At 42.6% G+C, this 121,896-nt stretch overlaps 1 long non-coding RNA gene across 1 annotated transcript; it reads left to right on the top strand.

The window, feature by feature from the left end:
* The first annotated feature begins 367 nt into the window (after positions 1–367).
* On the top strand, positions 368–73,299 carry LOC117654788 (uncharacterized). Its single transcript, XR_004588394.3, has 3 exons — positions 368–482; positions 44,809–44,941; positions 73,200–73,299. It is a non-coding gene; the product is annotated as an uncharacterized LOC117654788 (long non-coding RNA).
* Positions 73,300–121,896: the final 48,597 nt, after the last annotated feature.

The raw sequence follows: 121,896 nt of genomic DNA, 5'->3' as shown, positions 1-121,896 counted from the left end.
CTGGTTCTTCAGACAATTCTGTTTGTCTTTCCAAGATCTTTAAAGTCCTAGTTTTATACATTTAAAAAATAGAATTCAGGGAAGGGGAGGAGAGAGGGGTGCACCAAGGCCTCTTTTCATAAGAGTCAAAAACTTAAGTTTCATAACAAGAAAATCACAAGTCTAAATCAGAGGGCCTAAAGATTGTATATCATAACTCGAACTGCCAACCAGGCTGAGAAAAACCAGTCTGACAAGTTTTTTGCTTTCTAGCCAGTTGCCCAAAAGGCTGTTTCGTTTTGTTTTGTTTTTTTGCCTGCCTTCAGCCTTCCCCCACCCTGCACCAATGCAAAGAATTGCCTGTATTTCACACAGTTGTGCATCAGGCTTCACTTCCAGACCGTAGTTTTGTCACTTAGTCTGGGTCTCCTCTTAGATCTTAGGACTTGGATCCTCAGAATTTCAACCCTACACCATCTCCCTAAGTCTGCTGCAGGACACAGGTAGTCACTTTGATCTTGTGAATGCATTATGAATTTTGAGAACATGTTGTGGGTGCTCTCGCAAAATGACTGCTGAGGTGGGCATGACTGGTTATAAAATACCTTTGCCAGAAGGTGTTTCTGCCACTAAAGGTCCAGCAGGATTTTAAAAGACAGTTTGGTTTTAACTTTTTCCTGAACAAGAGAATCCACTAAAGCAGGGGTGGGCAACTGTGGCCCTTTTACAACCTGTGGACTTCAACTCCCAGAATTCCTGAGACAGCTGCACTAAAGGCAAAATATGAGGGCCACAAATGTGAGGATTGTTTCATTGCACCATGTGTGGCTTTATTGCTTCCCAACCTAAAATACATTCTGTCTCTCAGACTCTTAAATCAGTGTTTTGTCAAAGTTGTTAACATATGTAGACTTCAACTCCCAGAATTCCCCAGTCAGGATGGGAAATTCTGGGAGTTGAAATCCACACATCTTAAAGTTGCCAAGTTTGAGAAACATTGCTGTAAAAGGATAGTGGAAAACAGAATATTGGATACTGGAGCTTAAACAGTGTGTGGTATTGTGGGAACAAAAAAACTAAAACAAAAATATTCCAAACAATTAGATAGAGACTATAGTGACACCCACATTAGCATCATTTTGATGCCAGTCAAATGCATTTTATTTTCCCAGACTTCATATGTTCATTGTATTTTGTTGCATTGTTTTAGATGTTGTTTAGAACACCTTGCTCTTGCCTAGTTTTTGTTTTTATTTTTATTTTTTCTAACAGTATAATATCTATTTTAACAGTGTTTTATTGTTATCCCACAGAAATCTTGACAGTTGGACAGTTTAATCTTTTTATTTATTAAAGAATGAATTAAAGTTAACATAGACTAAAAGTGGAGAGCAAATTTCCCTAACCCAGACTAAGAACTATTTTCAAAACTATTATCCCCAATAACACACAGGTAGGTAGGCATTCATACATATATACTCAGAACTTGATGATGATTGCCTTGGGATGCTGCTTTTCTAACACAGCAGATAAGGTGACTAACTTGTACATCAGCATGCATTCCTTAAAGCTATTTCATTGTCTGGAAGCATTCTGCCTAATTGTTTCCTAAAACAATCATTCACAGTAAATAGCAAATTATGCAGTAATGCACTCACATATGTGTGTGCACAGACAGGCACACACGAAGAAACAATAGTTTTGCATTTAACTGCTCTGACTGAATTGAATGGATTGGATTTATCTTCATCCAGGCGGGTTTTGAACTCTTGAGAGGGTGAGGGGAGAGTTGCATTTGTCCAGCCCTTAACAGCATCTGTACATCCTTTTATTTTATCAATCCCTGCTTCTGAGAAGTTTCAAGCCCTTGTATTTCACCAAAAGGTTTCTTTTCTGAATGAAACCTGTAAATCCTCTACTAGAATTGAGGAACTGGACGTAATTTCAGGATGTTCTTGTTTGAATTTCGTACGGGGCACAATGGAGAGAGGTGATCTTGAAAAGAAAATACTGTTTTAGATAAGAAGGGTCAATGACTTGTGTGCTGAAGCAGTTTTGGAAATCAGTTTCTGCTCGAATAAGAAAGCCTTTTCAACATTTCCTGAAAATAAACACTGACTTTCTTAAAGTCTTTGCAAGAAGTACTTATCCCAATAATTAGATTATCTGACTTGTTTGGTGCCTCATGATCAGAATTTTTTAACTGATAGGCTGGCCTCCTATCTGCTCTCTCCCAGTGTTTTTTTTTTTTTAAATTTGATTTATATGCCGCCCTTCTCCAGAGACTCAGGGCGGCTTACAATGCGCTAAGCAATAGCCTTCATCCTTTTGTATATTTATACAAAGTCAGCTTATTGCCCCCACAATCTGGGTCCTCATTTCACCTACCTTAGAAAGGATGGAAGGCTGAGTCAACCTTGAGCCTGGGGAGATTTGAACTTGCAGTAATTGCAGGCAGCTAGATTTAATAACAGTGCTTTAGTCTGCTGTGCAACCAGGGGTTTACTCTACCCCTCAGCTGATACCTGTGCAGGTGGGAAAGAAGTAAAAAGTGTGTCTGCCAGGCATTGGTCCCACTGCATAGCATAATAACAGTGTTTACAAACATAGAGAGAATGAACATTTCTGGGTTGCACCAATATCTCTGCATAACAGAGTTAGAAGGGATCTTGGAGTCTATGGAGAATCTCAGTCATCCAGGTCCTGGTTGTCCCAAAGGTGCTTTTTAAAGATGCAACTGGACTTTCTGGTTTTTCTTTGAAGACGTTTCGCTTCTCATCCAAGAAGCTCAGAACTGAAGAAGCTTCTTGGATGAGAAGCGAAATGTCTTCAAAGAAAAACCAGAAAGTCCAGTTGCATCTTTAAAAAGCACCTTTGGGACAACCTTGGAGGTCTTCTAGCCCAGCCCCCTTCTCAAGCAGGAGACCCTATACCAGTGATGGCTAACTTTTTTGCCGTCGTGTGCCAAAAGCAGGGGGAGTGCGGGGGTGTCACACCCATGCGTGTCCACACCCATAATTCAGTGCGCCCCACCACCCCCTGCATGCGTGCGCGAAACCCCTGCACTCCCCCCACTTTTGGCATGCAATGGCACGGTGGGCCCAGTAGGCCCGATTTTTGCCCTCCCCAGGCTCCAGAGGCTTTCTTGGAGCCTGGGAAGGGTGAAAACAGCCTTCCCTATCCCCCTGGAGGCCCTACGGAGGCCAGAAATGGCCCGTTTGCTGACTTCTGGTGGGCCCGGAAGGCCCAAAAATCAGCTGGCTGGCACGCACATGTGTGCTGGAGCTGAGCTAGGGCAACGCTTATGTGCCCACCGATATGGTTCTGCGTGCCACCTGTGGCACGCGTGCCATAGGTTCGCCATCATGGCCCTATATCATTACAGACCAATAGCTGTCCAATCTCTTCTTAAAAATCTCCAGTGTTGGAGCACCCACAATTTCTGGACACAAGCTGTTCCCCTATTGTTCTCACTGTTACCAAATTTCTCCTTAGTTCTAGGTTGCTTCTCTCCTTGATTAGTTTCCACCCATAATCTTCCTTTATTCCTTTATTTCTTCCCTCTGCAAAACCTGAGTTTTGCAGGTTATGTGGGTGGGGTTTGAGTTTTTTTTGGAGGAAGAATGCCCACTGCCTAACCCAATGTTTTTCAACTTCAGCAACTTTTAAGACTTCTGAACTTCAACTCCCAGATTTCCCCAGCTAGCATGTGGGTAAACTGGTTTACCCACATGGGCACCCAACCATCATTTGTGTGGGGTCCATGATGACTTCTGCGCTTGGTGGTTTTCTTGCAGACTTTTTATTACCCAAATGAAACTAGTTTAGGTCTAGTACTGATGAGGTTACCTGGTTTGCGCAATGAAACATCTGGAAAAAAAAAACCCACCAAGGTCAATGACCATCAAGGACTTCTCATTTCAACCCTGTGCTATAAGTATTCTTCTTTATTGGCATCGTTTTTTGTCTTTGTTAAGAAGGGACACTCTTTGATGCCGATGTGAGAAAAGGCCTTCTAAAAAAGATGCTAGCTTGGTACTTTGCTTTCCAGCACACCTTTGGAGAAGCCTGAAGAAGTGGTAACACAGACACATACACTAGTCGGCAGCACTGAATTCATAGCCAACAGCCTTGGAATTTCTATAATCCCGAGATCAGCAACAGGCTGATGCTGCCACCTGCATCATGCGGAGACATGTTTTTATTCATGGTTTACATGATACCACAAGAATAAACAAAGAAGGCTTTGGCGGTGTCCCTTCCAAGCTGTTTCCCCTAATTCAGAAAAACCTAAATATCCTTAAACTCTGATTTCTACAAAGAGTGGCTATGATCCTTTCAGTACTTCGGTTGACTTTACAGATCCGAATAAACAAGAATACCTGTTTGATTGTGGTTTTGCAGGACTTGCAAAATCACAAACTGGGGGTTTAATGGTTTAGCAAGCTCAAAGCAATGATGGTTTATTCAATAAATCATGGGTTATGCAAGGGATGGCAGAACAGGGGATTTGAAATCCAAGCTGTCCAAGCAAGAGTTCAACATGGTACAGAATTAACAGCCTGAAAACTGGCTGAAAAGGTTTGAAAAAGCAAAGGGAAGTTAAGTATACTTTTGATTGCTCGGTTTTTAATACAAGTAGTCCTCAACTGTTAACAATTCATTTAGTAACTGTTCAAAATTTCAACAGCACATTTACAATGGGTGGGTTCTACTTACCTTTACTACCAGTTCGCAATGGGGCCATGCGCAGAAGCGTTTTGATGATGTCAGGGTCAGTGGGTGGAGCCTCCTGTCAGTTTTACTACCAGTTCTATAGAATCGGTGTGAACCGGGAGCAACCCACCACTGATTTACAATTGTGGCAGCATCCCCTTGGTCATGTAATCATAATTTGGACGCTTGGCACGTGGCTCATATTTATGACGGTTGCAGTGTCCTGGGGTCACGTGATCAGTTTTTGCGACCTTCTGACAAGCAAAGTCAATGGGGAAGAGATTCATTTAACGACCGTGTTACTAACTTAACAAATGCAATGATTCACTTAACAACCGTGCCAAGAAAACTTATAAAATGGGGCAAACTCACTTTATAAATGTTTCACTTAATAACATAAATTTTAGGCTTAATTGTGGTCATAACTTGAGAAATACCTCTACTGTTCTTGCTTTTTTTTTGTCCTATTATTCAAAATAGTCCTACAATATTTAATTATGTTTGCTCCAATTTGGATTTATATTTTTTTTCCTTCCTTCCTTCCTTCCTTCCTTCCTTCCTTCCTTCCTTCCTTCCTTCCTTCCTTCCTTCCTTCCTTCCTTCTTTCCTTCCTTCCTTCTTTCTTTCTTTCTCTCTCCCTTTCTCTCTCTGTTTCTATTTTTTGCTGGATAGAAAGTAAAGAGCTCACCAATCACGGTTCTTAAGGTTTGATAGCCTTGTACTTGTAATGGCTTATAAGATTTGCTCTCCAACTTTGAAGAGCACAGGAAAGTAAAATAATAATATCTCACCATATTTTTTATGGGAGAGATACTTTTTGTCTGACTCCTCTGATGACACCTATCCAGTGTGGTTAAACCTCTGGCATAGCTCTCATCTCCCTTGAGAGCACACAAACACCACAACCACATCAAGGGGACAATAACAATAACACCATCAAACAAGAACATCTGCCTGTCCCAGGTCCTTGGAAAAAAACTCAATAGGTGGATAAAAATGCCAAATTCAGTCTGAACATCTGGCTGGCTGTGTGATGAACCATAATAATAATAATAACACTCAAGACTCGGCAATTGACAAACATTATCGGCATTGACAAAATCCCCATCAGTCAATTGCAAAAGGCAGCTTTACTTGGAACAGCTCATATCCTGTGATGATACCTTTAGCACCATCAAACATCCACATTTGCCTATCTTAGAGGCTTGGAAAGGACTCAATGGGTAGACAAAAATATCAAATCTGGTCTGAACATCTGGCTGATTGTGCAAGGAACCATTATTTGATCATCACCAGGAAAAGGTTCCTAGCTTCCCTCCAAAAGTAAGCCAAAAGAATCAGAATTAAATGCAAATTATATGTTTGAATGAATGTTAATATACAAGCATATACACATACGCAGATGCACAGAAGTACATACACATATATATGCTTTATGAATAAGATCTCAAATTAGTTTCCCAAATATGAGTCATTTTACATCATTGCCATATGTCACTTCAACTCAATAAAGTCTTTTTGCTTGGCTAGCAATCATCTCCAAGCATTGCTATTAATGAATACATATTTTGCAACAATAATTAGGCAACAACTAATTTACACAGATTACAAACAGGGGAGAGTCGCTTTGGGAGAAAATAAAATGGAAAGCTAAACACACCATAAATATATCAGAATGCTTTGACACTGCTTGGCAGTACAAAATTGCATGAGGATAGAGAATAGGAATGCAGTTTTCAATTCTGGTCTTTGCTTGCATTATCAGCTTTTGACATGTTCTAGATGTCATGAGACACTTAGAATTTTTAGCCAATTTTTAGCCACTGGAAAAAAAACAGAGTGCTATGGCTGTCGTGCTGGTTGGAAGCTCTGTGAATTATTGTTCCATACAAGACTAATCCAGATTGAAACAGTTGGTTATATTAGATCAGTTTCAAGTGTCATCTTACCCTGGCTCAATATTTTAGGAAGCCCACTTCTTGTGTTCATCTCTGTTTGATATTAGTTCCCAACTGTGTAATCAATGATGGTTCTCAATTTCAATTTCAATTCTCAATATCTATGGAGATTCTTAATCATCCAGGTCATGATTGTCCCAGAAATGCTTTTTCCAAAAAGCAACTGGACTTTCTTGCTTCCCCCCTCCCCCTTTTGAAAAAACTTTGCTTCTTCTAGGACTCAAGAAGCTTCTTGGAAGGAAAACATTTTCAAAGGAGAAAAAAAACCCAAGAAAAAGCTTTTTTATTTTTTTAAAGCATCTTTGGGATAACATCATCTCATAGAATAAACCATAAACAAACAAGGAATTTTACAGGCCAATAAAATGGTGGTTAGGCCTAGTTGCTTGATACAGCTCAGTATTTTGGGGCAGAAAAATAATATTGGAAAACAATTTCAGTGGTGGCCCTTGAAGTTGGTAGGAGTTATTGATAGCCTCAGCATGAGACAAAAGCAAAAAAACAAAAAAAATCTATAACAGAGTCGAAAAGCTCAAAAGCCTGAGCAGAAAATAAGATCGTGCATTGGTCAAGACTTTCACGATGGGAGGAAAACATTAGCAGGAGTGTGGAAAGAAAGTTATATATATATCCTTATACCAACAATAATGGCACTTCAGATGTGAAGAGCAATAAGAAGAATTACACATCCTGAGAAGGGGCAAAAGCCACTTCCAATCTGATTTCTAATGCATTTCTCCATCAATGGCTTTGTTCCTTTCCAAAAGAGAAGCCGAGAAGAAGGCTTCAAGCAACCTCCTCTAGGTTTTTTTTCCCCCCATAGTTATACCTGTTCAAGGATTCTTCCCCCAGTTTTTTTTTTTACTTATAGATAATTATTTGTACTAATCAGGTTTGCAGGACTTGCTTGGCTTCCATCATATTTGATTCATCACTGGGTCAACTTATACTTTATATCAGGATTCCATTTGGTAGGATTTACAGGAAAAACAACACCAAGCAAAATAGAAGTCATAATTGGTCAAATAGAAGGACTGATGCAAACAAACAGAAGGACCGAAACAAAAGAAACGGAGAAATTACAGCAGTTTAATAGATATGCAATTAAAAGGCATTTGGTGGAAGCTTCATTGGAGTGAGTAGATGTCATATTAATTTACAAGGTCAGTCAATAGCAGTTGCCTTCCCCTTTTGACTTTAATTGTCGGAAACCGGCTGCAGGAAGGTCGCAAATGGTGATCATGTGATCCCAGGTCACTGCAACCTTTGTAAAAAAACATGCCAGTTGCTAAGTACCCAAATTTTGATCAAATAACCATGGGGATGCTATGATGGTTATAAGTGTGAGGACCAGTTGTCTCTTTTTCTAATGCTGCTGTAATTTTCAATAATTACTGAATGAATGGTTATAAGTTGAGGATTACCTTTATTTCATTGGGTTTCGTTAGATATCTTTCTACCCCTGTGGTTTCAATGGTTATTCTCATTCCTCCATCTGAAAATTTAAAAAAAAACAACAGAATTTTCTGTGTCTTTACTTGGGAGGCTTAAAATCCATAGAAGGATAGCATTAACAAAAGCAGTTAGACTTATATACTGCTTCATAGTGCTTTTACAGCCCACTCTAAGCGGTTTACAGAGTCAGCATATTGGCCCCAACAATCTGGGTTCTCATTTTACCCATCTCGGAAGGATGGAAGGCTGAGTCAACTTCGAGCCGCTCAGAATTGAACTCCAGGCTGTGGGCGGAGTTTGCTTGCAATACTGCATTCTAACCACTGCACCACCACAGCTCAAATGACAGAAAAATCAGATATTTATATGGGCCATTTGTCATTAAACAAACAAACAACAAACTGTACTGCTCCTTGTGAATTCTGATGACATTTGTTTTCATCTTCTTTGGAATAAAAATTAAAAGTAAATTCCTTTCCTCATTTTGAATTTTAAAAAAGCTAGATAGGAAGAAAATTGACTCGTTTGAACTATGGTGCTGGAGAAGGCTCCTGCGTATTCCTCGGACAGCAAAGGTGAATTACAAGCAAGTCCTGGAGGGTATAACACCAGATATTTCACTGGAAGACAAAATCACAAAACTGTGTCTCACTTACATTGGCCTCGCCATGCGGGGAAATTCACTGGATAAAATAATTATGTTTGAGGAGTTAGTGGTAAAATGAAACAGGTTGTCAAAAAGCATGGTGGCTGGATACTATCAAAGCTGACACCATCCAGAGCATAGAAAAGCTCAAAGAAGTCATGCAAGATCAGAAGATGTAGAGAGACATGGCCCATAGGGTTGCCAAGAGTCAGTCTTGACTGAATTGATACCATCATCATCATTATCATCATATGAGCCGCGGTGGTGCAGTGGTTAGAGTGCAGTACTGCACCTACTTCTGCTGCCTGCTGGCTCACTGCAATTTGGCAGTTCAAATCTCACTGATCTGTTCCCGTCCACACACACACACAAACACAGCCAGCCGAGGGTTAAGGAAGCAGTTGGCACACACCCAGGTCTTTATCTCCAACTTGGCAGCGATATACACACCGTCTGCCAAGTGCTTTTATTTCCACAGAAAAAGAAAGATAATATACTCAGCGTACAAGAGTCCAACAGAAATAAATATTCCTCTCAGCAGTTTCGGACGATGCTTTAGTGACTATCCAAGGTTTATTTTTGTTCGTCACAGGGATCACTGGCCACCACCCTCTATTATATAGTCTCTGGGGTGTGGTCCAGTGACTCAGTTCTAATCCCTAGCACACCTCCTGAGCAGCTGCAATCGTTTATCACGCCTTCGGAGGCGTGCATCCAGGAATGACGTCTCTCCCTCACTCTCATCCGAGACACCTGTCTCCCAGCTAATCTCCTCTCCCTCGGCCGGCACCTAAGACAGTGCCAGAGGGGAGGGGCCTGGAGAGGGAAGCCTGGCTGACTCCTCTTCCTCATGCTCGGAGTTTTCTTCCTCTGATGGGATAGGCTCAGAGGGCGGGGCCACAACACTCACCAGGCTCCAGATTGACTCAGCCTTTCATCCTTCTGAGGTTGGTAAAATGAGGACACAGATTGTTGAGCGCAATAGGCGACTCTGTAAATCACTTAGAGAGGCTATTGCTATTGTTATCATCATCATCATCACCTTGAATGGAATCTGGTAGAAAAAAAATCCAAGAGGATGTTTCTTCAGGGCACCTATTAATCTTCCATGAAGGTTGATATTATAAATGTCCCTCATCAGAAAAACACGGCTTTTTTATTCCTTGCAGGGGCATTCCAAAGTATGGTCCTCCATGACACAGCTTCATTCTCACCACAAAATAGCACTCACCACTTTTTCAAATTTTGTCTGCACTGAATTAATTGATTATGTGCCATCAACTCATTAGCAACCTCATAAGTCCGTGATGGCAAACCTATGACCCGCGTGCCACAGGTGGCATGCGGAGCCAAATCAGTGGGCACACAAGCATTGCCCTAGCTCAGCTCTGGTGTACATGTGCACACCAGCCAGCTGATTTTCAGGCCTACCAAGCCCACCAGAAGTCGGGAAACAGGTTGTTTCCGGCCTCTGGAGGGCCTCCGGGAGGGTGGGGAAGGCCGTTTTCACCCTCCCCAGGCTCCAAGAAAGTCTCTGGACCAGTGGTGGGTTCTACTTACCTTTACTACCAGTTCGCAATGGGGCTGTACACGCTCTTCTGCACATGCGTAGAAGCATTTTGATGACATCAGGGTCAGTGGGCGGAGCCTCCCGCCAGTTTTACTACCGGTTCTATAGAACCAGTGCGAACCAGGGGCAACCCACCACTGTTCTGGACCCACCATGCCATTGCATGCCAAAAGTGGGGGGAGCACTGGGGGTCACACATGCATGCACGGGAGGGCGGGGCGCATTGAATTATGGGTGTGGGCACGTGTGCATGCAACACCCCCCATGCTCCCCTTGCTTTTGGCACACGACGGCAAAAAGGTTAGCCATCACTGTCATAGGTAGACCTTCTCCAGGAGGATCTGCCCCTTCAGCTCTTTTAATGACGTCCACGCCGCCACTGGAACCGAATCCATCCACCTTGCTGCTGGTCTTGCCTTTTCTTCTCCTTCCTTTCCACAAAATTATGCTGGCTAGTGCATTTTTGTTGTATTCGGCACGTTTCCCTGATGATAATAGGGGCTCTCTCCTATTGGCTGGAAACATTGTGACGTCCCACGCGTGGGAGTTTTGGGTTTTGCTATTGGTTAGAGCAGCCCAGCAACCACTATATAAGAGCTGTCAGTCGCTCTGTTTTGTTTTGCCGGTTATTAGAGTTGTGTTCACTTTTAACTCAATAAAGAGCTGTTGTTAATCTGACAGTCACCTCAGTCGCTGCTTCTTATACCCCTTCTTATTACTGGCGATGAGGATGGGATGTTTTGTGTCGTGACCAGTGACCCGAGTCAAATATCACCGGCTATACTGAAATAGTCCTGCCACAGGCGATGGAACGTCGCAATCCACTCTCCAATACACACTATACCGGCATTTGTAATGGCTCCGCCGATATTTGCCCCATTCAATGCCACTACCGAGACTTGGGACGCATATGAGGAGAAGTTCTAATGTTATTTAGAGGCAAATGACTTCACCGACCTCTCGAGTAGCCGGAAAAGAGCTCATTTTTTAAACGCATGTGGTCCTGAGGTGTTCGTGATGGCCAGGACGTTAGTCACACCACAGCCCATCCATACCACATCCTGGGAGGTGTTGAGAGAGAAACTGAGGAGCCACTATTCACCAACACCTTCCTGTATAGCTCGAAGGTTTAACTTGAGGCAAATACTGCAGGAAGAAGGGGATTCAGTCAACCAATACGTAGCCCACCTGCGAACGGCCGCCCTGGACTGTGAATTTAGGGATCTAGACGATGCCCTGGTAGAACAGTTGGTTTGCGGGGTGCGAGACATTCACTTACAGAGGCGTCTGCTGGCAAAGAAGATCCTGGACCTTCAAACAGCCATTGAAGAAGCCCAGGCGGCAGAAATGTCAGACAAATCCACTGCGGATATAGGAAGTTTCATACTCCTGAGGGCCAAGCTGCAGCTGTCCACTTTGAGGACACTAACTCTGAGGAGGGGGAAGAGGAGTCCAATGTCAGCTGCCTTAAAGCGTTCACGGGGAGGAAACGGCTGACTGAAAAAAGAACCCCTCCTGCTTCCTGCCTCAGTTGTGGTGATAGGCATCCTAGGGCTACTTGCCAGTTCCGGTCAGCCACCTGTCGCCGTTGTGGTAAATTGGGCCATATTGCATGAGCATGCCGCTCGGGTCATCAGGCCCCAACATCAGCTAAAACCAAGGGTGCCGCGGTCAACAGTAGCGACGACTGTTTTGCAATCTTCCGTGGTTGCCGGGTCATGGAAGTGACCACATGCCAGGGCTGCCCGGATGGCTCTACAAAGCTTTTCCTGACGGTCATGTTTGAAGGAGTCTGTTGTCTGATGGAAGTCGACACCGGGTCATCTAAATCAATCGTTTCCTGGGCCACTTTAAAGAAAATACTGCCAAGCCTACAGAAAAGTCAGCTGTGCCCCTGCCCCGTCAAACTTCGCGATTATCAGGGGAACCGTATTCCTATTATTGGGCATGGCCATTTCCTAGTTGAAAAGGATAGTTTTACTGGCCGCCTTCCCTTAATCGTTGTAGACGGCTCTCTTCCCAGTCTCTTAGGGCTAGACTGGTTCAGCTCCCTAGGACTTGCCATTTCAGGCATCCACTCCACGTCCTCCTCGACCGATTCTGAAGCCTTGACCAGAGAATTCAGTGATGTCTTCAGCGACACTCTGGATAAATATGTGGGGTCCCCTATTTCGCTAAATTTAGATCCATAAATTGCCCCCATTAGACTCAAGCCTAGGAGGGTTCCTTTTGCTCTCTGGCCTAAAGTTGATGCAGAGTTGGACAAACTTATTGCCCAAGATGTTTTAGAACCCACTGACCATTCAAGGTGGGAAACACCTATAAAGCCTGATGGCTCGATTCGCATCTGTGTGGATTTTAAATGCACATTGAATAAGGCATTGCAGGCCAACCCCTATCCCCGTGGTCCAGCATTTGCTCCACTCCCTAGGATTGGGATCCCTGTTTGCAAAGCTGGACCTAGCCCAGGTTTACCAGCAGCTCCCAGTGGATGATGCCTTGGCCAAGGCACAAACTATCATGACCCACCATGGAGCATTTAAATGCTGGTGCCTCCAATTTGGAATTAGCATCGCCCTGGGGTTATTTCAGAATTTAATGGAATGGCTCCTGCACGATCTTCCGGGAATTGTCCCTTGCTTCGACGATGTGCTCATCTCTGCTTCTTGTCGGAGTGAGCTGATCGGCCATGTCAGGGCCGTCCTTCGTTTCTGAAAGGCTGGCCTCAAATTGAAGAAAACTAAATGTCAAATGTCAAGTGCCACAGGTGGAATTTTTAGGGTACCTAATTGACGCCACAGGAATTCACCCCACCCTTTCCAAGGTATCTGCTATTAAACAAGCGCCTATTCCCACCTGTAAGGTGGACCCGCAAGCCTTCTTGGGACTCTTAAATTTTTATAGCATGTTTTTGCCCCACGAGGCAACTGTGGCCAAACCACTCCACTGACTGCTGGGCAAAGACATGCCTTGGTCCTGGGGTGAGGCAGTGTCCCGCTCTTTCCGAGCTGTACAAGAGTTACTTACCTCTTCAGCTGTCCTTGTTCAGTACAGCTCCCACCTCCCCCTCATTTTGACAGCCGATGCTTCTCCTTTTGGCATAGGAGTGGTTCTAAGCCATAGATTTTCCAATGGCTTGGAGGCTCCTATTGCCTACTATTCAAGAACTCTGTCCACCACTGAACATAAATATAGTCAGTTGGAGAGGGAGGCTCTAGCCTCTGCGGCCTCTGTCAAGTGGTTTCACGACTATGTCTATGGCCGGCCCTTCGAGCTGGTGACCGATCATAAGCCCCTGTTAGGGCTCCTGACAGGGGACCACCAAACCCCTTTGATTCTTTCTCCAGGATGTCCCGCTGGACTGTGTTCTTGGCAGCCTATAATTATATCCTGGTCTACCATCCTGGCAACCAGATTACACACGCCGATGTGCTCAGCCGCTGTCCTTTGCCCATGTCCATCCTGGATCCTGCCCCGGCCTCCTCGGTCCTCCTCGTGGAGGAGATGGGTTCCCAATTGACCGCCACTGACGTCGCAGCCCACTCAGTGGAAGACCCCACCCTAGCTCAAGTGCTAGACTGGGTAGGAAGGGGGTGGCTGTTAGGACAAGTGGCCGAACGGTTTGTGCCATTCCGACTCAGACAGCACGAACTGTCTGTCCAATGGGGATGCCTCCTATGGGGACATAGGCTAGTCATTCTCCCAGACCTGCGAACCTCCGTTTTGGAGTGTTTACATGAGGCCCACCCTGGCATTGTCAGGATGAAGGGTCTGAGCCAGAGTTATGTTTGGTGGCCCGGAATAGACCATGATATTACTGACTGGGTTGCCAGATGCCAAACATGTCAACTGTCACGGCCAGAGACACTGTCCGCCCCACCCAGGGAGTGGGAATACTCAAAGGCCCCATGATCGTGAGTCCATCTGCATTTTGCAGGCCCCTATATGGGCCGCACCTTCCTTATATTAGTAGATGCCTATTCCAGGTGGATTGAACTAGAAATAATGCCTTCCACCTCCTCTGAGGCCATCATTCAGGTATTGCACAAACTGTTTGCCACCCACGGGCTCCCTGTGTCCTAGTGTCCGATAATGGGCTGCAATTGACATCCGCTACATTCCAAATATTCTTGGCAAATCTAGGAATCCGCCATGCCCAGGTTGCCCCGTATCATCCGGCCAGTAATGGCCTGGCTGAAAGGGCCGTGCGGTCAGCTAAAGAGGCAATGACCAGGCTAGGGCCCCGGGGTGGCAAGAAAGGATGTCTAGCTACCTACTCTCCCAGCACATGATACCTTGCTCATTTACTAACAGGAGTCCTGCCGAGATCTGATGGGACGGCACTTACAAACTACGTTAGATCGTCTGCACCCCACATACTTGCCAGGAAAGCCCCTGACTGGCTGTCGGCCCACCAGGGCATTTAAAGAAGGGGACCTGGTTTTCACACACAACTATGGGAGTGACCCCCGTTGATTGCCAGGACAGGTCGCACAAGTAACCGGCCCCTGCTCTTACAGGGTCCTGCTCGAGGACCGAAGGACCTGGTGGTGCCACGTGGACCAGCTACGGAGACGCGTGCTAGACCAAAACCAGGCAGCGTACAGGGTAACTGTGCCACGCAGTCCTCCGCCCCAACACCCATTCCTGACACCAACTGATGACATCGCGCACGGCCCTGGAGGCAACCAGCAGTTGCCCGACTTACTTGAAGGAGATGCCTCGGTCCCTGTTCCAGCCAACCCACCAGCTGATCCTCCAGCTGCGCAGGGAACTACCCCACAAGTTGCCGAACCTGAACTGAGACAGTCCGGACGAGTGCACAGGCGCCCTGCGTATCTTGATGATTATGCATGTGCAGTCCAGGGGGGAAGGGGTGTTGCATTCGGCACATTTCCCTGATGATAGTCGGGACTCTCTCGTATTGGCCGGAAATGTTGTGACGTTGCATGCATAGGAGTTTTGGGTTTTGCTATTGGGTAGAGCAGCCTGGCAGCCACTATATAAGAGCTGTCAGTTGCTCTGTTTTGTTTTGCCAGTTATTGGAGTTGTGTTCGCTTTTAACTCAATAAAGAGCTGTTGTTAATCTGACCGTTGCCTCAGTCGCTGCTTCTCATACCCCTTCTTATTAGTTTTCATTTCACTTTTTCTCTTCCTCACTGAGATCTGCTGGAGGATTGTTTACAACTATGCACAAAATCCTCTCTCCACAGAAACATCTCCATCTTTAAGGCTCTGTGAGATATAATGCACCTCATTATGATGAGCCAAAGGAAATTCTCCTCCCATTTCTGTGACAGATAGTGCTGTCTTTACAGGCCAATCATCCTCAATGTCCCCCAGGCTCATGAAGAAATTTTTTACCTCAGACAAATGTTAGTAATGTCATTTCAGGGCCCTTCTGGGCCCATAACCTGTCAGAGAATTGCACAACTGGTGTCCAAAAGGAGTCAGAGGTGCTGCAATGAACTTGTCATTTTATATAAATAAATATATTTTGCATCAATATTTACAGCAAACAAGATAATTAGGCAAAGAGGAACATCATGAGGTAAAACACAAGGCACGCAGAAGAAATAGGCGGGAAAAAAGAGAAATTCCCTTTCCACACCTACAGCAACCAATCACACTGCAGATTGCCTCATGCAAGAGCCAGCCCTCTCCCATCAATCAACTGTAACCGTGTGTTCTGGCGTATTGTACAACCCCATTGATCCAGCTACTAAATTTAAATCTCTTAACATAGATCTTCTCCAGGAGATCCTTCAGCTCTTCCGATAATGTCCATGTCGCCACTGGAACTGAGTCCATCCACCTTGCTGCTGGTGGTCATCTTCTCCTCTTTCCTTCCATCTTTCCCAGCATTACAGCCCTTTACAGAGAGCTAGGTCTTTGTACCATGTGTCCAAATTAGGATAATTTGAGCTCGATCATTTCCACGCTATGAGAAATGGAAATAGTAGGCCCACCTTTTGTTAACGCCATTAGTTTAAATTGTATGAATTGCAAGACTACAGTGGCTAAATTTCTCCCTGATATAGCTTTCATAATTCCAGGGATAACACAACACCTACTCTTCAGCCACTTGTGAAAAGACTCTTTATTTGAAGAGTCATAGCTGTAAAATCACTGGGTGACAACTTAATGAAAAATTGCTGCATTTAATTTTCCTTTTTAAGATCTGGATGGGAAAGATCAAGGAGGCACTAATGTTTGCAAATGATCTATGCAATCAGAGAAAGAGGCATGCACTTTGTATTTAAGTGAATGCATGCAACTAAATACCAATGCTTAAACCTGGATAATGGATATAAAGCATCTACATCATATAATATGATGCTAATCCATAATCCATTGGAATCTATTATAGCTTTTGCAATGCAATCTATTATCAATGTAATCCCACTGGAGGATTTAAAAAAAAAGACAACTGCCCCACACCAATCCTTTAGCTGGATATTGTGCAAGGCATACTTTGATTGGATAGTGTTGTTCTTAAGTAAAATAAAATAAGATCTCAGTTGAGCCTAATGATTTCATACGTTCCATGGAACAAACTACAAAATGGATCTAGGGATCTAGGACAATTGATCCCGGCTGCCTGGCCGCACCCACTTCACCAGGGGCCCCAGCCACAGCTGACCCATTGCGGGCATTTGTCTGTGACTGGCCCTCTGCAGTTCTTTCTAAGAGGAAGTGCTGCCAGTTTTTTTGCACATTCCCCAACTCCCAACTTCCCCTTCCTGGGCTTTTAGGAGGTGGCCACTGCCACCGCCCATTCTATACTGCCTAGCTCCACTCTGCACCCAGCTCCTCCACAGGAGCTGGGTGCAGGACACAATGAGCAGTGATGGTGCCAGAAACTGCAGGGTGGAGCCCAACACCCTCTGTCAGCACTTCAACCTGCATTTACTCTAGTGCTGACATAAGAAGGAGAAGAGGGGCAGCTGGCAAGAGGACGCTTGCTTTCCCTGAAGATAATATCCCCTAGGAGATGAGATGGGAGGGGGGACATTCCTGGGAGCTGAAGTAGTAGATATGGGGAGAGTGATTTGGAAGAGGGCCAATGAGACGCAGAGAATTGGGGAACGGAAACGGAAGGTTTGGGGTCAGGAAGTCAGTGTTGGCTACACCACAATGGGGGACAGGTTGTTGTGCTTAATAAAATGAAAGATTTCTTCAAAGACTATTTGTTTGGAAATGCAATTTATTTTATTTGAGATGACATCGAAACCTGACACCCTCCTTTTGGGGGTGGAAGGGCACTGTGCCACTCCCAGGAAGGCATGCCTGGTGGAGAGGATGGGAAATTTGGTTGCCCTGCATCGGTGGTGAGTTGCCCCTGGTTTTGACCGGTTCGCTCTGCCCACTGACCTGGATGTCACCAGGAAGCTTCTGTGCATATGCAGAAACACGCGAGCGAAGCGAGTGCATGCGCGCGGCTCCGTTGCGAAGCGGTAGTAAAGGTAAGTAGAACCCACCCTTGCCCCACAAGGGAGTTCTAGTGCCAAACATGAAAGTCAGCTGGATGACTTTTAGCCAATCACTAGGATATGGTGAATTCTAGTCCTACCTTAGACATGAAAGCCTGCTGAACGACTATAGTCCAATCATCAGGTGACTGTGAGTTCAAGTTTCATTTAGGTATAAAAACTGGCTGAGTGACTTTAGAGCAATCATTCATTCTTAGCCTAGCCTACCTCACAGTTTTGCTATTGTGGGGGAAATAGGAGGGGGAAGGAGTATTAAGCATGTTCACTGCCTTGAGTTATTTCTAAAATTAATAGGCAAAATAAAAATATTATAATAATAATAATAATAATAATAATAATAATAATAATAATAATAATAATAATAATAATAATAATAGGATTTCCCCCTTTCCAAACACTAAAGTTAGTGATGCTAGGACTTCTTAAATTGGAGCCTGGTGTAGAGGAAACCCTATCACTTTTAAAGACATTAGCACATTATTCCTGGGGTTGAGCTGTTGCACTCATACATTAATATCCAAATATCTGTGGTATCTGAAGCTGAACATCCAGATTCAGTCACAGTTTTGTGCCATATAGCAGCAAACTCTCAACTTTTCTTTTTCCGCTAAGTATTCAAAATGGACAGTGATTAATATATATATGTATCAGTGGTGGGTTTCTATTTTTTTTACTATCGGTAAAAAATGGCTTGGTGGGTGTGGCTTGGTGGGCGTGGCAGGGGAAGGATACTGTAAAATCTCCACTCCATCCTCACTCCAGGGGAAAGATACTGCAAAATCCCCATTTCCTCCCGATTAGCTGGGACTTGGGAGGCAGAGAATAGATGGGGGTGGGGCCAGTCAGAATTGTTACTACCAGTTCTCTGAACTACTCAAAATTTCCGCTACCAGTTCTCCAGAACAAGTCAGAATATATGTATACTTTCTTTTGAGAACAGGCAACAGAATTTCATTTTTAAGGTGGGCCAGGGTGCTCACAGTAAAAAAAATGACAATAAAAGATACCTTAATAGGATTCATGGATAGTATCCAGGAATTCCACTTTCATCCGTAGCCTTTCCATGATTTTTTGCATGGAAGAATGGCAAGTATGGAAAGAAGGACTAAATATAATTAAACTACCTGATAATTTCTGGGAGAAAGAGTAATTGAAGGAATGAGCAAACACAGTGTAAATTTACCTTATCAGTATAATAATAGGAAGCTAAACTGGATAGTTTGGACTGAAAAACAAGAAAACGAATGACTACTCACTATGCATTACATCCCCATAGTGATATTGATAGATTATACCTGCCCTGCAGATCTGGAGGCAGAGGTTTACTTCAGGTCAAACAACCTGTCAAAGAAGAAATGCATGCATTGACTAACGATGTAAAGACAGTCAAGAATGAACATTGATGCAAGTTAAAAACTGGATCTTATTAAATGTACAGAAAACAAAAAGCGAGTATCAAAATAATACAATAAAGGCAGGAGCAGAATGCTGGCAAAAAAAAAAAAAGAGAGAGCATCACATGGTCAATTTCTACAAAAGATTGAGGGGAAATTGGATAAAGATAAAACGTGGCAATGGGTTACCAGAGCCCTAATGAAAGAGGCTGAAAGTTTGATTTTGGCTATCTAAAGGCAAACTATTCTAACTAATTTAATCAAGGCCAGAATTGAAAAAAAAATCATCAAATGATTCAAAAGGCAGATTGTGCAAAGAAGGAGAAGAAACAGTAGATCATGATTCCCCAATCTCTGGGCTGTCCACAGCACATCAGAAACCAGTCAACAGAGATGAACAAATTCTGCACATCTGCACACATGTGGGATGCAGGCAGCACATGAAACCATAGGAAAACTTCTTTCCATGGAACCAGTCCCTGGTGGACAAAATGTTGGGGGCCACTGCAGTAGATCACATTCTCAGCTCTTGCAAGACGATTACACAAACTGACTATAAATAGTGATATAACACAGTCCCAAAAATGATTCACTGGAATATCTGTAAAAATTATCATGAAAATGGCAGGTTAAAATATTGAAATATTGAAATAATGAACAAGAAGCAATGGGTGGAAACTAATCAAGGAGAGAAGCAACTTAGAACTAAGGAGAAATTTTCTGACAGTTAGAACAATTAATAAGTGGAACAACTTGCTTGCAGAAGTTGTGAGTGCTCCAACACTGGAAATTTTTAAGAAGAGGTTGGATAACTATTTGTCTGAAGTGGTATAGGGTTTCCTGCCTGGGCAGGAGGTTGGACTAGAAGACCTCCAAGATCCCTTCCAACTCCGTTATTCTATTCTATTGTGGGGTTTCTGAATATAGACTGATAAAATTTTGGCTCATAACATGAGGGAGGGTAATTTTGTTATATTGTACTATATTAATTTATTTGAGCCTTTTTGTTCATTTTTTATTGTTTTAAATGTGGTCTTTTATTCTGTAAGCCACCTTGAGTTGCCATGGGCGAATAGGTGGCCATATAAATTCAATAAATAAATAATAAATAAATAAACAATGCCAGATATAACTGTGCTTGAAAAAGAAGAAAACGTAGATAATTGATTTGGCAATACCAGAGGACAGTAGAATAGAAGTAAAAAAGAAATGGTGATCACCAAACATCAAGATCTGAAAATGGAAATTGGAAGATTATGGTGTAAATCAGCCACTGAGGTCCTAGTGGTTATTGGCACGCTAAAAATACCAAAAAGTCTTGGATGGCAGTTAGAAAATCTGTGCATTGACAACATTTCCATCTGTCAGTTGTGAAAGGCCACTCTGCTTGAATCTTCACATACACTACACTGATACATTATGATGTCCTAGGTTCTTGGGAAGACTTCGGTGTCTATGAAGGCCAACACCAGCAAAAGAACTGGAAGCTGTGACTTCACATTGTTGTGGGCTGACGATAATAATTGACAGACTCTATTTACCAAAGAGTTAGGCAAGGAATTTTGCTAGTACATCTCACAGTTGCAGGGTGGGATTGGAAGAATTCCATATTGGAAGAATAGCTGAAAGACAGCGAAGGAATGCACTGAAGTTACTACATCATGAAGCAGCGGTGGGTTCTACTTACCTTTACTACCGGTTCGCAATGGTATCATATGCGCAGCTTTTGCGCATGTGCAGATCGCCGATGATGACATCCGGGGTGATGGGTGGCCCCCCCCCGGCGGTTTTACTATCGGTTCTTGCGAACCAGTCCAAACCAGGGGCAACCCACTACTCCCATGAAGGTTTATTAAATACCAAAGAGACCTAATGGGTTATAAGAAAAACCAAATATAGAAAAAGAGAAATGACAAGGCGAAGTGTTACATGGCCAGTATAGTTAACCCTTGACTTACAACAATTCATTTAGTGACCACTCAAAGTTACAATGGCACTGAAAAAAGTGGCTTATGACCACTTTTCACACTTACGACTGTTGTAGCATCCCTACAGTCATGTGAACGAAATTCAGGAACATGGCAAGTGGCTCGTATGTATGACAATTGCAGTGTGCGTGGGAATCATCTTTTGTGACCTTCTGACATGCAAAGTCAATGGGGAAGCTAGGTTCGCTTAACAGACATGTCACTAAATTAATGATTCACTTAATCGCTCTGATTAGAATGGTCGTAAAACAGGGCAAAATTCACTTAACAAATGTCTCAACCTCAATTGTGGTTGTAAATGAGGAAGATCTTCACTGCAGTGGGAATGTTTACTAAATATTGATGCCTTGGTAGTACAGTGGTCTAAAGCACCCTGTTATTAAGACCAGCTGCCTGCAATTACTGCAGGTTCGAATCTTGCCAAGGCTCAAGGTTGACTCAGCCTTCCATCCTTTCTAAGGTAGGTAAATTGAGTACCCAGTTTGTGGGGGCAATAAGCTGACTTTGTATAAATATACAAAAGGATGAAGGCTATTGCTTAACGCATTGTAAGCCACCCTGAGTCTCCGGAGAAGGGCGGCATATAAATCAAATTAAAAAAAAATATATCAAAAAAGATGAAACAGGCCTATGAGGAAGACCAAATGAAAAAGAGAAAAATGGCAAGGCAAAAAACTTCATGGCCAGTATAGGAAGTCCTCAACTTACAATCATTTGTTTAGTGACCATTCGAACTTACACTGAAATGGCACTGAAAAAACAACTTATGACTGTTTTTCATACTTACAACCATTGCAGCGTCCCTATGGCTATGGGATCACTATTTGGACGCTTGGCAACTGGCATGTATTTATGATGGTTACAGAGTCCCAGGCCATGCAATCCCTTTTGTCATCTTCTGACATCAACAGGGAAGCCAGACTCACTTAACAACCAACTTAACTTCAGTGATTTGCTTAACAACTGTGGCAAGAAAGATCGTAAAATGGGGCAAAACTCACTTAAAAAGTATCTCGCTTAGCAACATAAATTTTGGACTCAATTGTGGTCGTAAATCAAGGACTACTTGTACATTTAAAAAAAATAGCAGTTATAACAGAGGAGCTAATTTTGGCTGAACAAGATCAAGCCTTATGACAGACCTGAGCATTGTATGCACTGTGGGCCACATTTGGCCCTTTGGCTGCCTTTGTCCAGCCCATGTGAGGTCAATCGGAAATTAGAAATGAAATGTAAATAAGCATTTTGCAGGGGGCAGGTGGAGAAATTGAGTTAGCTGGCAGCTGTGGGAGGGTAAGGATACAAAACTCTTTTCTGCACCTGAGCAGCACCTGATCTTCCCCTGGAGCAGTCCGAGGAATTCAGGTGATGGAGTTTGAGGACATCAAATCAGGTTACATTGGCTCCTCATGTAGCCCCTTGGGAAAATTAATTGCTCATCCATGCCTTAAGAACAAATACATACCAAGTCAGAATTGAGAAGCCAGCCATAGATAGCAAGTGCCGCCTCTGCAAAGAAGCTGAACAAACGGTGGATCATTTGCATAAGCTGCTGCAAGATTGCACAGGCTGACTACAAGCAACCGCATGGCAAAGTAGCAACAATGCATTGGAATATCCACAGGAAATACCACTTCTCTGCAAGCAAGAATTGGTGGGATTACAGAGTAGACAAAATGAAGAAGCTGAAGTGCCCTGGTCTCTCAAATTCAAACAGGCAAGCATCTGCAACATAATGCCTCAGATTTAAGAATTATTTATAAGAAAGACAAAAAGAGGCCTTTCAGTGGACGTTATAATACTTGGAGACGGCAGAAGAGAAAGCATTGGAGAACATCACAAAATAGATGTCCAAATAAAAGTAGAATGATTGTGGCAAAAGAATGCAAAGATCAATACAAATAGGTGCCTTGGCTGCAATCCCAAAACATCTGGAACACTGCTTGGACACCATCGGCATTGACAACATCACCATCAGCCAATTGCAAAAGGCAGCTTCACTTGGAACAACTTACATCCTGTGGCAATACTTTTAATAACATCAAAGAACAACATCCATCTGTCCTAGATCCTTGGGAAGGACTCAATAGGTGGACAAAAATGCCAAATCCAGACTAAACATCTGGCTGAATTGTGTGACTAACCATAATTTATTAAACTTGTATGAAGCTCAACTCTTAATGACCCTGGGTGGCTCACAACAATCAAAGAAATTACAATAACATCACTGCATTTATTATACACACTGGATTGCAACAGTATACATAATGGAAATTTTATTTTTGTTGTAATAGCAAACTAATTCACATTTTGTGAAGATTTCCTTCATTGTTGAAATGGAAGCTGGATAGTCATGGTCAGTAATACTTTAATTTAGATTTCTGCCCTAAGCAAGGGGTTAGGTTGGATGGTCTCCACGGCCAACTTCCAACTTGAAAGGCCATGTTTCACATGCAGCACAAAGTACCGTATTTTTCGCACTATAAGACATACTCCCCCCCCAAAAAAGTGGGTGGAAATGTCTGTGCATTTTATAGAGTGAATTTTGCAGTGGGGGAGGGAGGTTGGTGTGGTGGCAGCATTCACCGCCGCCTGTCACCACCACCTGTCACCACTGCCACCTGTCACCACTGCCACCTGTCACCGCTGCTGCTGCTCGCCACCCCTGGGGAACGCTGGAGCCTTTGCTGCCAAGCAGCTGATCAGTGGTTGGATTGGCCTCCCGGAATATCGCCAATCAGATGTTCTAGGTGGTGGATATTGCCACCGCCGATTGCCACTGATCGCTGCCACCATTCGCCACCACTGCTGCAATAGGCGGTGGCAGCAATTGGTGGAGGTGGCGAATGGCGGTGGCGAACAGTGATCGGCAGCGGCAACGGCGATTGGCACCAATAGGCGGCGGTGGAGATCCCCACCACCTAGAACAGCTGATCAGTGGTATCCCGGGAGGCTGATCCAACCGCCAATCAGCTGCTTGGCAGCGAAGGCTCCAGTGTTCCCCGGTGGCGGAAGCAGCTCAGCTCAGTTGACCAGTGATAGGCGCAATGGAGTGGAGCCCTGCTGAGCCATGTGCTGGGGCTGCAATAATGTGCTGAAGCTGACCAGGCTGTTTTCTATTTGCTGCAAGGACGCTAGCCAGATGGATGCTGGGAGGCAGAGGCAGATTTTTTTTCTTGTTTTCCTCCTCTAAAGTTAATGTGCGTCTTATGATCCGGTATGCCTTATAGTGTGAAAAATATGGTATATAATCAGTTTGCAGTTGGTTGTGTGCTGTCCCACTGTGCTTAGCAAGCTATAGTTTATCCTGTAGTACAGGGGTGTCAAACTCATGGCAACATTGTTGTCACGTGGCGTACTGTGACTTCCCCCCCTTCGCTATATCAGGGGTGGGCGTGGCCAGCACGTGACACATCTGGCCTGTGGGCCGCGAGTTTGACACCCCTGCTTTAGTAAAATGTTTCTCAGCTTTGGCAACTTGAAGATATGTGGACTTAAAACTCTCAAATACTGTCTAGGGATTTTTGGGAATTGGAGTCCACATATCTGCAAGTTGCCAAGATTAAGAAACTCTGCATTAGTATGTTTTGTGAACTCAGGCAATTGTGGCTTACTGGACACATTATGGTTGAAGAAACTGAGACATGAAGGACTGGTAAACTCAGCTACCATTATCTTAACTTACCTTTTTAGAAAAATGCATGAAGTCTGCACGGTGGTGGGATTCAAATAATTTAACAACTGGTTCTCTGCCTAATGACCAACTGGGTGGGCGTGGCCATGGTGGGCATGGCCAGAGGGTGTGACAGGTAGCACTCGGCCTCCTGCACCCCCTGGGAGCAAAACCGGGCCATGGGCACGCCGCGCCTCCCCTCATGCCCCATTTTGGGCCCAGTAGGCCTCCCTGAAGCCTCCTGGGAGTGAAAACAGGCCAAATTGGGGGGTGCCCTGCTGCAGCACCCATGCCCCGTTTTGGGCCTAGTAGGCCTCCCTGCACTTACCTCAGAGTAAAAATGGGGCGCGTGAGAACTCCTGGAAGGGGAGGGATGGGAGGGGCCACCCAGTAATTTAACTACCAGTTCACCAGAACCATCCCGAACCGGCTGAATCCCACCACGGAGTCTGCATCTAAGCAGTGTGAATAGAGATTGTGTTTGCAAGCTCAAACATAAAAGGATCCAATTTTTAATTCGCAGGATGCATGTTAAGCTCGCAAAGCCCCCAACTGGTCTCTGACATCTCCACTTAGAACAGGAAGCATTTAACCTGAAGAGCGAGTTCAAATCATATGGCAAGACAATTCCTGAGTGGCGTAAGGCAGCAATTCAGGGTTAGCAATTGCTCTGATCAGCTGCAGGCCAGAGAATTTTCTCTGCTGTGTGGATAGGATGTTTCTTTTATACTCCCCAATTCTATACATGCTTCACAACAATGCTTTGTTGTGTTGATTCACAGGATTGTAGGCAGCAACAAAGGGACAGGGCTGGCAAACAAGGCAACATCACATAGACAATTGAGTTGAAACAGAATATGACATTTATCTTTTTTTTTTTTTAAATTGCCAATAAGCAGTGTAAATAATAAATCTGGATATAAGCATAATATCCGCATTGTTGTTTTTAATGTAAAGTCCAAACAGTAGTCACTATGAAAATAACTGATAACTCTTTTTCACTTGTTCTTGCATTTTAAAAAATTTTCTTCCTACTTTAATGGAATTTAGAGGTAGTTGTCGCTTACTGCTTGCTTCATTCAACAATTGTTTTAAGTTAGTACAGTGTTGCAATAGCACTTAGACTTATGTACTGCTTCACAGTACTTTACAGTTCTCTCTAAGCAGTTTACAGAGTCAGCTATTGCCCCCAATATTGATTTTTTGTTGTTGTTTTTCTTTTTTCTTTTCCCCCTTGCAGAATGGAGAAATTGGAAAAGAAGGGATTACAAGAGAGTAAGCTGGCACCAATGGGGAATATATTATTGAAATGCACTTGAGCCATCAGCTGTGAGCATATTTACACAAACAGCCCAGACAATTTTCCATTATGCGCTCTGCTTACTCTCTTATAATCCCTTCCTCTCCAAATGAACATCCTTTCTCTTCCACCTCCTCTTTTATCATTTAGGATGTCAAGGGAGATACAAAATTCTGATTCTTAACATAAATGCAAATATTAATTTTCCTCTTGCCAATTATCCCATTGCCAGGTGGGCATTCCATGGGTGGGGGGGGGGTGGAAATGGGGAAAAAGGAAGGCCAGTTGCATTCAACTGATTTCCTTCTTAGGGACTGCTTTGCTTAACAAAGGAGTTGCTGGTCCCAATAATTAAACCTAGTTATTAAACAAGGACTAGCTGCACAGCCATAGCACTTCTATTGCTTTCATAAAAATTACCCAAAGGTAGTAAAATCAGGTGCAACTCACTTAACAACCACCTTGCTTAGGAATGGAAATCCTGATTCCAATTGTGGTCATAAGTTACCTGTAATGCTAATTAAGGACACTTGTATATCTCCATGGTTTTTATTCCCCGTCTTGAGAAACCATATAATTGTCTTGTCATATGCTGAAGAGAGAGGGAAGGAGGGAGGGAGGGAAGGAGAGAGAGAGAGGGGGGGGGGAGAGAGAGAGAGAGAGAGAGGAAGGGAGCAAAGAAATGTAAAAATGCTAGTCTTCTATTTTAAAGGCAAGGGGAAACTGATGGGATCTTGTCCATTTCATGTCTCTAAAGTTTGTAGGTCAGCATTCTTCTTGGAGCAATGTTTCTCAATTTTAAGAAGTGTGTAATCAGCTCCCAGAATTCCCCAGCCAGTCTGCTAACTAGGGAATTCTGGGAGTTGATGTCTGCACCTCTTAAAGTTGCCACAGTTGAGAAACAGTGCCTTACATGATTACTAAGGTAGCTGGCTGGGGAATTCTGAGTATTCTGGGAATTGATGTCCACAAGTCAATGTCAAGTTTGGAGAGCCTGGCTTAAACCGAGGGATTGGACAAAGGCCTGATGCAAAGGTTCCTTCTAATGTAGAAGCAGTCTGCTTCTTCCAAGCTTTGCAAAACTGTGGTTCTTTTTGCAATGCAGCTGACTCAGAAATAAATCAGTTTAGTTGCCCCAAAGAGACATCCGCATGAGATCACAGGGGCATGGAGCTAATAGGGGAGGTGCACAAAACCTTTGGATGAAAGTGCCCAAAGGCAGATGAAATATTGCACCATTCAGATCCTTTTCATGACTTATGTGCTAGAAAGGACAGCGTTGATGCTCGGCTGCTCTCTTCTGTCAGTTCCAATCAATTGAACTGTGCTTAGTCCTTCTGCAAAACCCATCAGGTTTATAGTTCGTAAAGTTGTAGAGCCAGCCTGGGCTTTTTATGGCCCATGGGCCACATCCGGCCCTTTGACTGTCCCTGTCCAGCCCACATGTGGTCAATTGGAAATTAGAAATTAAATGTAAATAAGTGTAGACCACAGGGTGGATAAAAATCAATGATTTTTTTAAAAAAATCAAAAAAATCGGATTTTTAAAATTTAAATCGGATTTTTTTTATTTAAATTGGATTTTTTTATTTAAATCAGATTTTTTTGATTTTTATTGAATTTATTTTAATAAAAAACTTTTGGGGTAAAAATCTATTGTAAGATAGTTTTCTATTTAAGATACATAAATAATTTAGTTTATTCAGCATGAAATGGAGCTTAGTTATGTAGCACAAGGCTGTATATTCTGCAACACTGGGACTATCGGTGAGTCAACAGCGGGTCAAAGGAGTAGCAGAGATGACAGTTGCTCTTTAAAAATTATGATTTAAATCGAGTTGATTTAAATCAAGTCTTTTTACTAGTGATTTAAATCATGATTTAAATCATGATTTAAATCAACTCAATTTAAATCAAATCCACCCTGGTAGACCATGCACGCAATGCAACCTCCAGCCAGCATAAACCACTCTTATTTTGAGGGCCACTACTCTTTTTTCAATTTGTGTATGTGTGTGTGCGCGCTTGCCTACGCACCTTCACAGCCTATTATGACAGACAGACAGACAGACAGACAGACAGACAGACAGACAGACAGACATGAAAGCCAGGTAGGACAATTCTGACGTCTCTTGAGACAAGATAATCTCTCCAAAAATTTAGCACAGAAATTAATTCTAGGAGTTGAAGGCCACATATCTTCAGGTTGCTGAGGTTGCAAAAAATTAATACAGGTAGTGAAATCCAAATTTTTTTACTACCGGTTCTGTGGGCGTGGCTTGGTGGGTGTGGTGTGGCTTGGTGGGCGTGGCAGGGGAAGGATACTGCAAAATCTCCATTCCCGCCTCAGTCCAGGGGAAGGATACTGCAAAATCCCCCTTCCCTCCCCACTCCTGAGAGAAGGATATTGCAAAATCTCCATTCCCACCCCACTCCTGAGAGAAGGATATTGCAAAATCTCCATTCCCACCTTACTCTCGGGCCAGCCAGAGATGGTATTTGCCGGTTCTCTGAACTACTCAAAATTTCCACTGCCGATTCTCTGAACTGCTCAAAATTTCCGCTACCGGTTCTCCAGAACCTGTCAGAACCTGCTGGATTTCACCCCGAGGTAGTCCTTGACTTATGACCGCAATTCAGCCCAAAATTTTATGTTGTAAGTGAGAAATTTTTACGATTTTTCCTGCCACATTTGTTAAGAGAATCACTGCAGCTGTTAAATTAGGAACACGGTTGTTAACCGAAATTGGCTTTCCCATTGACTTTGCTTGCCAGAAGGTCACAAAAGTTGATCAGTTGAGACACTGCAACCGTCATAAATATGAACCAGTTGTCAAGAGTTCTAATCTAAGTCACTTAACCATGGTGATCCTGCAACGGTCATAAGTGTAAAAAAATGGTCATAAGTCACCCTCCAAACGAGCAGTTGTAAGTTGAAGACTACCTGCATAGCTTATTTTTCTTGGTAAGTCTGTCATTGCTGATATGTCACTGTGCATATTTTAAGGCACATGAAGCTGTTCATATGTTTGATAGGACACACAAAAGAACATGGACCAAAAGGAAGGTTCAGTAGGTATGAAAAAGGCTGTTCCTATTTGTGAGATGAGATAATTGGGCTCTTGTGAATAATAGTATTGGAATCTCTGCATTTGCTCTAATTAATGTTATTATCCTGGCCTTCTTAGCTGCAGTAAACTTATCCTTTGAAAGATTACTAGCATGCTCTATGCCATGACATTCTTGCTAAAAAGTGCAGCCAGTTTATTGGGCTAGAGTGAAAAAACCAATCAATGAATTTCGTTATAACTATGGATGTTTGAACGGTTCTGTAATTAAGATTTGATTAATCTCCAAAACTCAGTTTAACTTAGATTAAACCTGCATCGATTGTATTTCTTCACAATTACAGAATAGGTGCAGCCAACTTCCCAGGTCATTACAGAGCTGGTAATCAGTTGAGAATGAGGAGGAGGAAATAGATTAAAAGGGAATGCAACTTCGCTTTTTAGAATATGCAACTGCAAATGCAGACCAACTCAGAACAAAGGGAAAAAGCATAAAAACAGATTGCAGCGCTATTTCCGTGAACCTGCTTTTGCAATTGAACAAGTAGTACATACGTGGAGTCCTCGATTTACAACCTCTTGGTTTAATGACCTTTGGAAGCCATAATGGACCCTCAAAAAAGGACATGAACCAGTTTCAAAGTTCTGAGTCTTCCCACCCAACCCCTTATTGCCACATGACCATATTTTGGGTGCTTGGCAACTGACACACATTTACACTGTTTGCGGTGCCCTGTGGTAGATGAATGCAATTTATGATATTTTGCAGGAAACTGGCATTTACTTCCGGTTTCTGGCAAAAACCGCCTCATATTGGACAATGGGTTCACTTAATAACCGCCATAAAAAGATTGTAATATCAGGTCTGGTCACATGATGTCTAGATTTACAACTGTCATGACCTACAACTGTAATTGTGGAGCTTAATTATTCAAGGACTACCTGCAATTGGCAAACTTTGCCATTCAGTTGGCCTCTAGATGGCAGATAAGAGATTCAGAAACACCAGCTCTTCGCTACCATCTTGAGGTCATCTGCAGATTTGCAGCCTAGATATAATTTGCCTAGATCAGGGGTGTCAAACTGGTGGCCTACAGGCCAGATACATCATACACAGGCCATGCTCCAGCCCAGCTCCACGAATGAGAAAAACATTGCGAAATGTCATGTGACAACAACATGACACCACAAGTTTGACACTCATGGCCTAAATAAATGGGAAAATGTACTGTACTTCTAAACCTATAAAGTCTGGCAGGCAGAGGTAGATAAATGACCAGCACTTTTATGGTTAATAATACTTAGAAGCCATGAGCTGAACATATGAGAATAGAACCACATGATCCTAAGAACTGGTTAGTACTTAGGAATAACAATGCCTAAGGCTTTACAGTTTCCTAAGAATTCTGAGAGTTGTGGTTTCTGGTGCGCATGAACATGTGATGATCAGCTGGCCTTTGTGCATTCAGCAGTGTTGGAAACTGGAAGAGCCGGTCTTCCATTTTCCAGTGTGAACAAGCGCGCTGGCCAGCTGATCATCGTGCACGCATGCACGCCAGAAACCAAAGGACTAGCTGGCTGGGGTGCATGTGGAAGTTCATTTTCCAGTGCGTGCATGCCCACTGGGCAGTTCGTCTTCCGGGTTGTGTCCCAGATGAGCATGTGCAGAGAGCACTTGTGCATGCACGCTTCCCTTTCAGCACTCGATGCCGAAAAGTTTCGCCATCACTGATATAGGGTTTCCTGCTTAAGAGGAGCTTGGACTAGAAGGTCCCTTCGAGGTCCTTTGAACTGTGTTATTCTGTTCTGTTCTGCTAGCTTAGGGTACAAGCCAGTGGTGGGTTGCCCCCAGTTCGGACCGATTCTATAGAACCGGTAGTAAAACCAGCGGGAGGCTCCGCCCACCGACCCCGACGTCATCAGAACCCATCCCTGGTACAAGCCAATGATTGGAATTCAGCTGGACAAAGGGCCCTTGGTATACAAGTCACAGGATATAACAGATCCCTTGTTATTAAGTTTGGGACTAGCCATGTCTCTCTCTGTGTGTGTGTGTGTGTGTGTGTGTGTGTGTGTGTGTGTCTGTGTGGGTGGACAAAAACTATATTTGAATGTGGATTATAGAGTGGCCAAAACTGAAGAAGCTTCTTGGATGGGAAGCGAAACATCTTCAAGGAAAAAACAGGAAAGTCCAGTTGCTTCTTGAAAAAGCACCTTTTTCAAGAACCATGATCTGGATGACTGAGAATCTCCATAGATAGAAAGGCCAAAAATTTGCTGAACTTTAAGCTTGTTCTTCGACACTCACCTGCCATAATCGAACTGAAACTACCCGTAATTTTTTTAGTTATTTCTAAAGCTGTGCACCAATGGAGAATCTCAGTCTACTCTATCTGCAGACCAAGAAATGAATGGTTTCTCTGAATTTCCCAAACATTTCTCAAGAGTGGAATACTCCTGTATGAGGACAGTAACTCTCCTGCTGATCTTCCTCCCAATTAATTTATTTAAAGATGCATCTACTAAAAGATTTATAGGCCACTTAACTTGCCAAGATATGACTCCGGGCTGCATATAACCATAAAAACAAATCATAATATCTCAATAATAACAACAAAAATCATCTGAAAGAACAAAACACTCAATTGAAGTTGAAGTTCACCTGGTATCCTGGATCCAGCCAGCTACATTGAGTTTTTTTGGAATTAAATTGGAAGAGGGAGAAGGCAAAGAAGCAAAAAAGAAAATGAGGTATGGAAGGAAGGACCTTTACCCATTCCTTGGTCTTCTTATAACTAAGAGCCTGCATTTGCTCAACATAGGAAGGCTAATTACTGTTTGTGTGTCTCTGTGTTATAATTGTTTTGTGTAAATCCAGCCTGTGCAGTTAATTTAGAGTTCAGAGTATGTGTGAACCAAGTAAATAGTTTAATTTAGAACCCGGGTTAATTGTAGTGGATGAATGCAGGACAAGAATGAATGACTCCTTCTGAAATAACCCTTTGAAGACATTATGAAAGAAAGTTTTTTCTTTTTATCAGATCAAATGGGACCTGGTAAGGGGAGAAAATGCAGGATAAATTTCCTCCCCAGCATTAATAACTTTCTTCCAATTGAGACAGAGAGAGGAGAAATTCTTAACTAATCTGCACCTAATCCTACATCATAGCAATTTACACGTACCAATTATACTGGCACTAAAACTGCCCTGCCTGCAATTAATATTTTCTGTCTCCCAGGATTTAGGTCAAATTATGTAAAAGGTTTGACCTTTTTAAAGACCTTTTCATTATCTTAAAAGAGCCTCCTAAACATTACATGTCTTTATCCCTCTTTTGTTTAAGGAATCTTGGTTTTTTTCAAAGAGCACCACAAATATTCCAAAGATGATTTTTCAGGAATTAGCCTATCAGTGCAAGCCAGCTCCTCTATATTTTCATGCTTCCCACTTACCCCCAATTCAGTCCTGAAGAAGAATTGAGCTACTATACACATAGCAATGATGCTTCCATTCTATCTTTGCTGCTCTGAACAATTCTACCTATGTCTTTACCAGAATTCCTCACCTATTCAGACATCATAAAACAATCCAGGGTGCAAATTAGCAAGAGGTCCTTTCAGAAAAGAAGGAGGTGGTACTGCCTGGGCTAGACAGGGGGGCATTGATCCAGTGTCAGACACTTGGTAGATGTGTGTGTCAGTCTAGACAATCAACTGTGAAGCTCAGGAGCCCCAAAGCTTTGATTTATTACATTTTTGCACACACACATACCCAGGTCTGAGCCAAATGGTCAGCAAAGCGCAGTTGCTATTCCCGAGAACTAACTGCTAAGAATTTGCAAGAGCCCCTGTTCCCTCAACTCTTGAAATGGCCATCCTTTTGAGGATCATATTGCAAACAGCAGTGCTTTGCACCATTTATAATCCATGGCTGAGGAAGAGTAAAGGCTTCCAAAAGGACAAAAATACAATGATTATTTTTTCTCCAAAACACCTGAGGGCAGGATAAAAAGCAATGTGTGGAAGCTCATAGGAGGAAGATCCGAGCTGGAACTAAGGAGAAATCTTCTGACAGTGAGGATAATTACTTAATGGAACTAACTGTCTTTTATTTTATTTTATTTTATTTTATTTTATTTTATTTTATTTTATTTTATTTTATTTTATTTTATTTTATTTTATTATTTATTTTATTTTATTTTATTTTATTTTATTTATTTTATTTTATTTATTATTTTATTTTATTTTATTTTATTTTATTTTATTTTATTATTTCTCTTATTTTATTATTTTATTTAAATTATTTTATTTTATTACTTTATTGTTTTTATTTTTTATTTATATCATTCCTATATTATGTTTACAAATAACTCAAGGTGGCAGACATATTCAACGCATCTTCCTCCTCCTATTTTCCTCATACAACAACCCTGTGATGTGGGTTGGGCTGAGAGAAAGAGTGACTAGCCAAGGTCACCCTGGCAGCTTTCATGCGTAAGGCAGGATTAGAACTCACAGTTCTAACCTGCTGCTTTAACCACTAGACCAGAGGTGAAATGCTTCCGGTTCGGACCGGATCGCCCGATCTGGTAGCGATGGAGGCGGGTGATTCGGAGAACCGGTAGCAAAAATCACTGCCCCCCCCCCCATTGCCCAGCTGAGCCACACAATCATCAGAGGCTTTTCTTTTACTTTTAAAAGCATGTTTTCTACAACCTCTTCGGCCAAAAAATGCTTTTAAAAGTAAAAAGAAAAAAGCCTCTGATGATCGCGTGGCTCAGCTGGGATCTTCAAAGGCTTTTAAAAGAAAAAAAACTTTTTTTTCTTTTAAATGCCTCTGACGATCCAAGCTGAGTTGCCTGATCGGCAGAGGCTTTTAAAAAGCCTCTGCCGATCAGGCAACTCAGCTTGGATCGTCAGAGCCTTTTGAAAGCATTTTTTTACAACCTCTTTGCCAAAGAGGTTGTAGAAAAAATGGTTTTAAAAGTTTTTTTAAAAATGGCCACGCCCACCCAGTCACATCACCCCCCCCCCACTTAGCTACGCCCACAGAACCGGTAGTAACAAATTTTACATTTCACCACTGCACTAAACCAAAGGGTATTCAGCTATCTCAGTGAAAGATGTTTGCAGACCAAGCTGGTGGACAAGGAGATGGCTTTAATTTACTAGACCTATTTATCGATTAGCTACATTTCTTTAAAATGCATTAATCTTCATCCTATTATCTCCTGGATCAATTACTTTCATCAATTAAAGTTTAATAACTGTATCTGTTTCCAAAAGGTCTCTTGGAGAGCTTTGTTTATTTTTTTAAAAAAGCTGCTCCATACTTGTCTAATGCTATTCACAGGACTCATCAAACTACTGTAGCATTAAAAAAAAATCCCACCACTGGTTGATCCTAATAAAGGCATTGCTCAGAAATTAAGTCAGCATAGTTGTATTTGCTTCTTATTTGCTTATTAAGTTATACACTTCAGTAAAGAACACGGGGACTTATTTAGTATAATTTTGATATCGTTGTTCATATTGGTTTATGTAGAATTACTCAGAATTTTAAAATTATTTAAATAAAATTATTTAAATAAAATGAAATTTTATATTTCCTAAATCAAATACATATGTAAGGCATATTTTGAAACTAACGTATATCTAGATTTCTGGTCCTGCATTCTGGAGTGTAAGCTCGGGACTAGAATGTATTTCTGCTCACATTATTTTTAAATGAATTTTATTTATGATTCATTAAATTTGCTTGCCACCCATCTTGCATAGGGCATCTCATATTTTTAAAGTCATAAAAATCTGCCTGAAATTGTACAGGGTTGTTCTGCCCCAGCTCCGGATTTCTGAGGATTTTGACACACACCAATGGTCCTTATCAAATTTATTAAGTAGCAAGAATCAACCAAAGTCCGGCAAAGGTTGGCAACCAGCCCAGAAAACAAAATACGATAAGACTTTTCCAAAAATGCTCTGATGATAATTACAAGTTGTTTCCAGCAAGATAATTACAAGTTGTTTCCGGCGTGTGACTTAAATAGGCTAAGGGAGTGGCCAATTATCTTCAATCCTCCTCCTCCTGAGTAGCCATTCCTGCCTTTTGGCAGCCCTGCGTGCTCGAGCATTGAGGAGAGGCTCCTCCACTTCACTCTCTCCACTTGAAGGAGCCTCTGGAGGTTCTGAAGGCCCTGGCTGAGTCTTTGCCTGTGGCACCACATCCTCTTCAGCCCAGGGGTGGGTTCTAAATTATTTTACTACCGGTTCTGTGGGAGTGGCTTATTTTGTGGGTGTGGCTTAGAGGTCATGTGACTAGGTGGGCATGGCTAGCTGGTCAGTCATTTCTGGAAGGTCCTTGCACTTACGACCAGTCCTCGCACTTACGACCCAACTAATTTGTTTGCTTTTAACACTGATCAGCTGTAGGACGGCCCTTTGAAGCCCCGCAGCAAGAGTTTAAACAGTTTTTTTCCCTCTAGTCATCAGCTGGGACTCAGGAGGCTGCAATAGATTGGGGGTGGGACCAAATAAAAGGTAAGAATAACGTGGGTGGGGGGAGGGGGGAACCGGTTCGGTGACGTCATATCGTCACCGCTACTGGCTCAGCCGAACCGGACCAAACCGGGAGGAACCCACCACTGCTTCAGCCTCCTCGCTGTCCCACGCGAGCACTGGCTGCGCAGGCTGCTGGCGTGACACCACACCAGCCTCCTCGTTGTCGGGATCAGCCACAATACACGCAGGCCGCTTGCGGGGGCCACAAGAAGGGTTTCCTCCTTGAGCAGAGGGGTTGGACCAGAAGACTTCTAAAGTCCTTTCCAGCTTTGTTATTCTGTTATATTTTTTATTTTTAAAAAATAATAATCTGCTTCTGCAACTTGGAGTTTGGGTTTAGAGATAGATGTATTTCTATGAAACACACACACACAGAGACACACAGTTTTAAAATGAATTTTATACTTTTAATTTTTTTTAAAAAAAGTATATCTAGTTAATTCTTGGCTGGAGAAGGCAGAATTTCCTTCATTGGTACAAGAAGAGGTTGTACAGGTAGTCCTTGACTTATGACCACAAGGGAGGCCAAAATTTCTGTTGCTAAGTGAAGCATTTGTTAACTGAGCTTTGCTCCAGTTACAACCCTTTTTGCTACAGTTGTTAAGTGAATCATTACAGTCGTTAAGCTAATAACCCGGCTTCCCCATTGACTTTGCTTATCAGAAGGTCCCAAAAGGGGATCACATGACCCCAGGACACTTTAATCGTCATAAATATGAACCAGTTTTCAAGCCTCTGAATTTTAATCACGTAACTCATAGGGATGCTGCAGTGGTCATAAGTGTGAAAAATGATCACTTTTTTCAGTGGTGTAACTTTGAAAGGTCACTAAATGAACTGTTGTACATCGAGGACTGCTTGTGTCCTCCTTACACACCTTATGTAGCACCACAATATCACAAAAGGCCAGGAAAATATCATCCCATCCCTTGATCACTCCAGTGAAAGTTGGCGTGACTCTACTGTTGGCTGTAGATACAACCTCTGGGCTGCTTGTGGCTCTGTGGACAGAGATTAGAGCTTTTATCCACCCCAAAATTAATCCTCGGTGAGCAATTGGACATCTCCACCCACCAATAGACCATTTGTCATCTCTGCTTCGCTGTGATTCACAAGGGAATAGAATAGAATAGAATTCTTTATTAGCCAAGTGTGATTGGACACACAAGGAATTTGCCTTTGGTGCATAGGCTCTCAGTGTGCATAAAAGAAAAGATACATTCATCAAGAATCATAAGGTACAATACTTAATGATAGTCATAGGTTACAAATAAGCAATCAGGAAACAATATCAATATAAATCATAAGGATACCAGCAACAAAATTACAGTCATACAGTCATAAGTGAGTGGTGGTGGGAATGATGAGAAGATTAATAGTAGATAGGATTTGATGCTATCAACAACACTGGCTTTCCTGAACATGATGTTTTCCAGATGTTTGAAGGGTATCATTCCCAGAAGTCCCCCAGTTGGATGTGCAGTCCCCAACACCTTGGAGGCCATGTAGTCCTTGACTCACAATCATTCATTTAATGGCCGTTAGACGTTACAATCTCACTGAAAAAAGTGACTTATGATCATTTTTCACCCTTGCAGCATCTCTGTGGTCAGGTGATCAAAATTTGGACGCTTGGCCACTGGCTCATATTTATGACAGTTGCAGAGTCCTGGGGTCATGTGATCCCTTTTTGCGAACTTTTGACAAGTAAAGTCAAAGGGGAAGCCAGATTCACTTAACAACTTGTTCTGTCCCCATCCCACACACACACCCCCACAGACGGCCCTGAGTTAATAAGCCACACGACAAAGTCTTTGAAGATAAAGCTGGCAGCAACCCAGTGGCTAGCTGCCAATTCAGACTTTACTCACTCACAAAACAAAGATTAGACTGCAAGCATTCCGATAAAGCAGGTAAAGTTTCAGCAATACAAGGATTAGTCCAAATGCAGTCCGACAAGGCAGGCAGAAGTCCAGTAACGCAGAGATCAGGGATTATTTCTAGTTTTTGCTCGTCACAAACTGAACCGGCCACCACACCCACATTATACCCTGTGGGGTGTGGTCCAGTGACTCAGCTAATCTCTGGCATGCCTTCCCCTCTGCTGCGCACGCTTCTCCCGGCGCCGCTGCCGAGGATCCAGCCAGCACTTATCTCCTTCGTCGCTGTCCACCTGTGGCTGCGGGGACATGCTTGGCTCTGGTCCTATCTCTTGGCCTTTGGTGTCCTCCGGAGGCATTGCCAGAGAGGAGGGTCCTGGAGAGGGAGGCCTTGCCAACTCCTCTCCCTCACTCTCAGAGTCTGCATCTGTCGATAGTGCAGGCTCAGGCAACGGAGCCACAACACAACTGTTCTAAGAAATGTCATAAAACAGGGGAAACTCACTTAATAACTGTCTTGTGGCTCAATGGCTACGACACTGAGCTTGTCAATCAGAAAGGGCTCAATTGTGGTCGTAAGTCTAGGACTTCCTGGGTATGCTTCATTCTCCCTGGTATTTTTGGTATAAATTTGCTTTTGCTCAGGATAGATAAGTCGTAGACTACAGTTCCCAGCAACCCAACCAAGAATGGTCTTTAGTGAAGAATGCTGGGAACTGTAGTTCACCAACATTCCACATTTTACTTCCCTAGGCTTTGTCTATGGAGATTCCCAGTCATCTAGGTTGTACCCAAAGGTGCTTTTTCAAAAGCCAACTTGATTTTGTTTTTCCTTGAAGACATTTCACTTCTCATTCAAGAAGCTTCTTCAGTTCTGACTTCAGTCAGAATAAACCTCTTCAAGGGAAAACAAAGTCCAGTTGCCATTGGATGTCCAATGGTCTCGCACATTGTGGGAAATAAAAATGGCGTGTTTTCTCTTGCTTGCTGACTTAGGCCTTGATGCAGTGATGAAATCCTAATTTTTTTACTACCGGTTCTGTGGGCGTGGCTTGGTGAGTGTGGTGTGGCTTGGTGGGCGTGGCAGGGGAAGGATACTGCAAAATCCCCATTCCCTCCTCACTCCTGGGGAAAGGATATTGCAAAATCTCCATTTCCATCCCACTCTGGGACCAGCCAGAGGTGGTGTTTGCTAGTTCTCTGAACTACTCAAAATTTCCACTACCGGTTCTCCAGAACCTGTCAGAACCTGCTGGATTTTACCCCTGCCTTGATGCCTCTGTTAGCAACCTTCCCCTCCCGAATTTGTAAACTGTCCTGGATGAAGACATTTCTGATTGGAGTAACTGGACTTTTCCATCGTGAAATAAATATGTATTTTATTGCTTGCATTAATAAAGAGCCAGTTTTCACGTGCATAGCTACAGGTTGGAAGGTGGAAAATGACACCTCTACCCTCTCTTTGCAGTCGTTTTTCCGCTTTTTAACCAAATCCCTTCATATTTAGTACTATGCTTGCATGACATCTGATTTTTATGGTAGCACATGCCGGGTTCCTCAGCTGATTAAATTTGTTTTAATAAAAGCCACTTAGTAGTATTGGAAATCATAAAAACAGATCAACCTATTTACTAACGTTGTTTAAAAAAAAGAAGAAATGTTTTATGCCCCAGTATTTTTCATATATATATATATATATCCGAAGAAATTTGAAAATCAGCTCAGATGCCTGGGTTTATTTTATATTCCTCTCTAGTGGCAGATTTATCACAGTCCATAAAACAAGCTGCTGCATCTGGTAGTGAAAAGAACTTAAAAGTCAGGGAAAAGGAGGAGGCCACGAGGAATTCCATAATTAACTCTCAGCTAACTATTTTCTGCTCGTTCCTCTTCTTGTACGCTGCAATTTCAATATAATTAAAGCAAAAGTTGTACATTGAGCCCAGCAGCACTGAGGAAATGCATATACATTCAAAGTTGTTGGGAGTTTTATGGGAAGGACCTTGTGGTTTTCTTCTCTCTCTATCATCTTCTCACATCCTCTTCTATTTGTGTACAGGAAGTGCTCAATTTACAACAGTTCGTTTAGTGACCGTTTGAAGTTACAATGGCACTGAAAAAAAGTGACATGTGACTATTTTCACACTTACTATCATCCCCCTGGTCACATGATCAAAATTAAGGTGCTTGGCAGCTGACTCATATTTATGACGGTTGCAGAGTTCCAGGCAGTGGTGGGCTGAAACCAGTTTAACCAGCGATTCTGTGAGCGCGCGCCTACCGGAGTTGCGCGCAGTGTTCAAAATACATCAATTTGAAGCTCAGCTGCTTACTTCTAAGGCAGCCCCGTTAAGTAGAACAGTGGAGGCGCGGAAATCAGCTATGCTGCGCGAATCAGCTGAGCCAGAAAGAAGGAAATATAGGACAGGACGGGGGGGCGGGGGGACAGCTGATTGTCGGAACTACTGATACCCATTTATTTTTGCAGGCACCGGTCTACTCATTTGTTTTTGGAGGCACCGGTCTACCACACACTGCCTTTTAACACTGATCAGCTGTAAGGAGGCCCTTGGAAGCCCTGCGGCAAGGGTTTAAACAGTTTTTTTCCTTCTAGCCGATCAGCTGGGACTCAGGAGGCAGCAATAGATTGGGAGTGGGGCCAAATAAAAGGTAAGTATAACGCAGGGGGACGGGGGGCCAGAACCGGTTCGGTGACATCATATCGTCACCGCTACTGGCTCTGCGGAACTGGGCCGAACCGGGAGGAACCGACCACTGTTCCAGGGTCATGTGATCCCCTTTTGTGATCTTTTGACAAACAAAATCAAGAGGAAAGCCAGATTCACTTAATAATCATGTTATTAACTTAAATAACATGAACTCCAGTGATTCACTTAACAATTGTGGCAAGAAAGGTCGTAAAATGGGGCAAAATTCATTTTAACAACTGTCTCACTTAGCAACAGAAATTTTGGGCTAATTGTGGTCGTAAATCGAGGACTACCTGTACTTGTGACCTTTCATTTAACAACAGTTCAAAGGTATTATAGGTTTGGAAAAAGTGCCTTAGGGCCTGTATTTACAACCATTGTAACGCCCAAATATTCATCAATATTCTGTAGCATTTCTGTCTGGGTAGGAAGTTTTCATCCCACGTGAAAATTTCAAAGGATACAAGCATAAGTTTGGAGTGTGTCTTTTCTGCTCTCACTCCACTAGATTTGTTTTTGTTGGCAGGGATTTGTAAGACGGAAAAAGACTTTACCTCATTAGATATTGCTTATCACATTAGGGCCAAGTAAGAAGTCAAATAAATGTATATCTGGAAATGCAGTCCAAATGCATGCATCAGGAAAACAACTTTATTATCCATTTATGACGTTTGGCACCCATCCAAATATGCATGTACAGATAGAAAATCAAAGGCCTCCTGGATCATCCAACTGCTATATTTAAATTAGCCTGAGGACTTTAAAATGCATGGGCGTAACAGCATCTGTGCTTTTTAAGAAAAATGATATCCATCAGCAAATAATAGCTATACATTGGATAGAGTCAGGCCTAAACTCCAAAATGACATAGTAAAATCCAATCAAATCCAGTTCCTTATTAGCCTTGTAGACTGAATCTTGCCATATTAAAGTTATAATCTTTTAACCTAATAGAGCCGTGATGGCGAACCTATGGCACGCGTGCCACAGGTGGCACGTGGAGCCATGTCGCCTGGCACGCCAGCTTAGCTCCGGGAGCCTTTGGAGGCTGGGGACAGCAAAAAACATCACTTTCTGTCCAATTGGAAGTTGGGAAATGGGCCGTTTTGGGCCTCTGAGAGGGTGGGGAAGGCTGTTTTCGCCCTCCCCAGATGCATAGAGAAGATCTGGAGCCAGGTGAGAAAGAAAAACGGGCCATCACATGCCAAGAGCAGGGTGTGGGGCGCATAGAATTATGGGTGTGGGCACGTGTGCGTGCGAACCTCCCTTGCCCCCCCTTCCTGGCACGTGATGGCAAAAAGGTTAGCCACCACTGTAATAGAGTAATCCCAGAACATTCTAGGTGTGGATACCTGAAAATTTTCTTTTCTCCTGGATCCAATTCAGGACTGTGCAGTCTCTTGTTTAAGGCTCTTCTGGAATGTGCTGCTTCCTTTATTTATTTATTTATTAGATTTTTATCTCTTATAACATACAGGTAGTCCTCGACTTATAACTGTTTAATTAGTGACCATTCAAAGTTACAACAGCACTGAAAAAAGTGACTTATGACCAATTTTCACACTTACAACCTTTGTATCAGCCCCACGATCATGTGATCAAAATTCAGGTGCTTGGCAATTGGTTCATATTTATGACGGTTGCTATGTCCCAAGGTCATGTGATTACCTTTTGCAACTTTTTGACAAGCAAAATCAATGGAGAAGCCAGATTCACTTAACAACCGTATTACTAACTTATCGATTCACTTAACAACTGTGGCAAGAAAGGTAGCAAAATGGGGCAAAACTCACTTAACAAATATCTCACTTAACAACAGAAATTTTGGACTCAGTTGTGGTCGTAAGTCGAGGACTATCTATTACTTTATTATAAAGTAACTCAAGATGGCAAACGTATCTAATATTACTTCCTCCTATTTCCCCACAATAACAACCCTAGGAGATGCATTGGGCTGAAAGACAGTGATTGATCTAAATAATATTCATGCTTAAGGCAGGACTAGAAATCACTATTTCCTGGTGTTTGTTTCAAAATCACCCAAATGATTTTCATGCCTAAGGTGGGATCAGAACCAGTGGTGAGATTCAGCCGGTTTGGGCTGGTTTGGGCAAACCGGTTGTTAAATTGCTGGCTGGCCTAGCCCCTCCCCTCCCTGCCCCTTCCAGGAGTCCCCACGTGCCCCGTTTTGGCTCCCAGGTAAGTTCAGGGAGGCCTACTAGACCCAAAACCGGGCAAGAGGGGTGCGGTGCCCCCCCCCAGCCTGTTTTTGCTCCCAAGAGTCTGCAGGGAGGCCTAATAGGCCCAAATGGGGCACGGGGGGGGTGCAGCATGGCCCCCCACGGCCCGTTTTTGCTCCCAGGAGGTTGCAGGGAAGCTTACTAGGCCCAAAATGGGGCACGTGTGTGTGTGTACAGCGTGGCCCCCCACGGCCCTCCCAGGAGGTCGCAGGGAAGCTTACTAGGCCCAAAATGGGGCACGGGGTGTGTGTGCAGCGTGGCCTCCCACGACCCATTTTTGCGCCCAGGGGGTGCAGGAGGCCGAATGCTGGCTGTCACACACCTCTGGCCATGCCCACCATGGCCACGGCCACCCAGCCAGTCATTAGGGCAGAGAACTGGTTGTTAAATTTTATTTTTTGAATCCCACCACTGATCAGAACTCACTAATTTCTGGTGCCTGGCCCAAGGTCACACAGCTAACTTTTATGCCTAAAGTGTAACTAGAACTCACAGTCTCTGATTCCTAGACCAGCATTTAAACTTGCAATCTCATATGTCGGACTCTAAGAGGAGAGAAGAAAACAAATTTGGTGCTCTTTAGTTATTTTGGACGATTCCATCTATCCTCTCTTCTTTCTTGGCTGAACTTTTTGGATCAGATGCAAAAGCACCAGAAAGCCTCATGTTGCTTAATCTTGCTTGTCAGTACAATTTTCAGCAAAACAGATCTGTGCTCTAGGGACGTCTTTTTTGTCTCAAGACAAAACGTCATGAGGAAAATCATGGCTTGAAGAAAGAAGCAGGGGGGGGGAAAGAACTAAATAGATTAGGCAGTAACTCTAACCCTAAACCCTTTTCCAATGATGAGCAAAGGGAAGTATTTTGCACACTTGTGCAAATGAACAATGCCAGCTTGTCAGTTTGTCGTCACTCTTGTGTTCTCATCATTGTCAGGATTCTTACTTGCTTGACCCAATACTCAGAATAGAGTCTGCTAAGCATTTTATCTGTTATCCCAGCCAGGTGCTAAATGCGTAGCCTCATGGCCTCAAACCTTTCCACCGGCTTTTACAATGAGTCACTTGTGTTGTGTGGGAAAGTTCCTTTGGAAATTCCTGGATAGGGTTGAGGTTTCAAAAGGAGAAAATTAGTTGGACCACGAAGGAAACAAGCCGCAAGATGGAGAATTACAAATAGAGGATTATCTTGATTATGGGATATCTACCAGAGGTGGGTTTCAGCAGGTTCTGACCAGTTCTGGAGAACCGGTAGCGGAAATTTTGAGTAGTTTGGAGAACCGGTAGTATAAATTCTGACTGGCCCCGCCCTCATCGATTCTCTGCCTCCCAAGTCCCAGCTGATTGGGATGAAATGGGGATTTTACAGTAACCTTCCCTTGGAGTGGGGTGGGAATGGAGATTTTGCAGAATCCTTCCCTTGCCACGCCCACCAAGCCATGCCCACCAAGCTATGCCACGCCCACCAAGCGACACCCACAGAACCGGTAGTAAAAATTTTTGAAACCCACCACTGATATCTACTATGGAAGAATGTCTGCAGAACATCTACCTTAATATCTTTTCAGCACTAGGTAAAGCTGTTTTCTCCATTCCTTAGTATTTCTGTTGTTCTGTACTGGATTGAAAGGTGTGCTTTTCAGTGTAAGAATGGATTGCATATTTTTCTTAGCCAGTTTGGTGTAGTGGTGAAGGAACTGGCCTAAAAACCAGGAGACAATGAGTTCTAGTCCTACCTTAAACATGAAAGCCAGCTGGGTAACTTTGGGCCAATCAGAAAGCTGGCCAGGTGACCTTGGGCCAATCATTTGCTCTACGCCCAACCCACCTCACAGGGTTGTCGTGGGGAAAAGGAGAAGCAGTACTCTGAATGTTTGTTACCTTTATAAAATAATAAAGGTGGGATAAAAATCAACCAACCAATCAAACAAACAAATAAGTGTCATATCTTTATTATGCAGTTAATTAACTTCAAATGATTCAGAAAAAACTAAGAGACAGAACATGTTAGTTCTTGATTGAGACAGTTCTATAAAATCCCATTTCTACAAGGTTGGTTAAGACTGGTTTTTTTTTTTTTTCCATTTGATGTCCAGAAGAAAGATTGTTCTGTGCATCTCAGGGTCTGGTTCTCAGTTTTCGAATTCTTTCTTCCATCCCCCATCCCCATTCTCACACAGCCATTGGAAGCATTTAAGAAGTGTTTGAAAACTCTTTATTCCATCAAGACTACTGACTGGAGGAAGTGACTAAGAGCAGTTGTTGAGAATAGGGTCGGCCTGCTTTGCTGTAAATCATATTATTACAGTATAGGTAAGTTTAGGCTTTTATTGTGGTATTATTTTCATTGTGGTTGTAAATATCATACCATACACATTGATTTTACACTTGCCGTTTATTTCTTTTTTGCTGATTTTTATTGTGGGTTGGACTCTGACCTGGTAGGGAGCACATTATAAATAAAACATTGGTTTCTTTACAGCGCCAACTATTTAGCCGAGAAGCCATGAGCTTATATCCTTGAAGGCATCAGATATAAGGAGTCTCTCTCGCCCTATTTATTAATTGTTCAAATTTGTTTGTTTGTTTATATGAAAATACATGTGCCATTGATTTAACCACCATGGCAGTTAGCTGTGTAAGAATAGAAATAAAATCTTTCTCTTCCTTTCCCTCATTTAAGTTTATAGGCTCCAGGGATTTCCAATTCATTTCCCATAATTCATTTTAAGAAAAAAGATACAAGAATAACAGAGTTGGACGGGACCTTGGAGGTCTTCTAGTCCAACCCCCTGTTCAAGCAGGAGATCCTATACCGTTTGTCCAATCTCTTCTTTAAAATCTCCATGTTGGAGCACTATAACTTCTGGAGGCAAGTTGTTCCACTGATTAATTGTTCTAACTATCATGAAAGTTCTCCTTAGTTCTAGATCAGTTCTCCCCTTGATTAGTTTCCATCCATTGTTTCTTGTTTTGCCTTCAGGTGCTTTGGAGAATATCTTGACTCCTTCTTCCTTGTAGCAGCCACTTAGATTTTGGAACACTGCTATGATGTCACCCCTGGTCCTTCTTTTCATAAGACTAGACATACCCAATTCCAGCAACGGTTCTTCATATGATTTAGCCTCCAGCTCCCTAAAGCAATAGCAATAGCACTTAGACTTATATACCACTTCAAAGTGCTTTACAGCCCTCTCTAAGCATTTTACAGAGTCAGTCTATTGCCCCCAACAATTTGGGTCCTCATTTTACCCACCTCGGAAGGATGGAAGGCTGAGTCAACCTTGAGCCTGGTGAGATTTGAACTGCCAAATTGCAGGCAGCCGGCAGTCAGCAAAAGTAGCCTGCAGTACTTCACTCTAACCACTGCGCCACCAAGGCTCATCTTTGTTGCTCTACTCTGCACTTTTTCTAGAGTCTCAATGTTGTTTTTGTGTTATGGCAACTAAAACTGGATGTTTTGGTCCAAGTTTTCCAAGTGTGGTTTTACCAAGGCCTTATAAAGTGGTACTAACACTTCATGTGATCTTAATTCTATCCCTAAAAAAATGGGTAGAATCGGAAGGATACACGTTTCAATGGCAAATGTAGGGTAAAAGTCATGAAAGATGCTATAATGCTCCTTAAAAATGTAGAAACTCACTTCTTCAGAATTATAATAATAATTGCCAAGGTGGTACAGATAGTCTTCAACTTACAACCATTCGCTTAACAACCATTCAAATGGCCCTGGAAAAAAAATCACATATGACACATGGTCCCTGTGTTTGCAACAGTTGTAGCATCCCTACGGCTACACATGATGAAAATTCGGGTGCTTGGGAAAGCAGCAATTTATTTATGAGGATGGCAGCATTCTGCTACCATGTGATTGTCACTTTCAACCTTCCCAGACAATGGAGGAAGCAGATTCGCTTAACAACCACATGATTGTAGTGATTCACTTAACAATCATGGGGAAAAAAAGATCATAAAAGCGGGCATGACCCCTTAATAGCTATCTTGTTTAGCCACAGAAATTGGTGGGCGTGGCAGGGGAAGGATACTGTAAAATCCCCATTTCCTCCCCACTCCTGGGGAAAGGATATTGCAAAATCCCCTATTCCCTCCCCACTCCTGGGGGAAAGATACTGCAAAATCCCCATTCCCTCCCCACCCCACTAATCTACTTTCCAGCTCCGTTCTCCTGTGCAGGGCAACGAAAGAAGACCCAGCCAATCAGCTGGAAAGCTGGGGGGCAGGAATAGACTCTGGGACGCAGCAAATAGATCAATTGGGTCAGTGATGGGTTGCTCCCAGTTTAGCCTGTTTTGGCCGAACTGGTAGCGGTGACAATATGACGTCACCGAACCGGTTCTCTGTGATTGGGAGCTGGGCCCTCCCACCCACCCCTGCTTTATTTCTACCTTTATTTCTTGATTTTTAGCCCAGCTGATAGGCATGGCAGAGTGGATTGCCACACCTCAGCTGGCCAGAAACCTAACATGCTTGTGCAAAGAGAACCGGTAGTAACACCGATCGCACGCAAAGCACGTGCGTGAAGAGAACCGGTAGTAACACCGGTTGGAACCCACCATTGAATTGGGTGCCCAAGCCTTACAGACTAGGCCTCCCTGCAGCCCCCGGGAGCCAAAACAGGCTGTGGGGGGACTCCTGGAAGGGGCAGGGTGGGTGGGGTGGGGCCAGCCAGAAGTGGTATTTGCCAGTTCTCTGAACTACTCAAAATTTCCGCTACCAGTTCGTCAGAATCAGTCCGAACCGGCTGAATACCACCTCTGGGTAGACTTCAACTCCCAGAGATCCCCAGCCAGCATGCTTTATGTTGTGTGTACTTCAATTCCCAAAATTCTCCAGCCAGCATGCTGTATAAACAAACCTTTGTACAACACTAGTATTATCTCTTTCCTCCCAAAGTTATGTACAACTTCGAGTTTAGGTCTTGCTCTTAATACTATGAATCTCTGATGGTCATTTGCTGTCAGAACAAGGTGGGGCCTTCTTTGCAGTAGCCTCTGGCATTTTCTTTTTATATCCTGCTTCAGGATGTTGGCATCGGGAAGTAGTGCAATTATATTTGCAGTCCAAAGATTGTAAAACATCTTGAAAACATCTTAACCAGTCAAGATTCTACCTAGAATAGCATGTTCCTTTTTCAGTGGGAAAGATAGATATTTAAACAAGAAAATACACATATTAAAAAGCTGCATATAATGGAGTTAAGTGCCCTTTTTAATCCAATTTGTTGCTGCTCTCTATACTAATCAATTCAGAATTCAGCGTCCAAACAAAACAGCTGGTCTCCAAATTTCATTCTATTCCAGGATTTCTCAACCGAACAACTGTCAGATTGATGAACCTCAACTTCTACAGTGCCACAGCTAGCATGATCACTACAGGTCAAATCCCTGAGAATTCTGGGATTTGAAGTCCATCCATTTGGAAGTTACCACATTTCTGATAGGTAGACGGTGTTTAGATATAGCTTACATCCTTGTTTGAAAGGTTGCGTCATGTTGGGTCAGAATACTGCTCCATAAATCTAAACCAGGACATAGCGCAGGATGATGGTTTCAAACCATATATAAGAACGCATTTATCCCATCTGTTAAGATTTTCAGACTGTTCTGTCAGATCTCTTGGAAATGTCTAGTAAGGCACTGATAAAGCAATATAATCTGTTTAATTTATTCAGGTATCTAATTTATTAAATGAGAACCCTTAGGCACAGAATCCAGCTGAATCACTTTGGACCAGTTCTCTCTTTCAATTTTAGGAAGAAGACAATAGGAAACAAGAAAACTGTATTTGCCAGGAGTCAAAATTAATTTGAAGGCAACAGATTTCTCTCTCTCTCTCTCTCTCTCTCTCTCTCTCTCTCTCTCTCTCTCTCTCTCTCTCTCTCTCTCTCTCTCTCTCTCTCTCTCTCTCTCTCTCTCTCTATATATATATATATATATATATATATATATATATATATATATATATATATATATATATATCCATCCACCCATCTATCCACCTACCCACCCACCCATCCATCCATCTACCCACCTACCTATCATCTATCTATCCATCCAGCATCTATCTATCTATCTATCTATCTATCTATCTATCTATCTATCTATCTATCTATCTATCTATCTATCTATCATCTATCTATCTATCTATCTGTTTGTCTATCTATCTCTATCATCTATCCATCCATCCATCCAGCTACCCATCATCTATCTATCTATCATCTATCTATTCATCCAGCATGTATCTACAGTATCATCTATTTGTTTTCTTTTCTTTTCGTAGTGCCTTTATGTGTATTTCTCTTTAGGCTATGTAAACCAAGATTTTTATGCAGCCCTAGTTCAGTGAAATCACAATCCACTAGTTTCTAGGATTTTTTCAGGCAGCCAGCAAGCACCCTGCTGCCCATTGGGAGACTAAGGAGACTAAGATAGATCTATTTCGGATTTATTAGTCCTCATCAGTTAGCCACACCCTCATCCCATGTATCATCTATCTATCTATCTATCTATCTATCTATCTATCTATCTATCTGTCTATCTATCTACCTATCGATCTATCCATCCATCCATCCATCCATCCTCTCTCTCTCTCTCTCTCTCTCTCTCTCTCTCTCTCTCTCTGTGTGTGTGTGTGTGTGTGTGTTTGTGTGTGTGTGTGTGTGTGTGTGTCTCACTCCCTCTCCCCTATCATCATCATCATTATCTGAGGGGAGATCAATATTTTCATTGGGTCACCATAAACCCAATAAGTTTTGAAAGGTTGTAAAAAAAAACCTTCTTAAAACGAGGGATATTGATACTAACTTGTATAAGTACTGTAGCATCCAAATATGCATTTAGACATGCAGTCATACAGGTAATCTTCAACTTGCAACTATTCGTTCAGAGACTATTCAAAGTTACAATGGCACCGAAGATGTGACTTATGACTATTGCAGCATCCTTATAGACATGTGATCAAAATCCAGGTGCTTAGCATCTATTGGTGGGGTATCCTGGGGTCAGATGATTTCCATTATGTGACCTTTTCCCAGCTGGCTTCCACCAAGCAAAATCAACGGGAAACCAGTTTCACCCAATGACCACATGATTTACTTAACAACTATAGTGATTGTTTAACAACCATGACAAAAAAAGTTGTAAAATCAGACAAGACTCACTTAACAACCATTACTTACATGGAAATTTTGGTCACAATTATGGTTGTAAGTCGAGGACTACCGGTATATACATACACCAGCCTTTCACTATCCAAAACAGTCTGGAGATTGATTCCAAACAACTGAACAACCAGCTGGACAGAAAAATAACAAACTTATTTACATCTCCTCCTCAATGCTCTTCTTCCTTCTGATTTCCATTTGTTTCCATCAGGAAGGTGGAGAATTGAATTTAAACCTAAATGAAGACCACCAATCAAGAGAGGTGGATGGGAGGGAAATGAGGTATGCATAAACATGAAACCCAAACTTGGGAACTGCAAAGGGAGTGATTAGAGCAGCATGAGGAAGAGACACTGCTGTAATCAGCAGAAGAGGCCCGTCTAGTGAATAACAGAGATGAGAGATGTTCTTTAAGAGCCTTTTCAACTGTCTCTTTGCACATGTGTGCAACACACACACACACACACACACACACACACACACAGGTCTCTTCCGTGCTGAGTTTTAAGCTGAGTTATGCCCTGAAAATCGGAATAGAATAACCGTTAAATTCCACTCAACTTCAAACTGCCAAGCTGAGAAAAAAATGGCTTCCAGTGGGCTTTTTTGTGGACTTCAACTCCCAGAATTCCCCAGCCAGCATTCTGGGAGTTGAAATCCACACATGCTGGCTAGAGAATTCTGGGCCTTGAAGTCCACCCATCTTCAAGTTGCCAAGGTCCATCTAGTCATGGCTTCCAGGAGATCTAACAAGAGGGATATGTAGGATGCTCTCAATACCTCTATGTTCTCTGACATTTCTCTTAGTGCCAATCAGTTTCCTGACTCACCTATTTTTTAAAAAAAACATGTCTTAAAATAAAACAAGGGGAAGTTGGCTTGCTGCAAAACAAAATCTAAACCAAGGGTGTCAAACTCAAGGCCTACTGGCCAGATCTGGCCATGGGATGCTTAGATCTGGCCTGCAGGGCCATCTTGGATACAGCGAAGAACTGGACCGTGAAAATGGAGCTCGGGGGGACATGTGCGGCCCCTCTGAGCTCCATTTTTGCCCGCGACGGCCTCCTGCAACCCTCTGCCAGTAACAACGGAGCGTGCCCCCACCCCCGAGCTCCATTTTCACTGCAGGAGACCATTGTGACAGAACTGATGTTGAGCTGGTCACACCCACCCTGGCCACGGCCCCCCAGCCCACCAAGGTCAAACACAATCCTGATGTGGCCCTCAATGAAATCGAGTTTGACACCCCTTGCCTAAACTCTAGGATCATCTTTATTTGTGCCTCTCCATTTGAGTTCCAGACAGGAATACCTGCAAGGGGCGAGGTAAAAAACAAACAAAACCAAGATGGCAGCAGCAAGTATGCAATAAAACCCCCACTCTCTTTTAGGGTAATGTTGATCGAAAAGGGACATGGTTTCAATCAGTGATGGGTTTCAAAATTTTTTACTACCGGTTCTGTGGGTGTGGCTTGGTGGGCGTGGCATGGCTTGGGAGGTGTGGCTTGGTGGGCGTGGCAGGGGAAGGATACTGTAAAATCTCCATTCCCTCCCCACTCCAGGGGAAGGTTACTGCAAAATCCCCATTTCCTCCCGATCAGCTGGGACTTGGGAGGCAGAGAATAGATGGGGGCGGGGCCAGTCAGAATTTTTACTACCGGTTCTCCGAACTACTCAAAATTTCCGCTACCGGTTCTCCAGAACTGGTCAGAACCTGCTGGAACCCACCTCTGGTTTCAATGCCTCGTTGGATACCAGTGTGATAATAATGATGTGAATATGCTACAAGAGAAGGGGAAAAAAAGTTATATCTTGAGAAGCAGAATAAGAAATGGTTAGATTTATAGAAAATGGTTACAGATATAGAAAATATCGCAGGAAAAAAAAAACTCAATGAAATTTGGCAAAGAGTCAACACTTGCCGTAGAGAGATCATTCACTTTTCATAATTTTCACTAAATTTTGCTAAGTCCTTTTTGTCTGGTGTTGGTTTGCTGTTCTCAAAAGAGAAGGTGTGAGGAAAATTGCAATTTTAATAATGTGAGCAAAGCTAAACATGCATCATAGTCCTGAACACACGCTTCCTTTGTGCGATGGAAGAAAGGAAGAACCAGATAATAAATGAAAAGGAGTAACTGAAGTAGGTAAACCTTTTATTTTATTTCTGGATTCCTGCCAATCTGTGTCACCATTTGTCACCTTAAATGAGAGCTTCAAATATTAATTATAAAACTCTTCTATTTCTGTTACTGCTAACAAAAAGAACAACGGCTCAAGGTTATTGACATATAAGCCTGACTTTTCACATTTCGGTTACATGTTTTCAACAAGTTACGAAACTAATCTGACAATTTCTTTTAGCTGCTAAAATCCTGATGGGATCTGACAGGTTAGTTTGGTGGAAGCCACACTGATTATAGCAACTGTAACAGCACTTAAGAATTAAACAGTGGTACCATGGTATTCAACGGCTTCGAAACGCATCAATTTTTTTTTGCTCCTGACAGTTTTTGCTCCTGACAGTTCATGGATGCTCAAGAACCTGTTGTCACTACCGAAGTACTTTTTTCTGCTACAGAGCTTGGATTCTTCAGCCAATGGAGTATAGAAAGTTGCACCAAATAGACCAGACAAAGAAATCAACAATCCACAACAATTTATCTGCTGTTTCAACCCAAGCAGTCTCTGGCCAGCGGACTGATATTAAAATTAAAACAATTGCAAATAATAACAGTAATAATGAGATAATAACAAGACCTGGCAACTGCTAACAGCTAGAAAGTTGAAGACAGAGAGAGGGGCAGATTCTGGCTGTACAATATCAAGTCTGAAGAACAAATGCATACCAAGACAGAATTGAGAAAGCAGCAACAGATAGCAAGTGCCACAATCTGCAAAGAAGCTAAAGAAACGGTAGATCGTTTGGTTAGCTGCTGCAAGAACATCGCACAAACTGACCACACACAATGGCATGGTAGAGTAGCAACAATGGTGCATTAGAAGATCTACAAGAATACCACTTGTCTTCGAGCAAGAACTGGTGGAACCACAAAACAACAACAAAATATAGAAAATGAAGAAGCTAAAGTGCTCCAGGACTTTAGAATCCAAACAGACAAGCATTTGCCACAGAACAACCCAGACTTAACAATTGTCAATAAGAGGGGGGAAAAAATATGGATAATGGACATTGTAGTACCTGCAGAATTAAAGCGAGAGAATAGGGGTGGATCACAAAAGATCTGTAAATAGAATGATTGTGGCCAAAGAAAGCAACAATAGTATTAATAGTGATAGGAGGTTTGGGGACAATCCTAAAACATCTGGAGCACAACTTGAACACCCTGGGCATTGACAAAATCATCCTCAGTCAATTGCAAAAGGCAGCTTTACTGGGAATGGGCTACATCCCCTGCGATGAGACCTTTAATGTTATTAAACAAGTCTCTGGGAAGGGTTTTGTAGGTGGACAAAAATGTCAAATCCAATTGTACGATCAATCATAAAAATACTGTAAATAAAAAAAATCCTAGATCAATTTTAGCACTAATAGTGTATTTCCATCTCTGGCAGTGGTGGGTTGCTCCCGGTTCAGCTGAGCTGGTAATGGTGACAATGTGACGTCACCAAACCGATTCTCTGTGACTGGGAGCTGGGCCCTCCTGCCCGCCCCTGCTTTATTCCTACCTTTATTTCTTGGTTTTTAGCTCAGCTGATAGGCGTGGCAGAGTGGATTGCCACACCTCAGCTGGCCAGAAACCTAATGCGCTTGCACAGAGCGCAAGTTTGGCACGTGGGCGAGCAAAGCGAGTGTGCGAAGAGAACCGGTAGTAATACCGGTTGGAACCCACCAGGGTTTTCTGGATTTTTGGAAAGTCTACGGAAAGTAAAGTATGGAGTTATCCTTAATGAAATGAAGATCCAGAACTTCCACATCCTGATCCTATCCAAAGCAGAATGAGGCAACTTCCTGCACTGTGGCCAATTCGCCACGGGACGACTTGCTGAGGGGCAATTCAACGATTCTATTTAATTATTTAAAATCATTTTAAAATTATTTTAATTTTTGTCATTCACATTCCATTTTCTCATCCCTTTGGTATTCTTTCTTTAATGATTCTGTTCCATCATTTCTTGATATTAATGTAACACTTGTCCCACAGCGAGTTGGCCTGTGGCAAGATGGCTGCAATGAGTTGTCCTAGATCAGGTGTTAGCAACCTGCGGCTCCAGAGCTGCATGCAGCTCTTTGGGCCCTCTGCCGTAGCTCCCTGTTGGGTGATCCCACCACTGGCTGGCTCTGCCCTTCATCCTCCCCTCCCAGTCACTCTTCGCCTGGCCTGAGAAGGTAAGGACAACGGCAGGGGATGGAGAAGCAGCCGGGGCTGAGACAGAGAGATACAGAGAGAGAGGGAGAGAGAGAGACATAGAGAGATACAGAGAGGTGGGGGGAGAGAGAGAGAGAGGAGAGAGAGAGAGGGAGGAGGGAGGGAGGGAGGGAGGGAGAAAGAGAGATGTCAGAAGGGTTTTGTGGTTCCCGGTGTTTTTTAACAACCAGTTCTCTGCCCTAATGACCTGCTGGATAGGCGTGGCTGGGGGGAGGTCATGTGATTGGTGGAAGTGAGTGAGTTGGCCACGCCCACCCAGATTTTGTGGCTCCTGGTGTTTTCTTTTCTGTGGGAAACAGGTCTAAATGGCTCTTTGAGTGTTTAAGGTTGCAGACCCCTGTCCTAGATCTTATCCAAACAGATCCTTTCTGCAAACGTCCAATCATCAGCCCAATCCCAGCTGAAATAGAGTTGGTGAGATGGAAAATAGAGAAGAAATTCACAAAAGGTATGCAGGTAATCCTCGACTTAGAACAGTTCATTTAGTGACCATTCAAAGATACAACATCAATGACAAAATTGAATTATGACCATTTTTCATACTTACGACTGTTGCAGCATCCCCATGGTCACGTGATCAAAATTAAGAATGCTTGGCAACTGACTCATATTTATGACGGCTGCAGTGTCCCTGGGTCATGTGATCCCCTTTTGTGACCTTTTGACAAGCAAAGTCAATGGGGAATTCAGATTCACTTAATAACCGTGCTACTAGCTTAACTGCAGTTATTCACTTAAGAAAGGTCATAAAATTTCTATCACCCCAACAGAAAAGCACGAGCAAAGCCGTCCTTCTCTATAATGCAAAAATTCATGCAAGAGTCATAAAATGCAAAATTCATTAAAAAAAATGATACAATAAGCCCCCATTCAAACATTTTTGTTTCAGTTTTTTTTTTTTTAAATCATGTTTTCCAAATTGCTTGCAAGCTTCTACCAAAAAGCTAAACTTTTAATGCAGGGAGACGCAGGGCCTGAATATCACTGTTCAAACCAATATCAAAGGTTCCAAGTTAGAGGGGGGGAAAAAAACAAACATTGGAAGCAAATGGGATGAGAAGTGGAGCTTTTTTTTATGGAGGAAGCTGTCTGGGAAAAGTCCAGACATCAATTTAGTACCTGTAAGAATTTTGTAAGGAAAACACCATGTAGCATGAGCAAAACTTACCAAAGGACTATGTAAAACACATTCCAGTGACAATAGAATGTACTTTCGAAAAATCTATATTTCGTGGCTTAAAACATTCTGTTTTTCCTTCCATTAAAAAAAAAAAGTTCCTTGATCTCTTGCTAATGTCTTTGGGAAAGAGAAAGTTTGAGGATGATACTCCTTACAGGTTTTTGACTTACAGGCATTTGTTTAGCGCCTGTTCAAAGTTACGATGGCACTGAAAAAGTGACTTACGACTGGTCCTTGCACTTAGGACCATTGCAGCATCTTTCAATCAATCAATCAATCAGAACAGAACTTTGTTTTTGAGAATAGAACTGGAAGGGACCGTGGAGGTCTTCTAGTCCAACCCCCTGTTCAAACAGGAAACCCTATACCATTTCAAACAAATGGGTGTCCAGTCTCTTCTTAAAAACCTCCAGTGATGAAGCACCCACAACTTCTGGAGGCAAGCTGTTACACTAGTTCAGGTGTCAGCAACCTGCGGCTCCGGAGCCGCATGTGGCTCTTTGGGCCCTCTGCTGTAGCTCCCTGTCGGGTGATCCCACCACTGGCTGGCTCCGCCCTTCGTCCTCCCCTCCCAGTCACTCCTCGCCTGGCCTGAGAATGTAAGGGCAACAGCAGGGGATGGAGAAGCAGCCGGGGCAGAGACAGAGAGATACAGAGAGAGTGGGAGAGAGAGAGAGACATAGAGAGATACAGAGAGGTGGGGGGAGAGAAGGAGAGAGGGGGGAGGGAGGGAGAGATATCAAAAGGTTTTTGTGGTTCCCGGTGTTTTTTAACAACCAGTTCTCTGCCCTAATGACTGGCTGGGTAGGCGTGGCTAGGGGGGGTCATGTGATTGGTGGAAGTGAGTGGTGTCAAGTTGGCCATGCCCACCTAGGTTTTGTGGCTCCCGGTGTTTTCTTTTCTGTGGGAAACAAGTCCAAATGGCTCTTTGAGTGTTTAAGGCAGGGGTGAAATGCTCCCGGTTCGGACCGGATCGCCTGATCCAGTAGTGATAGCGGCGGGTGATTCGGAGAACCGGTAGCAAAGATCCCTGTGGCCCTGCCCCCGTACCCAGCTGAGCCACGCAATCATCAGAGGCTTTTTTTTTTACTTTTAAAAGCATTTTTTCTACAATATATTCGGTCGAAAAAATGCTTTTAAAAGTAAAAAAACAAGCCTCTGATGATCGTGCGGCTCAGCGCGATCGTCAGAGCTTTTTAAAAGCATTTTTTCTACAACCTCTTAATGCTTTTAAAAGTAAAAAAAAAAAAAGTTGACCACCCACCGCCAAGCCACGCCCACAGAACCGGTAGTAACAAATTTTACATTTCACCACTGGTTTAAGGTTGCAGAACCCCTGCACTAGTTAATTGTTCTAGCAATTAGGAAGTTTCTCCTTAATTCCAGGTTGCTTCTCTCCTTGATGAGTTTCCATCCACAGTTTCTTGTCTTGCCTTCTGGTGCTTTGGAAAATAAGTTGACCCCTTCTTCTTTGTAGCAGCCCTCAAACACTGGAATACTGCTATCATGTCACTCTTAGTCCTTCTTTTCTCTAGACTATCCAAACCCAATTCCTTCGTACGTTTTGGTTTCCAGGCCTTTAATCATCTTAGTTGCTCTTCTTTGCACTTTGCACCAAAGTCTCAACATCTTTTTTGTAATGTGGTGACCAAAACTGGATGCAGTATTCCAGGTGTGTTCTTACTAAAGATTTACTAATTAATAAGTACTAATTACTAAGGATTTAAGGATCTGTATGGTTACACGATCAAAAGTTTGGCACATGGCAAGTAGCAGAGGTGGGTTTCAGCAGGTTCTGACCAGTTCTGGAGAACCGGTAGTGGAAATTTTGAGTAGTTCGGAGAACCGGTAGTAAAAATTCTGACTGGCCCCGCCCCCATCTGTTCTCTGCCTCCCAAATCCCAGCTGATTGGGAGGAAATGGGGATTTTACAGTATCCTTCTCCTGCCATGCCTATCAAGCCACGCCCACAGAATTTGAAACCCATCACTGGCAAGTAGCATATATTTATGATGGTTGCGGTGTTCCAGAATCACCTGATTGCCATTTTGAGACATTCCCAGCTGGCTTCCAAAAAGCGAAGTCGGTGATAGAAACCAGATTTGCTTAACAACCGTGTGATTCGTTTGACAACTGCAGTGATTTGCTTAACCATGGCAAAATAAATAAATAAATAAAAGTTTGCAAAATTGGAAGCCACTCACTTAATACCCGCCTTGCTTAGCCATGGAAATTCTGGCCCCAATTGTGGTTGTGAGTTGAAGGCTGTCCTATATCAACACGGTGGCTCTGAATTGTGTTCCAGTTCTGAGGCTGATACCGGGGTTAATTCCTAAGCCACTTAAACTTGTAATAAACTCCAATTAATCTGGATGAAAGGGGGTTGCAGAGGACACCCCAATGAAATAAATTCTGTCTGTGGTATGTTATTACTCCTTCAATGGGATTTTCAGAAAGCACCCCAGATCTTGGTGTACAGAACGGTTAAGTCAAAGAAGAGCCATTTCATGATTTTTAGGGAAATACATTTATCCCTACCCCACAAAAGAGGGATATTTCATTTTTTTTTCATTTCATTTCATTTCATTTGATTTATTTATTTATTTTTTTAAATACTTTATTGAATTTTCCAATTTTTAAAAAGACAATGTACAATCTCAATCTTGATCCGAGGTACAGTGTTTACACATTTCATGAATCAAACATTGGATGGATTCCATCCATAACTATACGATATATCATACAATTCTATACAATTCTCTACATTTCTATACAATTAAGTCCATTTCGGGTGTCTAACAAATCATAGCCTATTATCATATTTTTATCCTATTCTTTAACCAGTTATACCAAATTCCCCATACTTCGTAGTACTTAGAATTCTCTTCATTTTTTAGCTCGCTCGTCAATTTAGCCATCTCTGCGCACTCTAGAATTTTATTTATTAAAAATAAAAGCTAAATAAAAGAATTCCTTGGTACTACAGTGGTACTACAGTGGTTTAAAGCACCCTGTTATTAACACAGCTGCCTGCAATTTACTGCTGGTTCGAATCTCTCCAAGGCTCAAGGTTGACTCAGCCTTCCATCCTTTCTAAGGTAGGTGAAATGAGGACCCAGTTTGTGGGGGCAATAAGCTGACTTTGTATAAATATACAAAAGGATGAAGGCTATTGCTTAACGCACTGTAAGCCGCCCTGAGTCTCCGGAGAAGGGCGGCATATAAATCAAATTAAAAAAAAAAAATAAAAAAAAAATTCCTGGCCCCGGAATTCTTTCTCTTAGGTATGACTGAAGATGGTCTCGACAATAATAAAACCCAACTGGCAATTCAAATTATTACTGCGGCTAGATTAGCCTTGGCGAAACTCTGGAAATCTAACTCTACTCCCTCTGAGGAAACATTTCATTTGATTTATATGCCGCCCTTCTCCGGAGACTCAGGGCGGCTTACAATGTGCTCAGCAATAGCAATATCATGTGGTTTAGGCCAAGGGTTCTCAGTCCCTGGGCTGTGGCCCACTGTCGGGCCTTGAGCCATTTGGAAGTGGGCTGTGGAAGTGGTGGGCAAGTTCATGTAGCATCCCTATTTGTGTGAGCAGTGAGCAAGCACGCACACACCATTTGCATGAGCTGCAGGTACTGCCCGCCACTCACACAAATGGCGCTCTGTGTGTGTAGTTGCACGCCACTGGCACAGAACCATCCCAGGGGTGAAATTCAGCAGGTTCTGGCGAAACGGTAGCAGAAAGTTTGAGTAGTTTGCAGAACCGGCAAATACCACCTCTGACTGGCCCCAGAGTGGGGTGGGAATGGAGATTTTGCAATATCCTTCCCCCAGGAGTGGGGAGGGAATGGGGATTTTGCAGTATCCTTCCCCTGCCACGCTCACCAAGCCACACCACGCCCGCCACGCCACGTCCACAGAACCAGTAGTAAAATAAAAATTGAATTCCACCACTGAACCATCCTCTCCCCCACAACCCACGGGGCTGCAAAGCTGGAAGAGTTGGGGAACCCTATGTTTGTACTTTTATGGATCACCTTTGTCTCGAGGCATTGCAGTGGTTGTTGTTTTTTTAGTTGTGTAATCTCTACAGCTAAATATTAATTACAATAACCATTTCATTTTTATTTATTAGGTCCAACCCAGGGAGGGTAAACTCTATAGGGAGTTTTTCTCACTAGCTGTGCTTTTCTTGATGTCTCTTGAGGGGAGGTTCAGCTCTGTAAATGTGCTTAATTAATTATACTATATAAGTTTAAAAAGATAAACAGAGATGTCCACAAGGGAAGTTTTTCTGGGCAAATTAATTGGAGAAGTCCTGATGTTGTCCAACCTTGATATTTAGGTAAGTGATTATTAGCAAGAGAATTCACCAGAGAAAGAAATAGCTTGTTGACCTTAGACTAGTCTGCCACTCAAATTTGAGCAATTGAAAGAAGAATCAACTTTTGACTTCGGATTTTGAAGATCAGACTGGACTTAACCAAAAAAATACTGTAGTTTTTTAAAATGAAAGGTAATATAGGTAGTCCTCGACCTATGACCATAACTGGGCTGAAAATTTATGTTGCTAAGTAAGACATTTGTTAAGTGAGTTTTGCCCCATTTTACAATCTTTGTTGTCCCAGTTGTTAAGTGAACCATTGCAGCTGTTAAGTTAGCGACATGATTCTTAAGTGAATCTGGCTTCCCCATTAACTTTGCTTGTCAGAAAGCTGCAAAATGACTTGTCATAAATATGAATCAGTTGCCAAGCGTCCGAATTTTGATCAAGTGATCCTGAGGATGCTGCAACAGTTGTGTGAAAAACTGTCATAAGTCACTTTTTTCAATGCCCTTTTAACTTTGAATGGTCACTAAATGAGCTGTTGTAAGTCAAGGACTACCTGTATTTACATTTGGTATCTTAGAATCTCTTAGATGAAATTAAGAGAAGAACATTTAACAAATACTGGTTTTTAGTATGTAGAACAGGGGTGTCAAACTGGCAGCTCGCGGGCCAGATGTGTCATGCATAGGCCACGCCCACACCAGCTCCACGAAGGGGTAAAACGTTATGAAACTTCACATGACACTGTGAGTTTGACACCTGTGATGTAGACTATGAGTATTTTAGGATATTTTATAAATGTTGTTTCTTTAAACTTAGTGAGAGGTGGTTGTCTTGGTAATATCTCTGTATTAAAAGAAAAATGGAGGTCACTTTTATTATATTTGTTTGTGTGTTTTTTTGTCATTTTAATTTGCTTTGTCATTCTCTTTCCCTTTTAGATTAATTTGTATTTTAGTTATGATGTCTAAACTTAAAGTTATTAAAAAAACACAGTTGAATAGTTGAGAATTTCTCGCTAATTTTTTTTTTTTTTTTTGCAAGAAATTAAGTTGTGGGGTGGGGGTGAAGTCAACAGGGAAAGCTTTCTTTGCAGTGGGTGAATTGTAGAGGTTCCTTCCAAAGTTTATTTTTTGGTCTATGAATGGAGAAGAATATGCAGAAAGTACAGTCTAAATCCAAATTTAGTTGGATGAAATTTATTTAATTTCTCACAAAGCCTAGAAGAAATCCAGGACTCTTCCTAATTCAGTGGGGTTCACCTACTTTACCTCTTCTCTCTCTCTCTCTGATCTATCTATCTCTCTCTTTCTCTCTCTCTCTCCCTCTCTCTCTCTCTCTCTCTCTCTCTCTCATCCATCTCTCTATCTATCTATCTATCTATCTATCTATCTATCTATCTATCTATCTATCCGTCTATCTATCATCTATCTCTATATCTATCTATCTATCTACCTATCTATCTATCTATCTATCTATCTATCTATCTATCTATCATCTATCTATCTATCTATCTATGCAATGGTGGGATTCAAGTAATTTAACAACCGGTTCTCTGCCCTAATGATTTCTTCCAACAACCAGTTTGCCAAACTGCTCAGAAAGTTAACAACCGGTTCTCCCGAAGTGGTGCGAACTGGCTGAATCCCACCACTGTATCTATGGTATCTATCTATCTATCTATCTATCTATCTATCTATCTATCTATCTATCTATCTATCTATCTATCATTTTATTTTATTATATGCTTTTATTTTATTATATGCTTTTTTTATTAATATGGTGTCAAACATCTTTGCCCCATTTATTGGGGATGTCATTATTACTGCAATCACTGAGTAAGTCTTCCCACTTCCCAAAACTTGCCCTTGCTCTTCTTATTAATCCTGTATTTATTAATTTTTCACATGAGACCCAGCCTACAGATTTGCAAACCCTGGGGCCATTTGGTACGAGCAAAGAACAATGCAGCACACATTTTTTAAAAAAAATTAAAACAATGCTTTTCCTTCCTATCCTAACATACCTTCCCTAAAAGAGGCTTTATTGCTATTGATATACTCGTCCTCTGTCTTTGCCTGCTGAATTTGGGCATTTAACTTGGAAAAGGCTAAAAATGGATAATGAGTTTTTTTCAGTCAATTGTTTCTGAATGTCGATACAAAGCCAGCATCGCCAGCTCACGATATCATTATGCAATCAATAGCAATTAGAATCTCATCAAGCCCTGGATTTTAATCATTCACACCAAAATACCCGTTGTTGCATTGTTGTATGTAAATATCTGAAAGAGCTGGCTGGTTGACAGAATTAAGGGCTGTTTTGTTCAAAGAAGTGGGAAGGCCCTTTTGCTTACAAAGAACCTGCAGAAAGAATTGTCCACTTATAACAATTCATTTAGTGACCGTTTGAAGTTATAACAGCACTGAAAAAAGTGATTTATGATCACTTTTCATACTTGCAACCAGTGGTGGGTTCCTCCCGGTTCAGCCCGGTTCTGCCGAGCCGCTGATGATATGACATCACCGAACCAGTTCTCTTTGTTCGGGAGCTGTCTGCCACCGCGTTATTCTTACCTTTTATTTGGCCCCGCCCGTAATCTATTCGCTGCCTCCCGAGCCCCAGTTGATCGGCTAGAAGGAAAAAAAACTGTTTAAACTCTTGCCCTGGGGCTTCAAAGCTACAGCTGATCAGTGTTAAAAGGCAGTGTGGTGGTAGACCAGTGCGCTCCAAAAACAAATGAGTAGACCAATGCATGTTAGACTGGTGCCTCCAAATGCAAATAAGTAGACCAGTGCCTGGTAGACCAGTGCCTCCAAAAACAAATGAGTAGACCGGTACAGCTCTGCAAGCAGTTAAAAGCCTAGTAGACCAGTACCTCTGCTAAATCCTAAAGAATTGTCACATGACCATTAATCCATGCCCACAAAATAAGACATGCCCACAGAACCAGTAGTAAAAAAATTTAGAACCCACCCCTGCTTACAACCATTGCAGCATCCCTATGGCCTTGTGATAAAAATTCAGATACTTGGCAACTTTGATGTATTTATGATGTTTGCAGTATCCCAGGGTCATGTGATCATTTTTAGTGATACTCTGACAGCAAAGGCAATGGGGAAGCCAGATTCACATAATAATCCTGTTGCCAATTTAAGAACTGCAATGATTCAGTTAATAACTGTGGAAAGAAAGGCCGTAAAATGGGACAAAACACACTTAACACCTGCCTGATTTGGTAACAGACATTTTGGACTCAATTCTAGTCATTGGTTGAGGATTATCTGTATATGTAGCTCAGGGTTGAACTATGAAGTTCTTGGTGGTCTCTAAGATTGGTTGTTTGCCGATATTACTGAGCCAGAAGGTGAAATTTCTGCATGGAAATAACCAAGCTCAAAGAGCACCAAGGACTCCAAAGATACTTCTCACTCAAAGTATTAACAACCAGGCTTCTAATATTGTGGTTTGGACACTTCGTATGGAGACTCAATTCCCATGAGAATCCATAATACTTTGAAAAGTTGAAAGAGAAAGAATTCAGCTTTAATGAATTTGATTACAATAGTAATTAAGGCGCCATGCAGAACCATGAAAGACAAATCTTTCTGGAGAGAATTTATCCAAGTGTCATTAAGAGTTCCCACTGACTTGATGACACTCAATCAATCAATCAATCAGAGATTCAAATGATTATTAATTCAACACAAATGATTATTTTACATCAGTTGGATACCTATTCAGCTTTTGAGAGCGAAGTTATTCCTGTATTAATTTTGACCTAGAAGACTTATTGATTTTTGTAGATACACATATTCTTTTGAACAGTCTGCTAATGGTTGGGACATTAATAGGAGGACAATGGAAATGAACAATGTGTACTTCAGAAAAACACTGTTATTATGCATTTGGAAGGATAGCCTTTTGCCATCAATTATACAGTAGCCTAAGTTATTGGTCTCCAAACTGGGATACATACAGTGGATTATAGAGAGCATATTACAGAATATTAGTATGCTTATACATTAATTGTCACACTTGATCAAACTCTCTTCCTTTACACCTGTGGTCATTCCACCAATTAAGGAGATTTCAGAGTTCAAAGATCAGGAAAAGAACCCAAAATTACCTTTTCCATGGATCTCCAATGAGACAGTAAGCTCAAAAACATCACCAAGTAAATTTCAAAGGAATTCTCAAACACGGTGGGAATAAGGTAGAAAAACAAGCTTTTTCCATTGGAGAACTCTGAATCTGGCTTCCTCATTGAATTCGTTTGTCAGAAGGTCGCAAAAGTGAGTCACATGACCCTGGGAAGACTCTGCAGCTGTCATAAGTATGAGTCAGTTGCCAAGAGTCTGATCATGTGACCATGGGCATGCTGCAACGGTCATCAGTGTGAAAACGGATCATAAGTCACTTCTTTCAGTGCAGTTGTAACTTCGAATGATCACTAAACAAACAGTTGTAAGTCAGGGACTACTTGTACAAGGCAGATTTCTGCAGTCTGAATCTGAACGTTGAAAAAAATGGAAAGAAATAGGAATCGCTCTTGCAAATAACAATGATCTCCCAAGCCTTTTAATTCAATCTTTGCTCCCAGTGTTTCGACATATCGCCTGGCTCTTTCATCTGATAATGGATTCAACAGCGGCACTAAATCTAAGGCCTAAATCTCTCCTGCAGGACATTTGCTGAATTATGGGACTGACACCTGTGTGGCTTAATGCTACCTTCACTTCCCAGGGGCACAAAATGCAAGGCATTTCTGGCGAAGAGGGAAACGCAAAGAGAATCTTTGTATACCAGGTTAAGAGTGTAACATTGTGTAAGGGAATGCATTTTTAGGCTGAAAACTTCGACTGCTCTAGCAAGAGCTTTGCGCAAGAGATAAAGTTTTATTGGCTTTTAATGTTCGTATAAGCCACCCGGAGTCCCTTCGAAGTGAGGTGGGTGACAAGCAAATCTAATAAATTATATATATATAATTTAAAAAGATAACCTCAACCGTGTCTGGAAGAGGTGGGTTTCAGCAGGTTCTGACCAGTTCTGGAGAACCGTAGCGGAAATTTTGAGTAGTTCGAAGAACTGGTAGTAAAAATCCTGACTGGCCCCACCCCCATCTATTCTCTGCCTCCCAAGTCCCAGCTGATCGGGAGGAAATCGGGATTTTGCAGTAATCTTCCCCTGCCACGCCCACCAAGCTACGCCCACCAAGCCACACCATGCCCACCAAGCCACGCCCACAGAACCGGTAGTAAAAAAATTTGAAACCCACCACTGGTGTCTGGATCTGGATGGTAAGTAGGAACAGGGTGTGTTAATATCTGTTTGGGCACCCACCAGCCTGCATTAACAACCTCAGCTAGTCCTTGACTTACAACAGTTCATTTACTGACCATTCAAAGTTACAAAGGCAAAAAAAGTGATAAGAGTTTTTCACACTTCAATGCTTTAGTCAGTCATTGAGAATCAAAAGGACTCCGTATATTTCCAATGTTGGGACAAATGGTACATTTGGTTGAACAACAGACGCCCAAAAAGTCAAGTATAACCAGGATTATGCTTAATATATGTTAAATCTGACTGAAACCTACATACCGTAGAAAGTGTAAATATCATGTAAAGTTCCTGTCACGATCATTTGTTTGACTATTTCTTTTTTTTTGATGTATTGTTTTAAATAAAAAAAAAAGAGTTTTTCACACTTAACAACCATTTCAGCATTTTTGTGGTCCACGTGATTAAACTTCAGATGCTTGTCAACTGACTCATATTTATGACGGTTGCACATGTCCCTTGGGTCATTCTGCGACCTTCTGACAAACAAAGTCAATGGGGAAAGCCAGATTCACTCCACAACCATGTCATTAACTTAATAACTGCAGTGATTCACTTAACAACTTGGCAGGAAAGGTTGTAAAATGGGGTAAAACTCACTTAACAAATGTTTCACTTAGCAACAAAAATGTTGGGCCCATTTGTGGTCGTAAGTCAAGGAATATTTGCGGGGCCTTGTAGTCAGATGACTGTGATTTAGAACATTTTGGCCTAAAAACCATAATTTACTGCCAGTTTTTGGCAAAAACACCCCATAGCAAACTATAGGTTCGCTTAATGACTGAGGCATTTGCTTGACAACTGTGCATTCACTTGAAGACCGTGGTGACTCGTTTAATATCTGTGATTTTAAAAAAGGTAAAATCGGTCATGTGATGACCTGCTTTATGACTGTCATAACTAGTGATGGAATTCAAAATTTTTTACTACTGGTTCGGTGAGCACGCGCTTCGCGCTGAAAATGCAGCATTTAGAAGCTCAGCTGCTTACCTTCCACATCAGCCACAGTGTAAGTAGAACAGCGGGGAGGGGGGGGAATCAGCTGTGCCGCGTGATTGAGATGAGCTAGAAAGCAGGAGAAAAAGGACAGGATAGGGCAGGGGGCGGGACCAGCTGATTGTCGGAGCCACCAGTTCGCCTGAACCAGGCTGAACTGGCTGAATACCACCTCTGGTCATGACTTAAAAATATAATGGGCAGGCTCCCCAAATATTTGTTATGTACCGGTAATTATTCCAAGTTAACCCTTTTCTTTTTCTTTCAAGAGGCACCTGGATTTTCTGGTTTTTCTTTGAAAATGTTTCACTTCTCATCCAAGAAGCTTCTTGGATGAGAAGTGAAACATCTTCAAAGAAAAACCAGAAAGTCCAGTTTCCTCTTGAAAGAAAAAAGGGGGGAAAGCACCTTTGGGACAATCATGACCTGGATGACTGAGAATCTCCATAGACATTCAAAGTTAAGGTGGCGCAGAAAATTTAGGACAGGTCCTCACCAGTGGTAGGTTCCTCCCAGTTCGGCCCAGTTCTGCTGAGCCGGTAGCGGTGATGATATAATGTCACCGAACCGGTTCTTGACCCCCCGACCCCCCACGCACCCCCTACATTATTCTTACCTTTTATTTGGCCCCACCCCCAATCTGTTGCTGCCTCCTGAGTCCCAGCTGATGGCTAGAGGAAAAAAAACTGTTTAAACTCTTGCCACGGGGCTTCAAAGGGCCGCCCTACAGCGGATCAGTGTTAAAAGAAAACAAATGAATAGACCGGTGCCTGCAAAAATACATGAGTAGATCAGTGCCTGCAAAACTACATGAGTAGACCAGTGCCTGCAAAAATACATGGGTAGACCAGTGCCTGCAAAAATACATGAGTAGATCAGTGCCTGCAAAAATACATGAGTAGATCAGTGTCTGCAAAAATACATGAGTAGACCAGTGCCTGCAAAAATACATGAGTAGATCAGTGCTTGCAAAAATACGTGAGTAGATCAGTGCCTGCAAAAATACATGACTAGACCAGTGCCTGCAAAAATACATGAATAGACCAGTGCGTGCAAAAATATATGAGTAGATCAGTGCCTGCAAAAATAAATGGGTAGATCGGCACAGCCTGGTAGACCAGTACCTCTGCTAAATCCGAAATAATTGTCACATGACCATCAAGCCACGCCCACAAAATAAGCCATGCCACAAAATAAGCCACGCCCACAGAACCAGTAGTAAAAAAATTTGAAACCCACCCCTGGTCCTCATACTTGTCATGGTTGCAGCATCCTTGCAGTCATGTGATCACAATTCAGGCAGTTGGCAACCAGCATGCATTTATGATGGTCAAAGCTTCCCATGGTTCATGCGATCGCTACTTGCAACTTTTATAGTCAGCTTCCTATAAAGTCAAAGTTGGCAGGAAGCCAGAAATCACAGCCCCATGAACAGCTATGAGTGACTTGCTTCATGACCACTGCTGGAACTATTTTATTATTATTTATTTATTTTGTCAAGCATATATAAGATAACAGGTAAAAGTACAAACATAATTTGAATACATGAAAAGAGTAAGTAAAAAAGGAATATTAGGACATGGACGGTAGGTACGCTAGTGCACTTATGCACGTCCCTTACAGACCTCTTAGCAATGGGGCCTAAGGTGGACACAGACATTTGATGTTTCTCTTTACAACTGCATTGCTTAATGACAGAGTTGCCTGGATATATGGCAGTTGATAAATGAGGACTACCTCCTCCTGTGCATTCGCATAAATAGAAAATTCTCAGTTCCTTTTAAAGGAAGCCCCAAGCCCAGGCTCTCTCCTTCTACAAAACCCCATTACTTCTCCAATGCTTGATCATCCCACTGCTTCACACATGATCAAAGCCTTGGTAGTACAGTGGTCTAAAGCAGCCTGTTATTAAGATCAGCTGCCTGCAATTACTGCAGGTTTGAATCTCGCCAGGCTCAAGGTTGACTCAGCCTTCCATCCTTTCTAAAGTAGGTAAAATGAGGACTCAGTTTGTGGGGGCAATAAGCTGACTTTGTATAAATATACAAAAGTATGAAGGCTATTGCTTAACGCATTGTAAGCCGCCCTGAGTCTTCGGAGAAGGGCGGCATATAAATCAATTTTTTTTAAAAAAAAATTTGGACGTTTGGCAATTGGCATATATTTATGATGGTTGCAGTGTCCTGGAGTTATATGATCACCTTTTGTGACATTCTGACAAGAAAATCAATGGGGAAGCCATTTAACAAGTGACGAGTAAGAACTGTATTACTAATTTTACAAAATTACAAAATTCACTTAACAGCCATCATTTAGCAACAGAAACTTGGGGTTCAATTGAGGTTGTGACTTACAAGCATAATAGGCAGGCTCACCAACTATTTCTTCTGTAATCCTTCAAAGTTAACTTAAGTCAAGGATTAATCCCAGTTACATAATTGTAGGATGCTGCAGGTAGCCAAAAATGGTGCCAAGCAGTCACGTGACCATGGGGTGGGGGTGGAAGGGCAGACATTCAAACTTTGAATTGAGACCGTCCATTCATGATCCATCATAACTTTGAACCGTCACTAAGCAACCAGTTGCAAATTGAGGACAAACTTCCTGATCTGAAGGAAAGCAGAAGGAAGAATGCAAACTTGAAGATCAACGAAGAGAAATATACTTTTCTATGCCTGTATCCTTGTGTTCAGAGTAAACCCTGAGATCAGCAAGGAATCAAGGAAGCATTTTGCAAAATTGGTGGAGATCCTGTTTCTAAATCTTGATTTCTGGGGACAGCTGGTGAGCCAAGAAGTGAAGATTTTTTTTTTTTAATTTGGCTATGAAATTTTCTTCGTAACTACTCCCTGTTTTGGTAGCAGCTTAGGGATTTTGTTAAATGGAGAAGTTACTTTAAGAGCCCTGTGTTGGAGGAAAAATGCAGTCCAGTTAGTTCTAAGCCGGGAAAAATTAAAAAAAAAAAAATCCATGGAGACTGGCTAAAAGGAAAGAAGGTCTCTGTTTATTTGGTTTCCAGAAACTTCAGTGACAGCAGCATGTTTCTGGGGTGGCTGACAAAATGGCTGAGTGAGTGGATTGCTCTTTATAGGGTTTGATGATTGAGATGCTCCAGGGGGTTGTGCAATGTAGCGAACCTTGTGTCTTTTGCTATTCTAATGGTGGTGGGTAAATCCTATTATGTTCTAAATGGCCTGTCCTGAGAATGTGGGTGGGGGAATGTAGATTTTAGGAGTCTTTGTTTTTCTACTTTTTTTTAACCCTATCAGTTCCAGCCTTTGGTGGGAGCTTGTGGCTGAAGACGTTTTGTTTATGAATACATTGGCCCAGTTCTTTCTGAATGGATACAAAATCTCCATTCCTAAAGACCAGTCTCTTCTGGCAGCAAGACTGGGGCTGCTTTCTGCCTTTAAGAACATGTTTCTCCATTTCTCCTTTTGGAAAATATAATATTCTGCCTCTTTTAATATTCCCCCCAAATATTTCATTCTTGCAGGGGAAGGAGGGGGCTTCCTACACCTGGATATGTCTGATTGTACCAGGCAGACTGAGGGAATCTTGTACAGAGATACTTTGGTACTCAACTGCTTTGAAACTCATCAAATTTGGTACTCAATGGATTTTGATTAGAAAATTTTGTCCCAATATTTGTCTTTTGTTTAGTACTCAATGTGCAAGCTAAAGTTGCTGGTTGCCTTGTGACTTGCTACCTTTCCAACTGAAACAAAAGTTTGACACATTAGTCATGCAGTAACTTTTGCCCTGTGCACATCCCCTTGTAGTCTTATTTTAGCTTCTGTGATCATGTTGTGTATTTTTGCATTTTTAAAAAATCAGTACCAGTAAAGCGAAGATTTCATTTTATTTAATCTACCCTATTTTTCAGAGTATAAGACGCACCTTTCCCCCCACCTAAAAAGGGGTGAAATTTTAGGTGCATCTTATACACTGAATGTAGCCCCGCCCACCCACTGGCCCCCACTCTTTGGCCTCTGCCTCGCAGCAGTTACCTTCTTGCAAGCAAACAGCAAGAAAAAACAGCTCCTTTCAGCTTTAGCACAGCCTAATTAGCACAAGTTGATTGGATCGGCCTCTCAACTCTCAGCTGATTTGCTCTCAGCTGTTTTGCGCAGGGCTCTGCTGCTTGCTGCAAAGAGGTAAATTGCTGGAGCAGATTTTTTTTTTCCTTGTGCTAATCAAGCTATGCTGAAAATGAAAATGAAAGTAAAGCAGGCTGTTTGCTGCAAGGAGGCAAAATTGCTCAGAGGCAGAGGGAGATTTCTTCTTCTTCTTTTCCTCACCAAAAAAGGTGGGTGCATCTTATACTCCGAAAAATACGCTAAGTATTTATTAATTTTTAGGTTTATTTCTCATGTAAAGTAATGATACACAACCCTATCTTTTTATGTATTGCCTTAAAAATGTGCATTGTCTTGGGTTTGGGAATGCATTAAATTTATTGACATTATTCCTTATGGAAAAAAATTGTTTGGTACTCGTCATTTTGGGTGCTCACTGAGCCTCCTGGAACCAATTCATGATGAGTCCCAAGATTGCGCAGCAAACGGTTGTGAGTTAAGATGCTCAACTAGAGAAATTGGGGATGGGGGGAGAGCGGAAATTGCAGTCATGTGAGTTGGATTGATTATTGTGATTTATTTTGCTGACTGATCAATTCCATTTTTAAATTATCGGGAATTGCTATTAAATTATAGCTCTAGGAATATCGTATTTGCAATTTTGTAATAATATCAATAAAGAAATATGGACAACTTGCTCTGTATTATCAGATAGCAGTTTAGGGCTGGTTTTTTAAACATTTCTTTACTTGATTTTCAGCATGTCTGAAAATTCCTTCCAAATTTCTTTTGGTCAGCTGGAAGGAGCAGTTGATTCAAAACAAAGGAATTTTCATTTCTTTGAAATGAAATGAAAACAGGTGGCCTGTTTTAAAAGAAAAACGTCAGAAACAAACTGCTGACATTCAGCACAGGTAGTCCTCAACTTAGAACCACTCATTTAGTGACTGTTTGAACTTAGAACAGCATTGAAAAAATGACATTAGTAGGGTTCACTTGCTTACTGCTACGAGTTCAATCCTGACAAGCTCATGGTTGACTCAGCCTCCCATCCTTCCGAGGTGAGTAAAATGAGGACTCAGATTGTTGGGGGCAATAAGCTGACTCTGTAAACCGCTTACAGAGGGCTGTAAAACACTGTGAAGCGGAATATAAGTATGTGCTATTGCTCTGGCTATTGTTCTGCACACTTACAACCACTGTACATCCCCATGGTCACATGGATAAAATTCTGGCATTTGGCAACTGGCATGAAATGTGTTTTTCGGAGTATAAGGTGCACCTTTTTCTCCCCAAAAAGAGGGTGAAAATCTGGGTGCATCTTATACTCCGAATGTAGCCCCACCCAGTTTGGCAAATGGAGATTTCAGAGGCTGAAAGAAGCCTCTGAAAGAAGCTTCAGAAAAAAAGCCTCCAAACAGAATTCCAGAAAAAAAGCCTCTGAAAGGCAAGCAACAAAAGAGGAATCAGTAAAAGTTCTAACCAAACTATGTTAACAAATCTGGAGAATGATACAATAACCAACAGATAGGAAGAGGTTAATCTACATACCAATACCAAAGAAAGGAGATTGAACAGAGTACAGATAGTCCTTCAGAATAAAAGCCTCTGAAAGAAGCTTCAGAAAAAAAGCCTTTTTTTCTGAAGCTCTGTTTCGGAGGCTTTCAGAGGCAGAAAAAAAAAAAGCAAAGCACAGAGCTCACAACCAACCAACCTGTTACTAAAATTCACCTCTGGAAACAGCTGCTTAGGGGTATTCCGGGAGGCCGATCCACCTGCCAATCAGCTTTTTTCTTATTTTCCTCCACAAAAACTAAGGTGTGTCTTATACTCCGAAACATATGGCATTTATAACTCTTGTGACTCTCGGATCATGTGATCCCCTTTTGCAACCTTCTGAGAAGCAAAGTCAATGGGGAAGCCACTTAAGAACTGTGTTACTAACTTAACAACTGCAGTGATTCACTTATGGCAAGAAAGGTCATGAAATGGGGCAAAATTCACTTAATATCTGTCTTGCTTAGCAACAGAAATGTTGGGCTCAATTGTGGTTGTAAGACAAGGACTAGAAGTCTTCTACTGTATCTGAGTTCTCTTGAGAGAACAGACTTTGTGGCAATCAAAGTTTCAACCATATCTGGCCCACCTCTTGTTATCGCAAGCATCCCTTGAGAATTCTCCAACCAGGACGACAGGAAAGTACATGAATACACGTCCATGCTGATATCATCACACATATAATTGAGGGCCAGATATCATGAGGCCAGTATGGAATTTGCAGTGGTTCAGTGTTAATTTTGCCAGATGGGTGTCATTGTCTTAATGTCATCAGTTGTAATGTCATGGGGGAAAACTTTGGGAGACAGAGAGAAGAGATGCTGCCTAGATACCTATGGAGATTCTCAGTCATCTAGGTCATGGTTATCCCAAAAGTGCTTTTTCAAGAGGCAACTGGGACTTTCTGTTTTTTTCTTTTGAAGACGTTTCACTTCTCAAAGAATGCAAATGACCAGCTGTCTGCAAGGAGTATAACTCCTGCCATTCCCCACCATCCAGTCAGAGCTGAAGAAGCTTCTTGGATGAGAAGCGAAACATCTTCAAAGAAAAACCAGAAAGTCCAGTTGCCTCTTGAAAAAAAAGCACCTTTGGGATGAGATGCTGCCTAGAAATGGTCAGAGAAGAATCAGAGTAGCCCACAACTATATCAAGGATGGGGAAATAGCCTCAGAAAATGCCCGCCCTAGTCTCTTGGACTGCAAAGGAGACAGCGGGAGAATGGTGATTTCAGACTTTCATGACTCAAGCGATGCTGTCACTGCCCTCTCACAGAGTTTGGAGGATGTGGGGTAGGAGTCTGGATGGGGGACGGCAGGCTTTGCCTGAACACTGGCAAGACGGAATGGCTTTGGGTGCAAGGAACTTCAAGATCAGGGATGTTGACATTTTAGTTCCATATGGCATTGGAACTAAAATCCCAGACAGACCAGGTTTGTAATTTGGGGTTCTCCTAAATTTGCGACTCTTGTTCAAAGAGCAGGTGGCACTTCATAGGCGAGGAATGTATTTGCAGGAGCTCCATCAGGTGAGAACTTCAGGATAAATGTGGAGACAGCAGAAAATGACCAACAAATTCAATAGCATCCAGTGACCTCTTCTAATAAAGGGATGGTGAAATTGTCTGTGTATATTTCTGTGTGTTTGTGTGTCTGTATATCTCTCTCTCCCTCCCTCTCCCTCCCTCCCTCTCTCTCCCCCCTCTCTCTCCTTCTCTCCCTCCCTCTCTCTCTTCCCCCTCTCTCCCTCCCTCTCCCCCTCTCTCTCCCTCTCCCCCCTCTCTTCCTCTCTCCCTCCCTCCCTCTTTCTCCCTCCCTCTCCCCTCTCCCTCTCCTCTCCCCCTCTCTCTCCCTTCCTCTCCCTCCCTCTCTTCCTCTCTCCCCCTCTCTCTCCCTCTCCCCCCTCTCCCCCCTCTCTTCTTCTCCCTCTCCCTCCCTCTTTCTCCCTCCCTCTCCCCTCTCCCTCTCCTCTCCCCCTCTCTCTTCCTTCCTCTCCCTCCCTCTCTTCCTCTCTCCCCCTCTCTCCCTCTCCCCCCTCTCTTCCTCTCCCTCTCCCTCCCTCTTTCTCCCTCCCTCTCCCCTCTCCCTCTCTCCCTCCCCTCTCCCCCTCTCTCCCTCCTTCTCTCTCTCCTCTCTCTTCCCCCTCTCCCTCTCTCCCTCTCTCTCTCCCCCTCTCCCTCCCTTTTCCTCCCTCTCCCTCTCTCCCCATCTCTCTCCCTCCTTCTCTCTCTCCTCTCCCCCTCTCTCTTCCCCCTCTCCCTCTCTCCCTCTCTCTCTCCCCCCTCTCTCTCCCTCTCTCTCCCACCCTCTCCCTTTTGCTATAAGCAGAGCAAACCAGAAATGGGATCTGCTCATTCTTCTTCAGATGCAGAAGAATGGACCAAGTTGGGTTTTTTTTTTTTAAACAGCTGATTGAAATGGATCCATGCAGAATGGAGGGAGAAGACAACACGCAGACAGGGATTTAGCTGTCCAGTGTAGGAGCTCTTTCAGAATTCCTGAATTGCTGGAGATGGATAGAAAGATTCTTATACCAGCTGGGCAGGGCAGAAACAGCCAGACAGCCAAAGTCAAAGGGGGAGATGGAAACAGCAATATTTGAATAAGAATGATTGCTTTCAGACGAAGGCGGTCATGCTAATACAATGTCACAAATGAGCGAGAGAGAATTGTTAAAGTCGTCCATGGTCAATTGGGCAGCGAGACACTTAAAGGACTGGTTACTTTCTCGCTAGTTGCCTTCTGATTGTTGCTTTTAAAAAAAAAACAGCAGATAGAGAGGAAGCCAAGAAAGGGCCACTGAAGTGCATCCTTTGAACAACACCTCTTACAAACGCCGTTCATGATACCTGAGGATCTCTCTTAGGCGGGGCTGCTATTTTGCATCCAGGTGAAATACCTTAGAAAGCACCCCTTTTAATTACAGATAGCCCTTGATTTATGATCACAAGTGGGATCAGAATTTCTCTTGCTAAGCAAGAGGCTCCCTTGTTAAGTGTGTCATGCCCAGTTTTATGACCTCTTTTTGACACTGTTGTTAAGTGAATCCTGTGGTTGTTAAATAAATCTGGCTTCCCCCGTTGATTTTGCTTGTGGTAAGCTGGTTGGGAAGGTCACACATGGTGGTCACATGACTCTGGGATGGTGCAACTGTCATAAATACAAGCCAGTTGCCAAATGCCCAAATTTTGATCATGTGACCATGGAGGGGCTGCGATAGTATGTAAAGGCAAAGACTAGTATAAGTCACTTTTTTTCACTTCTGTTGTAACTTTTGAACAGTCACTAAGCGAATGGTTGTAAGTTGGAGGCTACCTAACTTATTGTTTCTTTATTGCAAACTTCTGAGTTTGTAAACTTTTGGTGTAAAAACTCAGACTAATCACATCACAAATATTTATAACTTCTGCACAGCAAGCTGGAGACTGCCTACCCTTAAAGTGGGAGTTGTGAGTTCTAGTCTGCCTCAAGCAGGGGAGCCAGCTGAGAGACTTTGGGCCAATCACCGGGAAACAGGGAGTTCTAATCCCGCTTTAGGCATGAAAATTGGCTGGCTGGTTTTGAACCAGTCACTCTCCCACCTCAAAAGTGTTGGAAGAAATATTCATCTGGTTCACTTCCAAGCGGGGAGAAAGACACTGGAAACATGGAGGCTGATTGGAAAGATGGTTTATTGATGAATAAGACCACATAGGTTTGATGTCCTGGGCAGCTGACCACATGAAGTGGAGAGTGAGCTATTTATACCGTCTCTGGGCTTTGAACTTGAGCTTCCTATTCCTGTGGCAAGAGCATGCATTCTATTGGTTGCTGTCAAACTCCCATGGGGCTATGCAGAGGTCATAACTGATTTTGTAGGTTATCTGAGTCAAGCTTGGTTGAAGCTTGGGCTGATGTAACAAAGGGGCTTGTTGTGCAGTTCCTATTGTGGCTGAATGGCTTTTCCCTGAAGAATAATCCCATCATCCTGGAGCTGAAGGTCTTTTGTGTTGTAGATAGGCTGGCCCAGTCTTTCCTAATGGGCACCAAATATTTGCTGGGGGCAGAAAGCTGAAGCTCTGAGTTTCTGTCTCCCTTAAGATTTCTATTTCTCATTTAGGGGAAATATAATATTCTGCCTTTTTAATATTTCTCAAAATATTTCATTCTTCTAGGGGGGGTGACTTCCCTCATTGGGTTGTTGTTATGGGGGAAATAGTAGGAGGAAGGTATGTTGGACATGTTTGCCAGTTTGAGTTATTTGTAAAAATAATAAAGGTGGGATAGAAATAAATAAATAGAAAAGGGCGGGGCAGAGGGGTGGCATGGGGTCATGATGAAAAATAGATGCCATTGATTGAGTTGAAATATTGTTTAACAGGAAGCAAAACCAGCATCTGTTTATTCAGACATACTGAATACATAAAAATTGCAATTTTGTCCTTCTATTAAACCAGAAAAAGGAGATGTGATGGCAACCTCTGGAGGGTGACTGGAAGACCACACTCAATAATTTGCGGGAGCTACAAGCTAAGACCCCTGTTCTAGTGAGCTTTGATCCAGAAATGGAGCCACAATGTAGAGTTTATATTTCAGTAAGAGTTGCTAATCCTAGTTTCTTGACAAGATTCCTTCATGAAAATGATGGTGATGATAATGATGATGACAATGATATTTCTGAGTGTTCAGAGGCCTCCTTAAGGTTCCGTAAATCTTGCAATAACCATTTGTAAGATGATGTGTTATTATTCTGATTACACTGCAAAGGAGAGTTTAAGACTGAGAGATAATAGCTAGCCTAAGGCTATATAATGCGTTTGCTGATAATAAGGTATTCCATCTAGGTGCCCAGCTAGAAGATTTTATGGCGCTGTTCACGCAGTACCCTGTTGCCAGAAGAGGCCGCTTATATTCCTCTAGGATGTTGAGATATTGGGCATAAAAGGCATAATTCTACTCTGTGGTTCCTTCACAACACCTGGTATTTAAAACTATACTTCCCCTATTTCGGAAAATTCCATGATTTTTTCCCTCCTCCAAGTCATACTTTGCTCTAGCTCTTACATATAATGCGTATAGTCCTAGAACAACCAATTGAATTCCAGCATTCTGGCGATGTCCATCTCTGAATATCTCTGCTTGATCTTTTTTTTAAAAAGATTAGGAAGTTGGCTCTAGCTGTCATTTTAATTCCCCCAAAGTAGCACAGCTTTAGGATAGAATAACGGAGTTGGAAGGGACCTTGGAGGTCTTCCAGTCTAACCCCCTGTCCAGGCAGGAAACTCTATACCGTTTCAGACAAGTGGTTGTCCAATCTCTTCTTAAAAACTTCCAATGTTGGAGCAACCACAACTTCTGGAGGGAAGCCATTCTGCTGATTAATTGTTCTCACTGTAAGGAAATTTCTTCTTAGTTCTAGGTTGCTTCTCTCTTTGATTCGTTTCCATCCATTGCAGTGGTGGGTTTCAATTTTTTTTACTACCGGTTCTGTGGGCGTGGCTTGGTGGGCGTGGCAGAGAAAGAATACTGTAAAATCTCCATTCCCACCCCACTCTAGGGAAAGGATACTGTAAAATCTCCATTCCCACCCCATGCCAGGGGAAGGATACTGTAAAATCTCCATTCCCACCCCATTCCAGGGGAAGGATACTGTAAAATCTCCATTCCCTCCCCAATCCAGCGAAAGGTTACTGCAAAATCCCCATTTCCTCCCGATCAGCTGGGACTCAGGAGGCAGAGAATAGATGGGGGTGGGGTCAGTCAGAATTTTTACTACCGGTTCTCCGAACTACTCAAAATTTCTGCTACCGGTTCTCCAGAACTGGTCAGAAACTGCTGAAACCCATCTCTGGTTGCCACCTTACGCCCCTGCGCCCGGCCTTCCACACCTACACTTTGCTCACACGCGTGTCTTCCGCACATGCACCCAGCCTCAAAAACATGGCTAAATAGGATGGCATTAGGTCCAGGCAGGTGGACGGGCCACAGTTCCTGCTACTGGTTCGCCCGAATCGGTCTGAACTGGCTGAATACCACCTCTGGAAATCATGTACTAATTCTTCTGTCTTAAGGACTAGAAACTTCAATTTTCCAAAAATATGCACTAAGATCTTCAAGCTACTGAGTTTTTTTAGCCAGGAAATGCATTTCTGCATGTGTTCTCTCTTATATAAATATGCATCTCTCTCTCTCTCTCTCTCTCCCTCTCTCTCTTTCTCTCTCCCTTTCTCTCTCTCCCTCCCTCCCTCTCTCTCTCTCTGTCAAATTTTGCTGCATTACTGTCATAAAGATGAAATTTACAACCCCAGCAATATAATTCACCATGATAACGTTGATTGATGGGTCTTCTTGGGTTAAAAAAGGGAATTGGTGGATATACAGCAAAACCCACATCCTCAACGCAAGGCAGGCAAACAGCATTTGCTTCAACCGGCCCATTAACACAGTAAAACTCCTTCTATCTTTTGGTGATGGGTGAGAGCAAAGCTTTTACTTATTGCCTCCCTTGTGTGATATAAACCATCATTACAAGATACATTTTCTTTCCATTATACCGTAAGAAAAACCTTCCACCTTCTGACCTAAATATACATTTCCTCCAGGGCATCCTATTTGGTAAAGAACATGGTAGAAATCTAATCTCCTTTTAATCAATAAAACACCAAATGATGTTTCTATTTAATGCAAACTTTGCTCCTTGCCATGTAATGAACCTGTTTCTATTAAGGATACAACCATTAATGGAATAAGTAATGGGTCCCTGCTTAAGTTTCTAATGCCACATGCTTCTAATTTCGCTTTGCAGTTTGGTTGTAAAGCTTAGGGAAAGCACTCTAGCTGAGGAAATGCACGGGGAGCTGCCTTTCGGATCATAAAATATCCATTTCCTGCCTCTGATGAAGATAGAGATGGTGATGATGATGATGACTTTCAGATCTCTGATAGCAATTCATTCTTGATAAGTGGCTGTTATGATGACATATTACTGGAACGCCGAGAGCCTGCATGCAGAAATATCGCTTATACTTAACATTGTTAATGTATTTCCCTGCACTTCATGCAGTGCCAGCTGCAGTTCCAACAGAACTTTCAGAATGGAGCTTCGACTTTCTGCTTTCCTTCTCCAGCCCCAGGCCTTGTTCCTTGTGTGCTATGACTTCTAGATTGTAAGTCTTGAGAAATGGGATTTCTTCCCCCACTGCTGAAATCTGCAAGCTGCTTTGACGTCTAAGCGGGTGGGAGTTGGGGGCTAGAACTCAGGGTTTAACCCGGTGCCTTTAACTACAAGAAGTTAAAATTGACTTGTCTATGGAGATTCTCAGTCATCTCTGCTTTTCCAAGAGGCAACTGGACTTTCTGGGTTTTTCTTTGAGTTCAAAGAAAAGTTCTCTTGAAAAAGAAACCCTTGGGTTAAAATTGACTTATGACCACAATTTTATATTGCTAAGCGGGACGGTTGTTAAGTGAGTTTTATCCGATTTTACCACCATTCTTGCCACAGTTCTTAAGTGAACCGCTGGCTATTGTTACGTTAACAACACAGTTGTTCGATGAATCTGGCTGCCCCATTGACTTTGCCCATCAGAAGGTCGCAGAAGGTGGATTACATGATCCCCAGACATTGTGATCGTCATAAATATGAATCAGTTGCCAAGCATCTAAATTTTGGTCATGTGACTACAGGGATGGTGCAATGGTCACAAGAGTGAAAAATTCTAACTTGGTCATTAAATGGATGGTTGTAAGCAGGGGTGAAATCCAGCAGGTTCTGACAGGTTCTGGAGAACTGGTAGTGGAAATTTTGAGCAGCAAATACCACCTCTGGCTGGAGATTTTGTAATATCCTTCCCCTGGAGTGGGGTGGGAATGGAGATTTTGCAATATCCTTCCCCCAGGAATGGGGAGGGAATGGGGATTTTGCAGTATCCTTTCCCTGCCACGCCCACCAAGTCATGCCCACAGAACCGGTAGTAAAAAAATTTGGATTTCACCACTGGTTGTAAGTCAAGGACTACCTATGCATCAAAGTGAGACTTCAAGAGTCATTACAGGCATCTCCGTATGTAGTCCTGGTGTCATAAAAACTTCGGCAAAATCTTTTGAATCATTTCATCATCCTGTTCCCATAAAGAGGGAAGTGAGGATGGACAATGAACCAGGATCAAAGGAAAAAAAAAAAGAGAGAGAGAATGCCATGGAATATATTTGAATTTTGCTATGCACATTGATTCTTGCCCAAAGAGAAGAGAAGCAGAAGGGAAGTTTGGATATTGCCAAGAGCAGGGGTAGAGAAAAAGATGAAAAATGCCTCTGTGATTTGCAATCTGACAATCTTGTTCCATTTTGAGTCCCTTTTTAAAATGTATAGGTGCTGTTTCAGTGTTAACAAATGGCCCTTTGGGGCGATAAAGCATGCAAATTGGCCTGCAGAGTATTTTAGAGGCAAGAGATTTCCCTGTTCAAATATCATAAATATCTCCATGTAGGAGCTGTGCTAACAATGAGTGGGCCTCTCTGAGCGTTAACTAATTCTCACAGAAGTGCCTCTTGCGGCAGGAAGATTTTTCATATGTCATCTATCAATTCTTTGTTTTTAAAGATGGGGGCAGTTTGAGACACAGCCTCACCTGACATAAATCAAAAATGGCAAGCAAGAGGTTAGAATCTTGTTGTGGCTGTTAAAGAGTGTGCATTTATGTTGGTGCAAATGCACATAGGAAACTGGACTGGGCCATCTGTTAGCAATAGGAGAAAAATTGTGAACAGTAAGGAAAGGTGGGGTTTGGATTTGGGGAGTGTGTCCGCACAATTGATTGAGAGGAGGAAGAGGAGGACTTATGCTCATTTGGAGAGGAAGGGATTACAAGAGAGTAAGCAGGCACACAATGGAGAATAGTCTGGGCTGATTGTTTAATTGTGCTCAGAGCTGATGGCTCTAGTCCAGGAGTGGGTTCTACATTTTTTTACTACCTGTTCTGTGGGCATGGCTTATTTTATGGGGGTGGCTTGATGGTCATGTGACAATTATTTAAGATTTAGCAGAGGTTCTGGTGTACCAGGCTTTTAACTGCTTGCAGAGCTGTACTGATCTACCCATTTATTTTTGCAGGCACTGATCTACTCATGTATTTTTGCAGGCACTGATCTACCCATTTATTTTTGCAGGCACTGATCTACTCATGTATTTTTGCAGGCACTGATCTACCCATTTATTTTTGCAGGCACTGATCTACCCATTTATTTTTGCAGGCACTGATCTACCCATTTATTTTTGCAGGCACTGGTCTACTCATGTATTTTTGCAGGCACTGGTCTACTCATGTATTTTTTGCAGACACTGGTCTACCCATTTATTTTTGCAGGCACTGATCTACTCATGTATTTTTGCAGACACTGGTCTACCCATTTATTTTTGCAGGCACTGATCTACTCATGTATTTTTGCAGGCACTGATCTACTCATGTATTTTTGCAGACACTGGTCTACCCATTTATTTTTGCAGGCACTGATCTACTCATGTATTTTAGCAGGCACTGATCTACTCATGTATTTTAGCAGGCACTGGTCTACCCATTTATTTTTGCAGGCACTGATCTACTCTAAGGTGACCAGACGTCCCGCTTTTGGCGGGACAGTCCCGCTTTTTAGCAATTTGTCCCGCATCCTGCGGCGTTTCAAAAAAGTCCCGATTTTTCATTCTGCCTCCTCAGTCCCGCTGCCTCTTGAGCCCCAGCTGATGGCTAGAAGAAAAAAAAACTGTTTAAACTCTTGCCCGGGGCTTCAAAGGGCCGCCCTACAGGCAATCAGTGTAAGCAGTTTTTTTTTCCCCTAGCTAAACTGCAGAAACGAAACCGAAACCAGGATCTTTGGTGGAACGTGACAAAATGAGGCAGAGAGAGATTTATTTTTATTTTTATTTTTCCTCCCCAAAAAAGGTAGGTGAAAAACTGCAAACAATGGGAAATTTAGGAGGAGAGTTCAAGATTTTAAAACACAAAAGAAAAAAAAGCTGTATTTAACTAGGGAATTGTAATAATTGAATTGAGATACTATTAATTGTATATTGTATTGAAAGCAGAAATGGTTAAGTTGTGGTTCTGAGGAATATATGGGGGAAATTATTTGGTTTATTATTATTGGTAAATATAATTAATTGATTTGTAAGAAATTGGATTGCATGGAAATAATTGGAATATTCATGTTCATATTGATTAATATACAAAAAAGATAGTTTTATAACTAATTGATTTATATTAAAATGTTGAATTTGTATTAAACAACTGTATTACATAATTACATAATTAAACAATGTGAGGATGGATATAAAAATAGATGACAATGGAAAGGGGTATAATATAGAATAGAAGGGAAAAATTGAATTTGATTAAGATTAGAGATGAGGATGAAGGGTAATATTGGTTTTTTAAAAAAAATAGATGAGGAATAAATATGGCAAAAAGGAAATATAGAAATTGTAAATTTAATTGAAGTGACTAAACACTGTTTAAATTTGTGAACCGGCCAAATACTCTGTTCAAAGAAAATAAATTGTATGTTTGTATGTGTGTTTCTAATTACTGCTATTTATTCATATTTGTTCTCTTTTATTCTTTAAAGTTTAACCATTCATTCTTTATCTTAATATCTTTATATTTGTTTGGGGTTGGCTTTCTTCCCTTTCATCTTTTTTATTGTACAGCAATCTTTCTCCTCAAACCTACCACCTCTCTCTTTTCTTTCCTTCTTACTTTCTCTTCCCTCCCTCTTCTTCTCCTCCCTACTTCCTCTTCCTTTCTCCTTCTCCTCTCTTCCTCCCCCTCTTACCCTCACTCCTACTCTAATTTCCCTTCCCTTCCTTCATCCCTCTCTATTGCTGTATCCTTTTATGCATATGGACTACTCAGAGGGCTGAAAAAGTTATTTTTGACTGGTCCTCGCACTTTTGACCAGTCATCGAACTTACGACTGTCTTCACATTTTATGTTTTTTGCCCTATCTTATCACCATGGTGAAGAGAAGCAGTTGTGAAATGAGTGACATGGTTGTTAAGGATGCTGCATGGGCATAAATGTGAGGATGGTCATAAGTGTGAGGACCAGTCAAAAGTGCGAGGACCTGTCAGAAATGACTTTTTTCAGCCCTCTGGTTAGTCCTTTTGTGCATATGGACTACTCAGAGGGCTGAAAAAGTTATTTTTGATTGATCCTCGCACTTTTGTCCAGTCCTCAAACTTACGACAGTCCTCACATTTTACATTTTTGCCCTATCTTGTCATCATGGTGAAGAGAAGCAGTTGTGAAATGAGTGACATGGTTGTTAAGAATGCTGCACGGGCATAAATGTGAGGATGGTCATAAGTGTGAGGACCAGTCAAAAGTGCGAAGACCTGTCAGAAATGATTTTTTCAGCCCTCTGGTTAGTCCTTTTGTGCATATGGACTACTCAGAGGGCTGAAAAAGTTATTTTTGACTGGTCTTCACACTTTTGACCAGTCCTCGAACTTACGACTGTCCTCACATTTTACATTTTTGCCCTATCTTGTCATCATGGTGAAGAGAAGCAGTTGTGAAATGAGTGACATGGTTGTTAAGAATACTGCACGGGCATAAATGTGAGGCTGGTCATAAGTGTGAGGACCAGTCAAAAGTGTGAGGACCTGTCAGAAATGACTTTTCAGCCCTCTGAGTAGTCCCTATACACATAGCCATGGCCACCCGGTCACATGACCAGCTAGCCACGCCCACCCAGTCACATGGCCTCCAAGCCACGCCCACACAATAAGTCACGCCCACAATGGTGTCCTTCTTACCAATGTTAAAATCTGTTCACCTTACCCTATACACATAGCCATGGCCACCCGGTCACATGACCAGCTAGCCACGCCCACCCAGTCACATGACCAGCTACCCACACCCACAAAATAAGCCACACCCACAATGTCCCTCTTTACCAATGTCAAAATCTGGTCACCTTAATCTACTCATGTATTTTTGCAGGCACTAGTCTAATCATTTGTTTTCTTTTAACACTGATCCGCTGTAGGGCGGCCCTTTGAAGCCCCGCGGCAAGAGTTTAAACAATTTTTTTTCCTCTAGTCATCAGCTGGGACTCAGGAGGCAGCAATAGATTGGGGGTGGGGCGAAATAAAAGGTAAGAATAACGCGGGGGTGGGTGGGGGAATGGGGGGGGCAGAACTGGTTCGGTGACGTCATATCATCACCGCTACCGGCTCAGGAGAACCGGGCCAAACCGGGAGGGACCCACCACTGCTCTAGTCTAGTACATTTCAATATGTATTCCCCATTCTGTGCCGATTTACTCTTGTAATCCCTTCTTCTTCAATCTCTCCACTCTGCAAAGGTGGGGGGAGAAAAAATTCAGGCATAGGATAATATATTGACTGTAATGGTAATGATAATCACATGACAGTGATACTGCAATGGTTAGAGTTAGGCATTACCAGCCCAATCCATCGCAAGAGGCATGAATCCCTCTGAGGGGATCCTAGCTTGCAAATGCTCATCTTTGTTGGATCCTGGCTTAATGTCGGCCTACCTAGAAAGCAAGCAACCCTCCACAAAGTAAGTCAGCCTCCCCTCCCTTAGGTAGCCATGGACCTCTGGGATATCGAGATCTTTGCTGCAGTTCCTCCTTGTTCAACAGTTGAAAGTCAGGGTGACACCAGCCACCTATAAACATAATGTGGTCGCAGTTCGGCTTCTTACTCTTTTGTTTGTTTTTTTTAAGTTCTATTTTCTGAGCCATTACTGCATCAGAAATGAAGATCAATTGAATTTGATCCCGGCACAATTGCATTATGCAGCCAAGAGATCTTTTATTCCAAATTGGATAGGGCAGCTTGCTTCGCACGTAAAAGTTCTTTTGCATCCACCTCCTCCTTCACATTCATACCCATGCATTTCCAAAATGCAATAGAGATAGTCCTCGACTTACGACCACAATTGAACCCAAAATTTCTGTTGCTAAGTTGTCAAGTGAATTTCGCCTCATTTTACAACCTTTTTTGCCCCAGTTGTTAAGGGAATGACTGCAGTTGTTACGTGAGTAACACAATTGTTAAGTGAATTTGTCTTCCCCATTGACTTTGCTTGCCTGAAGGTCACAAAAGGTGATCACATGACCCCGGGACACTGCAACTGTCATAAATGTGAGTAAGTTGCCAAGTGTCTGAATTCTGATCACATGACCATGGGGATGCTGCAATGTTCGCAAGTATGAAAAAGGGTCATAAGTCACTTTTTTTCAGTGCCATTGTAACTTTGGATGGTCACTAAATGAACTGTTGTAAGTCGAGGACTCTCCCCCCCTCCATGCATGGGATGGAAAGTGAGGGCAGCTCTCTTCTGTATCTGTACCTTATCTTTCCAACAATGTTACAGGACCGTATCTCCCCAATGGGTTCTACCCATCCTATTAATAGGATAGGATAGGATAGGATAGGATAGGATAGGATAGGATAGGATAGGATAGGATAGGAATAGAGTAGAGTAGAGTAGAGTAGAGTAGAGTAGAGTAGAGTAGAGTAGAGTAGAGTAGAGTAGAGTAGAGTAGAGTAGGATGGGATGGGATGGGATGGGATGGGATGGGATGGGATGGGATAAGAATAGAATAGAATAGAATAGAATAGAATAGAATAGAATAGAATAGAATAGAATAGAATAGAATAGAATAAGGAGAGTTGGAAGGGACCTTGGAGGTCTTCTAGTACAACCCCCTGCTCAGGCAGGAAAACCTATATCATTCCAGACAAATAGTTGCCCAATCTCTACTTAAAAATTTCTAGCAACATGAGGACAAGCAGCTGAGGTGTCATTTTCCTCCCACTGTCCCTTGTGATGCCAAGTTGTGTGACCAGATCAGACCAAAAATGCTTGGGGGGTGGGTGGGTGGGGGGTGGAGTCATATATGTAATTTTCAAGTTGCAACTATTCACTTAGCGACTATTCAAAGTTACAGTGGCACCCAAGAAGCGACTTATGGCTGGTCACAGCATCCTTACAGTCATGTGATCAAAATCCAGGTGCTTGGCATGTATTTACAATGGTGGAGTATCCTGGGATCAGGTAATTGCCATTATGTGACCTTTTCCTAGCTGGCTTCCATCAAGCAAAATCATTGGTTAAAAATTGCTGGAATTGGATATGTCTGGTTTAATGAAAAGAAGGACTAGGGGTGACATGACATCAGTCTTCCAATCTTTGAGGGGGCTGCCACAAAGAAAAGTCAAGCTATTCTCCAAAGCAGAAGAAGAAGCAATGGGTGGAGACTCATCAAGGAGAGAAGCAACTTAGAACTAAGGATACATTTCTTGACAGTGAGAACAACTAATCAGTGGAATGAGTTGCCTTCAGAAGTTCTGGGTGCTCCAACACTGGAGACTTTTAGGAAGAGATTGGACAATCATTTGCCTGGAAAGGTATAGGGTCTCCTGTTGAGCAGTTGGTTGGACTAGAAGACCTCCAAGGTCCCTTCCAACTCTATTATTCTGTTCTGCTCTACTCTGCTCTGCTCTGCTCTGCTCTGCTCTGCTCTGCTCTACTCTACTCTACTCCTGTTTTGTTCTGTTCTACTCTACTCTACTCTACTCTACTCTACTCTACTCTACTCTACTCTACTCTACTCTACTCTACTCTACTCTACTCTACTCCTGTTCTGTTCTGTTCTACTCTACTCTACTCTACTCTACTCTACTCCTGTTCTGTTCTACTCTACTCTACTCTACTCTACTCTACTCTACTCTACTCTACTCTACTCTACTCTACTCCTGTTCTGTTCTGTTCTGTTCTGTTCTACTCCAGTTCAGTTCAGTTCAGTTCAGTTCAGTTCAGTTCTATTCTATTCTATTCTATTCTATTCTATTCTATTCTATTCTATTCTATTCTATTCTATTCTATTCTATTCTATTCTATTCTATTCCATTCCATTCCATTCCATTCCATCCCATCCCATCCCATCCCATCCCATCCCATCCCATCCCGTTCTATTCTATCCAGCCCACACCTTCCTTTCCCGAAAGACCAGCAGCATTCATGCTCAAGAAGAGGCTGGCTTGTAGTATCACGGTCTGCTGACCAAGAGAAGAATCGTTACTTTAAATCTACCATCCTCCGTTTTCTCTGGCCTGAGCTGAGATGTAAAGTGAGGACTCGGGGGAGATTTCCTTTAAAGCCAAGATAAATGATGTGTGTCAGTATTTTCTGAGAAATAGTGACCAACCTCATTTTTCCCTGTGTAACTTCAGCAAGAGTGATATCCACATCTCGTAAAGTGAAGTGAAATGGTTATTTGTGTGAAACCTTGACCCCCACTGACATTGCTCGCCTGGCTCAATGAAGCTGTCACAGCTCAAGAGAGTGTTCAGCTGAATTCGGGAAAGATAATAACCCCTTTCCCGTTCAGCCTTTTGCAAAGGGGCAGCAAATAATAACTTGTAGTGTGTTTCTTTGGTAATTATCCATCTGCATACTTCTATGGGAGGGAAGAGGGAGAAGGGAGGAAGGAAGGAAGGAAGGAAGGAAGGAAGGAAGGAAGGAAGGAAGGAAGGAAGGAAGGAGGAAGGAAGGAGAGAGGGAGGGAAAAGGGAAGGAAGGAGGGAGGAAGGGAGAAGGAAGAAGGGACGAAAAGGAGAGAGAGAGGGTAGGAAGGAAAGAAATACAGAAAGGAATACTGCAAAATTTAATCTAATCCCAGCTGATAGTCTGTGTTCCAGCACTCAAAGCAAAAAATTTGATATTTCTGATCCAGGGGCAACTGAGGAGGGCTACGAAAATTCAAGCTGGCATCTGCAAGTATGTGATCAAATCTCTGTCCTGATTGGCAGAAGAAAAAGAAAAGGCAGGAATACAACTCTCATTGGAGACTAAAGGTCCCATCATTGGAAACTGCCCCAATACAATGAGAAATGGTACAGTCCTTAGTTTTAAATTTCCACATATAAACTATCAGTCCTTTGAGGTGGGCTTCTTTAAGAAAGAGGCATGACAGGGTCCCAAAGTGGTCTTCTGTTGTATAACATAATTTTGAAAGCCTGTCCAAATTTGTCTCCGTCCCATCATACACTAAACAAAGATCAAGCCTTTTCTTTCTCAAACTTTCCTCTTTCTCAGGTCTGAATTACCTTTTATTATTTGCTCATTCGCTCCTTATTTTCAAAGTTGGAGCTATATTCCTTCACAATGAATGAGAATTCAGGCAGTCCTTGAATCACAACCGTAATGAAGCCTGACCATCATGGTCATAAATTGTGACAATCATAAAATAGGTCAGTTGTGTGATTTATTTTTTTTTTAATTTGATTTATATGCTGCCCTTCTCCGGAGACTCAGGGCAGTTTACAATGCGTTAAGCAATAGCCTTCATACTTTTGTATATTTTATACAAAGTCAGCTTATTGCCCCCACAAACTGGGTCCTCATTTCACCTACCTTAGAAAGGATGGAAGGCTGAGTCGACCTTGAGCCTTGGAGAGATTCGAACCAGCAGTAATTGCAGACAGCTGGTGTTAATAACAGGGTGCTTAGACCACTGTACCATCAAGGCTCTTTACAGACAATTTTACAACCTTTTTTTTTGTGGCAGTCATTAAACAAAGACTGCTGGACTGCTAGCTATGGGTCCAGTTTTGCTGAAAATTGTAAATACTATTTTTTGGGCAAAACCACCATAAAATGAAATCATTTGACTACAGGAGAGGATATTCTGTATGTAAAGGTTGAAAAAATTAGCTCTGTTCTTTTTACGTCTCTCCTTGTGACCATTTCCTATATTTTGGGTGACGTCTAAGGGCCGTCATAATTGCTAGCCACATTCAGAGCACGGGGGCTCTAAAAATTGGATGCATTCTCGATAATGAACTTCAGTTACACAAAAGCCTATATCCAGTTGTAATGCTAGACAGCATATTCCCACGTATATCTCTGTGATATCCTGCGGTTTGTCAGTTAATTGATGAAAGTGAATATTAATACTTCTGTGAACAGAGGAGACTTTGTTTATGCATTTATATATAAAATGCTATTTGAGGTAATAACATAAAACAAGCAACAGTAAAATATCAATAAAACATCATAAAAACGTCAATAAAAACCATACAAGCTAATAGCAGAGGCAGGAGGAAAAGCACGCATCTCCAATGCAAGAGAGTATATGTTGAACTATGGAGTCTTTGTGGTTATAAATAAATAAATAATAAATAAATAAATAATTTTATTTCTATACCGCCCTTCTCCGGAAGGACTCAGGGCAGTGTACAGCCTATTAAAAGCACAAAGACAGACATCAATTAAAAATAATTAAAATTATTAAATAATTTCGGCTCAGATTTAAAACCCCAAAAATTTAAAACACCCAATTTAAAATCATTACATTGATAGCCCAGCCTGGCGGAACAGCAGAGTCTTGAGGGCACAGCGAAATACACGGAGGTCGGAGATCTTATGCATTTCCGGGGGCAGTTCATTCCACAGGACAGGGGCTCCCACAGAGAAGGCCCTCCCCCTGGGTGTCGCCAGCCGACATAACTTGGCCGATGGCACCGTGAGGAGACCCCCTCTGGGGGAACAGACTGGCCGGTGGGAGGCTATTGGTGGCAGAAGTCAGTCTCGAAGGTACCCGGATCCTATGCCATGGAGCGCTTTAAAGGTGGTGACCAGCACCTTGAATCGCACCCGGAAGACCACTGGGAATCAGTGCAGCTCACGCAGGAGGGGTGTCACGTGGGCACAACGAGTTGCGCCCATAACCACCCGCGCGGCCGCATTCTGGACCAGTTGGAGCCTCCGAGAACTCTTCAAGGGGAGCCTCATGTAGAGAGCATTACAGTAGTCCAACCGGGAGGTGACAAGGGCGTGAGTGACCGTGCACAAGGCATCCCGGTCCAGGAAGGGCTGCAACTGGCGAATCAGGCGAACCTGATAGAAAGCCCCCCTGGCCACGGCTGTCATATGCTCTTCTAAAGACAGCTGTGCATCCAGGAGGACACCCAGATTGCGAGCCCTCTCTGTGGGGGGCAGAGATTCACCCCCAATAGTCAGCGATGGCACCAGCTGACTATACCGGGATGCCGGAAGCACAGCCACTCAGTCTTGGAAGGGTTGAGTCTGAGCCTATTTCTCCCCATCCAGACCCGCACGGCCTCCAGGCAGCGAGACATCACATCAAGGGCATCGTTGGGGTGATCTGGGGTGGAGATGTACAGCTGAGTGTCATCAGCGTACTGATGGACTCTCACCCCAAAACCACGGATGATCTCATCCAGCGGCTTCACATAAATGTTGAACAGAAGGGGCGAGAGGACCGACCCTTGCGGCACTCCCCATGTGAGGCGCCTTGAGGTCGACCTCTGCCCCCCTGCCAACACAAACTGCGAACGGTCGGAGAGGAAGGAGGAGAACCACTGTAGGACGGTGCCCCCTATTCCTAACCCCCTCAACCGTTGCAGCATGATACCATGGTCGATGGTATCAAAAGCCACTGAGAGATCTAATAGGACCAGGACAGAGGAGCAACCCCTGTCCCGAGCCCTCCAGAGATCATCCACCAACAAGACCAATGCCATTTCTGTGCTGTACCTCTGCCTGAAGCCCGACTGGTATGGGTCCAGATAGATAGCTTCATCCAGGTGCCGGGGAAGCTGTCATGCCACCACACTCTCAACAACCTTCGCCACAAAACGAATGTTGGAGACCGGATGGTAGTTAGCTAATTCAGCCGGGTCCAGGGAAGGCTTCTTGAGGAGGGGCCTCACCACTGCCTCTTTCAAGGCGGCGGGAAAGGCACCCTCACTCAAAGAAGCACTTATAATCCCCTGGAGCCAGCCTCGTGTAACCTCCCAGGAGGCCAGTACCAACCAGGAGGGACACAGGTCCAATAAACACGTGGTGGCACTAATCTTACCCAGAACCCTGTCCACATCCTCGGGAGCCACAGGATCAAACTCCTCCCAGATAATATTCTCAAGACCTACCCTCGTCTCCTCCCCTGGACTCATCCAGTCGGAGTCCAAGCCATCCCGAATCCGAGCGATTTTATCATGCAGGAATTGCACAAAATCCTCAGCTCGACCCTGCAAGGGATCTTCCCGCACTCCCCCCCGAAGAAGGGAGTGGGTCACCCTAAACAGAGCAGCTGGGCGGTTCTCTGCAGATGTGATAAGAATGGAAAAATGGTTAGATTTCGCCACTTTATCGCCACTAGGTAGGTCTTGATATAAGATCTCACCAGTGTCCAGGCAGAATTGGATTGACTAGTCCTCTCTAGGCATCTTTTCTGATGCTTCATCTCTCTCAGCTTCTTGGAGAACCAAGGAGCCAATTGAGATTGGCATCGGGTCAGAGGCCGCAAAGGCACGATGCGGTCCAAAGCTCCGGCAGCTGTACTCTCCCAGGCAGCCACCAGGTCTTCGGTCGGGTCGTGTGCCAGGGTCTCTGGAAATGGCCCAAGCTCCATCAGTAACCTTTTGGGATCCATCAGGCGCCTGGGATGGAACCATCTGGTTGGTTCCATCTCCCTGCGGTGGGGGGAAGCGGCTGGAAAGTCCAAGTGAAGGAGTGAATGATCTGTCCATGACAAGGGTTTAATGTCTAGGTCCCCTCTACCAAGATCATTCAACCACTGACCAGAGACGAAAATGGCGTGAAATCCAGCAGGTTCTGACAGGTTCTGGAGAACCGGTAGTGGTAATTTTGAGCAGTTCGGAGAACCGGTAGATGCCACCTCTGGCTGGCCCCAGAGTGGGGTGGGAATGGAGATTTTGCAATCCCTCCTGGGGAGGGATTGGGGATTTTGCAGTATCCTTCCCCTGGAGTGGGGTGGGAATGGAGATTTTGCAGTATCTTTTCCCTGCCACGCCCACCAAGCCACACCACAGCCACCAAGCCACGCCCACAGAACAGGTAGTAAAAAAAATTGGATTTCACCACTGTCTTAATCCATCACCTGGACCTGAAGTGGGAGGGTAGGAAGCTGCAGGAAGCTGCTTTGTCTTTAAAAACATGTTTCTCCTTTTCTCATCCAGGGAAATATAATATTCTTCCTTTTTAATATTTCCTAGAATATTTCATTCTTCTAGATAGCGAATCTATGGTAGTTGGTAACTGGCATATATTTATGTCACATGTGTCCTGATCATCTTTTGTGACCTTCTGGCAAGCGGTCAATGGGGAAGTCAGATTCACTTAACAACCATGTTGCTAGCTTAGCAGACTGCAGTGATTCACTTAACAACTGTGCAGAGGTGGGTTCTACTTACCTTTACTACCGGTTCGCAACGGGATCGTGCACGCGTGCTTGCTTCGCTCGCTTGGGCACCTTGCTTCTGTGCATGCGCAGATTGCCGATGATGACCTCCGGTGTAGTGGGTGGGGCCTCGTGCCAGTTGTACTACCAGTTCTTGCGAACCGGTCCGAACTGGGGGCAACCCACCATTGCAACTGTGGCAAGAAAGGTCATAAAATGGGGTAAAATTCATTGAACAACTGTCTGGTTTAGCAAAGGAAATGGCCTCAATTGCGATGATAACTCAAGAGCTGTCTGCATATAAATAGGGAGCAAACCCCACACTCCCTACTGATTAAGTTATCAAGTTGGGTAATCGAATGTCTGCAAGCCAACAGATCAAGAACTTCATCTGACTATATTTTCTATAGTGCGTAGCAATACAGAGAAATCTCAATTGGATATCAAACTGTTAATAAACTCGGTTCTGCCAAACCTTTCAGAAAAGGCATTCAGTAGAGAAGTCTGACCTCCCATCATCTAAAAATGCATCCAGGTGTTTTCATCTCCCTTATTAGCTAAAGCCATGGCTAGGCAGGTAGAGGGAGTTCTTTCCCTTTCACATCCTTTAATACAGGACCATGTCCTACACCTGGAGGGCCAAATTATTTTGGGTTTTCTTTGATCTTAGAGCTATTTTGAAAGCAATATAGGTAGTCCTCAATTTACGACCACAACTGAGCCCAAAATTCCTGTTGTTAAATGAGCTATGTACTGAGTGAGCTTTGTCTCATTTTACGACCATTCTTGCCAAAGTTGTTAAGTGAATAACTGTAGTTGTCAAGTTAGTGACACGGTTGTTAAGTGAATCTGGCTTCCCTATTGATTTTGCTTGTCTGAAGGCCACAAAAGGGGACCCCATTACAGTTATGCAACTGTCATAAATATGAATCAATGGCCAAACATCTGAATTGTTGATCATGAGGATGCTGCAATGGTCGTAAATGCGAAAAAAGATCATAAATCATTTTTTTCAGTGTCGTTATTTTGAATGGTCACTAAATGAACAGTTCTAAATCGAGGATTACCTGTAATCATATTCAATCCCTAGGAACCATATCCATATCATTTTCATGATGAGTATTATAGACATTGTTTGCCATGATTTTCTCAAGGATTGTGTTTCTCAGCCTCGGTGATTTTAGTTTTTAGTTTTTTTATTTTACTTTATTGTCATTGCATCCCGTACAACAAAATTAAATGCCATCTTCAGTATACATTGTACATATAAAAACACACATCCTTCACATTCAATACAATTGAATTGAAAACCCCTGATATTGCATTAATATTGCACTATACAGTAGAATTCAATATAGTTACTGTCCTGGGATAGAAGCTGTTTTTCAGCTTATTTGTCCTTGTTTTTATTATCCTGTACCGTCTGCCAGATGGTAATAGTTCAAAAAAAAAAAAAAAATAAGGGTGCCCAGAATGAGATGGATCTTTAAGATTGGTGGACTTCAACTCCCAGAGTTCCTCAACTAAGGAACATTGATGTCCTAGGATATTTTTGTACCTCTCCAATGTAGTCAACCATTCAAGAATTCTTAAATGGTTCCCCTATTCAAGAAATGACCAAGGCCAACTCTCCTTAGCTTCTGAGATCAGCCATGCTCAGTTAAGTACTGCCCCTGCTGAATATCTCAGGACCGCATTTCTGTTTTCTACTTCAGATTGATGGCAAACCATGCCTTTTATTTTTTTAACGACTGAAATTATAGCTGTCCAGTCCTGCTCTGTTTATATTTACCACCAGCTATATAGCTACACTAACTCCAATGACCAACTTCCTTCCTTCTACACTCACAATAAATAATTACTGGTTTTTAGCAAAGTCTACTTTTCCTTCAATATCTCAGAACAGCATCCCAAGAGAACTCAGGGTTATTCATAATTAGTAGTTGATTGATTGTTTATTAATCATTGCTTTATTAATTGATTAACCAGTTAAAAGGCATGTCATTAATCAAAGAACACGCTTGCCTAGAAGGGGTATCATCTTTTTTTCATCACTCCAGGTCCGGCTTCATTTCCTTCGTGGACCCCAGAGAAATGCTGGGTGAATTGTAAAGTAATTAAGAATATATTCTCTCTTTTTTTTTTCATATCCCTTAGAGAGCACCGAACGTTTAGTGCCTGGAAATAACAATTAATTAGTCAATGTTTGCATCACATTTTTGAAGGTGTGAAGTGCTTGAGTGGTATTGCCAAGTATTTTTGTTAATTGTTATTAGCAGGAACCAAGGAGCCAAGAAAATAAGCAGGCAGATATATCTATATCTGTATCTAGATGGTGATATAGATGATATAGATATGGATGTAGATGATATAGATATAGAGGATGATAGCAATATAGATATAGATGATATATAGATATAGATGAGGTAGATAGATGATATATAGATAGATGACGATATATATAATAGATATAGATGATATAGATCTGTGATGGCAAACCTGTGGGCACGCGAGCATTGCCCTAGCTCAGCTCCAGCTCGCATGCACGTGCCAGCCATCTGATTTTCGGGTCTTCCGGGCAAACTGGAAGTCAGGAAACGGGCTGTTTCCAGCCTCTGGAGGGCCTCCAGGGGGTTGGGGAAGGCTGTTTTCTCCCTCCCCAGGCTCCAAGAAAGCCTCTGGAGTCTGGGGAGAGCGAAAAATGGGCCTTCTGGGCATCGGGCCATTTCTGGCCTCCGGAGAGGGAGGCCATTTTCTTCCTCCCCAGGCTCCAATAAAGCCTCTGGAGCGCGGGGAGTGTGGGTGTGGGTGTGTCACACAACATGGGGAGGGGGCAGGGTGCGAGGGGCATTGAATTATGGGTATGGGCACGCACATGCACGACCCCCCCACTCCCACCACTTTTGGCACACGACAGCAAAAAGGTTAGCCATCCCTGATATAGATAATATACTATATAGATGAAGATATAGATATAAATGATAACATAGATATAGATACAATTACAGATACACTCACACCTGCATACAACATACACATGGACAAAGAATTTCTTTTAACAATGCCAGTTTCTTCCAAAATTAACACAGTATAGGAAAAGTTGGAAAACTGAGTGGATCGTGGCCTCTGAATATCAACAAAATGTCGTTCATACGAAACTGGCAGGTTGTTCAAAAACTTGAATATTGAATCTCATAGATATGGCAAGAATATCCATAGAAAACCTCTAGCCAACTTCTAGGCGGGGTGTCCACAGCGTGTCAATATGGTGGCCACAAGTATGCCATCATCATAGCTCCGCCCAGAGGATGTAAAAAGAGGTGGAGCTTCACTCCATCCATCGTGGCTGCCAACCTGAGGTTTTTTCACTAACCCCGAAAAAATCCTTTGACCTGGTTTGCCCTGAAAAGAAAATGAGGTGGGATATATGACACTCCTTCTAATGGTCTTTGGACCCTCAGGACGCTTGCACCTCAATCTGTTGGGTTATAAATGGACTGCAACCATCTTTAATGTCACAGGACATTTTCTGCACTTTATTGTTTTAATGAAAATAAGGAAAAAGAACTCCTAAAGATTGCAGCCAGGAATGGAGTGGGAAGAAGTAGAAAGAGATATTGAAGTGGTACTGTATTTTCTTGTGGGATATTCTTTTTCCTTTTGCAAATAACCCCCTTTTTTGGGAGAAAAAGCTTTGAAGTTGTGGTGTTCCTGAGGATGGTTCCTCAATCAGTGATGGGCAAATTAACTCAACCTTCTTCAAGCTGGTATCCTCCTATAGCGTGGAAATTGGAACATCTAACAAAGTCAATAATGATGCTGGCTGGGAATGCTGGGAGATGTAATCTGAATTGAAAAGAATTGAGGAAGGATTGTGGAGTCCTTGCTGGCTCTTTGGGCTTGCAATATTTTATTACCCAATTAAATAACATCATCAGTGTTAGTGGGTGTGGGGTTTGTTCCCTGTTTATATATAGTTGCTTTTCCTGCCAGGGTTGGTACAGGTATGTTTTTCTCCTTGGTAGTTTCTAAATTAGAGTACAGTTTCCCAATTGAAACTAGATACAGCAACTCTATGGTGAGCAATTAGCAGTCAGATGACATACTGAAAATTCCTTAATCTCATAACAGATGGACAGACTCAACCATGGTCTCAACTGGGAAGTTGCGAGCATCCTAGACCAAGAAAATCCAAAAAAGCTAGGGAATTTCTGGAAGCTTGGCATTCAGGCAAACCAGCCATCAATGGACACAAAGAAATAAACTATATTTACACACCATTCAAAGGGGACAATTAAAAAAAGGCTTGAGTAGGAAACCAAAGCACTCCAGCAGCCAACATCCATATAAGCAGAAATTAACACCAGACAAACAATCAAGCAGAAAATAATACCCTAATCAAGGAACCAGCAAGAAGATTTTCACCAACACTGGCAGGTGTTGCATATATACTGTTTGTAAACAGGGAGCAAGTTCCACATTCACTAACGCTGATGATATTACCTAGATGGGCAATGAAACGTCTGCAACCAAATAACCAAGTTCAGAAAGCATTCCAAAATTCATATATATATATTCTCTTCTAGAAAGAAGAATATTTTTTCTTTTTCTAATCTATGCTACTGCCCTTATAGCACCTCCTTCCAATTCAACATTGATGCATAAACCTGTTTTTTCATGGCACCATCCTTTCATGAAAAATTCTAATTAAATGTGTCATTGTTATTAGCCTTTCTCATAAAAAATCCCCCTTTATAAATGCATCGTAATGTACCTTCTGACTGTAATCAGATATTATGCTTCCCAAGATTCTTGTGTATTTTTCTAAGCTGAGATATGCATTACAAAATTAAGAAGAATGAAATCTGGAGGTCAATTTTCTCTTCATCTAGACATTAGTACAGGTTGAGATCAGGTTAGTTCATACTGAAATTCAAGTGACTCAGATTGCTCCATCAAGCCCATTTCCCTACAGTTCTATCTTTTGCGTTGCTGCTTCTACTAGTGGGAAATTGGAGAGCTTTATGTTGAAGGTGCTGCTGGTTAGAATTAACACTGAGCTAAAGAGACTCTGAGCTAAAAAGGTTCAAAAGTAGAATGGAATGATTGTTTCCCTAAATTCTATCTATTTTATAATCCCATTATCCAAAAACCCGTTACTTAAATCTTTAAATCCTAACTCAATGTCATTTCATTATCTTTTTATTTTATTTGAATGAATGTATCTTAAAAATATAAATCATTACTATTTTCTTAAACAGTATCTTAACAATTACTCACAACAAATCATCTTTGTTATTATTTATCTCCATATTTATCTCCAACAATTGTCTAAAACATTAAGTTGTGTTATTTGGAAATTCAGATTTGAAGTGAAAAAATAGAAAGGTAATTGTTTTTGAGTGAGTTATTGGGGTTTTTTTCTGTTTTATTTTTATTATTATTATTATTATTTTTACAAGATGATAATTAGTGGAGATGAAATATTGTTAAAGATGAATTAGTGATTGTACCAATTTATAACCGGATCAATGCTTCGTTCTAAAAGATGTATTTTATGTTTTTGTTTTAAAAAAATAAAAAAAAAACTTTTTATTAAAAAAAAGTAGAATGGAACGGAATGGAATGGAACAGAACAGAAAAACAGAATAGAATTCTTTATTGGCCAAGTGTGATTGGACACACAAGGAAATTGTCTCTGGTGCATCAGCTCTCAGTGTACATATAAGCAACAAATTCATGGTCATAAATCATAAGATACAATCATAAATCATAAGATACAACCAACAAAGTGATAGTCAGAATATACCAATAGGAGTAGGTAATACGAAAGAGCAATACAGCCCTGCCACATGGTTAAATATCCTTAGGCATAAGAGAGTGCTGTGGGAATTAGTTGTTTAGCAGAGTGATGGCATGGGGGGAAAAGCTATCTCTGTGCCTAATTGTTTTGGCATGCAGTGCCTATAGCAGCATCCTGAGGGTAGGAATTGAAGCAGTTTATGTCCAGGATGTGAGGGGTCTGTGGATATTTTCACAGCCTTCTTTTTGACCTTGCAATATACAGGTCCTCAATGGAAGGCCAGCTGATCGCAATTGTTTTTTCTACAGTCCTAACTATCCGTTGAAGTCTGTACCTCTCCTGTTTGGTTGCTGTGCCAAATCAGACAGTTACAGAGGCACAAATGACAGACTCAATAATTCCTCGGTTGAACTGTGTCAGCAGCTCCTTGGGCAATCTGAGCTTTCTTGAGTTTGTTGCGCCTTTTGGATGATGGTTGTAATGTTAGGTTTCAAGTCCTGGGAGATCTGTGCTGCAGAAAAAAATCAAGGAAGACTCTGCATGTGTGCTCCCTATGTATGTGTGTGTGTGTGTGTACATTTATTTAAATATATATATATATATATATATATATATATATATATATATATATATATATATATATATATATATATATATATATATATATATATATATATATATATATATATATATAATTTATATCCCACCCATTTCACATGGAGGTGATTCTAAGTGGCTTACAATTCTTAAAAAATGATTTTAAAAAAAAACCCATTAAAACATCAAAGCAATAAATAGTAACAGAATAGAGTAATAAAACCGAATATCAGATCAGTGGAGATTCATATCATAGAACATTAAGAAAATTAAGAATTAAAAATTAATTTAGAAAAGCCTGAAAAGAGGTCCCTATTTCTTGTCAGTTCTTACAAACTTATCATTTATTATTTTTAGCCCAAAAGGTGAGTTGCTTGGGCCTCGTTACATTAGTTTAAAAATGACAAAGATAGGAAGGAAGGGATGAAAATGCACACAGAGCAGGAGAGTGTGTGTCTTATTGTGTGTGTCCGTTAACCATCTCCAGAATTACATGCCCCCACTGGGGCTCCAGGCCAGTTGGCCAAGACAGGGATTCAGGCAAAAAGGGTAAGAATGGACCTCACCTCTGGGGGCACAATGTTCTAGAGGGCAGGAGCCACAATAGAAAAAGCTCTTATCCTGGATCCCGCTAAGCAGAACTCCTTGGCTGATAGGGTCCACATCAGGCTCCTTCTGCCAATACCATGCCCCTATCAGAGCCTGAATCTGTGGAGGAAGAGGAGCTGAAACTGGAACCGATGGAGATCAAGGGGGCGGCTTCGTTGGCTTTGGAGGAATGTGGGGAGGAGCAGGTTGAGTCAGACCAGGACTTTTCAGGATTGGGAAGGCTTGTAGCCAGGGAGGAGCAGGGACAGGATGATCAAGAAAGGCTAAGCAGTGAACATGAGAGACGAACATGAGAGATGAGAGAGATGAGCAAGGACCACCCCCTCCTGTTCCTCGAGCACAGAGAGTGGAAAGAAGGTGGGAACAGCACAGGCTGACCGGAGACAACTTGGGAGGAGAGCACTCCGCCCCTCTTCACAAGGCATGCCTGAGGACTGAGACTTAAGGAGACGCTGTGGGGAGGGGCATTTGTCAGGAACAAACACTGAATTCATGGGAGTGTTGTGTGCCGTTGCCAACGTTTGAAGTTTCCTGGACTTCTTGCTTTCTTTCTTGCTTCCTGGATTAATTGCCTTGTTCCTTTGCTTCCTGGACTCGTTGACTTATTCTCTTGCCCTGCTGGATTTCTTGCTTTGTAGCCATTGTGCTCACAGCGTTGTGCTGGACTACTTGCAGCCAGAGGCTGATGGAGGTGTGTGTGATGACTTTGCTGTGGGACTTGCCATACAGGTGGGAGCATTTGGGGGAAAGTTTCTCAACCTTGACAAGCTGAAGATATATGGAATTCAAGTCCCAGAATTCCCTAGCCAGTGGGGAAGATCTTGTGCCCGAAATTCTCACCAAGATAGTCTGATGAATTTTGGATGCTCCACAAAAGGGACATTGTTCGGCAAACCCACAATCCTAAATTATGCTCATTTCATCATCTATCTGGAAATCCTTTCTTGCATTGATTTTGACCACCTAGGGACTACTCCAGGTAGTCCATACGACCGTAATAGAGCATGCCCACTGCTCATTGTTCCATACGTCATGATGGTCGTAAAATGGATCAGTGACATGATTTTACGAGATTTTTTTTTGTAGCAATCGTAAAGTAAATGCAGATGTTGTTAAGAGATTCTGCAGTCATGGGTGTGGTTTTGCCAAAAACTGGAAGATGGGGGAGGGAACCAATTCTCCAAAGCACCTGAAGGCAGGAGAAGAAGCAATGGAAGGAAACTAATGAAGAAGAGAAGTAATCTGTAACTAAGTAGAAATTTCCTAACAGTGAGAACAATTAACCAGTGGAACAGAAGTTGCCTCCAGAAGTTGTGGTGCTCCATCACTGGAGGTTTTCAAGAAGAGACTGGACAACCATTTGTCTGAAATGGTATAGGATTTCCTGCCTGAGCAGAAGACCTCCAAGGTCCCTTCGAACTCTATTGTTCTGTTAAATAAGGAAAAACCATAATAAAATAATTGCAGAATATTGCAAATGGCTGTAAATGCCGAATACCTGATTGCACAGGGCGACCCGACAGTCAGAGCTTTGAATCGAGGTTGTAAATCTCCTTTTTCAAATCTGTCGTAACTTTGAATGGTCGCTAAGAAATCTGTTGTAAACCGAGAATTACTCTACAGCACTACACTGCCCAGAGTAACCTCCTGTGAGATGAGCGCCTATCTAAATACGACGAAATCAATCAATCAATAGTAAATGCTACTTCAGAGAAAGATAGACACCTGGCCAAGCCATCATGATGACCTGAAATTGAAGTCACGATATGTCATGAAGATTGATAATGCATTTTAAAGGGCACTTCTCTGTCAAATTTCACTCTTCCCCATTAAGGAATTTCTTTGGGCGATGCTCAGCTCCCGCCCCCCCCCCCCGGAAGCCATTTCTGCAATTCCCAGAGCCCCTGATATTGCGGCTGTTAAAATTTTTGCAGCTGTTTCCCTCCTTTCTGAGAGAAGAAAAAAAAATACACAAAATTTAGCCCATGGGTTCAAAGCTTAACTCTGTTTTGAGCATCAAAGGAAATCCTAACTCCCAAAGGAGAGGCAGCTGGAGTCATCGGATGTTACTGTCCACCCACTGAAGCTTTGGGCCGTCAGAAGTTTCCTGCCCTGGTGGATAAATCTCCAGGAGCCTTTGGGTGGGAAAAAGGGCATCAAGCAAGGATGAGACAGAGAATAATAAGCAATGGCTACCAGCCTCGTGGTCAGAATTGTGAGAGAGGATGCCGTTAAGGCTTTTAATCCCCTGCCAAACCGAAGGAGGACAACGCTTGTGACATCAGCCTCCGATCAACTATAAGACCACCAAGAGTAAGCTCCAGGGTGGTTTAGATCAGTGGCCACCCAATCTTTCTGGTTCCATGGACTGGCAGTGGTGGTGGCATTGGTAGCAACCGGGGAGAAAGGGGATGGTTTTGCACATGCAACCGAGCTCCTGTGCACGCACAAATGAAGCTTTGCACACTCGCCTGCCACTTGCCTGGCCAGGTTCGAATGGGCCACAGACAGGTACTGGTCCTTAAACACACCGGGGGATGGAGACAGCTGGTTTGGATCCTATCTCACCAGTTTGGAGGTCTCTCTACATGTGATACATCTAACCATGGCACAGTCTTTCTTTTCTTTTCCTTTCTTTCTTTCTTTCTATTGCTCCCTTTCTTCCTCCCTTCTCTTATTTATTTATTTATTTATTTATTTATTTATTTATTTATTTATTTATTTATTTATTTTCCTTCCTTCCTTCCTTCCTTCCTCCCTCCCTCTCACCGTCCCTCCCTCCCCATCCCTCCTCCTTCTTTCTTTCTTTTTCTTCCTCCCTTCCTCCCTTCCTCCCTCCCTCCCTCTCACCGTCCCTCCCTCCCCATCCCTCCTCCTCCTTTCTTTCTTTCTTCCTTCCTTCCTCCCTTCCTCCCTCCCTCCCTCTCACCGTCCCTCCCTCCCCATCCCTCCTCCTCCTTTCTTTCTTTCTTCCTTCCTTCCTCCCTTCCTCCCTCCCATTGTCCCTCCCTCCCCATCCCTCCTCCTCCTTCCTTCCTTCTTCCTTCCTTCCTTCCTTTCTTCTGTCCTTGTCAACCTTACAGGGACCCTGGGAGTTGCACAAGCAACATTTCTTCTTCTGCTAATCTCCTTTGATACTGGTCCCATTTCATCCCCAGCCAATGAGAGAGGCAGGCTTAAATCATCTTTAGCTGCACCTGAACTCAAGTCACCTCCTCCCCTCCCCCCTTGCACTGACGCCATGCAAGGGCAACTTTAAGGTGCTGAAAATGCATTATAGGGTTTGTCACCCTATGATAAGTCCATGAGATGATTAGCAGAGAGGAAGCAAGAGAAGGGCCCACATGGAGGGCAGATCCATAGCAGGCTGGCCTATTTTTCCAACGATTGAAGGAAAGATGGAAAGTTCTGTTACATAGAAAGGGCTCTGTCTTGCACAGAACTTGTGGTTCAAATGGTCCCTGAGTTCTGGACTACAGGTAGTCCTTGAATTGTGACCATGGATTTAATGACATTTTGAAGTTACAACTGTGCTGAAAGTAATGGCTTACGAGTATGGCCCTTGCACTTACGACTGCCGCAGAAATGCCCCCATGGTCACCTGGTCAAAATTTGGACGCTTGGCAAAGGGGATTTATGTCCGATGGATGCAGGGTCACCTGCGTTTGCCATTTGCGACCTTCCTGGGGGATTTTTTTTTTTTTTTGACAAGCAAAGTCAAAGTGCAAGTGGATTCACTTAATGACTACAGTGATTTGCTTAACAACCGTGGCAATAAAGGGTGTAAAATCAGGTGCAGCTCACTTAGTGACCGCATCACTTCGCGACTGAAGTTCCGGTCCTAAAATGTAGTCATAAGTCGAGGACTGCGTGTACCCCGAAAACCAAAACACCAATGGGCTCCGGGAAGAAAGTTTTCCTGGCACTGTTCTGGAATGCAATTCCATTAAGGCTCCATTAACCCATCTTGGTCCGGAGTCGGGATGTCGGCCAGGCTGCAGCAAATGGTATCCAGCTCCTGTGTCCCATCCCACCCCCCCGCTACCCATTCCCACCCCTCACTCCTGCTTAATGCAATCAGATTAGCAGCAGAAAGGGCCTTTTGAGCCAGGCCTTGCTTGAATGCAGCACAAGGGCCTCCTTAATTTAATACAGCTCAGAGAAGAGAAATAGGCAGGGACAGATGTTCAAATACTTTCACCTTGGCAACCGGGGAACGCAAGCATGCCAAAGACATGGAAGGCCAAAGGTTGTCGTGGGCGGGTGGGGGGTGGAAGGGGGAAGAGGAAGAGAGAAAAACTTTCTTAGCAGCGGCCATAGCTTCAGGACAACCGATTCAGCAAAACAGGAGATGGGTGGGTGTTTTTTTTTTTTTTTTTTTTTAAATGCCCCAAAAAACTGAATAATGAACTCAAGGCCATTTTTGCACACAGTGGAAAGAGTTTAACTCTGAAGGAATCGTATTTAAACCTGTCACCATAACACCAGAAATTCAAGGCTAACAGATTCCTCATGCCAGGTGCCGATTTCTGGTTTCTTCTGCGGCACCCCCTTTTCCTCCGCCCCCCTGTTTTTACACACACACACACACACTCACATACACGCCAGGAGCAAATTACAAAATTCCACCGTCCAGCCAGATGGTGAGGGGGAAAAAAAATAAAGTTGACCCAGAAGGGGTCTGTCCTCCCTTCCCCTAAAGGCCAGGGGGCTCCCTCTAATGTTTTGCAATGGGTGGGGTGGGCGAAGGGCACGCAGCTGCCTTCCTGGTTGGGGAGGGACCAAGCCAACCCGCAAATCGGGACAACGGGAGATATTCCTCCGGATTCACTCCCAAACGGAACAACATTTCTGCTCAGCCTCTCGGCTGGGTTGAATAATGCAAGGGGGGGGGGGCAACTCGACCCCTCGGGCCCCCAGGGGGGGAATGGGTGGGGGGAGGTCCCTGGCTAGTGACAGAAATTCACACATGCAGGCTATTTTAAGAAGTTGTCACTGTTCGGAGTATTTGCACCCCCTCCCACCTGCATCTTTCAGCATCTGTTGCACAAACAGGGATGATAGCCAGCATTAAAAAGGCAGGGGAGCCGATCATGGTTGGTTGACCCAAAATATGATGTGGGTAAAATGGGGGGAGGGGCAAGGGAATGATGTTAGCTTGTATTTCCCAGGACTGTTTTATTTTATTTAAAAAAAAAAAAAAACGAAAGCAGGAAGCTAGAAAACTGGACTCTAGTTCAGCCTCAGACATGAAAGTCAGCTGGGTGACTTTAAGCCAATCACCAGGAGACTGGGAGTTCTAGTCCCACCTCAGGCATGAAAGTCAGCTGGGTGGCTTTAGACCAATCACCAGGAGATTGGGAGTTCTAGTCCTGCCTCAGACATGAAAGCCAGCTGGGTGGCTTTAGGCCAATCACCAAGAGACTGGGAATTCTAATCCCTCCTTAAGCATGAAAGCCAGCTGGGTGACTTTAAGCCAATCACCAGGAGACTGGGAGTTCTAGTCCCACCTCAGGATGAAAGCCAGCTGAGTGACTTTAAGCCAATCACCAGGAGACTGGGAGTTCTAGTCCTGCCTTAGGTGACTGAAATCAATTAGGTGGTTTTGACCAGTCCTCCTCTCTCTCCAAAACCCATCTTACAAGATTTTTGTGGGGGAAAATAAGAGGGAGAAATATTATGTAAGTTCACTACCTTGATTTACAGGTACTACATAGAATAACAAGAGTTGGAAGGGACCTTGGAGGTCTTCTAGTCCAACCCCCTGCTCCTCAATTTATGTCCACAATTGGGCCCAAAATTTCCGTTGTTATGCGAGATTTGTTAATTGGACTTTGCCCCATGTTATGACTTTTCTTTCCGCAGTTGTTAAGTTAGAAACAAGCTCGTTTAGTGAATCCGGCTTCCCCAACAATTTTGCTTGTCAGAAGGTCACAAAAGGGGAACACATGACCACAGGACACTGCGACGGTCATAAATACGAGTCAGTTGCCAAGTGTCCGAATTTTCATCATGTGACCACAGGGATGCTGCAATGGTCGTAAGTGTGAAAAACTGTCATAAGTCACTTTTTTCAGTGCCGCTGTAACTTTGAACGGACACTAAATAAACTGTTGTAAGTTGAGGCATACCTGTACTTATAAAGGAATAAAGGCTACATTTTAGAAATCTAATAAATAACTGATCTGTCTGCCTCTCTCTGTAACTTCCATAGGTACTTATATCACACGAATATAATGCACCATGTCAGAAGAACCAGATACAACTGCTACCTGTTTTCTGCAATTATTTTTTTAAATCCAACCTTTCAGCATTTGTTAATTTGTTCCTTCAATTTTCATAACTCTAAATCCATCAAGGCTGTTTTCAGCCATGCATGAAGATTTCACAAATCTCCTTCAAGGTTTGAAGCCACATGGCTGGCATGCACCATCTTTTGCTAACAGATCAGCAAACTTTTTTTTAAAAAAAGTGATTTATCAAAGGTTGAGGTCTCCAGAGCAAGGGAAGAGATAGAGTGATGACCGCAAATCAGCAAAGCTGCATTTTTTTAAAAAAATGTTACAATGGATTGCGGCAAGGCTAAAGTAAAACAGATGTGTTAAAGTTATTGTAGGCTTCTCCTACTTTATTTTATGATTTTATTTTAATTATTTTTTATTTTGTTATTTTATCTTAATTATTTTTTATTTGACTTTAGTTATTTTTTATTTTGTTGTTTTATTTTAATTTATCTTATTTTATTTTGTCAGACATTGCAAAGATTACACCATGGAATTTTTGTTGTTGTTGTTTTGTTTTTGGAGGGCCGCAGAAATGGTACTGGAGAGCAAAACTTGCCTGTTGTGGCCTTATGGAATTCACTAAAAAGAAACCTTTAAAATCATCTATTCCACTCCAGGGTCCTGTATTCTCACCTAATTTTATGATGGAGAAAGTGAGGGAGCTCAGGTTTTCCTGTGGCTGGCACGAAAGAGATTCTTTTGCCCAGATGCACCTCAGGTTGTTTGTATTTCTTTGTTTATAATTTAATTGAGGCGGCCTCCCACTCAACACATGACTCCGAGGGGTTGCCCAGTGAAAAATCACAAACAACCACCAGAAAGGATAAAATATAATAAAAACATATTGCAGAAACTGAGCAACCAGAAACAAGGAAGGACAAACCAGGATTGGGGGAGAGTCCTGGTTTTCAGAGCTGCTTGAAAGGCAGGCCAAGATGGGGAGACCTGGATCTCGGGGGATGCTATTCTGGTAGGCAGGGGCTACGATGCAGAAGCCGCAGCTCCTGGATTCCGCCAGGTGACACGATGAGCCTCACGGCATGTCAGCTTTGTCATCTCTTACGGATGGGCAGAAGTAATCAGAGACAAGCAGCACTGCAAATAACTGGGCTCTACGCCAGTGCTTGCCAGCCTTAGCAGCTTCGAGACGGATGGACTTCAACTCCCAGAATTCCCCAGCCAGCAAAGAGGGAGTTGAAGTCCACTCATCTTACAGCTACGAAAGTTGGAAACTCCTGCCTGATGTGATGAAAAGCTCACTGAGGACAACCAACCTACTCAAAGGATGAGTGACAGCTAGTGCTGTTGATAGAGCAGTAGTGTAACATGGACTTCTGAGAGTTCATCCATGACCACATGTGCAGCATGATGAACTATCTACAGCTTCCAATTGGTCTTCAAGGGAAGCTCTATGTAGATCACATTGCAGGGATCCAGAGGAGAGATGACAAAGGCATCAAAGAAAAAAACAGATCCAGTGTAGACCCCCCCACCCACCCACACACACACACTGTGGATCAGAGCTTGATAGCTTAGATCAGATCCATGGTAGCCATGATTGCCCAACAAGCTTCACACTCAACGCCGAGGCAAAGCAGGTTGAACTCTGGGAAAATCAACTCATCAATGCAACCACCGCATGGAGCAGCTCAGGCAGGAAAGCCATGAAACAGAACAAAGGCCTGGATAAAGACAGCCTTATTACAAAGACTTCTCGACTTACGACCACAACTGGGACTGAAGTTTGCTTCATAAATGTTGTGATCATAAGATGAGTCAGACCTGATTTTATGACAATTTCAATGGAGAACTTTAAGCAAATTGCACAATTGTTAATTGAATCCAGCTTCCACAATGGCCATTTTTTGTTTGTTTGTTGGAAATTGGAAAAAAGATTGCAAATCGTGATTATGGACTACAGAACCTGCAACTGGTCATAGGTGTGAGCTGGGTGCCAAGCGCCCAAATTTGCAATCACATGACATAACCAATTCACCACAGCCAATTCACCACAGCCAACTCATCAAGGCCAACTCACCACAGCCAACTCACCACAGCCAACTCACCATGGCCAACTCACCACAGCCAACTCACCACAGCCAACTCATCATGGCCAACTCACCATGGCCAATTCACCATAGCCAACTCATCAAGGCCAGCTCACCACAGCCAATTCACCATAGCCAACTCATCATGGCCAACTCACCATAGCCAATTCACCATAGCCAACTCATCACAGCCTACTCGTCACAGCCAACTCACCATAGCCAATTCACCATAGCCAACTCATCATGGCCAACTCACCATAGCCAATTCACCATAGCCAACTCATCAAGGCCAACTCACCACAGCCAACTCATCATGGCCAACTCACCACAGCCAACTCACCACAGCGAAATCATCACAGCCTACTCGTCACAGCCAACTCATCACAGCCTACTCGTCACAGCCAACTCACCATAGCCAATTCACCATAGCCAACTCATCACAGCCTACTCGTCACAGCCAACTCATCACAGCCTACTCGTCACAGCCAACTCACCATAGCCAATTCACCATAGCCAACTCATCACAGCCTACTCGTCACAGCCAACTCACCACAGCCAACTCACCACAGCCAACTCATCACAGCCTACTCGTCACAGCCAACTCATCACAGCCAACTCACCATAGCCAACTCACCACAGCCTATTCGTCACAGCCAACTCACCATGGCCAACTCACCACAGCCAATTCACCACAGCCAACTCATCATGGCCAACTCACCACAGCCAACTCACCACAGCCAACTCATCATGGCCAACTCACCACAGCCAACTCACCACAGCCAACTTATCACAGCCAATTCACCACAGCCAACTCATCACAGCCTACTCATCACAGCCAACTCATCACGGCCAACTCACCACAGCCACCTCGGTACAACCAAGTCATCACAGCCAATTCACCATAGCCAACTCACCACAGCCAACTTATCACAGCCAATTCACCACAGCCAACTCATCACAGCCTACTCATCACAGCCAACTCATCACGGCCAACTCACCACAGCCACCTCGGTACAACCAAGTCATCACAGCCAATTCACCATAGCCAACTCACCACAGCCAACTCACCACAGTCAATTCACCACGGCCAACTCACCATGGCCAACTCACCACAGCCAACTCACCATGGTCAATTCACCACAGCCAACTCATCACAGCCTACTCATCACGGCCAACTCACCACGGCCAACTCACCACAATCAACTCATCACAGCCAATTCACCATAGCCAACTCACCACAGCTAATTCACCATGGCCAACTCACCACGGCCAACTCACCACAGCCAACTCACCATGGTCAATTCACCACAGCCAACTCATCACAGCCTACTCGTCACAGCCAACTCATCACTGCCAACTCACCACAGCCAACTCACCACAGTCAATTCACCACAGCCAACTCATCACGGCCAACTCACCACAGCCACCTCGGTACAACCAAGTCATCACAGCCAACTCACCATGGCCAACTCACCACAATCAACTCATCACAGCCAATTCACCATAGCCAACTCACCACAGCCAACTCACCACAGTCAATTCACCACGGCCAACTCACCATGGCCAACTCACCACAGCCAACTCACCATGGTCAATTCACCATAGCCAACTCACCACAGCCAATTCACCATGGCCAACTCACCACGGCCAACTCACCACAGCCAACTCACCACGGTCAATTCACCACAGCCAACTCATCACAGCCTACTCGTCACAGCCAACTCATCACGGCCAACTCACCACAGCCAACTCACCACAGCCAATTCACCACAGCCAACTCATCACAGCCAATTCACCACAGCCAACTCATCACAGCCTACTCGTCACAGCCAACTCATCAAGGCTAACACACCATGGCCAACTCATCAAAGCCAACTCACCACAGCCGAGTCATCACGGCAAACTCACCACAGCCACCTCGTTACAACCAATTCACCATAGCCAACTCATCACAGCCACCTCGTTACAACCAACTTGTCACAGCCAACTCATCAAGGCCAATGCACCATGGCCAACTCATCACAGCCAACTCACTACAGCCAACTCACCACAGCCAATTCACCATTGCCAACTCCCCAGTTCCAATACCTGCTGTGACCAAGATAATGAGAATGTGAGAAGAACTGACTCAGGACCAACCTCAGACTAGCCTGGTCTGAGAACGATACCAATGTCCCCACCATCTCATCCCTCAAGGATCAACCTTCTCAGATACCTCCAGTCTAGAAAAAGACCACCCAGCAGAGTCCTTCTGAACCATCTATTTAACCTTCCTATTTCAAGTCGTGCTTTAGCCATGGAAATTTCTGGAAGAACTCTGGGCCTCTGGTTCTTTACTGGAGTTGATGCTTTCGGGAAAAAAATAGTAGAGAGCATCATACGCTGAGCCCTTGATAGGAGATTAGGTGTGAAATCAAATAAACAAGAAACATTCAGTGGGTTTTAATTGCAGGTGGGGATTATATTCAGCCTTGATAACAGCTTCTTGTAAGCCTTCTGCTTCACAGAAGGGCAAAAAGGAGATGGGGGAAAATCAGATTAGATGCTCACCTGTGTCTGGCTATCCTGCTAGATGAACACCTGTTGGGGAATTCTGGGAGCTGAAGCCCACACACCTGCAAGCTACCAACTTTGAGGAAGATTGTTCTAGATATCCCAGGATTTTCTACAGAAAGACCCATGCAAGGTAGAATTCACGTTGAACTCATTTTACATAGATTCCAAAACAATGGCTCACCTCAACAGAGATTTTATTATAATAGAAAGAAAGCAGATTTGCCAGACTAGGGAGAATAAAAGGGTTCCCTACCACCATTTTGCCATCTGAATTTTAAAAAAACCCTTCTCTTTTCATGAACCTATGATCTCTTAATTTGCCTTCTGAATAAATGGATGTTTCCTTACAGCTACCGTATCTAAGTGGCAATATCCAGAGGACCATAAGTAATGGTCAGAAGATGGGGAGAAGAATGTTTCTGTGGCAGGTGTCTCCAACCTTGGCCACTTGGAGACCCTGGTCTATGGAACCGCTGGTATGACTTTTACCTGTCCAACTATATTACGGTAGTCCTGGATTTCATTTAGGCAGCCATCTATTTTATTTTTTATTTCCTGCTCTATCCAATCCATCAATAACCCTACCAGGAAGATTTGCAATTGGCATCAAAATCTGTAAGATGATGGCCATGATGCCACTATATTTATTTATTTGTTTGTTTGTTTGTTTGTTTGTTTGTTTGTTTGTTTGTTTGTTTGTTCGTTCGTTCGTTCATTCATTCATTCATTCATTCATTCATTCATTCATTCATTGAATTCATAGACCCCCCATTTTATCTCAAGGTAACTCTGAGGTAAAAACCCCACCCTTTTTGTACATGAAGGACTTAGGTCAAAATGCTGTATCCACCATCTTGCAGATATTGATCTTTTTTGTGTCCAGCCAGCCAGGAAATCATCAACTGGACGTTAACAGAGGCTCATGCAAAAATTTATCAACGAAAACCACATGTCTTCAAAGACCAACCTACAGAATGCGAGGGGATTGGTGGCGGCTTTCCCAGAAGGAGGAAGAACACAGGGAAATTCACCAATGAGGAGCTATGAGCATCACCCAGAGTGACCCCTGGTGGTGCAGTGGTTAAAGTGCAGCATTACAGGCAAACTCTGTCCACAGCCAAGATTCGATTTGATTAAGGTGACCAGATTTTAACATTGGTAAAGAGGGACATTGTGGGCGTGGCTTATTTTGTGGGCTTGGATATCTGGTCATGTGACTGGGTGGGCGTGGCTAGCTGGTCATGTGACTGGGTGGGCGTGGCTAGCTGGTCATGTGACCGGGTGGCCATGGCTATGTGTATAGGGTAAGGTGAACAGATTTTAACATTGGTAAGAAGGACACCATTGTGGGCGTGACTTATTGTGTGGGCGTGGCTTGGAGGCCATGTGACTGGGTGGGCGTGGCTAGCTGGTCATGTGACCAGGTGGCCATGGCTATGTGTATAGGGACTACTCAGAGGGCTGAAAAGTCATTTCTGACAGGTCCTCACACTTTTGACTGGTCCTCACACTTATGACCATCCTCACATTTATGCCCGTGCAGTATTCTTAACAACCATGTCACTCATTTCACAACTGCTTCTCTTCACCATGGTGACAAGATAGGGCAAAAATGTAAAATGTGAGGACAGTCGTAAGTTCGAGGACTGGTCAAAAGTGTGAGGACCAGTCAAAAATAACTTTTTCAGCCCTCTGAGTAGTCCATATGCACAAAAGGACTAACCAGAGGGCTGAAAAAAGTCATTTCTGACAGGTCCTCGCACTTTTGACTGGTCCTCACACTTATGACCATCCTCATATTTATGCCCGTGCAGTATTCTTAACAACCATGTCACTCATTTCACAACTGCTTCTCTTCACCATGATGACAAGATAGGGCAAAAATGTAAAATGTGAGGACAGTCGTAAGTTCGAGGACTGGTCAAAAGTGTGAGGACCAGTCAAAAATAACTTTTTCAGCCCTCTGAGTAGTCCATATGCATTAAAGGATACAGCAATAGAGAGGGATGAAGGAATGGAAATTAGAGTAGGAGTGAGGGTAAGAGAGGGAGGAAGAGAGGAGGAGAAGGAGAAAGGAAGAGGAAGTAGGGAGGAGAAAAAGAGGGTGGGGGGAAGAGAAAGTAAGAAGGAAAGAAAAGAGAGAGGTGGTAGGTTTGAGGAGAAAGATTGCTGTACAATAAAAAAGATGAAAGGGAAGAAAGCCAACCCCAAGCAAATATAAAGATATTAAGATTAAGAATGAATTGTTAAACTTTAAAGAATAAAAGAGAACAAATATGAATAAATGGCAATAATTAGAAACACACATACAAACATACAATGTATTTTCTTTGAACAGAATATTTGGCTGGTTCACAAATTTAAACAGCATTTAGTCATTTCAATTAAATTTACAATTTCTATATTTCCTTTTTGCCATATTTATTCCTCATCTATTTTTTTAAAAAAAACAATATTACCCTTCATCCTCATCTCTAATCTTAATCAAATTCAATTTTTCCCTTCTATTCTATATTATACCCCTTCCCATTGTCATCTATTTTTATATCCATCCTCACATTGGTTAATTATGTAATTATGTAATACAGTTGTTTAATACAAATTCAACATTTTAATATAAATCAATTACTTATATAACTATCTTTTTGTATATTAATCAATATGAACATGAATATTCCAATTATTTCCATGCAATCCAATTTCTTACAAATCAATTAATTATATTTACCAATAATAATAAACCAAATAATTTCCCCCATATATTCCTCCAAACCACAACTTAACCATTTCTGCTTTCAACACAATATACAATTATTAATAGTATCTCAATTATTACAATTCCCTAGTTAAATAGAGCTTTTTTTCTTTTGTGTTTTAAAATCTTGAACTCTCCTCTTTTGCCCAAAATTTCCCATTGTTTGCAGTTTTGTACCTACCTTTTTTGGTGAGGAAAAAGAAAAAGAAAAAGAAAGAAATCTCTCTCTGCCTCATTTTGTCACATTGCAGGTTTAGTTTCGCTTTCGCCTTTGTTTTCAGTATAGCTAGGGGGAAAAAAATCTGCTCCAGGAACTTTTTGCAGCTTTTTGCAGCTAATTAACCTAGCGGAAGCTGTTAACAGGGGCTGTTTTTTCTATTTTTGCAGGCATGGGTCTATTCATTTTTTTTTAACACTGATCAGCTGTAGGTCGGCCCTTTGAAGCCCCGCGGCAAGAGTTTAAAGAGTTTTTTTTCCCTCTAGCCATCAGCGGGGATTCAGGAGGCAGCCGGGACTCAGGAGGCAGAATGAAAAATCGGGACTTTTTTAAAACGCCGCGGGACGCGGGACAAATTGCTCAAAAGCGGGACTGTCCCGCCAAAAGCGGGACGTCTGGTCACCTTAGATTTAATTCAATCCTGACCAGCTCAATGTCGACTCAGCCTTCCATTCTCCTGAGGTTGGTAAAATGAGGACCCAAATTTTGGGGGGCAATATGCTGACTCTGTAAACTGCTTAGAGAGGGCTGTAAAAGCACTGTGAAGCAGTATATAAGTCCAAGTGCTATTGCTATTGCTATCACCAGCCAGCTGCCAACAAGAACATCTAGACAGGTGAATAACTAATTGAAATCTTGACAACGATTTGAAAGCCAGCATTAATTTTAAATGATTTCAGTACTGGAGGCAAATAAGTCTGGTTTCTGAGACTACTTTGTTTATTTATTAAATTTATAGGCTGTCCATCTCACTGTCAAGCGATTCCGGGCAGTTTACAATGCCATAAAACACAAAATAAAATTTATTTATTTATTTATTATTCGTATTTCTATACCGCCCACTCTCCGAGGACTCTGGGCGGCTTACACCAAAGACAGTATACTAAATAGCATATTGCCCCCAACAATCTGGGTCCTCATTTTACCCACCTCAGAAGAATGGAAGGCTGAGTCAACCTTGAGCCGGGGAGATTTGATCCGCTGATCTGCTGAACTAGCAGTCAGCTGAAGTAGCTGGAGTACTGCACTCTAACCACTGTGCCACTGATCATTAGAGCATTAGAAACATTATATATTCAAATTAAAATATAAATTGACCAAAAGCTGGATACCTAAATGGGGTGAAGGTGGGAATCTTCTCCTTACCTACTAACCAGCTGCACCAGGGCCCCAGGTAGAATGAACCTGAAAATTTAACATTTTCTTTGATTCTGGAGTTCCCTCCAGATTTTTTTTTCTGTTTCAGAAAACTCTTTTCTAGTTGGGAACAGTCTAAATTAATTCAAATGGCAACACTAAACGTGTTTTGAACATACACAAACACACATACCGCTAACACCACTGGCTCTAATTTATTGGAGCAAATCAATACTAATTATTTTAGTGGAAAAGCCTTCAGAGAGTTTCTTTCAAAGTTGTAATGATGATCTTCTACTAGCTACTTGTAACTTTACTGTATCATTCTTCATTACAACACATAGGGCTAAAAACAGTGAGCGGAATAAACCGCTTTAGGCAGAATGACGCTAGTCAAAGACTTGGCAGAAATATAGATTTTTAATGGGAGAACACCCTTGAATGTCCTACTGGCAACCAAGCAAAGAGAATGGATGTCTTGGAAATAAATAATAAGAGGAGAATAACTAGGGAAAGCATCCGATCCAAGGTGGAATTAATGTTAAATTTATTTTACATAGATCCCAAAATCTTGACTCACCTCAAAAGAGATGTTATTGTAATAGGAAGTGCCAGATTCAAACTAGCACTTCCATAATTCAGATATGAATAAAAGCAAAGAGTTAATAATATATAAATGATTCCAACAGGACATGCAGTCAGCCAACTCTTTACAAGATATTTTACCTTCTCCGTGAGCAATGATTAAATTCTTGGGATTGGATAAGTGGACATCAGACCGACAGCTGTGTTTCTCCCAAGGAGACAAATTTATTTATTTATTAGATTATATTATAATATATTAGAGCAGAGGTCTCCAAACTTGGCGACTTTAAGACTTGTGGACTTCAATTCCCATAATTCCTGGGAGTTGAAGTCCACAAGTCTTAAAGTCATCAAGTTTGGAGACCCCTGTGTTAGAGGATCACTGCTGTAATACAGTATTTTCTTGTTTATCAAGATATATTCCTCTATTTGTTGCACAATAGTAATAGGCTGTCTTGATTAGAAGACCTTGACTTCCATCCTAACCACGGCGCCACCAAGAGCCGTGGTGGCGCAGCGGTTAGAATGAAATACTGCAGGCTACTTCTGCTGACTGCCGGCTGACTGCAATTTGGCAGATCGAATCTCACCAGGCTCAAGGTTGACTCAATCTTCCATCCTTCCGAGGTCGGTAAAATGGGAACCCAGATTATTGGGGGCAATAGGCTGCTTCTGTAAACCGCTTAGAGTGGGCTGTAAAGCACTGTGAAGTGGTAAATAAGTCTAAGTACTATTGCTATTGCTATCCTGAAGAACTAGGTAGGGATGTTGGTCTTGAAAGCCAAGGTAGTTACCTCAAATGAAACTGTTCTCCATCTACCTTCTCCATCTCCCTCTTCCCTGCCAACTCCATTCTCCATGCAAAAATACTTCAGACTACTTGCACTCACCAACAGAAAACTAACCATCTTTAACCTAATGCTGTAAGGTCTCCTACTGTTCTGCCCCAGCTCCGGATTCCCAAGGATATTGACACATACCAACGGTCCTTATCAAATTTATTAAGTAGCAAGAATAAACCAAAGTCCGGCAAAGATTGGCAACCAGCCCAGAAAACAAGATACAATAAGACTCTTCCAAAAATGCTCTGATGATAATTACAAGTTGTTTCCAGCAAGAAACTTACTAACGGCATGTGACTTAAATAGGCTAAGGGAGTGGCCAATTATCCTCAAGCCTTATTCTCAAGGAGACCTCCTCCTCCTGAGTAGCCACTCCTGCCTTTTGGCAGCCCTGTGTGCCCGAGCATTGAGGAGAGGCTCCTCCGTTTCGCTCTCTCCACTGGAAGGAGCCTCTGGAGGTTCTGAAGGCCTCTGGCACCATATCCTCTTGATGGGAGCACCGGCTGCGCAGGCTGCTGGCGCGACACCACACCAGCCTCCTCCTCATCGGGATCAGCCACGATCCGCGCAGGCCGCTGGCAGGCCACAACACTTGCTTGGGCGGGAAGTTGGACTAGATGACCCACAAGGTCCCTTCCAACTCATCTGTTAATCTATTGATTTTACCTTCCACCTAAGTAACCATCAGCCATCAAGCATACATAAAGCAAATGCATGACGCCAGGATGAATCTTACTCAGTAGCTAAAATGCTGATAAAGGTCCCTTCCCTTCTGAATCCTTTTGCACGTTTTTAACTGCAGGTAGTCCTCAACTTACAAGAGTTAGTTTAGTGACTGTTCAAAGTTACAATGGCACTGGAAAAAGTGACTTATGACTATTTTTCACATTTGCGACCGTTGCAGCTTCCCCATGGTCACATGATTGAAACACTTGGCAAGTAACATTTATGACGGTTGCAGTGTCTCAGGGTTATGTGATCACCTTTTGTGACCTTCTGACAAGCAAAGTCAATGGGGAAGCCAGATTCACTTAACAACCAGCTTACAAACTTAACTGCAGTGATTCGCTTAACAACTGGGACAGTTAACAAATGTCTCGCTTAGCAACAGAAATTTTCAGTTTATCTAAATTCTACGCTGAGGATCTTAATTGATGAACCAAATCGGTTTAATTATTTTAAATTATTTTTATTTCACATTATATGTATGTTATTCTGACTGTTCACCGCCCTGAGTCCTTCGGGAGAAGGGCGGTATAAAAATTAATTAATTAATTAATTAATTAAATAATTAAATAATTAAATAATTAAATAATTGTGGTAAGTCAAGGATTACCTTTTTACTACTCCTTACGTGCAGTAAAATTAGTCCTCCTCATTCTCTATCACTCCATTTTGAGCATACTTAACTTAATTCCCCACCCCCAAAATAGTTAGCCAAAATTCATTCCTTAAACGAAGTCTTTCTAGATGGGGAAGAACAAGTACCTAATATCCAATTTAAAGGAACTCAGGTTTAATGCACAGCAAAAGGACAATGGGAGAAGATCAGACCAAGAAGAGTCCAGATCAGGTAGCAATAGCAGTAGCACTTAGACTTATATACTGCTTCCTAGTGCTTTCCAGTCTCTCTAACAGGGTTACAGAGTCAGCCTATGGCCCCCAACAATCTGGGTCCTCATTTTACCCACCTCGGAAGGATGGAAGTCTGAGTCAACCTTGAGCCTGGTGAGATTAGAACTACAGTACTGTATGCTAACTGCTGCGCCACATCAGCTCTTCGTGTAGAAATGCATTTGTCCTCTAGGTGGAGCAAAATGACACAGAGAAGTTTCCATTTTATACTGTCATCTAGTGGCCACCTGGATAATTGCACTCCAATCATAGTATCTATGCAAACTGCTGGCTCTTCTCTGTGCAGGAGCATCTTGAGCAGCTGTCACATGTGAGCCCTCAGCATCAGACCTTTTTTCTCAGGTATTTATTTCATTTTATGTAGTAAATTTATAGTAATTATCCCTATTCTCTTGGTAACAGCTGATGTGATAATAGGCCTTTCTGAGAAGCTGCCAATGGCTTCTAAATTCAGATTGTAGTGACACTTGACAATTGGGGAACATTTGCTGATTTTGTACAGCAAGTTTGCGTTACCAAAACAGCACAAACTGAACTATCAAAGTTCAATTTGACATCAAGCTGTAAAAGGCATTGAGAAAGTTAGTACTCTCCCCTCTCCTAGAAGAATGAAATATTTTGAGAAATATTTAAAAAGGCAGGATAAAATATTTCCCCTAAAAAAGAAATATAAAATCTTAAGGGAAATGGAAACTCAGAGCCCCAGCTCCCTTTCTCCAGAAGATATTTTGTGCCCATTGAGAAAGATTGGCCCAGCCTATTTACAAAACAAAAGACCTTCAGCTCCAGGATGATGGGATTAAGACATGACCCTTCACGACATAATAGGATTGACCCAGTGGTGGGTTCCTCCCGGTTCGGTCCGGTTCGGCCGAGCCGGTAGCAGTGATGATATGACGTCACCGAACCGGTTCTCCCCACCCCCTGCCCTCCCACCCCCCCACCCCCCACGTTATTCTTACCTTTTATTTGGTCCCACCCCCAATCTTTTGCTGCCTCCTGAGTCCCAGCTGATGACTAGAGGGAAAAAAACTGTTTAAACTTTTGCCTCGGGTCTTCAAAGGGCCGCCCTACAGCTGATCAGTGTTAAAAGCAAACAAATGAGTTGGGCCGTAAGTGCGAGGACTGGTCGTAAGTGCGAGGACCTTCCAGAAATGACTCTGACCAGCTAGCCATGCCCACCTAGTCACATGACCTCCAAGCCACACCCACAAAATAAGCCACGCCCACAGAACTGGTAGTAAAAAAATTTAGAACCCACCCCTGGATTGACCCTGTACCAACTAGCAGCAGAGCCCACCACATTGATTGCACACTCTCCTAAGGACATTTGTCACCCTCCAAACGTCAACCAAACTTAGCTCAGACAAGCTACAGAGCCAGTTATAACCCCTACAACAGCCAACAGAATACATGTTCTTGCATAGGAACAGGAAGCTCAAGTGCAAAGCCCAAGAGAAGGTATAACCCCCCCACCTCACCCCACCCCACTCTCAACTCTATGGTCAGCTGCCCAGAATCACATGTGCTTGGTGGTTCTGTTTCATCAATAAATGGACTCTCTTTCAAATCAGCCTCCAGCCTCCATTTTGTCTCTAGTGCCTTTCTCCTTGCTTGGAACTGAACCAGATGGATATTTCTTCCAACAGGCAGCAGGCCTAAATGAAATATTTTTGCCCAGTGTATATAACCATTATGAAGGAAAGGACTGATTGATAGGAGAGCAACAGAGATGCATAACAATATGGGGGAACAGTATTGGGGGAATTCCCATGCCATCTTGGGAATCCTTATCCATGAATCCAAATACCTGTTTCATTTCCTTCCTTCTTTCAGTAAATTTATTAAATTTTTGAATAAGAAAGATTAAAAGCGAGCAGAAATTAACAATTAATATGAGAAGAAGGGGAAGGGAGGAAAGGAGGAGGGGAGGGGAGGAGGAAGGAAGGATGAAATACAGAAAAAAGGAAGAAAAAAGAAATATAAAAAATGACTTCTGATTTTCTTTTACAACATCAGTACATATTAGTGTTGCTTTTTAATTCTAACTCACAAGTGACAGAATGGGAAAGTTGAAGACCATAGAAAAGAATCAGAGGCTATTTGTCCAGAATGGTATAGTGTCTCCTGCTTGAGCAGGGGGTTCGTCTAGAAGACCTCCAGGGTCCCGTTCAACCCTATTATTCTATGTTCTATGTTTACCTAATACTGGGTAGCCCTGGTGCTGATCTTATCATCTCCTGCTCCTTCTGGCCTAGTTTTTATTTGCAAACCCAAATCAGAGGCCATTTGTTGTAAATCATGTAAATCTGTGTGTGAATTTTAGGTGGCCATATAAATTTGTTTAATAAATAAATACATAATACTAAAAATGATGGGGTGAGTCCATCCAATACCTGGCTCCCAGCATGTCTAAAGGTAGGAAATTGTACTGTACTGATCAAGTAGTAATAATAAGAAGAAGGCAGCTATCATTTGACTGCATCTCTGGTCTATAAGTGAGATTTCCAAGAACATAGAAAATAGAATAGTAGGGATGGAAGGGACCTTGGAGGTCTTCTAGTCCTATCCCCTGCTGAGGCAGGAGACTCTATACCATTCTGGAGGAATGGCTGTCCATTCTTTTCTTAATAACCTCCAGCAATGGAGCATCCACAAGTTTTGGATGGAAGTCGTTCCACTAATGAATTGTTCCCCCTGTTAGGAAATTTCTCCTTAATTCTGAGTTGGTTCTCTTTAATGATCTTCCATTGTTATTTCTTGTCCTGCTCTCAGGTGCTTTGGAGAATAAGTTGACCCTCTCTTTTCTGTGACAGCCTCTCAAGTACTGGAAGACAGTTATCATATCATAGCATCTCTAGTCCTTCTCTTTGTTAGACTAGCATACCCAGCTCCCTCAACCATTTGTCTTATGGTTTAGCCTCCAGACGCTTTGTTGTCTTTGTTGCTCTTCCCTGCACTCTTTCTAAGGTCTCAACATTATTTTACGTCATGGTGATCAGAACCGGATGCAATATTCCAAGTCTGGCCTCACCAATGCTGTATAAAATGGTATTATCAGTTGATGTGATCTTGAAACTATCCCTCTGTTGATGCAACCTAGGACTGCAATCGAAGAAGGAATAATCTTTCCCTGATCTTCTTCCAGCTTGGATGTCCTACCACCCATTGGGGAACTGTTGGTGTTTTGAAGACGTGGCTCACAACTACCTTCCTTCTTTGCCCTTCTTAATCCTCCTGTTTTAGAAAACGACCATTACTCCTCCTCTCCTGCTACAAATATTATTAATTCCTAGAATATTGTTTCCTAGAAGGGCAGAGATTTCGTCAATTGGAAATGCAGAAGAGATCAGTCAATATGCAGGCTGCCACTATGTGGAGGGATAACTTGACCAAGCAGGAATTACCAAGGGGAATTTCTGATTAAATAAGGCAGAATTCTGTCACTTTCTAAATCATGAAATATTGATGAGGTAGTGTTCCATGGTGTTGATCTTTGCTCTCTATTGTGTGTGTGTGTGTGTGTATGTGTGTGTGTGTTTAGGATGATGGTGACAAAGTTCTACAGGACCAGCTTTGCTCACCTTCGGATGCATTGGACTACATATGCCATAATCCTACACTAGCCATGGTCCTGATTGAAGTGTTGTAGCATATGGCTATTTGTTTCAGAAGTGGTGCTTACATTAAATGACTACAGGTAGTCTTCGACTTACAATGGTTTGTTTAGTGACCGTTCAAAGTTACAACAGCACTGGAAAAAGTGACTTATGACCATTTTTCACCCTTAATACTGTTGCAACATTCCCATGGTCATGTGATTTACATTCAGTTGCTTGGCAACTGATTCATATTTATGACGGTTGCAATGTCCTGGGGTCATGGGATCACCTTTTGCGACCTCCTGACAAGCAAAGCCAATGGGGAAGCCAGATCCACTTAACAACCAGCTTACTAAATTAACAACTGCAGGGATTCATTTAAGAGCTGTGGCAAGAAAGGTCGTAAAATGGGGCAAAGGTCACTTAACAAATGTCTCATTTAACAACAGAAATTATGGGCTCAATTGTAGTCATAGGTCAAGGACTACCTGTATAAAACATCTGCACCAACAGTCCTGAACTGGTGATGCAACTGTAAAACGATTTTAAAAACCAGTACAGGCGATCCTCGAGTTATGACTGTAAGGGAGCCGCCCGTAGGTTGCAACAATTATAAAATGCATCTGTTGCACAACTGATGCAATTGCATGATCTTTTTGGCAGTGATTGTTAAGCAAATGCAATGCTCATAAAGTAAACATTGCGATCATTAAGCAAACACAGTGGTGGTTAAGCAAACTGATATGGCACAGTTTTGCAAAAAACTTCAAATATGCCGGTTTTCGGAAACATGTTGTAAAACATGGTCACATGATCAGGGGATGCTGCAAACAGCCATAATTGGGGCCAGGTGACTGAGCACCTGAAGACCAGTCATGTGATTGCAGAGGGTTGGGAGTGGGGGGGCAACCGTTGGAACTTCAGAGCTGGGTCAAAAAATCCCCTTTTTCAGATCGGTTGTAACTTTGAATGGTGTTTGAATGGTGAATTTGCTAAGTGACTCATAAATTTTCTTAATAAAGACATAAATAATAAATTATGTCTTCTCTAAATGCACAAAGACCTATTATTCAGTACAGATTACAGATTTATTCTCCAGATCAGTAGTTGGCTACCCATGAACCAGAGTGTTCAACCAATCAGATTTATTCCTTCTCATTTGCTGTTGGGCAATTCCATAAGTAAGTATCCCTTGACTCTCAATCAGCATGTATTGGAGAAATGAGTTAAGTAGGGGTAACTTCAAGAAATAGGGAACTTGATTTGTCCCCCTGAGTCAACAGTATATTCTTTTCAGCATCAAGCTGAA

Source organism: Pantherophis guttatus, chromosome 4 (genome assembly GCF_059756535.1).
Source record: "Pantherophis guttatus breed Tessera chromosome 4, ASM5975653v1, whole genome shotgun sequence".
In the NCBI taxonomy this organism is placed as follows: domain Eukaryota; kingdom Metazoa; phylum Chordata; class Lepidosauria; order Squamata; family Colubridae; genus Pantherophis; species Pantherophis guttatus.
Note: the sequence above shows the minus strand (reverse complement) of the source record. Positions and strands in the feature narration are given on the sequence as shown.